This window comes from Saccopteryx bilineata, chromosome 4 (assembly GCF_036850765.1).
Source record: "Saccopteryx bilineata isolate mSacBil1 chromosome 4, mSacBil1_pri_phased_curated, whole genome shotgun sequence".
Lineage (NCBI taxonomy): Eukaryota > Metazoa > Chordata > Mammalia > Chiroptera > Emballonuridae > Saccopteryx > Saccopteryx bilineata.
In genome coordinates, this window is record NC_089493.1 from 144,104,940 (window position 1) to 144,226,835 (window position 121,896).

General features: G+C 39.6%; 1 protein-coding gene and 1 non-coding gene across 3 annotated transcripts; both read right to left on the bottom strand.

The window, feature by feature from the left end:
* Positions 1-40,098: 40,098 nt before the first annotated feature.
* RALA (RAS like proto-oncogene A) lies at positions 40,099-120,835 on the bottom strand. 2 transcript variants are annotated; one of them, XM_066272115.1, is made up of 6 exons: positions 120,581-120,835; positions 119,805-119,891; positions 81,379-81,529; positions 54,781-54,989; positions 47,640-47,814; positions 40,099-40,280 (listed from the first exon to the last, which is right to left on the bottom strand). In XM_066272115.1, exons 3-6 carry the CDS (start codon positions 81,490-81,492, stop codon positions 40,158-40,160), a joined length of 621 nt encoding a protein of 206 aa, XP_066128212.1. In that variant the 5' UTR covers positions 81,493-81,529; positions 119,805-119,891; positions 120,581-120,835; the 3' UTR covers positions 40,099-40,157. The 2 variants fall into 2 exon arrangements, with proteins under 2 accessions (XP_066128212.1, XP_066128211.1); XM_066272114.1 differs by lacking the exon at positions 119,805-119,891 and having other exon boundaries at positions 120,581-120,834.
* TRNAA-UGC (transfer RNA alanine (anticodon UGC)) lies at positions 95,048-95,123 on the bottom strand. Its single transcript has one exon. It is a non-coding gene; the product is annotated as a tRNA-Ala (tRNA).
* Positions 120,836-121,896: the final 1,061 nt, after the last annotated feature.

The following is a 121,896-nucleotide window of genomic DNA, read 5'->3' on the forward strand; positions in this document are numbered from 1 at the left end:
CAGTACCTTTTCTCTGGTTTCACATAATTCTAGGAACACATCACTGGAAGGAAAACTGCACTCTAAACACCTGTCAGGGCTCTGCAGATTAGATACGCGGGGAATGATCTAATTTCTGACCAAGCGCTTCCTGACATTGGGACTTGGGCCAGTCCCTTCATCTTGAACCCCTCAAGGCTAGGGGCCATAGATTTCGGGCTCTAATGCCCCTGCACCTTGCTCTGGGGTTGTGTCTCAGCATCACCGTCTTACAGACGGGAAGAAGCAATGGCTGAGGCAATGAGGGTCTGGGACCCAGGCTTCCAGGGAAAGCTTCTCTTTTGGAAGCAGAAGCCGCCTGCCAACCTTGACCAACAGTCCCTCTCTCCAGTTCTGCCCAAGAAGCCAGGCCACCACAAGGAAAAGCCAGTTCCCAGAGGAGGATTTAATGGCGGGTACACAGGGCGCGTGCCCTGGGCCCCGGCTTCTGAAAGGCCTCGCAAAACCCCAACTTTACACTTTTTTCTAATGACACCAAGTTTGGTTTCATATGTGTATGTGTAATTTTAACATTAATAGTACATAATATTTTTTATTTATTAAAAATATGGTTAACATGTATTTTTTATTTTCTCTCTCTCTCTCTTTTTAAGGGGCCTAATATTTTCTTCTGCGCCTGGGGCCTCAACTGATCTTAATCCGCCTCTGCCAGTTCCAGGTCATGATGGAAACCCAATGACTCTGATCCCAACGGGGCCACCTAGGTCCTGCACTGCTGCCCACGGGAGCCCCTGGAGATGTCACGGGAGTCCTCTGAGCCAGCCAGCTTGCAGGCACGGCAGAAACCGCTACCCAGGTCTCCCACAAGGGGCAAGAGTGATCACTGAGATGGGAGTTACATAATGTCCACAGTGGCCCTGGGTGGCCCGAAAGCTCCACGTGGTGCCCAGGGAGAAGGACGTCACAGGGTCCTTTCCTGAGAGTCTCATTGGCACCTTCTCTCTGTCCTCATCGAATTCACTTCTCCCCTCTTCACTTGCTCCTTGTCCTGAATTCAATGTCAAAGCAGGCATAGCGTGTACCCAGGGCTGGCAGCCTTTGAATGGGGTGGAAGAGGAGCTTTGTCAGAGAAGGGTTTTCGTTTGTTTTTGGTTTTGTTTTTGGAGAGAGAGACAGAGAGACGGGAAAGGAAAGAGATGAGAAGCATCAACTCATAGTTGTGGCACCTTAGTTGTTCATTGATTGATTTCTCATATGTGCCTTGACCAGGGGGCTCCAGCCAATCCATGAACCCCTTGCTCAAGCCAGAGACCTTGGGTTTAAGCCAGCAACCATGAGGTCATGTCTATGATCCCATACTCAAGCCAGTGACCTTGGGCTTAACCAAGCAAACCTTTGGGCTCAAGCCAGTGACCATGGGGTCATGTCTATGATGCCCAAGCTCAGGTTGGCAACCTTGTGCTCATGCTGGTGAGTCTGTGCTCAAGTCAGCAGGCTCCGGGTGTCCCAGGTCCACTCCACTGTGCCACCACTCGTAAGGCTGGATGCTGACTTTTGACTCTTCCTGGGAATGATGAGTGAGTCTCAGGCAGCAATGGGAGGTAATGGTAGGGAGGGCTTTTTCTGACTGGGAAGGAAATGCCACCATGGAAAATAGAGAAGTGTGTTCAACTGAAGTGTGCCTGGGGAAAGGAGAGGATTGGCTAGAGTAGAATTGCTGGGAGCCTGAATGCCAGGCTGTCTCTGCTGGTCCTGTGGAGATGGCCAGCCACCATGAGAAATGAAGCCACAGAGCCAGCCTGGGCATGCGTACATGAGGGCTATCTGTTCACTGACATTTATGGGGCCTCCCATGTCTTGGAGGAGTTTCTCAGCAGCACAGTGAGGAGTGTCTGTGTTAAAGGGCAGCTTGAGGTCTTATAACTACTAGGCTCTTCCTTATTTATGGCTGACAGACATGAAGTGAGTCACTATTCCCAGGTTATGCAAAACAGGAAGGCTCTAAATGACTAAAAATCTATTTGGGGGGGGGCTGTTTTTTGTAATTGGATGTGTAAAAGTTTGAGTTGTAAACTGGCAGGCTTTTGAGCTAATGGTTCTCAGCCCACGATGAAGAAATTAACTAGGGAGGCCATCTTTGGCTCATTTATATAACACATACATTGAAGGAGAACAGAAAGGTCTGTTGGCTTACCCTCTAGGGCAGTGGTAGTCTACCTGGTCCCTACCGCACACTAGTGGGTGTTCCAGCTTTCACGGTGGGTGGTAGCGGAGCAACCAAAGTATAAACAAAAAGATAGATTTAACTATAATAAGTTGTTTTATAAAGATTTATTCTGCCAAACTTAGTGAAAATCCAACATAAAGTACTTGGTAAGTAATTATTATTATATGCTTTAACTTGCTGTAACTCTGTTTATAAATTTTATAAAGTAAAGTTACTTCCCTACTTTATAAATCACCGTTACTGTGGAACCAGTGGACAGTTAGAAAATTTTACTACTAATAGAGATATAAAAGTGGTTGGTAGGTATAAAAAGGTTGACTACCTCTGCTCTAGGGGCCTTGACTGAGAAACCTCTTAGATAGAAATTAGGGCATCTCATTGCAGGTGATATCCACCCTCAGAGGATGCTGAAGACTGCCATTTAAGGTTCTTCATGATCTGGTCTTCTCTGGCTTCTCCACTGCTACTAAGGGTAATGAGATCCTGGGTAGCTAGTCTCCTCAGGGTAAAACTTTCCTCATGCCATTATCCCACTTGGAAACCTTAATGACTCCATATTGTCTACCTTGTCCCACAAACTTGGTGGCTTAAAACAACAGAAATAAATTTATTGTCTTACAGTTCTGAAGGCTAGAAGTCCAAAATCAAGGTGTCACAGGACCATTCTCTCTATGAAGGCTCTTGAGAAGGGATCTTTTCTTTCCTCTCCTAGCTTTAAAGTTTACCAGCAACACTTGATTTTATTCTCCTCTTTTTACAAGATACCAGTCATATTGAATTAGGTACCATCCTTAATGACCTCATCTTAATGAGGTCACTTTCACAAGTATAGGGATTAAGACTTCAACATATCTTTCTGAGGGACACAATTGAACCTATAATACCAGGTGACTTGACTAAATTCTGATTAAATGAATGTGATGAAAATATGAAGGAGCTCCCATAGACCTTTCTTTTTATCGTTCTGTCTCTTCCTCCATCCTGCTGCCTAGAACTTGAATTCTGATGCTAAAGCCACGCCAGGTAGAGGAGCCTGGGTTTGACACAGTGTGGAACACATTCCTAGCCCTGGAAAGCCAATCTAGACTTATATTTGAGAGAGAAGTAAATATATATATGTATAAATCCCTTATTGTGGGATCTCTATCCCTTGTAGCAGAACCCAGTTCTAACGACCGCACTTCACATTGTCCTTGACTTGGGGTTTTTCCGTGAGGTTTGGTTTCTCCCTGGAGTTACCTGGGGAAGGTGAGCACAGGTCCTTTGGCTTTTCGATTTTCAAACTAATTTGGGAGTTCTATCCTGCACATCCTTCTCAGGGACAGTCACCAGTGCCTGATCTTTCTTTACTTCAGACTTTTCTCTCCTTTCCTTCAAACCAGAGGGTCTTACTTTCTCCTAGGGCAGGAAAATACTTATTCTCTTACATTCATCCAAATCTATGACTTCTGTCATAAACTGCCTGCTCTGGGTCCTCTGGCACTTTGGCTGTTGAGATTCAAAACATTTATCTTTCATTTTGTTGTCTGAAAGCTGTTGTTTGAAAGTCAGAAACCAGACAGATGTTTTTGGGTTGTACCCTTTTTCTGGGGCTGTGACCCAGATTGCTGTAGCTGATGTCCCAACAGGGCAAGACCACAAGGGACCACAAATGACCAGGAATGAAGGCATGCTGGCTAATTTATCAGATATGACCTTGCCACATGAGCATTCACTTAGATGTAGTGTTAGAAAGTGTCAAACTATAAAAAGTTTTTAAGGGCCCTGGCCGGTTGGCTCAGTGGTAGAGTGTTGGCCTGGTGTGCAGGAGCCCCGGGTTCGATTCCCGGCCAGGGCACACAGGAGAAGCACCCATCTGCTTCTCCACCCCTCTGTCTCTCTCTTCTCCTCCCACAGCCAAGGCTCCATTGGAGCAAAGTTGGCCCGGGCGCTGGGAGTGGCTCTATGGCTTCTGCCTCAGGCGCTAGAATGGCCCAGGTTGCAACAGAGCAATGCTCCAGATGGGCAGAGCATCGCCCCCTGGTGGGCATGCCGGGTGGATCCCGGTTGGGTGCATATGGGAGTCTGTCTGACTGCCTACCCATTTCCAACTTCAGAAAAATACAAAAAAAGCAAAAAACAATAAAAAGTTTTTAAGAATTTCCCTCAGAAGAAAGATTTCTGTAGTCAGTTAAGTTTGAGAGACACTCAGAACATTTAAATATGCTGATATGCACTGTAAGGTAGATAGACTGAATATATCCTAAATTTATCTTTCTCTCCAGAACCATTTTCCAGCACTTTAAAGCACAAAAGGGTTCAGTCTTCCAAAATGTATCTTTAAATAAGTACATATGTGCAGTGGTGGGATTCAAAGGATCCAAATAGACATTTTCCAAAGAAGATTTACAGATGGCTAGTAAGCATGTGAAAGGATGCTCAACATCTTTAGCCACTGGGGAAATGCAAATCCAAATAAAGAGATCCTATTTCATACCAACTAGGATAGCTATAATCAAAGAGATAGATAATTACAAGAGCTGGTAAGGATGTGGAGAAATTAGGACCCTCATACAGTGTACATACACAGGTAAGCCCGTTTCTAAAGTACACCTGTTTTGGAAAACAACCAAAATAACAACCAGTTCTCTGCCCTACTGACCGTTTTAACCCTTCGAATAGTACAAACGAACGTTCATGTACATCCTCATGCCTCCTGACCATCCAGAGTACAATTATAACAAAAATTTTTATTTTAAAAATGTGTAAGGCAACATTAACAAAAGTCAAATGTATGTTCTTGTTCCCATAAAATCGTTATCAAACAAACATGATTTTAAGTTAATAAAACTATAACTAGAACTAATTTTGTTTTTTGAAAAAAGACTCACTCCCAGGGTTCAACGAGCATGAATAAAACTCACTACTCAAAAGGTTAGGTATAAAAAAACTATATATACTGAAAGGTAGTTTATTATTTCATGCATTTAATACTTAAATAAGAACAATAAAAGAGTTACACAAAACCAGATTATGTTATGAGTTTTAAAATATTAATGAAAAAATATTAAATAATACCTGACAAAAAACAATAAAACTTCTATTTAAGATATTTCCATATTGCTTCTTGATTGGCATCCTCACTTACAATTATTTTTACCTATGGACCGAAAGAACATTACTATGGGTGCCTAGAAAGCGCTGTTGTGCGTATGAATGTTAAAAAAGAGTAAGGAATGTAAATTTGTGATTTCCACATTGGGCAGCTGCCAGTAACCCACCTTAAAGAAAACCCTGATTACAAGTGCCATTTTAACAACCGGTTTGCTGAACTCAACAAAAAATGAGGCAATGGTCCTGCTGAACCAGTGCAAACTGGCTGAATCCTACCACTAGGTATGTGTGTATAATTGTAGACACACAATGTATCGAGGAGTGAACAAGATGGTATAAATGGTGGCCTTTGGGGAGCCAGGTAGAAATTAGACTTTATTCTTACCCACTGTAGAGCTTTTGGTGTTTTTGGCTTATGTTTATCATGCAATGTATTAAATAAATACCAGAAATTTGTGGAAGCTTAGATTAGCTAAAGCTGGATATTCATGCCAAAGCAATCCTAAGGAAAAAGAATGAAGCTGGGGGCATTACAATACCGAACTTTAAACTATATTATAGGGCCGCGATAATCAAAACAGCATGGTATTGGCAGAAAAATAGACACTCAGACCAATGGAACAGAATAGAAAGCCCAGAAATAAAACCACATATATATGGTCAAATAATCTTTGATAAAGGGGCCAACAACACACAATGGAGAAAAGAAAGCCTCTTCAACAAATGGTGTTGGGAAAACTGGAAAGCCACATGCAAAAGAATGAAACTCGACTACAGCCTGTCCCCGAGTACTAAAATTAATTCAAAATGGATCAAAGACCTAAATATAAGACCTGAAACAATAAAGTACATAGAAGAAGACATAGGTACTAAACTCATGGACCTGGGTTTTAAAGAACATTTTATGAACCTGACTCCAATGGCAAGAGAAGTGAAGGCAAAGATAAATGAATGGGACTACATCAGAATAAAAAGTTTTTACTCAGCAAGAGAAACTGATATCAAAATAAACAGACAGTCAACTAAATGGGAAATGATATTTTCAAACAGCAGCTCAGATAAGGGCCTAATATCCAAAATTTACAAAGAACTCATAAAACTCAACAACAAACAAACAAACAATCCAATAAAAAAATGGGAAGAAGGCCCTGGCCAGTTGGCTCAGCGGTAGAGCGTCGGCCTAGCGTGCGGAGGACCCGGGTTCGATTCCCGGCCAGGGCACATAGGAGAAGCGCCCATTTGCTTCTCCACCCCTCCGCCGCGCCGTCCTCTCTGTCTCTCTCTTCCCCTCCCGCAGCCAAGGCTCCATTGGAGCAAAAGATGGCCCGGGCGCTGGGGATGGCTCTGTGGCCTCTGCCCCAGGCGCTAGAGTGGCTCTGGTCGCAATATGGCGACACCCAGGAGGGTCGCAACATGGCGATGCCCAGGATGGGCAGAGCATCGCCCCCTGGTGGGCAGAGCATCGCCCTCTGGTGGGCGTGCCGGGTGGATCCCGGTCGGGCGCATGCAGGAGTCTGTCTGACTGTCTCTCCCTGTTTCCAGCTTCAGAAAAATGAAAAAAAAAAAAAAAAAAAAAAATGGGAAGAGGACATGAACAGACACTTCTCCCAGGAAGAAATACAAATGGCCAACAGATATATGAAAAGATACTCAGCCTCATTAGTTATTAGAGAAATGCAAATCAAAACTACAATGAGATACCACCTCACCCCTGTTAGATTAGCTATTATCAACAAGACGGGTAATAGCAAATGTTGGAGAGGCTGCGGAGAAAAGGGAACTCTCATCCACTGTTGGTGGGACTGTAAAGTAGTACAACCATTATGGAGGAAAGTATGGTGGTTCATCAAAAAACTGCAAATAGAACTACCTTATGACCCAGCAATCCCTCTACTGGGTATATACCCCAAAACCTCAGAAACATTGATACGTAAAGACACATGTAGCCCCATGTTCATTGCAGCACTGTTCACAGTGGCCAAGACATGGAAACAACCAAAAAGCCCTTCAATAGAAGACTGGATAAAGAAGATGTGGCACATATACACTATGGAATACTACTCAGCCATAAGAAATGATGACATCAGATCATTTACAACAAAATGGTGGGATCTTGATAACATTATATGGAGTGAAATAAGTAAATCAGAAAAAAACAAGAACTACATGATTCCATACATTGGTGGAACATAAAAATGAGACTAAGAGACATGGACAAGAGTGTGGTGGTTACCAGGGGTGGGGGGAGGGAGGACGCAGGAGGGAGGGAGGGAGAGAGTTAAGGGGAGGGGGAGGCGCACAGAGAAAACTAGATAGAGGGTGACGGAGGACAATCTGACTCTGGGCGAGGGGTATGCAACATAATTTAATGACAAGATAACCTAGACATGTTTTCTTTGAATATATGTACCCTGATTTATTAATGTCATTCCATTAACATTAATAAAAATTTATTAAAAAATAAAATAAAATAAAGCTGGATATTCAGTTGACATCATATTTAACTGAATCTTACTTAAGAATGATAGCTGCCACCTTCACTGGGGGTCACCATCAGAAATATCCCTCAGAAACTCATCACTGAATGTTACATAAGAATGACATTGAGGATGCTATAAAATAGTAAAACAAACAAATGAAAACAAAAAATCCCTAACAAACAAAAAACAAAAAAAACTGCTCTGGTGTGCACTGAATCTACCAAATTTTTAAAAGCTTTAAAATGCAGCCAGGCCTGACCAGGCAGTGGCTCAGTGGATAGAGCGTTGGACTGGGATGCAGAGGACCCAGGTTCGAGACCCCGAGGTCACCAGCTTGAGCGCGGGCTCATCTGGCTTGAGCAAAAAGCTCACCAGCTTGGACCCAAGGTCGCTGGCTTGAGCAAGGGGTTACTTGGTCTGCTGAAGGTCCACGGTCAAGGCACATATGAGAAAGCAATCAATGAACAACTAAGGTGTTGCAGCATGCAATGAAAAACTAATGATTGATGCCTCTCATCTTTCTTCGTTCCTGTCTGTCTGTCCCTGTCTATCCCTCTCTCTGACTCTCTCTCTCTGTCCCTGTAAAAAAAAAAATGCAGCCAGAATTGAGACACAGAGGTTAAGAGTAATCTTTAAGAAGTGCTAATCCACTAGCCATATCCCTTGTGTTAGAGAAGGCATGAGAGGCAGGACATTTGGAAGTAAGACTTAGTCTCTATCTTCAGATGACTTCCAGAACTGGAAGTGACTTTGTCTCTTATCAAAGGCTGGTCCGGACAGAGCCTCTATGCACCCACCTCAGTGTCATGGTTTGTACAAGGCTGGCTGGGGCTGGGTTTGCTAAGAGAGAGCTGAACTGTGTTTAATAATTAAGCCAGCCTCGGAAGGTAAAGTAGTTTGAGTCACCTGGAGGCCTGAGAGCAGCCTGACTCTTCAGGCACTTCTTCAAGATTCCACATTTCAGCTCACACTCTCAGACCTAGAAACATAGCCCGGGGGGGGGGGGGGGCTGCCAGATTGATTTATAACCTGGACTGGCTATTGGTACCCTGAGTTGGAAGGGGCCACTGGAATCTCTAATCTGTAGCCATTTGGGCAGAAGCACAGGTAAGAACTTGGGCTTGTGATGGGCCTTTAAAATGGAGGGAATTCTTCTGGGAAGGAACTCTTAACCTGTGAGATCTGATGCTGTCACTTGGATAGTGTTAGAACTGAATTGAACTGTAGGATGTCCAGCTGATGTCCCAGAGCATTGCCTGCTGGTGTGCGGGGAACCTCCCACATACACAGCAGAATTGGGTATAGAACCGAAATAGCTATGTACTTAAAGTTGGAATTGCTGGATCATATGATAACTGTGTTTAACATTTTCAGGAGCTGTCAAACTGTTTTCCAAAATAGGTGTACTTTAGAAACAGGCTTACCTGTGTATGTACACTGTATGAGGGTTCTAATTTCTCCACATCCTTACCAGCTCTTGTAACTATCTATCTCTTTGATTATAGCTATCCTAGTTGGTATGAAATAGGATCTCTTGAACTGGATTTGCATTTCCCCAGTGGCTAAAGATGTTGAGCATCCTTTCACATGCTTACTAGCCATCTGTAAATCTTCTTTGGAAAATGTCTATTTGGATCCTTTGCCCGGTTTGAAATTGGGTTATCTGTCTTTTTATTATATTGAATTATAAAAGTTTTTTCATACAATCTAGATTCAAATCTCATTAGATGTGTGATTTACAAATATTATCTCCCATTCTGTGGGTTGTCTTTATGCTTTCTTTATTGTATTTTATTGAAGCATAAATGCTTTAATTTTGATGAAGTCCAGTTAACCTGTTTCTTTTCTTCTCTTTTGTTTTTTTTAAATGTTATAGCTTAGAAGATTTTGCCTAATCTAAGGTTCCAAAAATTTATTATATATTTTCTTTTAAGAGTGTTGTAGTTTTAGCTTTTACATTTAAGTCTGTGATTCATTTTGAGTTAATTTTTGTTTATGATATGAAGAAGGAGTCCAATTTAATTCTTTATCCTGTGGATATCCATTCGTCCCAGCATCATTCTGAAATGTTGTAGCACCCTTGTCCAAAATCTATGAACTATAAGTGTAACAGTTTGTTTCTGGACTCTAAATTTGGTTCCATTGATCTGTTCTTATGGAAGTACCTCACAGTCTTGATTAGCTTTCTAGTTGATTTTGAAATTAGAACTTTGTTCTTTTTCAAGATTGTTTTGGCAATTATGAACCCCTTACATTTCCATATGCATTAAAATTTTTTTATTGATTTTAGAAAGAAAGGAAGGGAGAGAAAGAGAGAGAGGACAGGAAAGAGGGAGAGCAAGAGAGAGAAACATCAACGTGTTATTCCACTTAGTTATGCATTCATTGGTTGATTCTTGTGTGTGCCCTGTCTGGGGATCAAACTTGATGCCTTGGTGTATGGGGATGATGCTCTAACCCAGTGGTTCTCAAACTTTGTAAAGTCGGGTCACATTTAAAATCTTAGAAATAATTGTAGGCGCACTACATACAAATTTCTGAGAAATACATTATAATAATTAAGTCAAATATTAAAAAAAATAAAGTCCAAGCGTGGTTTTATGGTAATTAAACAAAATAAATATGACAAAATTAAATTTATTCTGACATTAAAAAACATTTTTTCTTATGTTTTTTAGAATTTGTAAAAAAGAGGGGTTAAAAATTTTTTTTAAAAGTCATCTTTTTATATATATAGATACATTCTTAGTAAGATTTAATAAATTCGGCAGGTCCCAGTGCAAATTTATTTTTTTCATTCTTGTGCTTATGAGAAACATGAGCCTGGTGTGTCCTAGCGATTTCTTCAATGTTTGGGCATATATTTGAAAGGCAAACTCTCATTTTCTCATCAACACATTGAAAAATTCCTCTCTTTTTACTCTTAATTGTGTTGAGTGCAGAAAATCCCCACCATAAATATTATCTTAACTTGACACCAAACAGAGGATAGAAGAAACTTGCCTCTAGTCTTTCCCGGGAACATGGGAGATAGTGTAAACGATCCAGCACCACAGCTTAACAACCTTTTGCAACCTAATCAGGCAAGTGAGGTGGGTGGTTGGGCAGACTGTCAGCTTACAGCCAATTCCCCACACCTCTGTCCCCCCAAAATCTAAACTCCAGAAACCCTGTTGGTTTTTTGGTCCCCAACAGGCACATATTTCTCTGGAATACCACAGGGCGCACCTGGAAATCGAGGGCACACTTTGAGAAACACTGCTCTAACTAATTGAGCCACCTGGCAGAGGTTCCATGTGCATTTTAGAATCACTTATTAAATTTTTGCAAAAAAAAAAATAATAATAAGGGATTTTGATAAGGGTTGTGTTGAATGTGTTTATAATTTGGGGGAGTACCTATTACCATTTTAGCAATATTAAATCTTCCAATCCATGAACATAGATGTCTTTCCATTTATTTAGGTCCCCAAACTTTTTACACAGGGGGCCAGTTCACTGTCCCTCAGACCATTGGAGGGCCGGACTATAAAAAAAACTATGAATAAATCCTTATGCACACTGCACATATCTTAAAAACCAAAACGGGAACAAATACAATATTTAAAATAAAGAAGAAGTAAATTTAAATCAACAAACTGACCAGTATTTCAATGGAAACTGTGCTCCTCTCACTGACCACCAGTGAAAGAAGTGCGGCGGGGGCTGGGTAAATGGCCTCAGGGGGCCGCATAGTCCATAGTTTGGGGACTCCTGATTTAGGTCATCCTTAATTTCTTCCAACAATTTAAAAAAGTTTTTAGACTATATGTTTTACACTTCTTTTGCTAAATTTATTTCTATTCATTTTATTGTTTTGACACTACTGTAAATAGAATTATTTTTATTTTCATATTGTTCATTGCTAATGTATAATAATACAACTTATTTATTATTATTATTTTTTAATTTAGCGAGAGGAGGGGAGGCAGAGACAGACTTCCGCATATGCCCCGACTGGGATCCATCCAGTAAAGCCCACTAGGGGGTGATGTTCTGCCCATCTGGGGCCCATGCTCTGTTGCAACTGGAGCCATTTTTTAGAACCCGAAGTGGAGGCCATGGAGCCATCTTTAGTACCCAGGGCCAACTCGCTTCAATGGAGCCATGGCTGCAGGAAAGGAGAAGAGAGAGAGAGAGAGAGAGAAGCGAGAGGGGGAGGGACAGAGAAGCAGATAGGTGCTACTCCTGTGTGCCTTGACCAGGAATGGAACCTGGGACTTCCACATGATGGGCCGATGCTCTACCAATGAGCCAACTGGCCAGGGCCACATTAATTTTTGTATATTGATATTGTACTCTGCAACATTTCTGAACTTGTTTATTAGTTCTAATAGTCTTCAGTGGATTCTGTAAATTTTTTTATATATAAGATTATGTCATTTGGAAATAAAGACAGTTTTTCCTCCACAATAAAAAATAGAGTTTATTTTTTAGAGTGGTTTTAGGTTTGTTGATAAATGGAGAGAAAATATATTTCTCATATGTCCCCTGCCCCCCCCTGCATACATAGTCTCCTTCATTACGAATATTTCCTACCAGAATGGTACATATGTTACAATTGGTGAACCTGCATTGACACATCATCACTCACAGTACATAGTTCACATTAGGGTTCACTATCATTGTTGGACAAATTTCATGAGTTTGGACAAATTTATGACAATTTATCCATCATTATAGTGTCACAGAATAGTTTCACTGCCCTAAAAATTCTCGACCTGTGGTGGCGCAGTGGATAAAGCGTCGACCTGGAAATGCTGAGGTCGCCGGTTCAAAACCCTGGGCTTGCCTGGTCAAGGCACATATGGGAGTTGATGCTTCTAGCTCCTCCCCCCTACTTTCTCTCTGTCTCTCCTCTCTCTCTTTCTCTCTCCCTTCTCTCTCCTCTCTAAAAAAAAAAAAAATGAATAAAAAAAAAAAAATTCTCTGTACTCTGCCTATTCATTCCTCCCTCCTTTCTAACCCCTGGCAACCACTGATCTTTTTACAGTCTCCGTAGTTTTAACTTTTTCAGAATGTCAAATGGTTGTAATTATATAATATGAAGCCTTTTCAATTTGGTTCTTTCACTTAGTGGTATGCATTTAAGATTTCTCTATGTCCTTCTTTGACTTTATAGCTAATTTCTGATTTATTCATTCATTCATTCATTTATTTTAGAGAGAGAAAGGGAGAGAGAGAGAGAAATATCACTGTGTTGTTCCACTTATTTATTCATTCATTGGTTGATTCTTGTATGTGCCCTGACTGGGAGATCAAACTTGCAACCTTGGTTTATGGGGATGACTCTATAACCAACTGAGCTACCCCACCAGGGTTAATAGCTTATTTTTTCCTAATTGTCTGGATGTACCATAGACCATTTATACATTCACCTACTGAAACACACATCTTTGTTGCTTCCAAGTTTGGGCAATTATGAATAAAGCTGTTACAAACATCCATATGTAGGTTTTTGTATAAACATAAGTTTTCAATTCTTTGGGTAAATACAAGGAGCACTATTGCTAGATCATATGGTAAGAGCATAATTTAGTTTTGTGAGAAATTGTAGAACTGTCTTCTAAGGTGGTTGTACCATTTTGCATTCCTGCCAGCAATAAGTAAGAATTCTTGTTGCTCCACATTTTCACTAGCATTTGGTATTGCCAGTGTTCTGGATTTTGGCAATTCCAATAGGTATGTAGCAATATCTCCTCATTGTTTTAATTTGCATTTCTTTGATGACATATGCTATGGAGTATCTTTCATATGCTTATTTGCCATATGTATATCTTCTTTACTGAGGTGTCCCTAAAGTCTTAGGCCCACTTTTTTATAAAGTTTTATTAATTTTAATGGGGTGACATCAATAGATCATGGTACATATGTTCAAAGAAAACATGTCCAGGTTATCTTGTCATTAAATTATGTTGCATACCCATCACCCAAAGTCAGATTGTCCTCCGTCACCTTCTATCTGGTTTTTTTGGTGCCCCTACCCCTCCCCCATCCCCTCTCCCTCCCTCTCCTACCCCCACCCGGTAACCACCACACTCTATCCATGTCTCTTAGTCTCACTTTTATGTCCCACCTATGTATGGAATCATGCAGTTCTTAGTTTTTTCTGATTTACTTATTTCACTCTGTATAATGTTATCAAGATCCAACCATTTTGTTGTAAATGATCCGATATCCTCATTTCTTATGACTGAGTAGTATTCCATAGTGTATATGTGCCACATATTCTTTATCCAGTCATTTATTGAAGGGCTTTTGGGTTGTTTCCATGTCTTGGCCACTGTGAACAGTGCTGCAATGAACATGGGGCTACATGTGTCTTTATGTATAAATGTCTCTGAGTTTTGGGGTATATACCCAGTAGAGTGATTGCTGGGTCATAAGGTAGTTCTATTTTCAGTTTTTTGAGGAACCACCATAATTTCTTCCATAATGGTTGTACTACTTTACATTCCCAACAACAGTGAATGAAGGTTCCTTTTTCTCCACAGTCTCTACAACACTTGCTATTACCCGTCTTATTGATAATAGCTTATCTAACAGGGAGAGGTGGTATCTCATTGTAGTTTTGATTTGCATTTCTCTAATAACTAATGAGGCTGAGCATCTTTTCATATATCTGTTGGCCATTTGTATTTCTTCCTGGGAGAAGTGTCTGTTCATGTCCTCTTCTCATTTTTTTTATTGGATTGTTTGTCGTTGAGTTTTATGAGTTCTTTGTATAGTTTGGATATTAGGCCCTTCTCTGAGCTGTTGTTTGAAAATATCATTTCCCATTTAGTTGGCTGTCTGTTTATTTTGTTGTCAGTTTTTCTTGCTGAGCAAAAACTTTTTATTCTGAGGTAGTCCCATTCATTAATTTTTGCCTTCACTTTCCTTGCCTTTGGAGTCAAATCCATAAAATGCTCTTTAAAACCAAGGTCCATGAGTTTAGTACCTATGTTTTCTTCTATGTACTTTATTGTTTCAGGTCTTATATTTAGGTCTTTGATCCATTTTGAATTAATTTTAGTAAAAGGGGACAAACTGTAGTCAAGTTTCATTCTTTTGCATGTGGCTTTCCAGTTTTCCCAGCACCATTTGTTGAAGAGGCTTTCTTTTCTCCATTGTGTGTTGTTGGCCCCTTTATCAAAAATTATTTGACCATATACATGTGGTTTTATTTCTGAGCTTTCTATTCTGTTCCATTGGTCTGAGTGGCTATCTTTCTGCCAATACCATGCTGTTTTGATTGTCGTGGCTCTATAATATAGTTTGAAGTCAGGTATTGTAATGCCCCCAGCTTCATTCTTTTTCCTTAGGATTGCTTTGGCTATTCGAGGTTTTTTTATAGTTCCATATAAATCTGATGATTTTTTTCCCCATTTCGTTAAAAAATGTCATTGGAATTTTGATGGGAATTGCATTAAATTTGTATATTGCTTTGGGTAATATGGCTATTTTGATTATATTTATTCTTCCTATCCAAGAACAAGGAATATTCTTCCATCTCATTGTATCTTTTTTGATCCCCCTTAACAATGCTTTGTAGTTTTTATTATATAGGTCCTTTACATCCTTTGTCATGTTTATTCCTAGGTATTTTATTTTTTTTGTTGCAATCGTGAAGGGGATTACTTTTTTGAGTTGTTTCTAATGTTTCATTGTTGGCATATAGAATGGCTATGGACTTTTGTATATTAATTTTGTATCCTGCGACCATACTGTATTGGTTTATTGTTTCTAGTAATCTTTTTGTGGAGTCCTTGGGGTTTTTGATGTATAGCATCATAGTATCTGCAAAAAGTGATACCTTTACTTCTTCTTTTCTGATATGGATGCCTTTTATTTCTTTGTCTTGTCTGATTCCTCTGGCTAGAACCTCTAGCACCACATTAAATAAGAGTGGAGAGAGTGGACAACCCTCTCTTGTTCCTGATTTAAGGGGGAAAGTCCTCAGTTTTATGCCATTTAATAATGTTAGGTAATGGTTTATCATATATGGTTAGGCCCATTTTATAATTGAGTTGTTTTCCCATTGTTGAGTTTTAAGAGTTCTTTGAATATTTTGTGTAACAGTTCTTCAGATATGTCTTCTGAAAATATTTTCTCCCAGTATGTGGTTTGTCTTTTCATTCATAGAACTGAATTTTTAAAATTTTAATGAAATCTAGTTTACCAATTTCTTCTCTCATAGATTGTGACTTTGGTGTCATGTTTAAAAATTCATCACCAAACCAAGGTCATCTAAGTTTCTTCTATGTTATTACCTTTTAGGAGGTTTATAGTTTTGCATTTTGGTTTTAGGTCTATGGTACATTTTGAATTATTATTATTATTTTTAAAGATTTTATTTATTAATTTTAGAGAAGGAGAGAGAGAAAGATGGGAAGGAGCAGGAGGCACCAACTCATAGTAGTTGCTTCTCATATGTGTCTTTTTTTTAATAAATTTTTATTAATGTTAATGGAATGACATTAATAAATCAGGGTACATATATTCAAAGAAAACATGTCTAGGTTATCTTGTCATTAAATTATGTTGCATACCCCTCGCCCAGAGTCAGATTGTCCTCCGTCACCCTCTATCTAGTTCTCTGTGCCCCTCCGCCTCCCCCTAACTCTCTCCCTCCCTCCCTCTTATGTCCTCCCTCTCCTCACCCCTGGTAACCACCACACTCTTGTCCATGTCTCTTAGTCTCATTTTTATGTTCCACCAATGTATGGAATCATGTAGTTCTTGTATTTCTGATTTACTTATTTCACTCCGTATAATGTTATCAAGATCCCACCATTTTGCTGTAAATGATCTGATGTTATCATTTCTTATGGCTGAGTAGTATTCCATAGTGTATATGTGCCACATCTTCTTTATCCAGTCTTCTATTGAAGGGCTTTTTGGTTGTTTCCATGTCTTGGCCACTGTGAACAGTGCTGCAATGAACATGGGGCTACATGTGTCTTTACGTATCAATGTTTCTGAGGTTTTGGGGTATATACCCAGTAGAGGGATTGCTGGGTCATAAGGTAGTCCTATTTGCAGTTTTTTGAGGAACCACCATACTTTCCTCCATAATGGTTGTACTACTTTACAGTCCCACCAACAGTGGATGAGAGTTCCCTTTTCTCCGCAGCCTCTCCAACATTTGCTATTACCCGTCTTGTTGATAATAGCTAATCTAACAGGGGTGAGGTGGTATCTCATTGTATTTTTGATTTGCATTTCTCTAATAACTAATGAAGATGAGCATCTTTTCATATATCTGTTGGCCATTTGTATTTCTTCCTGGGAGAAGTGTCTGTTCATGTCCTCTTCCCATTTTTTTATTGGATTGTTTGTTTGTTTGTTCTTGAGTTTTATGAGTTCTTTGTAAATTTTGGATATTAGGCCCTTATCTGAGCTGCTGTTTGAAAATATCATTTCCCATTTAGTTGGCTGTCTGTTTATTTTGTTAACAGTTTCTCTTGCTGAGCAAAAACTTCTTAGTCTGATGTAGTCCCATTCATTAATTTTTGCCTTCACTTCTCTTGCCTGTGGAGTCAAATTCATAAAATGCTCTTTAAAACCCAGGTCCATGAGTTTAGTACCTATGTTTTCTTCTATGTACTTTATTGTTTCAGGTCTTATATTTAGGTCTTTGATCCATTTTGAATTAATTTTAGTACTTGGGGACAGGCTGTAGTCGAGTTTCATTCTTTTGCATGTGGCTTTCCAGTTTTCCCAACACCATTTGTTGAAGAGGCTTTCTTTTCTCCATTGTGTGTTGTTGGCCCCTTTATCAAAGATTATTTGACCATATATATGTGGTTTTATTTCTGGGCTTTCTATTCTGTTCCATTGGTCTGAGTGGCTATCTTTCTGCCAATACCATGCTGTTTTGATTATCGCGGCCCTATAATATAGTTTAAAGTCAGGTATTGTAATGCCCCCAGCTTCATTCTTTTTCCTTAGGATTGCTTTGGCTATTCGGGGTTTTTTATACTTCCATATAAATCTGATGATTTTTTGTTCCATTTCTTTAAAAAATGTCATAGGAATTTTGATGGGAATTGCATTAAATTTATATATTGCTTTGGGTAATATGGCCATTTTAATTATATTTATTCTTACTATCCAAGAACAAGGAATATTTTTCCATCTCATTGTGTCTTTTTCTATTTCTCTTAATAATGCGTTGTAGTTTTCCTTATATAGGTCCTTTACATTCTTTGTTATGTTTATTCTTAGGTATTTTGTTGTTGTTGTTGTTGCAATCGTGAAGGGGATTATTTTTTTTAGTTTGTTTTCTAATATTTCATTGTTGGCATATAGAAAGGCTATGGACTTTTGTATGTTAATTTTATATCCTGCGACCTTACTGTATTGGTTTATTGTTTCTAGTAATCTTTTTTGTAGAGTCCTTCGGGTTTTCGATATATAGGATCATATCATCAGCAAAAAGTGATACCTTTACTTCTTCTTTTCTGATATGGATGCCTTTTATTTCTTTGTCTTGTCTGATTGCTCTGGCCAGAACTTCTAGCACCACGTTGAATAAGAGTGGAGAGAGTGGACAACCCTGTCTTGTTCCTGATTTAAGGTGGTAAGTCCTCAGTTTTATGTCATTTAATATAATGTTGGCTGATGGTTTATCATATATGGCCTTTATCATGTTGAGATATTTTCCTTCTATACACATTTTGTTGAGAGTCTTAAACATAAAATTGTGTTGTATTTTATCAAAAGCCTTTTCTGCGTCTATTGATAAGATCATGTGGTTTTTGTTCTTTGTTTTGTTGATATGGTGTATTACGTTAACCATTTTATGTATGTTGAACCATCCTTGAGATTCTGGAATGAATCCCACTTGATCATGATGTATTATTTTTTTAATATGTTGTTGTATTCGGTTTGCTAGTATTTTGTTTAGTATTTTAGCATCAGTATTCATTAGAGATATTGGTCTGTAGTTTTCTTTTTTTGTGCCATCCTTGCCAGGTTTTGGTATGAGGGTTATGTTGGCCTCATAAAATGTGTTTGGAAGTATTGCTTCTTCTTCAATTTTTTGGAAGACTTTGAGTAGAATAGGAACCAAATCTTCTTTGAATGTTTGATAGAATTCACTAGTATACCCGTCTGGGCCTGGACTTTTATTTTTGGGGAGGTTTTTAATAGTTTTTTCTATTTCCTCCCTGCTGATTGGTCTGTTTAGGCTTTCTGCTACTTCATGACTCAGTCTAGGAAGGTTGTATTGTTCTAGGAATTTATCCATTTCTTCTAGATTGTTGTATTTGGTGGCATATAGTTTTTCATAGTATTCTACAATAATTCTTTGTATATCTATGATGTCTGTGGTGATCTCTCCTCTTTCATTTTGGATTTTATTTATTTGAGTCCTGTATCTTTTTTCCTTGGTGAGTCTTGTCAAGGGTTTGTCAATTTTTAAAAAAAATTTTTTTTATTCATTTTTTAGAAAGGAGAGAGAGAGGGGGAGAGAGAGAGAAGAGAGAGAGAAGGGGGGAGGAGCAGGAAGCATCAACTCCCATATGTGCCTTGACCAGGTAAGCCCAGGGTTTCAAACCAGTGACCTCAGCATTTCCAGGTCGACGCTTTATCCACTGTGCCACCACAGGTCAGGGGTTTGTCAATTTTGTTGATCTTTTCAAAGAACCAGCTCCTTGTTCTATTAATTTTTTCTATAGTTTTTCTGTTCTCTATTTCATTTATTTCTGGTCTGATTTTTATTATCTCCTTTCTTCGGCTGGTTTTGGGTTGTCTTTGTTCTTCTTTTTCTAGATCCTTAAGGTGTGAAGTTAAGTGGTTTACTTCGGCTCTCTCTTGTTTGTTCATATAGGCCTGAAGTCATATGAACTTCCCTCTTATTACTGCTTTTGCTGCATCCCAGAGATTCTGATATGTCGTATTTTCATTTTCATTTGTCTGTATATATCTTTTGATCTCTGCGCTTATTTCTTCTTTGACCCATTCATTTTTTAGAAGTATATTGTTTAGTTTCCACATTTTTGTGGGTTTTCCCCCCTCCTTTTTGCAGTTGAATTCTAGTTTCAAGGCTTTATGATCAGAAAATATGCTTGGTACAATTTCAATTTTTGTAAATTTGCTGATATTGTCTTTGTGGCCCAACATATGGTCAATTCTTGAGAATGTTCCATGTACACTAGAGAAAAATGTATACTCTGTCGCTTTGGGATGACGTGTCCTGTAGATGTCTATCATATCCAGGTGTTCTAGTACTTCGTTTAAGGCCACTATATCTTTATTGATTCTCTGCTTGGATGACCGATCTAGAACCGTCAGCGGTGTATTGAGGTCTCCAAGTATGATTGTATTTTTGTCAGTTTTTGTTTTAAGGTCAATAAGTAGCTGTCTTATATATTTTGGTGCTCCTTGGTTTGGTGCATATATATTAAGGATTGTTATATCTTCTTGATTCAGTGTCCCCTTAATCATTATGAAATGACCATTTTTGTCTCTGAGTACTTTTTCTGTCTTGTAGTCAGCATTATTAGATATGAATATTGCTACACCTGCTTTTTTTTGGGTGTTGTTTGCTTGGATTATTGTTTTCCAGCCTTTCACTTTGAATTTGTTTTTATCCTTGTTGTTTAGATGGGTTTCTTGTAGGCAGCATACAGTTGGATTTTCCTTTTTTATCCATTCTGCTACTCTGTGTCTTTTTATTGGTAATTTTAATCCATTTACATTTAGTGTAATTATTGATACTTGTGGGTTCCCTATTGCCATTTTATAAATTGCTTTCTGTTAGTTTTGTATCTTGTTTGAGTCTTCTCTTTTGTTTTTCTATCATTTGTTTTTGTTTGTTTGTATTCCATACTTCTTTCCTCTGTTGCTACCTTTTTTAAGTCAAGTGTTTTTGCGGTGGTTTTTTCAAGGGTGGTTACCATTAAGTAATGAAAAGGGTACCTACCATATTCATTGTAGTACCCTGTCTTATGAGTATTTCTGCACTTCATCGTCCTTTGCTACTGTTAATCTCCATCCTCTCCCCCCTTTTTTCTCTTTTGTTGTCACAGTTTAGCTTGGTTTTATTGTTTTCTTGGTGGAGCTGTTACTTGTGGTTTTGTTTTCTTTTGTTCTTTGAATCTGGTTGGAAAACCCCCTTTAGTATTTCCTGGAGTGGGGGCTTTCTGCTGATAAATTCTCTCATCTTTTCTGTATTTGTGAATGTTTTTATATCTCCTTCGTACTTGAAGGATAGCTTTGATGGGTACAGTATTCTTGGCTGAAAGTTTCTCTCTTTCAGGGCTTTAAATATTGGGGTCCACTCTCTTCTAGCTTGTAGAGTTTCTGCTGAGAAATCTGATGATAATCTAATAGGCCTTCCTTTATATGTTGTACTCTTCTTTTCCCTGGCTGCCTTGAGAATTTTTTCTTTGTCATTGGTTTGTGTCATCTTCATTATGATGTGCCTTGGATTGGGTTTGTTGGGGTTAAGAAAACTCGGTGTTCTGTTTGCTTCTTGAATTTGAGGCTTTAGTTCTTTCCACAGGCTTGGGAAGTTCTCGTCTATTGTTTGTTTGAGTATATTCTCCATTCCATTTTCTTTCTCTTCTCCCTCTGATATACCTATTATTCTTATGTTATTGTTTCTGATGGAGTCAGACAATTCCTGTAGGGCTTTCTCATTTTTTATTATTTTTGAGTCTCTTTCTTCTTCTCTCTGTTGTGCCTCAAGTTGCTTGTCTTCTATTTCACTAATCTTCTCTTCTATCTGGCCTGTTCTGTTAGCTAAGCTTGTTACCTTGTTTTTCAGCTCATGAATTGAGTTTTTCATTTCTGTTTGATTTGTTTTTATAGTTTCAATTTCCTTGGTAATATATTCTTTGTGTTCGTTGAGTTGTTTTCTGATCTCCCTAAATTGCCTTTCTGTGTTTTCTTGTATATCTCTGAGTATTTTTATGATTTCTATTTTAAATTCTCTATCATTTAGCTCCAAGGCTTCCAATATGTTAAATCTTTTCTCAATAGATTTTTCCACATCTATCTGTGTTACCTCTCTATCTTTTGTATCCATAATATTCCATTTCCTCTTTCTTATTGGCATCTGAGGGTGGTCTTGTTGATAGCACTAATTAGAATTAATAAAGAGTAAAAAGTGAAAAAAAAGGTAAAACACCCCACACAAAAAAAACAGTAATATTTTATTATTTCCCCCTTTTTTCTTTCTTCTCTTCCCCTCCTCTCCCCTCCTCAGGGAAATATCGTGATGACCTGTGAATTATATTATGCCAAATGGAACAAAAACTGCCTATAACGGAGGGCCTGATTTGGGGTGAAGAGTTCAAGGGGCAAAAAAAGGGAGTAGGGACCTACTAAATGCAAAAAAAAAAAGGAGAAAATCTTAGACAAGCATATGATGATTTGCTTGTAAGTGATGGTCGACCAAGAGATATAATGAGAGGCATAAGAGGGAACAAGAAAAAAGGAGAAAAAAGATAATAAAGAAGAAAAAAAGAAATAAAAATAATAAGTAAAAATCTGTTGTATTAAGTGGAGCGAAAACTAAACACAATGGAGACCTTGGGTTGGGAGGAATGCTAGTGAGTTAAAAAGCAACGTAAAAAGTACCCAAAATGCCACAAAATTAAACAAATAAAAAAAAACCCAAAAACAAAAGCAAAAAAAAAATTAATTAATTAAAAAAAAACCAAAAAAAAAATTGAGTCCCAAATTAAATAACTTGTTTTTTATTGAGGATTAAATGGGAGGAAAAGTAAAAGGAGAAAAGAAGAAACGAACAGAAAGGAAAAAATAAGAAAAAGAGAAAAACGAAGGAAGAAAAAAAGGAAGAGAAAAAAACAAAACAAAAAAAACAAAAGGGGAGAGAGTGAGAGTTAAGTGTTTTGGAGTGTAACCCTAAAGGAGGGTGAGGATGAAGAAAAGAAATAAAATGTAACACTCATGGGTAGTGTAGTTCAAGAAAAGGGAAGCATAAGATGGGCAGAGAATAAAAGGACCAAGGTGGAGGAAATAGAAATAATAATAATAAAGACAATAAGATAGAAGAAACAAACAACAACAATGAAAAATTAGTGGAACAAGTTATAAAGTCTGTGGATTTTTCTTGATTTTGAGAGGTTAACTTCTTCCTTTTTCTTTTCTCTCCCTCTTCCTGGTCAGTGACTCTGTACCCCAGGCTCTGCCCCTGTGTCATGCTTAGGTAGGTATTTGCAGTTGATGGGATTCTATGGTAATGTCATATAATTGGCTTTAGTCTCACTGGTACTCAAGGCTTGTTGGCATTTGCAGGGTCCAACAATGAGAGAGTTTGCTTTCCTGGAGTCTCTCTCCTAGTCTCCCCTTCCTGAATTAGCAGCCTGGTGATCCAGCTATAAGGCTGCTACTGCTTCTGCCTGGGGAGTAAGAGGCTCAAAGAGCTAGGAAATCCCCACTCTATTCCCACTCAGCGCAAGGCTTTGGGAAAGGCTCTGGCAGTCAGAGCCTCCAGCGTAATCAGGCGGGGCTGGGAGTCAATTGTTGTCAAGGTGACTGTTCAGTGCCTAGCATTCAGATGGACCACTCAACCCAGGCTTTCCACACTTTGTAGCCTGTTTTGGCTGGGAAGAAGAGGCACTAGTCGCTGCTTGCTGTATAGATCTTATTATCTGCCAAGTCCCTCTTGTTAGCGTATATCCCTGAATATGGAGGCTCTGTCAATCAGAAGTTGCCCCCACACCTTTAGCGAGAGGCACTAAAAAATATCACGCCTCTTGTCTTGGATTGCTGAACTGAGAGAGATCTTATCAATTAGAGCCCCGTGGGTGCACAGATTTTGTGGGTTAAGCTAATTTCAGTGATTGGATCCGCAGCTGTGCTCCAGAAGGTATTTCAGGCTGCCCGTGCGCCCCTCCCCCAACTCTTGATTGTTAGCTTGAATGGCTGGGTGAGGTGCCCCGCCCACGGAGAGAATCTCCGGAGTAGGAAAGACAGCCCTGGCGCCTCTCCTACTTGCCCGGGCGCTGGCGGCTGGGGCGCACCGGGCGCACGGGATAATGGGGCACCCTGGGTGTGCGGGCCAGTGGGGCACTCTGATCGCGTGGGATGCCCAGGGAACGCGCACGAATGGGGTGCTCCGGGCACCGGTGCCTGGGGACTCTCACTCGCAGTGCGCAGGCCGCTGGGGACACTGGCGGTGCTTGCTCTGCAACCGGACTGCGGCATCGGGCGCGCGCGTGCGCCAGCGGCTGCTCGCAGCGCCCAGGCTGCCGCTCCCCGAGTGTGGACCGACTCACCACAGGTGCACTCCCTCCACAGCTTGAATGAACGTCCCTGCGGTAGTTAGCTTCCTCCACACCCTCGTCTCTCAGATTCAAGTGATAACAGTCCTTTCGCTTTCAGTTTGTGTGGAACTCCGGAATGCTCTGAGGATAAATTTTTCTGTTTCTAGTTGATAAGTTTGTTGAGATTTTGGGAAGATCTGTCGGATGCACGGCTCACGGCGCCATTTCCGTGACGTCACTCCTCATATGTGTCTGAACTGGGGTTTCGAACCAGTGACTTAAGCACTTCAGGTCGACGCTTTATGCACTGCACCACCACAGGTCAGCCTTGAATTAAGTATTATAAAGAATGTAAAGTATGTGTCTAAGTTCTTTTTTTATTATTTTTGCATGTGAACATCCAGCTATTCCAGCATCATTTGTTAAAAAGGCTCTTTCTTCCATCATATTGCCTTTGTTCCTTTGTCAAAAACCAGTTGACTGTGTATGTGGGTCTATTTTGGGGCTCAATATTATTTTCCATTGACCTATCCATCAATTCTTTTGACAATACCACATTAGCTTTTTTTTTCTCTCTTTCTCTGACTAATTTATTATACTTAGTACAATACCGTCTAGATTCACCCATGTTGTCTCAATGGTAACATTTCATTATTATTTTTCTTTCTTTTTTTTAAAATTAATTTTACTAGGGTGACATCAATAAATCAATGTACATATGTTCAAAGAAAACATGCCCAGGTTATCTTGTCAATTAATTATGTTGCATACCCATCACCCAAAGTCAGATTGTCCTCCATCAACTTCTATCTAGTTTTCTTTGTGCCCCTCCCCCCCTCCCCCTTCTCCTTTCACTCTCCTCACCCCCCTCGTAACCACCACACTCTTATCTATGTCTCTTAGGCTCGTTTTTATGTCCCACTTACATATGGATAATGCAGTTCTTGGTTTTTTCTGATTTACTTATTTCACTTAGTATAATGTTATCAAGATCCCACCATTTTGTTGTAAATGATCCGATGTCATCATTTCTTAGGGCTGAGTAGTATTCCATAATGTATATGTGCCACATCTTCTTTATCCAGTCTTCTATTGAAGGGCTTTTTGGTTGATTCCATGTCTTGGCCACTGTGAACAATGCTGCAATGAACATGGGGCTACATGTGTCTTTACGTATCAATGTTTCTGAGTTTGGGAGTTATATACCCAGTAGTGGGATTGCTGGGTCATAAGGTAGTTCTATTTTCAGTTTTCTGAGGAACCACCATAATTTTTTCCATAATGGTTGTACTACTTTACATTCCCATCAACAGTGAATGAGTGTTCCTTTTTCTCCACAGCCTCTCCCAACATTTGCTATTATCTGTCTTGTTAATAATAGCTAATCTAATAGGTGTGGGGTGGTATCTCATTGCAATTTTGATTTGCATTTCTCTAATAACTAATGAAGATAAACATCTTTTCATATATCTGTTGGCCATTTGTATTTTTCTTGAGAGAAATGTCTGTTCATGTTTTCTTCCCATTTTTTTATTGGATTGTTTGTTAGTTTGTTGTTGAGTTTTAGGAGTTCTTTGTATATTTTGGATATTAGGCTCTTATCTGAGCTGTTGTTTGAAAATATCATTTCCCATTTAGTTGGCTGTCTGTTTATTTTGTTAACAGTTTCTCTTGCTAAGCAAAAACTTCTTAGTCTGATGTAGTCACATTCATTTATTTTTGCCTTCACTTCCCTTGCCTTTGGAGTCAAATCCATAAAATGTTCTTTAAAACCCAGGACCATGAGTTTAGTACCTATGTCTTCTTCTATGTACTTTATTGTTTCAGGACTTACATTTAGGTCTTTGATCTATTTTGAATTAATTTTAGTACAAGGGGACAAACTGTAGTCAAGTTTCATTCTCCTGCATGTAGCTTTCCAGTTTTCCCAGCACCATTTGTTGAAGAGGCTTTCTTTTCTCCATTGTGTGTTGTTGGCCCCTTTATCAAAAATTATTTGACTATATACTTGTGGTTTTATTTCTGGACTTTCTATCTGTTCCATTGGTCTGAGTGGCTATATTTCTGCCAATACCATGCTGTTTTGATTGTCGTGGCTCTATAATATAGTTTGAAGTCAGGTATTGTAATGCCCCAAGCTTCATTCTTTTTCTTTAGGATTGCTTTGGCTATTTGGGGTTTTTTATAGTTCCATATAAATCTGATGATTTTTTGTTCCATTTTGTTAAAAAAATGTCATTGGAATTTTGATGGGAATTGCATTAAATTTGTATATTGCTTTGGGTAATATGGCCATCTTGATTATATTTATTCTTCCTATCCAAGAACAAGAAATATTCTTCCATCTCATTGTATCTTTTTCGATTTCCCTTAACAATGCTTTGTAGTTTTCAGTATATAAGTCCTTTACATTCTTTGTTATGTTTATTCCTAAGTATTTTATTTTTCTTGTTGCAATTGTGAAGGGGATTATTTTTTTGAGTTTGTTCTCAAATGTTTCATTGTTGACATATAGAAAGGCTATGGACTTTTGTATATTAATTTTGTATCCTGTGACCTTACTGTATTGGTTTATTGTTTCTAGTAATTTTTTTGTGGAGTCTTTTGGGTTTTTGATGTATAGCATCATAGTATCTGCAAAAAGTGATACCTTTACTTCTTCTTTTCTGATATGGATGCCTTTTATTTCTTTGTCTTGTCTGATTCCTCTGGCTAGAACCTCTAGCACCACATTAAATAAGAGTGGAGAGAGTGGACAACCCTGTCTTGTTCCTCATTTAAGTGGGAAAGTCCTCAGTTTTGTGCCATTTAGTATGATGTTAGCTGATGGTTTATCATATATGGCCTTTCTCATGTTGAGATATTTTTATTCTATACCCATCTTGTTGAGAGTCTGAAACATAAAATTGTGTTGTATTTTATCAAATGCCTTTTCTGCATCTATTGATAAGATCATGTGGGGTTTTTTTTTTTTTGTTTTTTTTTTGTTGAGATGGTGTATTACGTTAACCATTTTACGTATGTTGAACCATCCTTGAGATTCTGGGATGAATCCCACTTGATCGTGATGTATTATTTTTTAATATGTTGTTGTACTTCATTTGCTAGTATTTTCTTTAGTATTTTAGCATCTGTATTCATTAGAGATATTGGTCTGTAGTTTTTGTGTGTGTGTGTGTGTGCTGTCCTTGCCCGGTTTCGGTATGAGGGTTATGTTGGCCTCATAAAATGTGTTTGGAAGTATTGCTTCTTCTTCAATTTTTTGGAATACTTTGAGTAGAATAGGAACCAAATCTTCTTTGAATGTTTGATAGAATTCGCTAGTATAACTGTCTGGGCCTGGATTTTTATTTTGGGGGAGGTTTTTGATAGTTTTTTCTATTTCTTCCCTACTAATTGGTCTGTTTATGCTTTCTGCTTCTTCATGACTCAGTCTAGGAAGGTTGTATTGTTCTAGGAGGAACATTGTTCACTCTAGGAAGGTTGTATTTATCCATTTATTTATTGTTCAGTCTAGGAAGGTTGTATTTATCCATTTCTTTTAGATTGTTGAATTTAGTGGCATAAAATTTTTCATAGTATTCTACAATAATTCTTTGTATATGTATGATGTCTGTGGTGATTTCTCCTCTTTCATTTTGGATTTAGTTTATATGTGTTCTTTCTCTTGTTTCCTTGGTAAGTCTTCCAAGGGTTTGTCAATTTTGTTGATCTTTTCAAAGAACCAGCTCCTTGTTCTATTAATTTTTTCTATAGTTTTTCTGTTCTCTATTTCATTTATTTCTGCTCTAATTTTTATTATCTCCTTTTTCGGCTGGTGTTGGGTTGTCTTGGTTTTTCTTTTTCCAGTTCCTTAAAGTGTGAAGTTAAGTGGTTCACTTGGGCTCTCTCTTGTTTGTTCATATAGGCCTGAAGTGATATGAACTTCCCTCTTATCACTGCTTTTGCTGCATCCGATAGATGCTGATATGTCATATTGTCATTTTCATTTGTCTGTATAGATCTTTTGATCTCTGCACTTATTTCTTCTTTGACCCATTCATTTTTTAAAAGTATATTGTTTAGTTTCCACATTTTTGTGGTGTTTTTTTCTTTTTTTTGCAGTTGAATTCTAGTTTCAAGGCTTTATGATCAGAAAATATGCTTTATGATCAGAAAAATACAACTTTGATTTTTCTGAATTTGCTGATGTTGTTTTTGTGGTCCAACATATGGTCAATTCTTGAGAATGATCCATGTACACTGTAGAAAAATGTATACTCTGTCACTTTGGGATGAAATGTCCTGTAGATGTCTATCATATCCAGGTGCTCTAGTGTTTTGTTTAAGGCCAATATATCTTTATTGATTGTCTGTTTAGATGACCAATCTAAGGCCATCAGCGGTGTATTGAGGTCTCCAAGTATGATTGTATTTTTGTCAGTTTTTGTTTTAAGGTCAATAAGTAGGTGTCTTATATATTTTGGTGCTCCTTGGTTTGGTGCATATATATTAAGAATTGTTATGTCTTCTTGATTCAGCATCCCCTTAATCATTATGAAATGACCGTTTTTGTCTCTGAGTACTTGTGCTGTATGTTGTCAGCATTTTCAGATATTAGTATTGCTACACCTGCTTTTTTTTTTTTGGATGTTATTTGCTTGGAGTATTGTTTTCCAGCCTTTCACTTTGAATTTGTTTTTATCCTTGTTGCTTTGATGAGTTTCCTGTAGGCAGCATACAGTTGGATTTTCTTTTTTAATCCATTCTGCTACTCTGTGCCTTTTTATTGGTGAGTTTAATTCATTTACATTTAGTGTAATTATTGACACTTGTGGGTTTCCTATTGGCATTTTACACATTGCTTTCTGTTAGTTTTGTGTCATGTTTGATTCTTCTCTTTCGTTTTTCTATCTTTTATTTTTTTTGGTTGTATTCCACACCTCTTTCCTCTGTTGCTTTTTTTTTTTTTTTGTATTTTTCTGAAGCTGGAAACGGGGACAGTCAGAAAGACTCCCACATGTGCCCGATCAGGATCCACCTGACACGCCCACCAGGGGGCGACGCTCTGCCCATCAGGGTATGATGCTGTGCCCCTCTGGGGCGTCGCTCTGTTGTGACCAGAGCCACTCTAGCGCCTGGAGCATAGGCCAAGAAGCCATCCCCAGCGCCCGGGCCATCTTTGCTCCAATGGCGCCTTGCTGCGGGAGGGGAAGAGAGAGACAGAGAGGAAGGAGAGGGGAAGGGGTGGAGAGGCAGATAGGCGCCTCTCCTGTGTGCCCTGGCCGGGAATCGTACCCGAGATTTCTGCACACCAGGCCAACGCTCTACCACTGAGCCAACCGGCCAGGGCCTCTGTTGCTATCTTTTTTAAATCATATGCTTATGTGGTGGTTTTTTCAATGGTGGTTACCATTAAGTAATGAAAAGGGTTCCTATCCTGTTCATTGTAGTGCACTATCTTGTGAGTACATTTGAACTCCATCGTCCTTTGCTACTGTTAATCTCCGTCCTCTCCCCCCCTTTTGTTTTTGTTGTCATGGTTTAAATTTGGTTTTATTGTTTTCTTGGTGGAGCTTTTACTTGTGGTTTTGTTTTGTTTTGTTCTTTGTATCTGGTTGGAAAACCATCTTTAGTAATTCCTGGAGTGGGGGTTTTCTGATGATAAATTCTCTCATCTTTTCTGTATCTGTGAATGTTTTTATTTTTCCGCATTTGAAGGATAGCTGTGATGAGTATAGTATTTGTGGCTGAAAGTTCCTCTCTTTCAGGACTTTAAATATTGGAGTCTACTCTCTTCTAGCTTGTAGAGTTTCTGTTGAGAAATCTGATAATAATCTAATGGGCCTTCCTTTATATGTTATATTCTTCTTTTCCCTGGCTGCCTTAAGAACTTTTTCTTTGTCATTGGTTTGTGCTAATTTCATTATGATGTGCCTTGGAGTAGGTTTGTTGGGGTTAAGAAAACTCAGAGTTCTGTTTGCTTCTTAACTTTGAGGCTTTAGTTCTTTCCACAGGCTTGGAAAGTTCTCATCTATTATTTGTTTGAATATGTTCTCCATTCCATTTTCTCTCTCTTCTCCCTCTGATATACCTATTATTCTTATGTTATTTTTTTTTTTGATGGAGTCAGACAATTCCTGTAGGGCTTTCTTACTTTTTTTTTAATTTTTGAGTTTTTTTCTCCTTCTCTCTGTTGTGCCTCAAGTTGCTTGTTTTCTATTTTACTAATCCTACCTTCTATCTTGCCTGTTCTATTAGCTAAGCTTGTTACCTCGTTTTTTAGCTCGTGTATTGAGCTTTTCATCTCTGTTTGATTTTTTTTTATAGTTTCAATTTCCTTGGTAATATATTCTTTGTGTTCATTGAGTTGTTTTCTGAGCTCCCTAAATTGCCTTTCTGTGTTTTCTTGTATATCTCTGAGTATTTTTAGGATTTCTATTTTAAATTCTCTGTCATTTAGCTCCAAGTTTTCCAATATATTAAATGTTTTCTCCATAGATTTTTCCTCATCTATCTGTGCTCTCTGTCTTTTGTATCCATGATATTCAATTTCCTTTTCCTTAATGGCATCTGAGGGTGGTTTTGTTGATAGTATTAATGAGAATTAATAAAAAAAAGTTAAAAAAATAAAATAAAAAAGAATAAAAAATTATTATTTCCTCTCCCTATTTTTCCCTCTCCTCTTCTCTCCCTTCCTTCTTGAGAAAATCTTGTGGTGAACTGTGAATTATATAATGGAGGGCCTGAGTTGGGGAGAAGTGATAAAGGGGCAAAAAGGGGGATATGGACACAGAAAATGCAAAAAAGAAAAAAAACTTGGGTCAAGAATAAAATGGTTTGTGTTTAGGCAATGGTTGAGTAAGATATGAATAGAGGAATAAGAGGGAAACAGGAAAAAGGGAGAAAAATTAAAAAATTACTATTGTATTTAGTGGAGCAAGAACTAGATAAAATGGAGTCAGGTTTGGGAGTGAGTTAAAAGTGCAAAGTAAAAAACCCCCAAAGCACCACAAAGAAATATTTGATTCCCAGATAAAGTAATTTGTTTGTGATTGAGGATTGAATGAGAGGAAAAGTAAAGGAGAAAAGAAGAAACTAATATAGAGGGAGAAAAAAAAGAAAGTAAAATGCAAAAAGAAGAAAAAAGAACAAAAGGAGAGAGAGAGAGAGAGAGTTAAGGGTTTTGGAGTGCAACCCTCATAGAGAGAAAGGAAGAAGAAAGAAAAGATAATGGGAGATGTAACACTTATAGGTAGTGGAGTTCAAGGATAGGAAAGAGTAAGACCGGCAGAGAATTAAATGACCAAATTGGAAGAGCAAGAAAATAATCAAGACAAGAAGAGAAACAAACAAACAAATATAATAAAATGGGATAGGTTATAAAATCTGTGAATTATTCTTGATTTTGAGAGGTTATCTTTTTGCTTTTTCTTTTCTCTCTCTCTTCCTGGTTGGTGACTCTGTACCCTGGGTTCTGCCCCTGTGGCACGCTTAGGTAGAGGTTTGCAGTTGATAAGTCTCTATGGCGATGTCATATATTGGGCTTCAGTCTCGTTGGCAGTCGAGGCTCATTAGCATTTGCAGGCTCTGCCAATGAGAGAGTCCATATTCACGGAGCTTCTCTCCTAGTCTTTCCTTCCTGAATTAGTAGCCTGATGATCCAGCTATGGGGTTGCTGCTGCCTCTGCCTGGAGAGTAAGAGGCTCAAAGAGCTGGCAAATCCTCACTCTATTCCCACTCAGTGCAGGGCTCTGGGTAAGGCTCAATCAGTCCCAGCCACTAGTATTGATATAATCAGGTGGGGCTTCGGTCCACACAAAGACCTCTGACTCTGCCCTTCTGTCTGGGAACACAGGTGCCCATTCCCGGGGGAATCTCTCGTTCACTATCTGCGCTTGCCAACCAGGATATCTGGCCAGCCACCTCTCACTCCCGGTGAGGCACCCCGCCCGCATGGTAAAGTTCTAGCATAGGAAATTTTGCTCCCACTCACTCCCCGTGCGCTGCTTTTCAGAGCGCAGGGGCAACCTCAAGACTCTGGTTTTGGCCCACAGAAAGGCCTCTGACTCTGCCCCTCTGTCCGGGAACATGATTGCCCACTCCTGGGGGATTCTCTCGCCCACTCTCCACGCTCGCTGACCAGATCAGGCCGGCTGCCTCTCACTCCGGGTGAGGCACCCCACCCGCACGGAAAAGTTCGAGCGTAGGGAATTTTGCTCCCGCTCCCTACCCATGTGCTGCTTTTTCAGGGTGCAGGGGTGACCCCAAGATTCTGCTTTTGGCCCACACAAAGGCCTTTGACTCTGCCCTTCTGTCCAGGAACACGGGCGCCCACTCCCGGGGGTCTAGGAGGAATCTGTCGCCCACTATCTGCGTGCACCGACCAGGAGATTGGGGCGTATGGCTGTCCCAAGTGCCTTTCTTTGTCTGGGTTTGGCTCGAGCGTTAGCTTGTTGACTGGGTTGCCACAAGCACAGTTTTTCCTCTGATTGGATGTCCGTGCCACAGTCTGGTTCTATTCACACCCTATGCCTGCCTTAGTTCCTATACTCTCAGTTCCCAGTGAAAGCAGCCCTTAATTAGGTTAGTGAGGAAGGCAGAGTGTTTCTTCCTTTTTATTTCCTTCGGGGTTGATTATATATTTAGTCAATTTTTCGCTCAATCATACCTTCACATTTAGTGTGGAACTTCTGGAGGCTCAAAGGATAGATTTTTCTGTCTCTGGTTGAAGATCTTGTTGAATTTTGGGGGAGATTTATCCGTATCACTCCTTATGGCGCCATTTCTCTGACATCATCCTCCACATTGTCTTGATTACTGTAGCTTTTATAAGTCTTGTGTTCTAGTAGTGTTAGTTCTCCAACCAAATTCTTCAATATTGTGTTGGTAATTCTGGGTCTGTTGCCTTTCTATATAAACCTTAGAATTAGTTTGTTGACATCCAGAAAATAACTTGCTAAGATTTTGTTTGGGATTCCAGTGAATCTAGATTAAGATGGGAAGAATTGAACTCTTGATATTGTCTTTTTATCCATGAGCATGGACTCTTTCTCCATTTATTTAGTTTTTCAGTATTTTCATTATAGTTTTCCTCAGATAGATTTAGTACCTATTTTGTTAGATTTATACTTAAGTTTCATTTTGGGGATGCTAATGTAAACAATATTGTGTTTTTAATATCTAATTCCACTTGGTCATTGCTGGTATATAGGGAAGGGATTGACTTTTATATACTTACCTTGTTTTGTACAATCTTGCTATAATAATTTATTAGTTTCAGAAGTATTTTTATTGTTTCTTTTAGACTTTCTATGTTGATGACCATGTTGTTAATATACAGGCAATCTCTGGGTTATGAACAAGGTAGGTTCTGTAGGTTTGAAAATGGTTAAGTATTTACATGTACAGAAAGGTAAAAATAAATACAGTACTATGTTAAGACAAACATCTGTCTAAGTTGCATTTAATAGGTAAATGTACCTGTTCCAACTTACATACAAATTCAACTTAAGGGCAAACCTACAGAACTTGTCTCGGTAACACAGGGACTGCCTGTAGTTTTATTTCACCCTTTTCTATCTGGATAACTTTTATTTCATTTTCTTGGCTAATTATCCTGCTGGAGTCTAAAGTACAACCTTGAATAAAAGTGGTAAGTACATATCTTTCTTGTGAGTAGGTAGGTAACCTTTATAGAGTGTCTTGAGGTTTGTGTTAGGCAGAATAATGGTTTCCCAAAGATGTTTTTGTCACTAATCTAGAACCACTGAAATACATCAGGTTATATAGCAAAGGGAATTAAATTATTCATTAGCTGACCTTAAAATAGTAAAATTATCCTGGTGAGTCCAGTGTGACCATAAGAGTCTTAAAAGTGGAAGGAATAATGGGAAAAGAAAACCAGAGAACACTGTGAGAAGGCTGTGGCGCAGTGTCACTGGCTTTGAAGAGGTGACTGTATGTGGAAGGATGCAGGCCAGAAAGGGAAAGGGTATGAGCTCTCCCCTCGGTTTCAACTTCATGAGGTCCATTTTGGGCTTCATACCTCATGCCAGATTCTTTGTACCTGAATTATAAGATGATAAAGTTATGCTGCTGTTAAATCTGACAACTTACTATAGCGGTCATAGATAATTAATACAGGTCTATCTAGGTTGTTCTTTAAAAAATTTTTTTTTAATTTATTGGTTTAACATTGATTCATGACATTATATAAGTTTTAGGTTTACAACATTTTGACATATATATACTTTATTGTGGGCTCACCATCCAAATTCTCTTCTCTGTCACCATTTTTGACCCTTTTAACTCTCTTCATCCTCCTCCACACCCCACCTCTCTGTTAACTACCATTGTTATTTGTATCTATGAGTTTTTGTCTGTTTTTTGGTTTATATTCCATGAAAAAAATCATACAGCTCTTGTGCTTTTCCATCTAACTTATTTCACATAGCATGATACTTTCAAGATCCATCCATGTTATCACAAATGAAAATATTCCAACTTTTTTTTTTTTGCTGGGTAGTCTGTTCCTTTAAACTGCTATATAGTAAGTACTGCATTATATGACTATGATATTTGTTTTTTTAGCCATTCCTCTTATGTTCCTAGACATTTAGGTAGTTTCTAATGTTCTAGTAAACAATGCTATGATGAACCATGCTGTACATGACTCTGGAAACCTGTGTAATTAATTGTTGCTTTAGAGATACAGAAAATATTTTGTGTAGTAAGGTATGTGCTTTTTATATTTTAATAGATCTACTAAATCAAGATGTGTGTTTTCCCACATGTTGGCCAACAACCACATATCTTTGGAATTTAAGACCCACTGTTTTGTATCCCAATTGCTACCAACTGCAAAGAGGAGGGATGCCTGAAGTAGGCTTTGACCAGGAGTGGGACTTAGACATGTTGCTGGTGAGGGTAAGGTGGGCAGAACACACATCTACTATCTTCTATGTCACAGGTCACATGCTTCATTAAGTTCATCTTCATTAGGAATGGTCACTGACCAGAGGATCTTGGGGAGATAGGACAAGTGCAATGCAGATTCTGGACTGGACTGTGAAACAGAAAATGTTTTTGGAAAAACTTGGTGACATCTAATAAAGTTGGTAGTTTGCCTAATTGTATAGTATCAACGTTGTGACAAGTGTACCCTGATTATGTTAACATATAGTAAGTAGTAACTGGGAGAAAAATATGCAGGAACTCTTTGTATAATCTTTGCAACTTTTGTGTAAATCTAAAATTATTCTAACACAAAAATTTATGGAAAACTTAAACATGTAAACACATAATAAAATATGTGTGGGCTATATTTGGATTTTGACTCAGACCAATTATAAAGAATTTTTCTTTGAGAAAACATCAGAAATGTGAATGTAGATTGGGTATTAGAAGACATTAAATTATTAATTTGTTAGGTGTGATATGTTTATGAACAAAAATCATCTTGACCTATTGAAAGTGCATACTGAAGTATTTATAAGGCAAATGATACAATAGCAGGTATTGAAAATATTCAGACAGAAACAAACAAAAAACGCAGAAGTATTTATGGGTAAAGTGATATGATTTCTTGGGGTTACTTTAAAATGCCCTAGAAAAATATGTAGTTGGGGCAAAAGATGAAAATGATTGGCAAAATGTTGATATATATTGAAACTGGATAAAAGGTACATTGGGGGGGTGGTCTATTATACTATTCTCTCTCTTAAAAATAATGAAATTTTTTCATAGGAAAAAGTAAATAGGTAACACTGCTCCATGAATGTCAAGTGACTTAGTGACTCCCCACTTTTTAATCTCACAGGACTTTTTCACACCTTGGTAGCACTGCCTCTGTTGTTTTCACACTGTTCACAGAACCCATCTCCATCTCTGCATCAACCCTGTTCAAGCCAATACTTGTTGAGCATTGTGTACCAGGCCCTGTGCTCCCCAGGGGACATGGTGAGTAAAAGCAGACACTAGCTACCACACTGAACATACCGTCCAGCAGGGCCCACAAATATCAAGTCTTTGTCCAGTAAACATAGCTGCTGCTATGAGTGTCTGGGAGCGCTCTGGCACATGCTATAAAATCAGCACACAAACAAGTAGGCAGTGATTTAGCTCAGGGTTGCACCCTGGAATTGCTTGCTTCCACAAGGCATTCCCTGTCAGAAGGGGCCCAGGACAAGTTAGCTCTCGTGCCTGTTCCTTTCCCTTCCAAATAAACAGCCTTGACTCTAAAATTCTTGGCCCTTTCAAACCCTCTACCTTTCCTTTTTTTTTTTTTTTTAGTGTGCAAGAGAGACAGACACAGAGAGACCCAGACAGGGACAGACAGGATGGGAGAGGGATGAGAAGCATAAATTCTTTGTTGTGGTACCTTAATTGTTCATCGATTGCTTTCTCATATGTGCTTTGACTGGGGGGTTACAGCCAAGTCAGTGACCTCTTGCTCAAGCCAGAGACCTTGGGTTCAAGCTAGTGACCTTTGGGCTCAAGCCAGTGACCATGGGGTCATGTGAATGATCCTATGATCAAACCGGCAAACTCAGGGTTTCAAACCAGGGTCCTCAGCATCCCAGGTTGACAGATCATCTTCTAACTGCTAGGTGCTTGGAAGCACCTACATACTTCAGCTGTTTGTCTTCTTTGGGGCTTTTGATAAAAGCAACCATGTCCTTCTATTACATTAACCATGAAGTTACTGGTGTCATCGCCTCAGATGTTAAATGCTAGCCCACCTGTCTCGATCCCCAGAAATAGTTTCTGTAAAGATTGAGACTACAGGTGACCATAGTGAATGGAAGGCTGCTAGAGCAAAGGAATGGGATAGGAAATTATTTTGCAGTTATGAAAGCATGAGATGAATGTTTCTGTCACAGATGTCATGGAGAAAGCACTATAAGGCCCAACTCCATGTCAGTGTTCTGCACATCTCCCTCCCAGCACTGGATCTATGACCAACAGGGCTGTAAGCACAAGAGGCCTCTATTCCGTTCACAGCAACTTCTGCAGGCTTTCTGAAGACAATTACTAACTGGCCAGTCTTGGGGAACACTTGGGCATTTCTCACCTTAGCACAGGCTACTGAACATCTAATTCCAGCCTTCACTCTGCTTCCCTTCACTGTGCAGATGAAGAGCATGGACTGGGGGCCAGACAGCTTTGCTCCCAAGTCCAATTCACAATGACTAGCTTTGTGGCTCTGGGCAAGTTACTCAACTGCTCTCCACTTGTCTCCATCTGCAAAATGGGGGGTAATATTAAATATAGATAAATACAGTATCTTGATATTGGCTGTGCTGTGCGCTTGCGGCCATTAGGTCTGACAATCCAAAGATTCCTGCCTAGCCTGGAGCAGGAACCCAACCTAACCTCTCATCTTCATTTCCTCTCCTGTGCAGGGCCCCTGGCCCCTGTGTCCTTCACTTGACTGGACCTGCTGGGCTCCCAACAGTGCCCACAGGAGGCAGTCCACAGAACTGTATTGAAACAGCACGACTGAAGACCCACCTGCCACTCCTGACTTCACAGTAATCTGCTAAAAGATTTCTAATACTGGATTAAATAAAAAGTATTACTTTGAAAACTTTAAACTTTTGGTAAAAGTTCTGATAGTTTTACTTTTAAGGTAGTGATAAGGTTGTTAAATTTTTTATATCCTTGTCACAAAATTTTGAGACATAACATTTTGATTTGTTTGAGAGAAGTTCAACTAACCTTTGGTAAACATTTAATATCACATCCTTTCAGGGCTAACACAGTGAGGTTAAAAATGATGCCAACTGTAAGTTACATGCTCATTCTGGCACTGCCTAGCTCGAGATATACTAAAATGAACCGAATTTTGAAAGGCTGTACTCAATAGTGGGCCAATCTTTTCTAACCCATAGGCTATGTGACAGGTAAGAAGTCACTATTTCTCACTAGACCCCCAATGTGAAAACAGCCTAAACCTGGCTGAAATGGAAACAGGGTGGCTACTCCTACTGTATTGAGATGAGTCTCGGGATCCTTCTGTTCATGGAATGAATATAAAACCATCAGCCTGCTCACTGAGTTTAGCAGTGTCCTGAAAGTACTCATACCAGCACGAGAGTATCTTCTATGTGGTATTCTCCCATTTCCTAGCCCTGACCACACCTGTGCTGTAATAATACTATTACTTAAGAAATCTGCTGCTACACAGAAGTCCCTACACTGAGAGATTTAGCTGTTTTTAATCTCTGGTAAAGCTACCCAGGTTGATAAATCTGAATTTTACATGTTATATTGTAAACATCAAGTAACACCACAAACATTTTTAAAAAATGAAGTTTATTGGTCTTTAAATGGCTCAAATTGCAAATAAAGCAATTGGGTAGTGGCATCAGCCTAAGACATGTGATGTGTCTTTGTCAGTTGGCTTCATAGCACCTCAGTACCCAAGAGAGGAAAGGTCTCAAAGCAAAGTCACACATTAGTGGGTAGGCCCCCTGACTAACCAGGCGCAGTGAGTACACACGGTGAGGCTGGCCACAGGGCTGGTGTCACGTGGTACTGTAGTTCTGCTCGTGGCACAGCCCCTGAAAAGTATGAAATAGAAGAGGTACATCTCAAACCCTTTCTGGACAGATATTTAACATGACAAGCCAGGTGGAATATCTAAACAGATAAGTTTCTAAAAAGCCCACGTTAGTTTCCTTTGCGTACACTTCTGTTACCTGGAATGCCTGAACACATCTTTGACTTACTGAAATTAGGACTGAACAAAAAGAAGGAAAAAGACTCTGTGAATCAACTGTCTTAGCTCCATTCCGAAGACAAAAAGAAAACTGGCAGTGGGAGGTTTCCCACTGAAATTATGCTCCCCAGTCACATGCTACAAGTCTTTCCGTGGGCGCACCGCACAGCAGTGACAGAGGCTCACGTTTGGTCTGTGTGCACTGAGCATGTTTTCTGCACTACACTCAGGTTTGATTGCTTGACGTCAACTGTAGGAAAATGGAGCTACAGCGTTCTTCATCATGAACACAAACATACTACAAATACTCCTAATAACTTCCATATAGCCAAACTGTTATCTTATGAGTACAAATTTAAAATGAACAGGTGGCAAGCACGAGTATTTTCCCAGTGCTCTAGTGCAAAATGCATTAGCACTCTTGATGCTTTCCTGTGCCTGCTCAAAAGATATCAAAAACTTAACACATGCTTACAACTTGCAGAAAGGGGTTTCCAGGGACCAGCATCTTAAAGAAAAAGAGGGTTCACTAAAACATAACTGATGTTGAATCCTCATAGTCTAAATTTATCCTACAAGTATATGCTGGCCTGTCACTTTAAACTGTGCAGTTAATTAAAAGCAATCAAGACCTCTGGAACCTTACTTGGAAGAACCAGAGTATGGCACACATTTTAAATGTGGACAGCCTCCTAGCAGACAGTTATTTCTCAAGAATCTTCTATACAGAAGCTGTACTCCATGAGGCATACATTCTCTCACCAGGACACATGGGCAGTGGGCCCACAGTGCCAAGTGAAGACACACCCAGAATGATGTAACTGGGTATTTTTTAGTTTCTAAATTAAGGCATATTCAAAAATTTCCATGTGCAAGTTTACACCACTTTTCTGAGTTAATCACCAGGTAATTAATGCAGGTTCACAGATAAAGTACTCTCAATTTAACTATATGCAACAATCATGCCAATAACTTTTCTTCTACATTTTGCATAATAATGGTTAAAAAAGTGGTATAGTTTAACTATCATGTTCACAATTGTCATTTTCAAGGCAGTAGAAGACCAAGACATTTTAAACCGATATAAAATAGCCTTTCCTCTTATCCCCCCCTCAGAGTACCCCTGTAACAGTTTAAGGAAGACTGCCCTCAAAACACAAACTCATACATTACATTCAGGACCGTGATAATGTAGGCAATTATGAAATAAGCTGAACTTTGCTTCTTGGTGAAGCCACATTAATTTCTTTTTAAAGTGAATCTACTCTCAATGCAGTTCCAATTCATGCTTTTAGTGATACATAACAATTTCCCAAATGTTAAAGTAATTTCAGTCAATTGGGCCTTCAACGGCAATGCTTATAAATTATATTTATTAGTACGGTCAGGATAAGAAAGGAGTTTGGGCTTTGATTATAAAATGCAGCATCTTTCTCTGATTCTCTTGGCTAAACTTTTCCTCTTCTTTTTTCCATTTTTTTCTTTGCTATCTTCCATCTTCCTGGCTCGAATTTCCCTCATTAAATCAAAAAATACCTAGAAAGAAGAAAGAGGGTAGATAAAGCAAACAGACAATACGAGTGGTACTGTTTGGTGTCAGAGCAGTGACCCTGGCCACAATGTCAGAACACACACCCAGAGCTCTGGCTGGGGGAATACAGGGGTGAAAGCACAGACGAAAGTCTACTTCTCTAAGTACACTGGGAAAATCAGAAAATTTTCTGAATTATACTTTTTGGTAAAAATGTTCATATAACTTGAACTTTTCACCTCAATTTTTAAAACAAAGATTAAAAAACTCTACAAGTGATGATAGCACCAAAGATAAACTCAATGGATGACATCTAAATTATGAAAAAGCCTTATGGAACACTTTGCAGATTTTAAAAAGAATGTGGTACATTTATATGCAATGACAGGGAGAGAAACACAAGACATACTTGTACAATTTAAAAAGGAAAGCATAGTAATTGTCTCTATATCTGCATACACAGACACACTATACAGAGAGTTAACACACTATTAATATACTATACCCTGTAAAAGTCCTATTTATACAGGGGAAATACAAGCTAACACAAACTTTCTCTTTAGATTCTGTATACCCACTTACAGTGTACATAAACACCTGGAAAAACGCACGTTAGCAGTGGTTACCTACAGGGAAGAGAGGGGAGTGGAGTTTGGGAGAAGAGTGACTCACTTTTCCGCCTTGTACTTCTCCCTCCACATTATAAACTTATCTTTACAAAATAAGCATGTGTTCATGTACAATAACAAAAAATCAAAATAAAATATTAAAAAGCCAGAGCATCCAGCTAGAAGGGTACGAACAAGGACATCAGATGAACCGCACACCCAATGAGAACACAAGCAGGCTTGTCAGATGTCCTCTAACTTCTGGGTGATTCCTCTGTGACAAATATAAGACTTTTTTTTTTTTTTTTTTTTTGGTATTTTTCTGAAGCTGGAAACGGGGAGAGACAGTCAGACAGATTCCCGCATGCCCACCAGGGGCGACACTCTGCCCACCAGGGGGCGATGCTCTGCCCCTCCGGAGAGTCGCTTTGCCGAGACCAGAGCCACTCTAGCGCCTGGGGCAGAGGCCAAGGAGCCATCCCCAGCGCCCGGGCCATCTTTGCTCCAATGGAGCCTTGGCTGTGGGAGGGGAAGAGAGAGACAGAGAGGAAGGAGGGGGGTGGTGGAGAAGCAAATGGGCGCTTCTCCTGTGTGCCCTGGCCGGGAATCGAACCCGGGTCCCCCGCACACCAGGCCGACGCTCTACCACTGAGCCAACCGCCAGGGCCAAATATAAGACTTCTGAGGCAGGCTAAGCTCTAGTTCAATAACTCTGATGATCACGAAGCTTTTTCACAGGGCGGATTTAAAATCTGTCTCTTTGCCTACCCTGGCCCAGTAGCTCAGGTGGTTAGAGATTGTTCCGATACACCAACAATGTGGGTTCACACTCTGGTCAGGGCACACACAAGAATCAACCAATGAATGCATAAATAAGTGGAGCAACACATTGATGTTTCTCAATAAAATAAAATATAAAAATAAAAATCTGCCTCTATGAAGTGTCTAACCCAGGGGTCCCCAAACTATGGCCCCCTGAGGCCATTTATCCGGCCCCTGCCGCACACCCGGAAGGGGCACCTCTTTCATTGGTGGTCAGTGAGAGGAGCATAGTTCCCATTGAAATACTGGTCAGTTTGATTTAAATTTACTTGTTCTCTATTTTAAATATTGTATTCGTTCCCATTTTGTTTTTTTACTTTAAAATAAGATATGTGTAGTGTGCAGAGGGATTTGTTCATAGTTTTTTCATAGTCCGGCCCTCCAACGGTCTGAGGGACAGTGAACTGGCCCCCTGTGTAAAAAGTTTGGGGATCCCTGGTCTAACCAAAGGTCTAATCTGGAATCTCGATGAGGATAGGCATCTTGTTGGCAGCTAATATTGATCTCCCGTGACAAACTATGACACTTTCCCATTTAAGAGAAGGAGACAATAGAAGATTGTCTCCCTAGAAAATTGCTACCCTAGAAAATCTGCATCAGGCTTCTAGTAGCCCACGCGGTACAATATGGGCAATCACTGTTTTGAGTCAAGTAGTGAGGAAAGAACGTGGGTACAGGAATTGGACACTCCCAGACCTGTGGGCATTAGTCAGGCAGGTAACCTCTCTTTAAAGGGACTGCATTTCTTCCTTGGCTTTGCTCTAGCCCAAACGCTTGTGTCATTTGAGGAGATATCATGTTTTTGTCTGTTTTTTAATAAGCAAGCGAGCAAGAGAGAGAGAAACAGAGATACAGACAGAGAAACAGGAGGGGAGAGAGATGCGAAGCATCAACTTGCAGTTGTCACTTTAGCTGTTCATTGATTGTTTTCACAAACATGCTTTGACCAGGGTGCTCCAGCTGAGCCAGTGACCATGGGGTCATGTCTATGATCCCATGCACAAGCTGGAGACCTTGCACTCAAGCTAGTGAGCCTGTGCTCAGGCCAGCGACCTTGGGGTTTCAAACCTAGGTCCTCAGTGTGCCAGGTTGAGGCTCTGTCCATTGTGCCACCACCGGTCAGGTTATAACCTCTCTTTAATCACAATATTAAAGATGAGAAGGTCAGCACTCACCACAGTGCCAGGTTCTTTAAGTGTTAATGAAAACTAGGTCTTTTAACTATTACACCATTTCCTCAGGAAAAAAAGAACAAAACACAACAACTCTAATTCTAGAAACTAAATAGGAGCTGCAAGTTACTTTTAAATTAGCCACTGAAGTACTTTATCTGGTAGACACTCTTCAGATTGTAGCAGTACATAAGATTATAGTTTTCAGTATGAATTTGTACCTCAGTTTATAAGTAGCCTGATTTAATGTAATTCTCCTTTGGAGAGGTGACAATTGACTGCAGATTGTATTTCCCAAAACTGGCCACAACAATACTTCTTACAAGGTTTTCCAGAAACCCGCTACTCTCTGTCAAGGGATGGAGTCTATTCCCCTTCCTCCTGAACCTGGGTTGGCCTTTGCGACTACCTCTTTCGATGGAATGAGGTAGAAATAAGGCTAGATCATAAAAGGCAACTTGTTTTCTGCTTGGCTCTTATTCACTGTGACACTGCTACCCTGCAGCTGAGAAAGCCTAACCTAGCACACAAGGAAAAGTCACATGGAGTGGCCTGAGGAATCCCAGGGCAGCAGCCAGCACCAACCAGCTACACCACACATGAGTGAACAAAAGTTTAAATGCTTTAAAATCAAAGTTTAGATGTTTCCAGTCTCCAGACTTCAAGCTTTTCAGCCGGGGCACTAGACACTCTGCAGCAGGTACAAGCCATCTCCACATATCCTGTCTTCTTTTGTGGCCCACAGATTCTATAAGCATAATACCTGGTTGTTTGACCTTTTAAAATTTCGAAGTATATTTTGTTATACAGCCTAAGTAAAAAGTCTTACACCTTTACTTTTTGAAAAGTAATACATGCATATAGCAAAAGTAATCCAAACACAGACGTCCAACAGGGTATTTACAGTGAAGAACAGCACAGATTTTGGTACCTCTCTGGCAACCACAGGCACTGGATTCTTACATATCCTGCTGATGTACTGATGAAATACATACGTGTATGCCCTGGCCAGTTGGCTCAGTGGTAGAGCGTTGGCCTGGCGTGCGGGAGTCCCAGGTTCGATTCCCGGCCAGGGCACACAGGAGAAGCAGCCATCTGCTTCTCCATCCCTCCCCCTCTCCTTCCTCTCTGTCTCTCTCTTCCCCTCCCGCAGCCGAGGCTCCATTGGAGCAAAGACGGCCCGGGCGCTGGGGATGGCTCCTTGGCCTCTGCCCCAGGCGCTGGAGTGGCTCTGGTTGCAACAGAGCGACGCCCTGGAGGGGCAGAGCATCGCCCCCTGGTGGGCAGAGCATCCCCCCGGTGGGTGTGCCAGGTGGATCCCGGTCGGGCGCATGTGGGAGTCTGTCTGTCTCTCCCCGTTTCCAGCTTCAGAAAAATACAAAAAAAAAAAAAAAATACATACATACGTGTGTGTGCGCGCGCGTATGTCTGAGAGTGTGTTTAAAACCACAGATGGGAACATACTACAGACTCTATTCTGCACTTTGCTTTTTTCATTTCTCTATGGTTGAAGATTGTTCTATATCAGCACTTGTAGGCCGACCTTCATTTCTCTTTACTGGTTGTGTAGTACCTCATTATAAGGGCACACCATAATTTAAATCAGTCCCCTATAGGATATTAGATATTTTGTCTTTTGCTTCTAAAAATAATGCTTCAATGACGACCACAGAACATACATTTATGTGTGAATGCATATTTTCTGTATAATAAATTTTTAGAACTCAAATGATTAGGGTCATAATTTTGATAGATAGCCAAATTGCCCTTCTACAAACTTGAGTTACTGTTTTTCTATACTCTTGTCCAACAGTATATAATCAACTTACTGTTTTGTAATGTGACAGGTAAAAAAATGTCATATTTCATTTAATTAATTATTATTTTTAAAGATTTTATTTATTGATATTAGAGAGAAGAGAGAAAAAGAAGAGGAACGGGAAGCACCAACTCAAAGCTGCTTCTTGTACGTGCCTTGACCGGACAAGCCCGGAATTTTGAACCAGCAACCTCAGAGTTCCAGGTTGATGCCTTATCCACTGTGCCACCACAGGTCAAAAAATATTGTATTTTAAAACTGTACTTCCCTTTTCATAATAGAGACTAAGCAAACCTCTTTCCAAGTTTAAAAGTAATTTGCATTTCTTTTTTGTGAAGTGCCACTTAATGGTTTTGAACATTTTTACTTGGGTTGTTGGTTTATTTGTTACTGTCCTGTAAGAGCTCTGATAATGCACACCACCACGCTTTTCAAGAGCCTCTGATGGCAGTAAATGGCTGGGTGGCTCAGTTGATTAGAGCATCATCCTGATACATCATAGTGTAGGTTTGATTCTGGGTCAAAGGAACACTTCAAGGATTGTTAGGAGGACAGTTTCATAGCTTGCACAGTTAGTTTGCCTCTCCATTCATTTTGTAAAAATACATTGTTCCTATAGAAATCTGATCATGTGACTAAAACTTTAATCAGCTTAAGACAGTAATAACTCTATCTTAAGACTACAGTAAATGAACAAAAAAATCATATATATATACATATATATATATGTGTATATATATATATATATATATATATCTTTATTTTAAAAGGGGAGATAGTGAGACAGACTCCCCTGCATGTGCCCCGACAAAGATCCACCATGCAACCCCCATCTTGGGCCAATGCTTGATCAACTGAGCTAATTTTAGCACCTGAGGTTGACAGATTTGGACCAACTGAACTATCCTCAACACCTGGGGCCAATGCTTGAACCAATTAGCCACTGGCTGTGGGATGGGAAGAGGGAGGGGTAAAGGAGCAGATGGTCATTTCTCTTATGTGCCCTGACAGAAAATCAAATCTGAGATATCCATATGCTGGGGCGACACTCTATCCACTGAGCCCCACTGGCCAGGGCCAGAATCTCTAATTTTTTTTTTAAGATTTTTTATTTATTCATTTTAGAGAGAGAAGAGGGGGGGGGAGAGAGAGAGAGAGAGAGAGAGAGAGAGAGAGAAGAAGGGGAGGAGCAGGAAGCATCAACTCCCATATGTGCTTTGACCAGGCAAGCCCAGGGTTTCAAACAGGCGACTTTAGCATTCCAGGTTGATGCTTTATCCACTGCACCACCACATATCAGGCCAATTTCTAATGTTTTAAAAACTTATTCATTGATTGATTGATTTTAGAGAGAAAGGAGGGGGAGAGAGAAACATTGATTGTTGTACCACTTATTTATGCATTCATTGGTTGATTCTTGTACGTGCCCTGACCAGGGATCAAATCTGCAACCATGGCATATTGGGGATGAAGCTCTAACCAGCTTAGCCACCATGCCGCGGTAGAATTGCTCATATATTTTTAAAATGTTTATTTTATTGATTTTAGAAAGAGGAAGGGAGAAAGCAGGAGAGAGATAAGAACATCTGTTCCTATAAGTGCCATGACTGGGGATCATCATCCCCTGCCCTTTGGGATGATGCTCTAACCAACTGAACTATCATGCCAGAGCTTGAATTGCTCATATTTTTAAACTACTGATTTCTGGACCAGGGTTATGCACCCAGCAAGTACTAACAGGTGAGCTCACTAAAATCTGAGGCCACCTAGAGCAGTGCTGTCCCTCAGTGTGCTTCCCCACCCAGCCCAGGTGAGTCTCGGGGGAGACCCAGGAGTATGTAGGCACCTGGTGGGGCCTAGATGGCTGGGGGCTGACAGAGGCCCCTCTGGAGGGCTCTCGGCACTTGCACTCTCTTACCCCCACACGCAGCTCTCCTAAACACTCAAGAGCACATCCAGCAACAGCGTGAAGCCATCTGAGCAGGCTCCTAGAAAAGGGAAGGTGTCCCTTGCCTGGTCTCTAGGAAAGGCCGGTCTGAACACAGGGGGCATAAGGAAAGAGGGTAGACGGCTTCCTTTTCCACACAGGAAAGAACAGAGGTTGAGGGTGGGGAGTGGAGCTGTACATCAGAGATGACAAACCCTCTCATCTCAGGCTCCTTCATCTTGGGAGCCACCTTCACTTTTGAGAATTTAAATGGGGCCAGGCAGGTGTCAGCTCTGAAGACTCACACAATTCCTTCTAAATCACCCAGCCAATCAAGAGGGGGAGAAAAAGCAGGAATTCAGGTAAGAAATCATACTGCTAAAAAACAGAGTACATATGGCTGCAGTGTCTCAGGCTGTAATGGACATGAGAAACCAAGGGACAAGGTGAAGTAAGAAATCCCTAACAGGCCCTGGCTGGTTGGCTCAGCGGTAGAGCGTCGGCCTGGTGTGTGGGGGACGCGGGTTCGATTCCCAGCCAGGGCACATAGGAGAGGTGCCCATTTGCTTCTCCACCCCCCCCCCCTTCCTCTCTGTCTCTCTCTTCCCCTCCCGCAGCCAAGGCTCCATTGGAGCAAAGATGGCTCGGGTGCTGGGGATGGCTCCTTGGCCTCTGCCCCAGGCGCTAGAGGGGCTCTGGTCGTGGCAGAGCGACGCCCCGGAGGGGCAGAGCATCGCCCCCTGGTGGGTAGAGCGTCACCCCTGGTGGGCGTGCCGGGTGGATCCCGGTCGGGCGCATGCGGGAGTCTGTCTGACTGTCTCTCCCCGTTTCCAGCTTCAGAAAAATACAAAATAAATAAATAAATAAATAAAAAATAAAAGAAATCCCTAACATTGCACTTAAGCATTCCGGGCTAATGAAAATCAACACATATTAAAGAATCTCAGCAAAATGGAGCCAAGTTACAGCAAATTAACCTATTTTGCACATGGAGCAGCAAGGCAAGCCGCCTTTACCTTGTCAACATTAGCGCGTGTTTTAGCAGATGTTTCCACATAGTTAACATTCCACTGATCAGCTCTGCTTTTCGCCTCTTCTACAGAAACCTGCCTTTTATCTTCTAAATCTGATTTGTTACCAACCAGCAGAAACGGAACATTCTCATCTTCTTTTACTCTTAAAATCTGCTCCCTGGATAAGAGAAAATGAGAAAGAAACATTAACATGACCTCTACATGTTAAAGTAACTCAATACATGCCACCTGCCTTTGGCATTTATTTGTTTCTATAACAATCAGCTCATTTATCCCACAGCAGGAAGTGAGCAGCACTTCTTCCTTCTTCTACCCTCCATCATTTGAGTTACATATTCACTTCACTGAAGAAGGAAAAAGGCCCCAAGGAAGACAGGATGGCAGATGAAATCAAAGTATCAAATGCAACTTGCCCCTAAATGCTTTCCAGAACCCATTGAGGGCACGTGACATTTAGTCATCCTGTCTCCTCAGATTCTAGTTGGCTATGACAGTTCTCAGACTTCTTATTTTTCATGACCCAGACAGTTTTGGGGTGTGCTGGTCAGGTAATTTGTAGAAAAATATCTCAAATGGGATCTGTTGATGTTTTTCTCATGATTAAAATGAGATCATGGGATTTTGGAGGTAGTGCTATTTGTATTACATCATATCAAAAGGCCAACTATTTTTAAAACCCCACAACATAGTCGGAAATATCTGGAAGCCAATTCTTGAGTACAGAATTTGCATTTAGAGATAAGTTTCATGTTGTGAAAGTATCACCAATTTTAAAGATATCATGGCTCTGCCCTTTCTAGTCATGTGACTCTGAGCAAAGTCCTCTCTTCTGGCCTCCGTTTCCTCATTTGTAAAATGTGACTACAATAATACCTTCTTCATACAATTGCTTTAACAATTGTAAGTGTTAAACAGAAAGTGCTTAGAATTATGCCCGAACACAGTAAGTATTCAATAAATAAATGTTCGCTGTTCTTACTGATTATTATTAATCCACTGGAGAAAGATGTTTTCTAGTAAAATCAACAAACAAAAGAAATTTGTAAGAATTAGGTTTACTATCCGATGCCTTTTCTTTGAAATTAAGAGATGCTGAAACTATACAAACAAATACTTTAGAGTAAATGAGAAAATTAAGGAGATTGTTAGGATAACGGATCAGCAAGGTACACCATATTCTGCAGGAATCTTACCATGATGTTTGAGACTGAGAATGAATCTTTGTCATGGCTTATTTTCAGATTAGTCTATTTTGTGCCTCTCAGTCAGTATCTACTGAATACCACCAACATCTCCACTGCTGCTAACATTTCACCGAGTGCTCACAACGTAGCAGCTGCTGTAAATGTTTTAAGTGCTTTACATGTATTATTTCATTTAATCCTCACCTCAAACCTACAAAGTTAGTACTAGTACTATATTCCTACTACAGATAAGGAAAATGAGGCACAGAGAAATTATTTAACTTGCTCAGAGTCACAGTTGAGTAGAACTAGGATTTCAATCTAAGAAATCTAACTCCAGAGCACACACACTTGTACACTAGATACTATGGGGCCTCCCCATAATGGAATACCTTAGGGAACAAACCCTGTTCAGGAAGATTTAGTTCCCAAGTTACTCATCACAAGAGACCCCTACCTCTGATATGGAATGAACACCAAGGTGTCCAGTGGGAATTTTGGTGAGGGTCTTCACATTACAGGTCATTTCCCCTGCATAGCAAAGTTACAAACTGGCAAGGGAAAACCTCTTTATTATATTTATAGTCATCAGAGCAAACCTGTGGGAGAAGATGAGGTGAAAGAAAAGTGGAAGAAAAGTGTTCATCACATAAAGACAATTTTACCTTTCTGGAAAATGTTTTCAATTAGCAGTTTCCACTGCAGGCTAATATTAATACTGATAAGGTAACTAGTGATATTATAATATGATGTCATGGAATACTTTAATTACATAGTTTAAAAACAATGTCCTACATAAAAATGTTTAATATACAATATATTAGAAAACTACACAATAGGAAAAAGGGCTGTATTTTAAAAAGGAACTCAGCCTAAAATGTGGTAGTTCATCCCTTGCTTGACCAGGTGGTGGTGCAGTGGATTAGAGTGCTGGACTGGGATGTGGAGGACCCAGGTTTGAAACCCCGAGGTTGCTGGCTTGAGTGTGGAATCATAGACATTACCCCATGGTCACTAGCTTGAGCCCAAAGGTTGCTGGATTGCTGCCCAAAGTCACTGGCTTGGCCAAGGAGTAACTCACTCTATCCTCCTCCCCACCCCCCCACCCCCCCAGCAAGGCACATATGAGAAAGCAATCCATGAACAACTAAAGTGTCTCAATGAAGAACTGATGCTCAGTGGCAGAGCATTGGCCTGGTGTGTGGATGTCCTGGGTTCGATTTCTGGTCAGGGCACACAGAAGAAGCGACCATCTGCTTCTCTATCCTTCTCCCCCTCCTTTCTCTCTCTATCTCTCTCTTCCCCTCCCACAGCCAAGGCTTCACTGGAGTAAAGTTGTCCTGGGCACTGAGGATGGCTCTGTGGCCTCTGCCTCAGGAGTTAGAATGGCTACAGTTGCAACAGAGTAACGACCCAGAAGGGCACAGCATCACCCCCTAGTGAGCATGCTGGGTGGATTCCGGTCGGGTGCATGTGGGAGTCTATCTCTCTGCCTCCCGCTTCTCACTTCAGAAAAATACAAAAAATTTGATGCTTCTCGCCTCTGTCTCTTCCTGTCTGTCTTTATCTGTCCCTCTCTCTGACTCTGTCCAAAAAAAAAAAAAAAAAGTTCAACATGGAACACTGAAGTTGCCAGTTTGAAACCCTGGGCTTGCCTGGTCAAGGCACATATGAGACTCAACTATGGAGCTGAAGCTTCCCGCTCCTATCACCACCCACCGCCTTTCTCTATCTAAAATCAATAAATAAAAAACAACAAAACTCACCATGTTCCACTTTAACAACATGAAATGGAATGGCACGTGGTATTATAGAAGAGCTCCCATTCGTTTAACAAGAACCAGAATTGCAAAGTTGTTAATAGCGAGACTATAGAGACAGACCTCCCGGATTTAACTGCTTCACCACTCCTAATGGCACGACCAGGGGCAAGTCACTGAAGTTTTATTGTGCTTCAGTTTCCTCATTTATAAATTTGGATAATACTTTTAAAAAATCACATTTAATAAGTCACTAACTTTCAGCACTATTTATTTTCGTTTTTTGTTTCTTTTTTTTGTATTTTTCTGAAGCTGGAAACGGGGAGAGACAGTCAGACAGACTCCCGCATGCGCCCGACCGGGATCCACCAGGCACGCCCACCAGGGGGTGATGCTCTGCCCCTCCGGGGCATCGCTCTGCTGGGACCAGAGCCACTCTAGTGCCTGGAGCAGAGGCCAAGGAGCCATCCCCAGCGCCTGGGCCATCTTTGCTCCAATGGAGCCTTGGCTGCAGGAGGGGAAGAGAGACAGAGAGGAAGGAGGGGGGGGTGGAGAAGCAAATGGGCGCTTCTCCTATGTGCCATGGCCGGGAATCGAACCTGGGTCCCCCGCACGCCAAGGCGACGCTCTACCACTGAGCCAACCGGCCAGGGCCCAGCACTATTTATTTTCTACATCACTAATAAAAACTGCTGCCAGTTATAACAAGATGTTACACTATGAGACACCACCCTGATTTTAGATGACAAAAATGCAAAATATGCGTTTCTCAGAATCTATGAAATACAGTGGGGTCGACCTCATCTCGGTTTAATAATGCTTAGACCAGCATATGGGACATGGCAAGTGCTGTGTTAGGTAGTGCTGTTATTTTTACCAGGACTGCATTCACATGATTACTGGTGAAATAGCAGACACTCTGACTTAGTGCTGGAAGGACATTCTTTGGACCTGAACTATTAGTTTTTCTAATATGAATAAACAATGGACCACACATAGTTACCTCCATCATCACAGATTTGTAGTTACCTTAAACACCCTTTTAGGAAGTAAAAATATCAAGGGAGCACCACATCTGGACAACAGGCTAAGCTGTACAATTCTATCGAGTGCTGTTTCCTGCCACTCACATAGCTTCTTGCAAAAAGTATGTCAATAATCACCATTATTGCTATTAAATATCTGATTTGTGGAGTGGATTTTGGCTAATCACAATCTTTTTCCAGTGCTGGTAATAACACATTTTATGTTACTTTCTTACTCAGTTTTCTCTGACCAAAGGCCTAACCTGAGATGTTAATAACTGACTTACCAAATATATATATATATCTCACTCTAGAACTTCTGGTCATATTATATATAAATCATTAATTTACTTCTTAATAAATACCTACTAAGCTACTATGAGTCAGGTGCTTCAGGAAGACCTATTATTAAAATTACAGTGTTATTAATGCTATTAGAAACACGGCCATGAAAAACTTGGACCTCCTGGATTGAGGTGAGAAGACAACATTCTTTAAAGTTAGTAAGTTGGTTTTGGCTACTTTCCTGGATGTCAGAAAGGTAATGCTGTGTCTAGAACTTGCACACATATTTGCTTAATATGCTGCCCCCTTTAAATAGAGAGGCTATTGAAGAAGTTTAGAATAGGAAAGTACCTAAACACCCTGGTCTAGCTTCTTCATTTTAGACGTATGGAAAGTGAGAATTTCAAATGAGTCTTCTAGTATTTCTGTAAAATGTTTACTAAGCATTATATGTTACATGCTAGCAACTAAGTCAAATACAAGTACTAGAAACACTGAGATGGATTAGAAATGGGTTCAGCTCTCAAGAATTTTTAGACCCTGGCCGGTTGGCTCAGTGGTAGAATGTCAGCCCAGCGTGTGGATGTCCTGGGTTTGATTCCCGCTAAGAGCACGCAGGACAAGCAACCATCTGCTTTTCCACCCCTCTCCCTTCTCTCTGTCTCTCTCCCCACTCCCACAGCTATGGCTCTATTGGTTCGAGCACATCAGCCCTGGGTGCTGAGGATGGCTCTGTGGAGCCTCCATCTGAGGCACTAAAAATATCTCAGATATGAACATGGGCCCCAGGTGGGCAGAGCATCAGCCCCAGATGGGGGACACTGGGTGAATCACATTTGGGGTGCATGCGGGAGTCTCCCCTCCTCTCCCTTGGAAAAAGAAGAAAATAAAAACAAAAAAGAATTTTTACTTTGTCGGGAAAAACCCATATAAATCCAGCCCAGTATAAGAGTGTGGAAGTGTGCTACTGGAGCTGGGGAAAGTGCATCGCATACAGAGATGAAACAGTGGGATTGTCCTGGTGGTGGTGGGAGGACCAGAAACACTAAACAGCAGGAATGCTTACAGACTCAAAAATCCTCTTCTGATAATCACTGGTCAGTCCTTAAGACATTGTTATTCATGGGAAGGACAACCCATTGGATTCACTGTAATAGCAATAAATAGCCCACGAGTCTTTCTCTGGCATAAAAATACCTTACTTCCTTGAAATGCCATTTTGACTTTGGTGACTATGGTGATAAAATTTATTTCATTACCTGGAATAGGACCTGCTATTGATGTAGGACTCAAGTATTTGCTGAATGAATGAATAAGCTGACATTTATGTAACTTTCAGCTTGTCCCCCAGCACCACAACTTACTAAAATCTTCCACCCTTTGTACTTTATCACATGCAGATCTGTGTCCTTATATAAATCAACAAACTTAACATTACAAATAAGTCCATATTTTAAAAGGTTCTCAATGATCTTTTGTAAAGAAGGTTCTGTTAGAATTCTTGTAAGTGTTTGAGATTTTCAAGTGTACCTAACAAGAAATACTTCGTATTAGCCCCGGGTTAGTCTTTTACTCAGCCACCACAAGGTTTCTTCCCTCATCTGTGGAAATCCTTCTTATGCTTCAGGCTCCCCTACTTCACGAAGGCCTCCGGCTTCTCTCCTCTCCTGGGTCCCCTGTAATGATTACTGTTCATGTCTCCTACTTCTCACTAACTTGCTCTTGGCTTCATGCTGAATTCAACTAAACTCTGTGGCTCTTGAAAACAGGATATTTACATACATGCTTTTTTTTTAATGTCCCCCATTTCAAAGCAGGCACTTAACACAAAAATAAAAACATATAATTAAAGATACATTTAGTTTTGCATGTAGTTACTTAGGAGACTACTCAGGAACTCACTCATGCCACGTATCTCTTAGGTATAAAGAGACCCCCCCCATTAAACCAAATGGATGACAGATTTTAAGTAAACAGTAAGTGAGATATAAAAGATATAGTATAACACAACCTAGTGTGCCCATCTATGGTATTATTTCTATTAAAAAATTCAGGTCAGCCTGACCAGGCGCTGGCGTAGTAAATGGTGTGTTGGACTGGGACGTGAAGGACCCAGGTTCCAAACCCTGAGGTCGCCAGCTTGAGAACGGGCTCATCTGGTTTGAGTGCAGGTTCACCAGCTTGAGCGAGATGTTGCTGGCGTGAGCCCAATGGTCGCTGGTTTGAAGCTCAAGGTCACTGGCTTGAGCCCAAGGTCACTGGCTTAGGCAAGGGGTCACTCGCTCTGCTGTAACCTCCCACCCCCATCAAGGCACATATGAGAAATCAATCAATGAACAACTAAGGAGCTACAACAAAGAACTGATGCTTCTCATCTCTCTTCCTTTCTGTCTGTTCTTATCTGTCCTTCTCTTTCTTTCTTTCTCTGACTTTGTCCAAAAAAAAAAAAAATCCAGTTCATGCTGTCAGAATATCTACATTATGAGGAGAAAGGCAATGTGCTGGCTGAGTACTACACAGGTGCTGAAAAACCAGTGACTAACGAAAGAAGACTTAAAATCTGGGTCAGAGCACCATTATGTGATCCAAGTGTCAGCTACTGTGGCAGTAGTACCTTACCTTACACTCTACAGAGAAATAGTTCCACAATGCAAACAAAGACTTTGGGTAGTTAGGCTAACTCAAGCTCCAATCCAGTAGCACTGGGATAGCATCTGAGCAGAAGTATACAGTGGGCAGAGCCACATACCGAAAGCAAAGAGGAAATAGAGACAATTGGACACAGAGTGAAAGACTATCAGGTAGGTAGTTGTCTACTTGTTTCTGGGGAAGAAGCTCTTAGGCAGAGCAACATTCCTCCCCGACATACCTGAAGTCAGCTGTAGCTGCAAAGGATTCCATTTCCGTAATAGAGAACACACACAGGAAACCTTCCCCGCTCCGGAAGTAGTTGTCTCTGATTGCAGCATAGTCCTCCTGCCCAGCTGTATCCAAGATATCGATCTGCACTTCCTCCCCATCCAGCACTACCTTTTTCCGATAGCTGTCTGCTTTGGTCGGCTCATAGTCCTCCACAAACTAGAAAAGATGAAAAGTATGTCCATTTAAAAATCTTTATTTTTTAAAACTTCTCATTTTGACATATAGATTCACATGAAGTTGCCAAAATAGTACAGAGAGGTTCTGTATCCTTTATTCAGTTTTCCCCAATGGAAAAATGATGATAATTTAAATTTACATTTTAGACAACTTGGTGGCTTCCTCATTTGCAAAAAGTGAGGGTTGAACTAGGCTGCTTACAACTTGAAATGTATGCTGTCTTTCTCCCTTAGAACATTACCTGCAAAAACCATTCTACAGATCCAGGCATGCCTTGGAGATACTGTGGGTTGTGTTCTAGAACACCACAATAAAGCAAATCACAATCTTCTTGCTGGTGCAGGGATTTTGCCTTCATTTTGTAAAAAACGTAAAAGCGGTGAGGCGCACTGAAGTAACACACAATCAAATGAAGCGTGCCTATATTTTTACATATGTATGAACCCCTTTCTTTGTAACTCTAAATATAAATTTTCATGCCAGAATTGTGGAAATAACTTGAAAGTAAGTCCATATTTAGGTAAACACTGAAAGTACCATTAAATCTTTTCTTTCTCCAAAATGAACTAAGTCAAAGTGGTTTACATTACTCTGCAGAAGGCCAAATCTCAAATTTTGAGTTCTCCTCATTTTATATTTTTAAATAGTACAATTATACAACTTTATATTCCCACTTCTATTTTAGACCTCATAAATAGCACCTTGATATTTTGATCAGCACATTATTGTTAGTGTATGTATGAACACAATTTTGTGGGGTTATTAGTTCTTATAAATATCTCAGTTTCTTATATTTCCTTACTTATTTGCTCAATGTCTATATATCCTCCTACTATCCTCCTTGGGAGCAGGGACCCTATTTAACAAATCACTGTTAAGTTCAAACCCTCCTGGTACATGGTAGATAATAATTATTTTAGCCCTGGCTGGCTGGCTCAGTGGTAGAGCATCAGCCAGGTGAGTGGAATTTCTGGGTTCAACTCCCGGCCAGGGCACACAGGAGAAACACCCATCTGCTTCTCTACCCTTCTCCCTCTCCTTTCTCTCTCCCCCTCCTGCAGCCAAAGCTCCAATGGAGCAAAGTTGGCCCAGGCGCTGAGGATGGTTCCATAATCTCCGCCTCAGGTATTAGAATGGGTCCAGTTGCAAGGGAGCAATGCCCCATCACTCTCTTGGTGGGCTTGACAGGAATCTATCTCTCGGCCTCCCCACTTCTCACTTCAGAAAAATTAAAGAACAAAAAAATACAAAAAAACCCTTATTTTAAAAACATGAACACAGTGTATTTAAAACTGTAAAAACTACAGGACAGTGGTTTTCAACCTTTTTATACTTGGCTACTAGTGAAAATAAAGAATTATCTTGGGGACAACTAAGGCAGAAATAAAAACCATTATTAGTATTTTGTGCATTTCCTTTTCATTGTAATACTATAAAAAAATTCCCTAAAATAACCAAATAGTAAAAAAAGTATTTTTAATAGAATACAACTGAAATTTCTAGAGTGGCATTTAATTCAAGAAAAGCTAGAGTGAAATCTGCTGTTGCTTCTTTGCAAGAAGAGCTTGAGACCCGAGGCTGCAGTTCTGTTTCCGAGACGAAGCACTGCATTGACTTCCATTTGATTTCTCTGCTTGGTTATCATTAGTGATGGGGCTGAAAAGGTCTCACGCAAGTAGGTAGGAGAAAATACGATTAAAAATTTAATAGCTTTGTAACTAAGAGATGAATATTCTTCTTCTGGTGATATTAAAAACTGTGACAATGATTGTATTTTATGTTTGAATAGCAGAGTGACATCAAAAGATAAATTTATCAGTTTTTCTTTTTCACAACGATTAAGGGTACAGGAGCTGACATCTTCCACAAATGGCTTTACTGACCCAGAGACTACCTTTATGAGGATATTAATTTTCTGGGTAATAACAGTCAAAGATTTTTTCTTTTCTTTCTTTCTTTTTTTTTTTTTAATTTTTGAGAGAGATAGGAAGGAAAAGAGAGAAGAAGTATCAACTCATAGTCCCGTTATTTAGTTGTTCATTGATTGCTTCTCGTATGTGCTTTGATGAGGTGTGAGGGGTACTCAGGCTCAGCCAGTGACTCCCTGCTCAAGCCAGCGACCTTGGGCTTCAAGCCAATGACCTTTGTGCTCAAGCCAGTGATCTTGGGATCATAGCTATGACCCCAAGCTCAAGCACTCCAATTGGTAACCTCGGGAAGTTGGATTCCAAGATGGCGACGGATTATGCGGACGTTCTAACTGACACCTCCCAGGACCAAACTGGATTACAACTTAATTTAAGAACAATCATCTTGAAAAACCAACTATGGACTAAAAGAAGAGTCTATAACCAAGGATCAACAAAGAAGCCACACAGAGACTGGTAGGAAGGGCAGAGATGCGGAAAGGGCTGCCTCGCTCCCAGGAGTGAGCAGCGGCTGAGGGTCCAGAGGGACTCTCACTGCAGGGACGGCTACTCTGAGAGGTGGGGGTCCTCAGTCCCAGGCGCAGAACCTGAGAGCCTAGAAGAAGTGCCCACACAGCATTTCAAGGTGAAAAGAGCTGGGTTTCTGTCTGTAAGAAAGAGTTGCAGCTCTTGGAGATACAGGCTATATCTTTGTAAAGCCAGGAGCCAGGGCCAGGGCCACCACTATCAAAGCAGCCCGGCCCATGCAGGTTCACATTGGATTCGGACAGTCGGTAAAGAAACAACGGAGCCAAAAACTGATGGGCTGTCATCTTTAATTCTAGCTTGCACCTGGCAGGCAAGTAAAAATATACACTGGGCTCCAAAACCCAATCACATTCAGTGCTCACAAAGCCACTGACTTATCCGAGTTTCCTAGAATCAAAGGTTTCTAGCTCACCAGCCTTATTCTCCTCAGTTCCCCATCTCCTTCCTTATCCCAGATACAAACTCTACAAACTAGCCTCTCACTCAGCACTACGCCATCTTGGCTGCTCTTCCCGGCCTCCTCCACGTGGCCTCCTTTCGCTGCTGGCTCTACTCTCTCTGCTCTCTCATGCTAACCTCAGGAACCAAGAGCCCAAGCTCCCGCTTCATCCCCATTTTATAGTGTAGAAATCCAAACCCTTAATCCAATATACAAAATAGGGAAGTCTCTAATACAAAGTCACTTTCTGAGGCATGATTGGATTGTACCGCCCCACATCAAAAAGGGTAGGAAAGGCTTAATCCCAAAACCAAGCCCCAGGCTACAAGGATTCTGCCTGCCTTTAGCCCACCCCAACACACATTAATATCACCTGGGCAATGGCCTCCTCGTGTTATCTTTAACAAAGTGAGCATAATACATTTTATCTGCCCAACAATCTTAAAGAGCCAGCACAAAAAATCTTGTTCACAGCCACTTACCCGGGTATCTGGTGGAGGGAGAGCTGAGAGGACTAGATTGGCATGAAGAGAGTGTAAAGTTGGAGGCCCAGCAAGAGACAGTGAGGAGGACAGCAATCGGGACCCCTATGCTGACTCATTCTCCAATACTGCAGTTGCCATCTTTCTTGGGTGGAGCAGTTCCCTCTGAGAGGCATCAGCCTGGGGAGAAGCAACTACTCTGCCCTCGGGAGTGTCTCAAGTGTCTCATACCCCAGTCATGGCGACTAATTATTCTGAGAGGCCAGAAAACAGGTGGTGCGTCAGTGACTCAGTTTTCTGGTGTTGAGGCCAAATCTCTCCACCCCCCCACTCCAACTCTAAGATTGGTGCTTCCACCTTGCAGGAGACTCAGTAGAAACTGTCCTTGACCAGGCAGATCACACCTCTGGGTCTCAGAAGCCACACCCACTAGCCGTCTGGGGCCGCACCCTACTGAGGTATGTGGAAAAAGTCTGGACAGACTGACACCTGGGGCCATGGGTCACAGCCACACCCACTACCCTTCCTAATCTCTGAATTGCTGCAGGCTCTAGACCGGTGTTTCCCAACGTGGGGCCCACGCCCCACAGGGGGGCAATTCGATAGTTAAGGGGGGCAATTTGAAAATGGACTCGACACGACTTGAACTCTTTCGCCCCGGGGCCATTTAAATGCAATGCTAGATATCGGTGTCAGATTTAACAAAAAATGCAATTCTTAAATAATTGCGGTAAATAAATATTAAGTATAATTTCGTTTGACGAGACCAAAATATCAACTGGGTGATTGGTGTCGTCAAGTAAACTTAGTCCTGGGTTCACCGTGGAGCGTGCCGTCTGCCGCGGGGAACCCCGGACATTTTAAAAACTTGATAAACAACGCAGTTATTCTCACCTAATTGGCCCATCGCAACTTCTGTAGTGTTTCACATCATTCAGTTGGTGTTAATTTGAAATAAGTGTCAGTCAAAACTGTTGTAAAAGCTTGTTGATTTAATAAATATACATATATATATTGTATAGATATAATTGGTAAGTATTTGATTTTATTTTTATCAATATTAAACTCTTTATTAAGTACTTCTTGCATCGGGGCTAGAAAGCACTAATATTTTATAAATATTATTGGGGCTATAATAGTGCATGCACGACAATTTTAATTTTAGAAGCATAACTTTCCAGAAAATTTTGTCAAGTGGAAAAAATATAGATACCTTTTGATTTGCGGTGGTAGTGTAGTAAATGTGTTATATACATTTAATAAATATGAATTTTTAGTATACGTTTACTCTGTCACACTGAATATATTTTAACACATACTTTAATATTAGTTTTTAATTGATCTTATTTTTATTTCTTATAGCCCATAGTAAAATGAGTGGTGCAAGCAAGAAAAAAACTCGTCAATATTCGGAGGAATATTTAAAATTTGGGTTCATACCCGCTGTTCACGATGAGCGGATTCCTTTTTGTCTTTTATGCCAGCAATGCTTGACCAACGAATCAATGAAACGAGGTCGTCTTGAGGTGCATTTGAAGACGAAACATAGTGCTCATATTAATTCAGATTTGAGTTACTTTAAAACTTTAAAGAAGCCTGACCTGTGGTGGCGCAGTGGATAAAGCGTCAACCTGGAAATGCTGAGGTCGCCGGTTCGAAACCCTGGGCTTGCCTGGTCAAGGCACATATGGGAGTTGATGCTTCCTGCTCCTCCCCCCTTCTCTCTCTCTATCTCTCCTCTCTCTGTCTCTCTCTCTCCTCTCTAAAATGAATAAATAAAAAAAAAATTAAAAAAAAAAAAGAACCAATTATTAAAAAAAAACAAAAAACAAACTTTAAAGAAAAATTTTGAAAAAAGAACATTAAAGTCTCTATTTACTGCTCATACTTCAACTAATAATCGTGTTCTTGAGGCTAGTTATCAAATTTCTTTATTCATTGCTAAAACTGGAGAAAATCACACTATAGGAGAGAATTTAATAAAACCGTCAATATCAGCATTTCTTAAAATGGTTCTTGAAAAAGATGACAAAGATGTAAAAGCTATGCCACTCAGTGACAATTCTGTTAGCAGAAGAATAGACAAAATGAGTGAGGATATTGAAAAACAACTTATTGAAAAGCTGAAAACAAGAAAATTCTCCTTGCAAATGGACGAATCAACTTTGAGAGACAGTGAGGCAGTATTGATAACTTACGTAAGATATATTGATAAAGGACACTTTGCTGAAGAAATGTTGTTCTGTAAAAGATTAGAAAGCACCACTACCTCCAAAGACATATATAATAAGCTAAAAAACTACTTAGATGTCAATGACATACCAATGAAAAATATAACATCTTGTGCTGAAGATGGTGCTCCCAATATGATGGGCAAGAAAAATGGCTGCTTAAAATTGATGAAAGATGCGAATCCAGAAATGATTCTTGTGCATTGTGTTATTCACAGGGAAAACTTGGTAGCTGAAAACATCTCGCCTGTTCTGAATGAAGTATTACATACAGTAATAAAGTGTGTTAATGCTATTAAAGCTAGTGCCAAATGTGAGCGTCTTTTCAAGCTATTTTGTGAAGAACAAAATGAAGACCATGTGAGACTTTTACTTCATACTGAAGTAAGATGGCTATCTAAAGGAAACTGTTTGAAAAGATTTATGGAACTTTTTGATACTCTTAGTGATTTTTTAAGCAACAAACCTGAAATGAAGTATCTGTTAACAGTAGATGGTAAAGCATTTGTGAGTTATTTGGCTGATATCTTTGAAAAACTAAATATATTAAATAAGCAACTTCAAGGAACAAATAAAACTCTTGTCGATGCAAAAGAAAAGATATTTGGTTTCATTACCAATATTGAGTTATGTCAGAAACATATTAACAACAAAAACTTTAAACAGTTACATTGGCTCCAAAAATGTGAAGTAACTGATACCGCTTTACTTGTTACTGTCAATCATTTGAATATTCTATCGGCTGATTTAAAAGAAAGATTTTCTGATTTAAAACAAATTGATTTCCCAACATGGATGATGCAGCCAATGTTAGTGGATTTGTCCGATATATCAAATATGCAGTATCAAGAAGAACTCGCAGAATTGCAAAATGATGAGTCAGTTAAAGCTTTATTTAATATCAAAGGAGCGATGGCATGGCTTTGTGAGGAAACAGAAATCAAATACCCAAATTCAACCAAATGTGCAAGAAAACTATTGCTACCATTACCATCTTCATTTTAAGCTGAATGTGGATTTAGTGCTGTAAATGATTTACTGGTAAAAAAAAAAAAAGAAATCGGCTGGATATACACAACGTGGAGACTTGAGACTAAAGCTAACCAAATTGGAACCTAATATAAAATCTCTGTGCAGCAAGCATCAAGCGCAAGGATCACACTAAATTAAAATAATAAATTAATATAGAAAAATCTGTATTAAAATTATTTGGAATTTAAATTTCTGTTTTTCATTATATGTTTTGAAATTTTACTTACTGTGTTTTGTTAACAATTTCATAGTGATTTCTTCCTAGAACCTATCATTTATGTTTATTAAATGAACAAATCAATTTTAATGTTAAAAATTATGTATGTTACATAGGGGGGACATAAAAATTTTAGAAAGGTTAAGGTGGGGCATGGCACAAAAAAGGTTGGGAAACACTGCTCTAGACTCTAGCAAAGGTTTTTTTACAGTGGCAAAGCCCAACAAGAAGCCAGAGGACAAAGGCTGCAGGAGTCAGGACTCAGGGAACCTTGGCATTCTAAGCAAAACTTCCCCCAGCCCAGAGTGGGTAAAAGCCAGCCTAGGTGTACAGCTGGTATTTCCATGTACACCTGGACCCAACAGAGGCAGCCACAAACTCAGGATTGCTTGTAGCTCCAGAAAGTTGCTGAGGGCCAGACATGGGCAGTGTCTCCCATTGGTCAGTGCTGGGTTCCCACCAGAGAGGCCCAGGGCTGACACATCCAGGAGCCAGCTGAGGAAAGCATCAGTTCATAACCAAACAACCATTGCTAGAGTGCAATCCTAAGGAAAGGCTCCTCATACCTGGCTCAGCTTAGGTGAGTTAGACTCTCTGTGATCAGCACTGGCATAGCGGCTCATTGTGCACTGGATAGGGTGGAGCTTCATAGTCAGCTGGCCTGGGTGCTGGATATCCTGCCCTGTTGGGCTAGATTCCACAGAGAGAAGTAGAGAGGCTAGGAGCATGAATAATTGAAATATGGGTCCCTGTGAGTCTATTGTTGGATCTGGTCGAGGGGCTTAGCCATCTTTGGGGGGGGGCACAATCAGCCCAAGGAGAGGACTCTCTGTCTTCCTCCCTGAGACCAGGGCCTTACCAGCTGAAAGAAGTTCTGCAGAGGGGGCTGTGACCACACTTAGTATGAACCTGCTGTGCACCTTGTTGGGAAGAAATAAATTTGAGGAGCCAGCAGTGGCTGAGGGATTAGGCTCTGGAGTAGGGGCCACACTCTCTGTACTGAGCTCCTGACCAAGAAATCCCTGAAGTAGGGGGTCCCACTAACACTGTACTCACAACCTCAGCTGCTCTAACCTACGAAATGTGCAACCTTTGGAGGGGTTGGTTGGATGAGGCCAGTGTGATCCGACACTACAGTCTTACTACAGAAGACTCGGTGGGAAGACCAGGCAGCTGAAAGAGGAGGTAGAGCAGCTAAAAAGTGGAGACAAATCTTACAGACTTTGGGTCTTTTACAGAGCTGCTGTCATCCCTAAGCAGGAGGAAGCCGATCCTTATACAAAGGTTGGCCTCTCCCACACTACCTAAGCACAGAAAGCGCAGACACAGATGGCAAAAGTGCAGCAGCTACAGAATGGTAGCCCACAGCGGGTTACAAACAACAGGTAAAGCTAACCCAAGAAGATCTAGAGCCAACACAACTGGTAGTGGATGGCAGAAAGCACCAACCTTAGACTCAGCAAGCTAGATAAGCAGCATGCCCAAAGGTGGAGTCTAGCAGGCACCAGATACTGTGGAGAATGAATATGCCCAACAGGACAGACTTGCACAGTGTGTAATACACATAATCAAGGTTAACCCTTAGAGCCAGCTAGCCTGAGGGGATAACCATACCCACAAAAGGACCAACTGCATTTATTACACAAATACAATAAGAGGGAAAATAGTACCCTCAAGAAGCATCCCTAAGAAAAGGAAAACAGTTGGCCTGAAAGTCAGTACCACTAAGCCCATCTTCTTCATAAAGACACCACAAAAATTTCAAAGTCAGGCAGCACTATCTATTATACACAGAAAATGGGCAGATAAAGAAATGCAACCCAATTGAAACAACAAGAGAAATCCCCAGAAAAAGAAATAAATGAAATGGAAGTAACAAAATTACCAGATGCAGAGTTTAAAATAATGATTTTAGGATGCTCAAGGATCATATAGCAGCAATGGATGGACATAATGAGCACCTAAATAAAGAGAAAACATCAAAAAGGACACTGAAATCATAAAAAAGAACCAGTCAGAAATGACAAATACAGTATCAGAAATGAAGACTGCAACAGAAGGAATCAACAGCAGGCTGGATGAAGCAGAGAATCAAATCAATGATTTAGAAGAAAAGATAAACAAAAGCACAGAAGCTGAGCAGTGAATAGAAAAGAGGCTCAAAAAGACTGAGGAAATTCTAAGAGACCTGTGTGACAACATGAAGCCGTAAACATCATCCGCATCACAGAGTTTTCCTGAAGGAGAAAAGAACAAATAAGAGATAGAGAGCCTTTTTGAAGAAATAGCTGACAATTTACCTAAATTGATGAAGGCAAAAGTCACACAAGTTTAAGAAGCACAGAGTCCCATTGAAGAGGAACCCAAGGAGACCTACACCAAGACAAAACATAACTAAAGTGCCAAAGTTAAGAGACAAAGAAAGAATATTAAAAGATGCAAGAGAAAAGGGGTTAATTACCTATAGAGGAGCCCCCGTAAGGATGACATCCGATTTCTCAACAGAAACACCTGAGGACAGAAAGGGATTGACAAAATAATATTCAAAGTGATACAAAACAAGAACCTACAACCAACACTTTTTTATCCAGCAAGGCTACCATTTAAAACTGAAGAAAAAAATAAGCTTTCCACCCCCCCCCCCCACACACACATAAAGAAAACTCAAGGAATTATTACAACTAAACCAGTACTGCAAGAAATGTTAAGGGGCCTGCTGTAAAAAAGGAAAGAAAAAAAATCTAGAAAAAGAGGATTGTAGATTTAAAGAATAATATGGAAATAAATAAGTACATATCAATAATAACCTTAAATGTAAGTGGATTAAATGCTCCAATCAAAAGACATAGGGTAGCTGCATGGATAAGAACACAGGACCTGTACATATGCTGTCTATAGGAGACCCACCTCAAAACAAAAGATACACATAGATGAAAAGTGAAGGGAAGGAAAAAGTATTTCATGCAAGTAGGAAGGAAAAAAAGCTGGGGTAGCAATACTTATATCAGACAAAATAGACTTTAAAATAAAGGCTATATAGTAAGGGATAAAGAAGGTCACTACATAATGATAAAGAGAGCTATCCAACAGGAGGCTATAACCATTGTAAATATCTATACGCCAAATACAAGAGCACCTAAACGTATGAAGTGAATTTGGATAGATATAAAGGGCGAGATCAATAGCAATACTACAGTGTGTCCATAAAGGCATGGTGCACTTTTGATCGGTCACAGGAAAGCAACAAAAGATGATATAAATGTGAAATCGGCACCAAATAAAAAGGAAAACTCTCCCCGTTTCATACCTATTCAGTGCAGTTCGATGTGGGCTCACACACAGATTTTTTAGGGCTCCTTAGGTAGCTATCCCGTGTAGCCTCTACAGACTCGTCACTGACTGATGGCCTACCAGAATGGGGTTTCTCCACCAAACTGCTGGTTTTCTTCAACTGCTTATCCCACCGAGTAATGTTATTCCTATGTAGTGGTGCTTCGTTATAAACGCGCCGATATTCATGTTGCACTTTGGTCACGGATTCGAATTTAGTAAGCCACAGAACACACTGAACTTTCCTCTGTACCGTCCACATCTCAACTGGCATGGCCGTGGGCTGCTTCACTGTATACACGGTGTTACATCATCATCTCCGCATGTGCACATGTTGCCACATCATCCTACAGAAACTGGGAGGGTTTTCCTTTTATTTGGTGCAGATTTCACATTTCCATCATCTTTTGTTGCTTTCCTGTGACCGGTCAAAAGTGCACCATGACTTTACGGACACACTGTATATAATAGTAGGAGACTTTAATACTCCACTAACATCAATGGATAGATCCTCCAGACAGAAAATTAACAAAGAAATAGCAGCCTTAAATGACACACTAGAGCAGTGGTCGGCAAACTCATTAGTCAACAGAGCCAAATATCAACAGTACAATGACTTATATTTCTTTTGACAGCCAAATTATTTAAACTTAAACTATATAGGTAGGTACATTCCTTATTGAGGTAATGTCCGCTTGTGGTATTTTGTGGAAGAGCCACAGTCAAGGGGCCAAAGAACCTCATGTGCTCGCAAGCTGCAATTTGTCGACCAAGGCACTAGAGCAGGGGTCCCCAAACTACGGCCCGCGGGCCACATGTGGCCCCCTGAGGCCATTTATCCGGCCCCCGCTGCACTTCCGGAAGGGGCACCTCTTTCATTGGTGGTCAGTGAGAGGAGCATAGTTCCCATTGAAATACTGGTCAGTTTGTTGATTTAAATTTACTTGTTCTTTATTTTAAATATTATATTTGTTCCCCCCCCCCTTTTTTTTACTTTAAAATAAGATATGCGCAGTGTGCATAGGGATTTGTTCATAGTTTTTTTTATAGCCCGGCCTTCAATGGTCTGAGGGACAGTGAACTGGTCCCCTGTGTAAAAAGTTTGGGGACCCCTGCACTAGAGCAACTAAAGATAATAGATATCTTCAGAACTTTTCACCCCGAAGCTGCAGAATATACATTTCTTTCAGGTGCTCATGGTACATTCTCTAGGATAGACCATGTGTTAGGACAAAAAACAAGTCTCAATAAATTTAAAAAGACTAAAGTCATATCAAGCATCTTTTCTGATCACAATGGCATGAAATTAGAAATCAAGTACAATAGAAAAACTGAAAAATTCAAACACTTGAAGGCTAAATAGCATCTTATTAAATAGCAAATGGGTTAACAACGAGATCAAGGAAGAAATAAAAAATTTCCTTGAAACAAATAAAAATGAACATACAACAACTTAAAATTGATGGGACATAGCAAAAGCAGTCTTGAGAGTGAAGTTCATAGAATTATAGGTATACTTTAAGCAAGAAAAAGCTCAAATAAACAACTTAACCCTACATCTATAAGAACCAGAGAAAGAACAACAAATAAAACCCAGGAAAAGTAGAAGGAAGGAAATAATAAAGATCAGAGTGGAAATAAATAACATAGAGGCTAAAAAAACAATACAATAGAGCAATGAAACCAAGAGCTGGTTCTCTGAAAAGGTGAACAAGATTGACCTTTACGATGACTCATTAAGAAAAAGAACTCAAATAAATATAAGAAAGGAAAATGGAGAAGTAACAATTAACACAACAGAAACACAAAGGGTTGTAAGAAAATACTATGAAGGTCTATATGCCAAAAAATTGGACAATCTAGATGAAATGTATAGATTCCTAAAAACATACAATCTTCCAAAACTCAATCTGGAAGAATCAGAAAACCTAAATAGACCAATTACAACAAATGAAATTGAAACAGTTATCCAAAAACTCCGAACAAACAAAAGTACTGGACCAGATGGCTTTACAGGCCAATTTTACCAAATATTCAAAAAAAGAACTAACTCCTACACTTAAGGTATTTCAAAAAATTCATGAGGACGGAAGACTCCTAAGCTTTTTTTTTCTTCCTAATCTCCTTTTATGAGGCAAATATTATCCTCATTCCAAAACCAGGTAAGACACTACAAAGAAAGAACACTATAGACCAATATTCCTGATGAACATAGATGCTAAAATTTTCAACAAAATATTACCAAACCGAATCCAGCAATATATTAAAAAAGTCATACATCATGATCAAGTGGGATTTATTCCAGGGAGGCAAGGCTGGTACAATATTCACAAATCAATCAATGTGATTCATCACATAAACAAAAGGAAGGAGAAAAATCACATGATGATATCAATAAATGCAGAAAAAGAATTTAATAAAGTCTAGTACCCATTCATAATCAAAACTCTCAGCAAAGTGGAAATACAGAAAACATACTTCAATATAATAAAGGCCGTCTATGACAAACCAACACCCAACATCATACTCAATGGGCAAAAATTAAAAGCAATCCTCTTAAAATTAGGAACAAGGCAGGGGTGCCCCCTTTCACCACTCTTATTCAACATAGTTTCAGAAGTCCTAGCCACAGCAGTCAGACAAGAAGAAGAAATAAAAGGCATCCAAATTGGAAAAGAAGAGGTAAAACTATCGCCGTTTGCTGATGACATAATACTGTATATAGAAAACTTTAAAGTCTCAGTCAAAAAACTACTAGACCTGATAAATAAATTCAGCAACGTGGCAGGATATAAAATTAATATTCAGAAATCAGAGGTTGTTTTTTTTTGTGTGTGTGTGGCAGAGACAGAGTCAGAGAGAGGGACAGACAGACAGGAAGGGAGAGAGGTGAGAAATATCAATTCTTTGTTGCGGTTCCTTAGTTGTCCATTCATTGGTTTCTTATATGTGCCTTGACTGGGGGGCTACAGCAGACCGAGTGACCCCTTGCTTGAGCCAGTGACCCTGGGCTCAAGCTGGTGAGCCTTGCTCAAACTGGATGATCCCATGCTCAAGCTGGAGACCTCGGGGTCACGAACCCGGGTTCTCTGCACCCCAGTCTGACGCTCTATCCACTGAGCCACCACCTGGCATCGGTGGTATTTTTATACACCAACAATAAACAGTCTGGAAGAGAAATTAAGGAAACAATTCCCTTCAATATGGCAACAAAAATAAAGTACCTAGGAGTAAATTTAACCAAGGAGGTAAAAGACTTGTACTCGAAAAATTTTAAGACATTGACAAAAGAAATCAAGGAAGATACAAACAAGTGGAAGCATATACTGTGTTCATGAATAGGAAGAATAAACATCATTAAAATGTCTATACCAAAAGCAAGCTATAAATTCAATGTAATTCCTATTAAAATACCAATGGCATACTTCAAAGATATAAAATATTTCAAAAATTTACATGGAAGCATAAAAGAACACGAATAGCCTCACCAATCTTGAAAAGAAAGAATAAAGTGGGTGGTATCACACTTCCTGATATCAAGTTATACTACAGGGCCATTGTACTAAAGAACAGCTTGGTACTGATATAAGAACAAGCATACAGATCAATGGACAGAACAGAAAATCCAGAAATAAACCCATGCCTTTATGGTCAATTGATATTTGACAAAGAGGTTAGAGTACATACAGTGGAGTAAAGGCAGTCTCTTTAATAAATGGTGTTGGGAACATTGAACAGGTACATGCAAAAAAATGAAACTAGGCCAGCAACTTACACCATTCCCAAAAATAAACTCAAAGTGGACAAAAGACTTAAACATAAGTTGCGAAACCATAAACATCTTGGAAGAAAACAGAGGCAGTAAACGCTCCGATATCTCTCGTAGCAATATTTTTGTTGAATTATCTCCATGGATAAGTGAAATAAAGGAAAGGATGAACAAATGGAACTATATCAAACTAAAAAGCTTTTTGCACAGCAAAAGACACCATAAACAAAATAAAAAGACAACCTATACAATGGGAGAACATATTCACCAATATAAATGATAAGGGGTTAATAATCAAAATTTATAAAGAACTTTTAAAACTCAACACTAGGCAGGTAAACAATCCAATTAAAAAATGGGCAAAGGAACTTAATAGACACTTCTACAAAGAGGACATACAGATGGCCAACAGTCATATGAAAAAATGTTCAACATCACTAATCAGAGAAATGCCAATTAAAACCACAATGAGATACAACCTTACACCTGTCAGAATGGTGCTCATTAACAAATCAATACACAATAAATGCTGGCGAGGGTCTGGAGAAAAGAGAACCCTCCTGCATTGCTGGTAGGAATGTAGACTTGTGCAGGCACTGTGGGGAATAATATGAAGTTTTATCAAAAAATTAAAAATAAAACTGCCTTTTCACCCAGGTTTCCCACTTCTAGGAGTATATCCTAAAAATTCCAAATCACTGATTCAAAAGAAGAAATGCACCCCCATGTTTATGGCAGCATTGTTTACAATAGCCAAGATCTGGAAACAGCCCAAGTGTCCATCAGTGGAAGAGTGGATTAAAAAGCAGTGGTACATATATACAATGGAATACTATGTGGCCATGAAAAAAATAAGGAAATATTATCTTTTGCAATGGCATGAATGGACCTGGACATTATTTTGCTAGTTGAAATAAGTCAGGAAGAGAAAGACAAATATCATATGATCTCACTTATATGTAAAATCTAATGAACACAGTGAACTGAGGAATGGAACAGAGGCAGAGGCAGGGTCACAGAGAGCAGAGGGACAGCTATCTGAAGGAAGGGGGATTAGAGGATGTGATCAGAGAAGGTGAAGGAATTAGTGAAATTGTAACACATAGCTACAGATAACAGGACAGAAAATCCCAGAGGGAAGGGGGGAGGGTGTTAAGGGGAAGGGGACAAAAGAGGTGCAATGGGAGACAAGGGGGTGGGGGTGAGGGAGGTATATTGAGTTGGACACTTGAATCTATGTTAACACAATAAATTAAAATTAATGAAAAATAAGAAATTGGTGACCTCGGTTTTGAACCTGGGACCTCAGCCTCCCAGGTGGACAATCTATCTACTGTGCCACCACCAGTCAGGCAAAGTTTCTAACTAATGCTGTTAAATATTGATCATATTAAGTATAAATTTCTGGTTGATGTCTGCAGCAATTAAGAAAGTCTTGGAAAAGTGGAAACATTTCTATATCTTCTTACTACTGTATGTGACTTTCCAAAGAATAAGTTTTTTTTTTTAATGAATTGGTCTTTTTGTTAAGGTAAAAAATATCTGTGTTAAATCCCTAAAGAGACATATTTAGCTTGTTGAAGAGGCTAAATATCATCTATCTGTTATATATGCAAGCTTAGCCATCCATTCTTCATTCAACAAATAAAAAGCTCCACTAATGCCGTTTCGCTCTTGAAGAAACTGTTTCACTTCTCTCAGCTCGAAAAGGTGTGAAATACCCTTCCTCTTGAGACCTGCCTCAGTTCTGTATAGAGAAGGAGATGTTGGTGTTGTGAACCCATGCTCTCACACAGTGTTTGTGAACAGTCTGGAGTTCAAACCTCAATTACAAATATCATTAACAATCTTCACTGCATCACTTATCTCTATGTTCAATTCAGGGGAAACTGTCTTTTGTAACTAAATGCTGCTGTGAATCATACAGTACGTAGACAACATTTCCAGAATGTACAATGTCCTTCACTTTCGCATCTACCCTTCAGTGATGTCCAATCATGCTCACAGCACTGTCTATACATACTCTCACACAACCTTCCCAGTTTAAGCCCTCTGTTTGAAAGTACACAGTAAGAGCATTAAATATATTTTTTCTTTTTAAGAGAGGAACAGAAGGAATTGAGGGGAGGAGGAAAGAGATGAGAAGCATCAACTCACAGTTGTGTCACTTTAGTTGTTTACGGATTGCTTCTCATATGTGCCCAGATTGGGGGGGGGGGGTGCTCAGGCTGAGCCAGTGATCCCTGGCTCAAACCAGCAAACTTGGGTTCAAGCCAGGGACCTTTGGGCTTCAAGCCAGCGACCTTGGGACTGTGCTGATGATCCCGTCCGTGCTCACACCAATGACCCTGCACTCAAACTGGCAAGCACGCACTCAAGTCAATGAGCCCATGCTCTAGCAGGTGACTTCAAGGTTTTGAACTGGGGCCCTCAGTGTTCTGGGATGATGCTCAATCCACTGTGTCACCATTGGTCAGGCAAGAGAATTAAATATTTCTGGACTTGTGGTCTGGTCTGACCAGGTAGAACAGAACAGCTCTTTCCTAAAGTATTTATTGTCATTATTCCTCATGAAACAAAGGAGAATAGCATGGTTATTCACGTCAGTTGATTCATCAAGTTGAATGGCAAACATTTCAACTTCTTTATTCCCTCCATTTTACTCTTTGATATTTGTTGGTCTTATCAATAATTCTTCTCTGAGCAGTACTGTCTGAAAACGGTATAGTTCTTGTGCAGCTTGAGGACCCAAAATTTCCCAAGTGACAGCTAAGATGCAAGGCTTTATTAATTCTTCACTAATAGTGAATGTTTTGTTTTGTTTTCAATATTCAAAGGGCAGCTAAATAAGATGCTTGAAGCAGCAATTTTCTCTAGTCTTTTTCTTCATTTAAATTTTCTGACTTTTCATTTGGTTGTGAAATCTTAAAAAAAAATTAACTGGCTTCTCAATAAGATCACTAAGCTTTGAATGCAAATGACAAGTAGGTCTGGAAGGTTTCTTGCATCATCTTGACAGAATTTCAGAACACACTCCATCCAAGGGCCATGACCATAATTCACTACCAGGTGCTACAAAATGAAACTAAGTTATCACACTGCCTAACAAAGTTTCTTTTTCATTTTTGGGTCTCTGTTGCACCTTCAAAATATCAACACATTTATTTTTCACTGGTTCTTTTAAACATGAAGCACTAGATCTTGGTTTACTTTTGCTGTTATCACTACTTTTCTCTTGACTTTTTTTTTTTTTACTTTTGAACAAGTTAAAAATGTCTTTTCATTTTTGAGGGTTTAAAATTTATAGCACACTGACACTAAAACACTAATTTGTAAAATATATGGATACATTCTGAACAGGTGAGTACATGCACAACTATTTGTGTAAGTGTGAAAAAAATGTACTACTGAGAGAGGGATGGGGTCAGAAACAAACACACAACAGAGAAAGTTTTATCATACTGCGCACGATAGGGTATTACGGTGCAAGCTGGTTCTTGGTTTTCAAATCTACTGTGTAAATTTGTCCCAATGCTATTTGCATAAATGTGAAAAAAATAAAAGAACTACAGAGAGAAGAGGTGGCAATTAAAACCTGCACATAACCTAGCTGGCTGGAAATGGAAATATGCAACAAGTTTTATCTTACCGCGCATACCAGTGCAACACGGTATGAATTGGTGCTTGATTTCCACATGTACGATGCTCAAGTGTCTGAATGCTTTTTGTCTATTGAGCATGATTTGTAAACGCTCTGCATGGTGCAAAACGTTATCTGAACAAGCCTACAAGTTCCAAAGTTATCTAAGACAACCTCAATAGTATTTTCATTGATCATACAGGATGGTTAGTGGCAATCACCCTGAGCATAAGCAAATTTGACTAAGATCATTGGGTCTATAATCTTCATTCCACATCAGGGTGTTTAACTCTTTCATAGATCGGCATCAATCTATGAACCAGAAGTTGAAAACACTACTGTAGAACAAACACTCTACCATATTTACATGCAAATGTTTTACAAATATTTATGAATATTAATTTTTATGAATATTAAATGAAAGCTTAACTATTCATCAAATGTCAGTAACGTGAATATTCTTACTTTTGACCTCCTATTATCAAGGAGATGGATTTAGGATGAGTTTGAAAAGTAGCTAGGTTCGGGTCAAGATGGCAAAACAGGTAAACTCTAGCTCACCTCTTCCCATGACCACATCAAAATTATATACATAACTAAATTATACTGAGAACCACCTGAAGACTTGCTGCACATACATCATAAAACTAAGGAGATAAAGAACCCACATCCAGACTGGTGAGGGTGAACACATGAAACAGGCAGGCCCCACACTACGTGTGGCAATTAAGTAGCAGTGGAAGTCCCCTGAAGAGCAAGTGGACTCAGTCAGCTTCACATGAGGCTCCTCAGACTGGGGTACTACCATCTGGAAGAGGAGAATGCATAATGCCTGGCTTTAAGAGCCAGCAGAAATTGTGTTTGAAAAGGATAGGGGCTGCTGGAAACTGAGGCGAACCTCTTAAAAGTCCTGTACACTGACTCACTTGCTCTAGGCTCTGGGGCAGGGGAAGCAGCTTGAAACACACCAACATTTGGAGAAAGATTAAATTGACTATTTCAAGAAGAGGGCTGAGAGGGACAGGTCAGGGCAAGTGTCTCCAGGGAAAGATGTGCTGGCTGGGGCCACTGTTCCTTTGTCGAACTCCCCCTTCAACCAGCTGAATCTGTGCTCTTCTATCTAGCTAACACCATTCAGCCCACTCTAGTGCTTCCTTGAGGCCCTGACCCTCCCAACTCACTTCCCTCGCCCAAAACTCTTCAAGTGGCTCCTCCAGACAAGAACCCTGTCTTGGTTACTGCTGCAAACTTTCCCAAATCCTCAAAGATCCACAAACCCCAAACAAGCTGTTTGGCGCCCCAAACCCAGCACAACTGATGACCAGCTTCAACCTGCACTGCTAACTTCCATCAGACGGCCCCAAGCCTGGCGTAAGCAGTAGCCAGTGTTGGCCCAGAACGTAGCTTCAACTAAGCAGCCACAAACCTAGCAAAGGTGGTGGCCTCAACATGCGTTATGTGCCCACCAAAGACTGCCACTATTGGAACAAGTAGCATCCAGCATCAGCAGACAGCGTAGCCTCTCCCAAGCATCTCCAAACCAAGCACCAGTGGCAGCCAACTGCAGGTCACTTTGCAGTTTCTACCTGAAGGCCCCAAATACTATATGGAAGGCGGCTGCCCTTGGCCTGCACCAGAGTCCTTTCCAGGAGGCCCCATACCCAACATACCCAGTGACAAGTTTCAGACCACACCACACCATAATATCACCCAGCAGCTCCACAAACAAAAAACCCAAAGGCCAGGCTCAGCAGGCAACAGTCAGGAAACAGCAGCATGACAGTTAGTCACAGCCACCCTAACAGCCAGTCAGCCTCAGGGTCAACCCCACCCACTGACATGTCAGCAGCAATTGAGCCACAACTACAACAGATAGGTACATACAACCCACACAGGGGATAGTCCTGGAGCACCAGGCACATGTGATCAGGCAGACTGTGCCACTGGGCACAAAAGGATACCTTCTTTATAAAAAGGTCACACTGTAAAGACCAGGAGATGTAGAAAGATCGTCCTGATAAATAGACATAAACATACAAAGACAGCCAAAATGAGGAGAAAAATGAACTTTTCCAAATGAAAGAACAGGACAAAAGTCCAGAAAAGGAAATAAATACAACAGAAACAACCAATCCACCAGATAGTGTCCAAAACAATGATTATAAGGATGCTCAATAAAGTTAGGGGAAGAGTAGATGATCTCACTGAGAACTTATACAAAAGAGACTGAAACCATAAAAAGAACTAGTCAGAAATGAAGAATATAATAACTGAAATGAAGAATGTATAATAAGAAATCAACAGCAGATTAAATGAATCAGGACAGAATCAATGATACGGAAGACAAGGTAGAAAAAACATCCAATTACAACATCAAAAAGAAAAGAAATTTTTTAAAATGGGAATAGGGACCTATGGGACAACATCAAGTGCAACAATATTCACTTCACAGGGGTATCAGAAGGAGAAGAGAGAGAGCAAAATTCGAAACCTATTTGAAGAAATAACAACTGAAAAATTCCCCAACTTGGTGAAGGAAATAAATATACTAGTCCAGGAAGTACAGAGAGTCCAGAACAAGATGAACCAAAAGAGGCCCACACCAAGACACAACATAATTAAAATGTCAAAGGTTACACACTAAGAGTAAATCTTAAAAGCAGTAAGAGAAAAACAGTTTCCTACAAGGAAGCTCCTTGTAGGAAATCAGATTGTCAGCTGATTTCTCAACGGAAACTTTGCAGGTCAGAAGGGATTGGCACAAAATATACAAAGTGATGAAAAGTGAAGGACCTCCAAACAAGATTAATCAACCCAGCAAAGCTATCATTTAGAATTGAAGGACAAATAAAGAACTTTCCATACAAAAAAAGCTAAAGGAGTTCATCACCAGCCAGTATTACAAAAATGTTAAAGGGATTTCTCTAAGAAGAGAAGATCAAAGATGTGAATAATAAAGTGGCAGTAACTACTTAACTATCAACAATTACTCTAAATGTAAATGAATTAAATGCTCTAATCAAAAAACACAGTGTGGCTGAATGTATTAAGAAAACAAGACTCAATATATGCTCCTCACAAGAGACCCACTTCAGATTGAAAGACACAAGTAGACTAAAGTAAAGGAATGGAAAAAGATATTTCATGCAAATGAAAGAAAAAAAAAAAGCTAGAGTAGCAATATTTATAATTAGATAAAACAGGATTTAAAACAAAATACATTAACAAGAGACAAAGGGCATTTCATCATGATAAAGGGATCAATCCAAAAAGAGTAGAGAACTTTACATTTCTAGTGGACCAACAGTTGAAAATCACTGCAGACCATATGGATTTCGTTGTTACTTTTACAGCATTTCACCCAAAAGCAGAATATATATTCAAGTATATATGGAATGTTTTCCAGAATAGACCACATGTCAGACCACAAAACAAGTCTCAAGGAATTTAAGAAGACTAAAATCATATCAAGTATACTTTACCACAATGGTATAAAATTAGAAACCAATTACAAGAAGAAAACTAAAATATACACAAACACGTAGAAGCTACTAAACAATGAATGGCTTACCAATGAGACCAAGAAAGATATCAAAAGGTACATTGAGACAAGTAAAAATAAACACACAACCCAAAATCTATTCTATGGGACAGCTAAAACAGTTGTAGAGGGGAAATTATGGCAATACAGGCCTACCCCATGAAGCAAGAAAAACCTCAAATAAACAATCTAACCTTATACCTAAAGGATCGAGAAAAAGAAATAAAGCCTAAACTGAGTAGAAGGAAGGAAACAGTAAGATCAGAGCAGAAAAAAAAAAAAAAAGTCTAAAATTTTTAAAAGATCAATGAAAGCAAGAGTTGGTTCTCTGAAAACAAACAAACCTGATAAATCTTTAGCCAGACTCATCATGAAATAACTGAGAAGATTGAAATAATTAAAATCAGAAATAAAAGAGAACTGACAGCTGACACCACAGAAATACAAGGGATTGTAAGAAAATACTACAAACATTCATATGCCAACAAACTGGACAAACTAGAAGAAATATAAAATTCCTAGAAACATACAACCCTCCAAAACTGAATCAGGAAGAAATGAAAAATCTGAACAGACCAATAACTACTAATGAAAACAAATCAATAATCAAAAACCTCCCAACAAACAAAAGCCCTGGGCCAGATGGTTTTACCAAATATTCAACAAAGAATTAACACTTATCTTTCTCAACTTATTCCTGAAGAAAAAAACTGAAGAGGAGAAAAGGCTGCCAAAATCATTTTTACAAGGCCAGCATTAACCTGATTAAAAAAAAAAATTCACACATAGAAAACCAGACCAAAAACACTATAAAAAAGAGTTGAAATAATTATAGGTCAATATCCCTGATGAACATAGAGAAAAATCCTCAACAATATATTAGTAAATTATTGAATTCAATAAACTAGTGAATTCAGCAATACATTAAAAAGATCATACACTACAATCAAGTAAGATTTATTCCCAGTAAATAAGACTGGTTCAATATCAACAAATCAATTAACATGATAGGCATACCACATAAATAAAATGAATAATAAAAATCATAATAAAAATCCATTATCAGTGGATTCAGAAAAAGCATGTGACAGAATCCAACATCTATTCACAGTAAAAACTCTGGATAGAGGGAACAGACCCCAACATAATAGAAGCCATATATGACAAACCCACAACTATCATCATATTCAACAGGGAAAGTTGCAAGTTTTTTCTTTAAAATCAGGAAAAAGACAAGAATCTTCACCTTCACCACTTTTATTCAACATAGTATTAAAAGTCCTAGCCTCAGCAATCAGATAAGAAAAGAAGAAAATGGCACACAAATTGGAAAGAAGTAAAATTGTTATATTAGCAGATGGTATGATACTATTGATATACAGAGAGAATCCTACAAAAGCCATCAAAAACTATTAACTGATAAATAAATTCAGAAAAGTATCAGGACACATTAATATTCAGAAATTGGTTGTGTTTTTATACACCAACAATGAACTGTCCAAAAGAAATTTAGGAAACAATCCCATTTACAATGATAACAACAACAACAATAAAATAGAGTACCTAGGAATAAATTTAACCAAGGAGGTAAAAGACCTATATTCAGAAAACTAGAAGACATTGAAAAAGAAATAGAAGACACAAACAAATGGAAGGAATATACCGTGCTCATGACTAGGAAGAGTTAACAGTGTTAAAATACCCATACTATCCAAAGTGATCTATAGATTTTACGCAATCCTTATCAAAATACCGATAACATTTTTCACAGAACTGGAACAAATAATCCCAAAATTTACATGGATTCATAAAAGCCCTGTATAGCCAAAGCAATATCAAGAAAAGAGAACAAAGCTGAAAGTATCATGCTACCTGTTATAATATATAGTACAAGGCCACAGTAATCTAAACAACATGATCTTGGCATAAAAACACATAGATCAATGCAAAAGAACAGAGCCCAGAAATAAACCTATGCCTCTGTGGTCAACTAACATATGAGAAAAGAGGCAAGAATATACAACAGAGTACAGAGAGTATATTCAATAAATGGTGTTGAGAAAAGTGGACACATACAAGCAAAAAACTGAAACTAGACCACTTTCTTAAACCTATAAACAAAAATAAACTCAAAATGGATTAAAGACTTAAATATACCTGAAACCACAAATTTCTTAGATGAAAACGTAGGCAGTAAACTCTTTGACATTGGTATTAGCAATATATTTATAAAATTGAATGTCTCCCCAAGCAAGGGAAACAAAATAAAAAAGAAATGGGACTGGATTAAACTAGAGTTTTCACACAGTGCAGGAAACAACCATCAACCGAACGAAAAGACAACTTACCCAATGGGAGGTATTCACCAATGATATATCCAATAAGGGCTTTAATACAAAATCCATAAAAAGCTCACTCAACACCAAAAAACAAACTATCCAATTAAAAATGGGCAGAGGACCCGAACAGACATTTCTCCAAAGAGGACATACACATGGGCAACACATGTAAGAAAAAATACTTAATGACACTAATCATCAGAGAAATAAAATCAAAAGAAAACATCACCTTACACCTGTCAGAATGTCTATCATCAGTAAAAAAATTAAACAATTGTTGGTAAGGATGCATACAAAAGAGAACTCTCATGCCCCGTTGGTAGGACTCTATTGGTGAAGCCACTGTGGAAAACATTATGCAGGTGGTTCTCAAAAAATTGTAAATGGCCTGACCAGGCAGTGGCGCAGTGGATAGAGCGTCGGACTAGGATGCAGAGGACCCAGGTTCAAGACCCCGAGGTTGCCAGCTTGAGTGTGGGCTTATCTGGCTTGAGCAAAAGCTCACCAGTTTAGACCAAGGTCGCTGGCTTGAGCAAGGGGTTACTTGGTCTCCTGAAGGCCCACGGTCAAGGCACATATGAGAAAGCAATCAATGAACAACTAAGGTGTTGCAATGTGCAATGAAAAACTAATAATTGATGCTTCTCATCTCTCCGTTCCTGTCTGTCTGTCCCTGTCTATCTTTCTCTCTGTCTCTGTTAAAAAAAAAAAAAAAAAAAGTAAATGGAACCACCATATGTCCCAGCAATTCTGTTTCTGGGTATTTATCTGAATAATTCCAAACCACTAATTTGAATAGACATATATATATATGTAGCCCTATGTTCATTGCAGCATTACTTACAACAGCCAAGATATGGAAGCAACCTAGGTGTCCACGGACAAATGGATAAAGAAGAGTGGTATATATATACAACGGAATATTTCTCAACCATAAAAGAATAAAATCTTGCCATGAGACAATGTGAGGGTATTATGCTAAGTGAAGTAAATAATATAGAGAAAGACAAATATCATACAATTTTATTTACATGTGAAATCTAAAAAACAAAATAGAGACATAACTCATATATATATATATATATATACAGAGAAAAAATTGATGGTCTCTAGCTTGGATGGAGGTTTGTGGAAAGGATGAAAATGTAAAAGGGATTAAGAAGTACAAATTGCCAGTTATAAATAAGAAGTACAAATTGCCAGTAATAAAAATAGTCACGGGGAGGTAAAATACAGCACAGGGAACATAGTCAATAATTTTTTAACAACTATGTATATGTCAGATGGGTACAAGACTTATCAGGGTGGTCACTCTGTAAGTTATTTAAATGTCTAATCACTATGGTGTAAATGTGAAACAATTATAATATTGTATGTCAACTATAATTAAAAAATAAATTATAAATTTTTTTTAAAAGATGGCAATGATTAAAAAAAATAAAAAAGAAATGTTAACTAAGATGCTAGAGATGCTAGAGCAAGTACTTTGTGGAAAAATGTCTTATAAGCCTTAAAAGGAAACTGCTATTCTTACCACTTGACAAAAATAAATTGTTTGTATACTTTGTCTTAAAAAACAAAAAAGCAAAGAGTAGCCCCGGCTGGTTTGCTTAATGGGTAGAGCGCTGACCCAGCATGCAGATGTGCTGGGTTCAATCCTCAGTCAGGGCACACATGAGAAGTGACCAGGTACTTCTCTTCCTTCTCTCTCTTACTTTTTCTCTTGCAGCCAGTGGCTCAACTGGTTCGAGTGTCGACCCCAGGCACTGAGGATCGCCTGGTTGGTCCGAGCGTTGGCCTAAGGCATTGACGATAGCTCGGTTGATTCAATTCGAGCACTGGCCCCAGATGGGGACTGCTGGGTGAATCTCAGTTGGGGTGCATATAGGAGTCTGTCTCACTATCTCCACTACTCTCACTTAAAAAAAAAAAGGAAGGGTAGCTATTAAAATGAATAGTATGGACAACAGAATTGAACAGATAAATCAGTAATTTCATGTAAAATACTATTTTAATTTTCCGTGTTCAAATTGTTATAGTCACTGACAAGTAGGACAAGTGATGGATTTAAGAATTTTATGTGTATGAAAAAAATGCTACAGAAAGAGACACGGGATAGTAAAAATCCGCAAGATATTTTTCAAGACACTAGGTTTAAGCAGGTTGGGTAATCTCTTGGAGAATTTGTTTTCTCATCTGTAAAATGGGGATACTACTACCTACCATGCATGACTGTTATAAGGATCAGGTAAGAAAGAGTAACCACGAAACCCTGCTTCTATTGGAAAGAAGAATTGAGGATAAATGCTTAAATTAGATTGTCAACTCTTAAATCATTTAGACTTGATAACATTCCTCTAGGGAAAGAATCTGGGTTGATAAAGTCTGATATAAATACATGCACACAAGTCTGTTCATCTGTCTAGTCATTATATTTTCGTAAATACAGCCTCTACCTGTTTGTGTTTAATGGTAAATGTAGGACCATGCCATACACAAAATAAAGAATGTTTTCTCTGAAGTTATGAAATGACACCTTATATATGTTAACCCTCAAGTTTCTTCGATTAGGTACTATATCCACCAGTTCTATTAATTCAAATTGAAAACTGCCATTAAAACACAAAATAAAAAAGCCAAAGTTAGATTCCTAAAAATATGCACTGTTCCTAGTTTTGTTTTGTTTTTTTTTTAAAGCATAAGGTTTTTATGAACCTTGAGTTCTTGACTTGTTGTGTCAAGTTGTATATAAATGTTGGTTCTGAATTAAAAAAAAAAAGATTAATAGCTTTCAAGGATTCAAGGAATTTATATAAAACAGTACCAAAACTAAGCTAGAGAAAGACTCTCTGAAAACCAAACTTTGGTATCCATTATAAAATTAGCACTTACCTCATCATACATGAACTGCAGAGTCAGCGCGGACTTGCCGACACCACCGCTACCTACCATGATGACTTTGTGCAAGGCCAAAGAATTCTGACCCTTGGGCTTATTTGTGGTCATCTTGTAGCAGAGTTTTCACCAACGGAGTAAGAAGAATCTAAAAAGAATGACAGAGTAAGTAATGCTCAGTACATTCTTCTTCAGAATTCCAGTAAAGGAAAGAGATATGATATCCTTATACTTCAAGATAAAAGTTTCGATCCTGCGGTGATTTTCAAGATGGCAGATGCTCACTTAAGGGAACACTTACCAGAGAACACCATGGTAATAAAACAAGTATGTAACTCAAGGGCATTTCTCTTACAATAATTTTCAGTAATGAGCTGTGACCAAAAGTGAAAATTTCCCAGGATAATAGAGTTGTATAATCATAGATTTTGAAAACTGGATAAATGATCACTTTATTTTCATAGTAACCGCTACTGGCAAGATTTAGAGATGTTTCTTCTAATTCCATTAAGAAACTGAACAACAAAAAAGACTGCCAATTGAAAGGCTTCCTCACTTCCAGTTTAGAAAAGAAGAAACCTCATCTCAGCAACTTGGTGGTAGAATTATCAATAGAATCCAACACAGTCTACCCCAACTCCCAAGTATCCTAACACTGAAACGTTTTTGTACATTAGGGTGGATGGCCAATAAACAATGGTCAAAGTGCTGGATCGTATGTGCCCTCCCCTTTCTGGGAACACGCATCACTTGTTTACTACATGTATGTGCTCACTGTGGAAAGGTCAGGTTCCTCTAGAAGCTATAGTGGTGAGGTACACTAATGGCATCCCGTTATTTTGGCCATAGTACGAGGCCTTAGAAAAGGAGGTCATGAGGTCACAATGAACAGCGAGTCTGTGTGAAGGCCCAAGCAAGGAGATATTCCTTGTTATTAGAAGATGCAGGGGACTGTGCCCTTCCTTCTCAGCAGGTCTTTGACTGTTTTTGGCCACAGATACAACTTTCCCAAATTGCAGCTCATAGAACCGCACCCTACCCGCCTACCTCCATATCTTGTGGCAATCTCTCCCGGTTTGGCTACAGCAGACACACACTGGTTCCCTTCAGTTCTTCATATGCTCTTCTCCACCTCTTGGCCTTGCCATACAATTTCTTCCATCGGGCATATTCTTATTCTAGCTGGCTAACTCTTCTCAGTTTTGGAGTCTGAACCTTATCTAATACTGTCAGTCTAAACTAGGCTCTCCCCTGCCCTTTGCTCTCTCCTTATAGCATCTACTACTTTTCCATCATCAAGTTGAAATTGCTTGAGTGTACTAGTTGTTTAATATGGGTCTTCTTCCCCAATATACCAGAAGTAACCAGAGTGCTGGGGCCATGTCTGTGTGGTGTAGTTTACACTTAATGTAACATGGCTTGGAAAATCAGCCACTGAGTTCATATATGCTGAATGAACAAATAAACAAATGTCTGAAGTCTGACTTAACTTTAAGGAGTATAAAGTAGCTATTGCTACAACAGATTCAATCACAAGTCTGGGCAAGGACAGTCCGCCTGGGGTCTGTGCTTCACACACTCTCTGCACAGGGCACTCAAGACCTGAGCACTGCTGCAGGCTGTACCCAGAAATAATGTCCATATGCTCATTTGCACAATACAGAAAAGTATTAAGAAATAGACCCCCATAGTCTTGCTATGCATTAAACAACATGAACATGTTAACATCTTTTGAAACTGCTTTTAATTCACATGAAGCATAACTGAGATCAAACTACATATGCAATTTTTTTATCCTGTTCTTATTATTACATCATTTTAGCAGAAGCCGCTTGAACTGCGAAACATATGGTAAAGAATCCACACTTGGAGGCTAGATGTTCAATTCAACTCAAAAAACAGGTTGTGGGCCCTGGCTGGTTGGCTCAGTGGTAGAGCGTCGGCCTGGCGTGCAGAAGTCCCGGGTTCAATTCCCGGCCAAGGCACACAGGAGAAGCACCCATCTGCTTCTCCATCCCTCCCCCTCTCCTTCCTCTCTGTCTCTCTCTTCCCCTCCCGCAGCCGAGGCTCCACTGGAGCAAAGATGGCCCGGGCGCTGGGGATGGCTCCTCGGCCTCTGCCCCAGGTGCTAGAGTGGCTCTGGTCGCAACAGAGCGACACCCCGGAGGGGCAGAGCATAGCCCCCTGGTGGGCGTGCCGGGTGGATCCCGGTCCGGCACATGCGGGAGTCTGTCTGACTGTCTCTCCCCGTTTCCGGCTTCAGAAAAATACAGAAAAAACAAAAACAAAAACGGGGTGTGTCTCCCTTTTTCCTGGATACCAAGGACATGATCATTAGATTCTGAATGACTGTCACTGCTCAGAAACAGTGAAAATATATACCTCCGATAATTAAGTCTGAAAGATACCAAGCCTAAGCAAGTTTATGCAGCATGTTGCTGGTGTGCCTATCAGGAAATGGCTTCTTTCTGACTATTATAATCCTTGCTTGGCAGCTATAATCATTTCACAGCTATGTAACTACTGTTCTATTTTTAAAACAGTTCTACATGAGCTCAGGGTGTTAACATATCAATTACCATATTTTTCACTCCATAAGATGCACCTGACCATAAGACACACCTAGAGTTTTAAGGAGGAAAATAAGAAAAAAAAATATTCTGAACCAAATGGTGTGTTAAAATATTTTTTAAAATACCATATTTTTTGCTCCATAAGATGCATGGGCATTTTCCCCTCCACTTTTTTGGGGGGGAAAGTGCGTCTTATGGAGCGAAAAATACGGTAATACTCTAATGTTGTGTGTGCACATTTTTAAGGCAAAACATTCAGCAGTTAAACCAACGGGGTTAAAACACATTTCCTTTCAGGATAATTTAAGGTATGGTCTGTGACTTAGAAAAGGGAAAAGGTCTTAAAGACATTTTTCCAAAGTGCAATTTTTCCTTAATAATCATGAGCTACATATCTCATATTTTCAAGAGGCTATTCGGGAAAAGAAGCTCCCTCCAAAAATATACTCCTTTTCCCATTTCAAAGCACTGGCATTCCACAACATAGCTCCCAGCCCTAGTCTAGATGCTGTTCTGATGGTAAAAAAGCCAAAGCCCCTACCTACCTGGAACTTCACGCAAACACATACATAAATAAGAAAATTCAATTTTTCAAGACAAGTGCAATAAAGTAAGGGGAGGGGCTACTTTAACTGGAAAGATCAAGGACGATGCCTTTGAAGAGCAAGGAGGATGCTGAGGCCACCTCACTCATGTCACTGCTCTTCATTCACCAAGATCACACCAGCAGCCCAGAAAGTATCTTGTCTAATGACCTCCTGCTTTTTCTTCTGTTAAATGACTTAATAGTATACTGATGTACAGTCGATTTTCTGCTAGAAACCTGGTATACTCTGAGTTTAGCTGGAATACAGCCAACATCCTGTTGGGAAGGAGGAGGCTGTCCTGGAGCGAGTACTGGAGGGCAGGACAGCCCAGGACGGGGCTTCACATCTGGGAATAGGAAGGGCTGAAGGGAACCCATGGTGGTCACTGAGCACTGCCTGTTCATAACCATTACAGTTCTCTCATTTCCAAATATTTCACCTGTTTTATAGCCATTTTGTTGGCATTTCTGTAAAACATCTGTAATTAAATGGTATCAACAATTTAAAAAAAGAGAGAGAGCACTAAGATCTGAATTTTATGGACTCATATAGCTCTGAGAGAAGAGTATTCCAGGCACAGGGAGTAACAAATGCAAAGAACTAAGATGGCAGAGGGTGTAGCACTTTCTAGGGACCAGAAGACCAGAATAGACGGAGCCTGAGAGGTAGGAGAGGCTAAATCACAGAAAGCCTTGAAGGCTATATAAAAATGTAGTTTTACTACAGCTGCAATGAGAAGCCTCTGGAGAGTTTTTAAGCAGGACAGTGACATAATTTCATTTACATTTTAAAAAGATTACTCTGGCTGGTATGTGAATGGATGCTTGAAGTGCAAGAACTGAAAGCACAGAAGCCTATAAGTCTATGCAAGAGAGGACAGAGGCGTGGGCAGCAGCCGCAGCAGAAGTGACACTAATACGAGTTCTCCCACTGTAACTAGTACAGTACTGGTATAAGTACCAATACTATCCATATGGGCATGGAAACAACTAACCTTTGCTGAGTCTTCACTAAGCACTGTCCTGAGCACCTTATGTATATTAACTTAGTTGGGCACCACATTTCATTTATGAACAGTGAGAAATTTGGGTCAAAGATGACTTACTCAAGGCTTAGCCAGGATTCAAATACAGGAAGTCTGGCTCTCCAAATCACTACGCCGTTTGGGACACTTTTGGAGACACAGTGGGCAGAATTTGATTGACTAGAATGGGGAAAAACAAGAGTAACTTCTAAAAATACCTGAATGTGCGGTGGTACCACTTCCTAAGATGGAGAAAGATGAGGAAGGAACCAGTCTGGGAAAGACATCTTGAGTTTACTTGTGTATCAGAGTTGCTGAATAGGAAAATGGATGCTCAGGGGTGAGGATACAGGAATCTGAATGTCAGCATACAGACTATTTAAAATCACAAAACTGAATGAGCTCCCTAGGATAAGATCAAGATGGATGAGAGAAGGCAGCCGAGGACAGATTCCAGAGGTTCAGGAGGAGGAGTGGCCACTTAGAGGAACTCCCGTGATTACACAGTCATATACCTTGATTCTGATGCATTTTTCAATATGTAATAATGAAATATTTGAGGACAATTAAGGAAGTTTGGCTTAAATGATAACAAGTGGGTTTGTAGGTAGTTGAACAACGGTACCAAGAAATATTAACAGTCCATGTAAAGACTGGCATGACACAGACTGGTAGAAAATGTTTAGAATTTAAAACTAAAATAACTGAAGAAAACAGAAACCAATTTTGGCTAACCGGCAGAATCTTTTTTCTTATTTTTTTTTTTTTTAACAGAGACAGAGAGAGAGTCAGAGTGAGGGATAGACAGGGACAGACAGACAGGAACGGAGAGATGAGAAGCATCAATCATTAGTTCTTCGTTGCGCATTGCGACACCTTAGTTGTTCATTGATTGCTTTCTCATATGTGCCTTGACCGCAGGCCTTCAGCAGACCAAGTGACCCCTTGCTTGAGCCAGTGACCTTGGGTCCAAGCTGGTGAATTTTTGCTCAAACCAGATGAGCTCATGCTCAAGCTGGCGAGCTCGGGGTCTCGAACCTGGGTCTTCCGTATCCCAGTCTGACGCTCTATCCACTGCGCCACCGCCTGGTCAGGCAGAATCTTTCTTATTACTGTACTTATCTGTGTACTGGTAGTTGAAAATGGTATAGACCAAGCTGATTAAATTTAAATTTCTTCTCACTCTATAAATACACATTATAGCTATTTCTAAGATGATAAATTCAATGCATATTTAATATAATTTTAAATCAATGATGAAAAAAGTTCTTGAGCCACACAATTTGATCAAAACATTTCCAATGAGAAGATTTTTGGTGATGTGAACATGTACATAAAAGGAAAGAAAGCTATTTAAACAGAATCTCTTCTGTGAAAAATTTCCAGCCTTCTAACTGCTTTCCAGGCCTGAGTGGCTCATTCCTAGGTGGTTCCAAAGCATTCTGGAAAAACGTCTATCAGTGTTTCTCACCACGCTAATTATTGGGAGCTTTTCAACAGCAAAGAACATTTTTCAGTTCTATAATCCCAGCATGTAGTACAGTATCTAGCAAATAAATAGTATAGACATACACATTCTAAAAAAAAAATAAAGTCTAGAAAAAAGGTAATCAGTATGGGTAAAATTCTGAGACATTCCCCCAGGAAGAACAGGAATCTCAGTTTAGAACTGTTGGTGGAGGAGATGGGCAGGGAAAGTAGAGCCAGCAAAAGAGACAGACTGCACTCATATCTGATAATGCTATGTTGTGTTACCTGGAATTACAATGTACTATGTATGCATTATGGACAAATTGAACACTGGTCTCAGAAGCTAAGTTTGCTTTTATGAGACTAATATTAAAAAAAAAAAAAGCTCTGAAAAAATAAAACAAAATTGTTGGAGAGAATTCTGTTAAAATTAAGCTAATACTTCATGCAACTTTCTTACTAAATTAATACAATCATGTCAGTGTTATATAAAATTTGACTAGAAATTCAATCTTCTGATAATATGGTCATTTACTAAAATCACTATAGTAAGTGGCAAATCTCTGTAAAACTTTTTTAATTCTTACCTTATAGATGCATGTTGAGGCTTAAGAGTTTTAGGGACATTGGATGTGCTATGTTCTTATATCCAACCTAGCAGGTTTATGTAAGATATGTTTATAGTGACTAAACTTTATTTGCAAATCAACTGAGAACAAGAGTATCCCAGTCCCCTTTGAGAGCCCAATAAAGTCTATGGATCCTCAACACTGAAGCACCCCTGTCTACGGCCATACCACCCTGAACGCGCCCGATCTTGTCTGAAGCACCCCTACCACAGTCCTAGTTAAAAAATGAATATAAATGTTACAAAGCTTATACTTAGTTATTACTTTTATTGAACTTGATGAGAATTATTAGTAAGAAATGATATTTGGGGTTTTTTTTTTATAAAGATTATCATAGGCTGGCCAGATAGGCCAGTTGGTTAGAGCATCATCTGGATATGCCAAAGTTGCAGGTTTGATTCCCCATCAGGGCACATACAAGAATGAACCAATGAATGCATAAATGCATGGAACAACAAATCCATGTTTTTTTCTCTTTGTCTCCTTAAAAATCAATAAATAAGTTAAAAAAGAAAAGGCAATCATAATCATAGTTCACATAGAGAATTAATGGCAAAAATATTTCTTTTAACATTACTCATAACAAAAAAGGATTAAATTATGAATAGCCATACAATGGATTATAAAACAATTAAAATGCATCATATACTGAATGACACTGAAAAATGTTTACAAAATATTTGAAAGCAGCTTACAAACAGTAGTTATGTATGAACTTCTTAAATAGATATGCCTTAGTACAAACAAGAAAAATATTAGATTGAAAAATAAAATTTTAGTAACAGTGAGTAATCTAAAGAATAATATAAAATTGTTTAATTTCTAGGGCTTTTTACTTATATGTATTCCCAGTTTTCTACCATGAATATCAATTTTGTGACCGGGGCGGGGGGGAAGCTTAGTAAAATAAAAATTACTTAGAACAGTGCTTGTGGTTGGGCTTTAATAAAATCAGACTGTCACAATTAAATGCCTGATATGGGGCAATTATGAAAACTCTGGCCACATGGCAAAGCTGAAAACACAAGGTAATGCACAGAATTTTGTAGCCAGCCTCAAAGATCGTTCCTAACAATCCTTACCCTCTGGTATTCACACCCTCAGGTGGTCTCTTCCTATATTGTACTAGCCTTAATCTGTGTGATCAATGTAATATAACAGAAGTGGAGGCATGTCACTTACAGAACTAGGCTATAAAAGACCAAGGCTCTGTCCTGGGCATTCTCTCTCTCATTACTCTCTATAGGAGAAACAACATTGTGAGGAGTCAGTCCCATGAGAAGACCCTATGGCAAGGCATTGAAGGCTCCTACCAACAAACATGTAAGATAGGAGGCCAACCCTCTGAACCGAGCCCAGTCTCAGAGGATGGCAGTCAGAAGCAATGAGATGATTGCAGCTTCATGAGAGACCGAGTCAAAACCATACAGCTAAGCTGCTTCCAATTCTTGACCCAGACCCACAAGAACAAGAACAATAAATGTTTGTTGTTTTAAACTGCTAAGACTGGGGTAATGTGTAACAGCATGAGCTGGCTACTACCACTTGGTTTTCCTTAAATTTCTATGATTGTTTCTCATTCCAAATATTGGTGTCTCTCAGGATTCAGCTTAGACCTCTTTTTTCTATCTAGATTCACTCCCTTCATGTATTCTCAGTACACTTCTATATGGGATGACACCAAAATTTATACCTTCAGATTCCATCTTTCCCCTGAATACCAGACTCATATTAAACTGCCTACTCAACTTCAGCAGGTTATCTAACAGTACTCCAAACCTGTCTAACCTCCAAACTGTCCAAAACTCCACTCCTCTAATCGGACCCACTTCCACCTGCTTCTCAGATTTCCCTTTATCATAATTTGCAACCTCATTCTTCGAGTTGCTCAGGCCAAAACCCTGGATCATTCTTGACTACTTGCTCACAGGCAACATCTGATCTGCTGGCAAATTTATAAGTTCTATCTTCAAAAAATATAAACTCTTGAGAAGACTTCCATACTACTGGGAATTAAAGTCTTACAATAGGGTAGAAGGTCCTAAATGATCTTGCCATCCTTCTACTGGAAGACTGACACAAGGCTCTGTCCCTCACATCCTGTAGTACTCCCCCACTCCCCAGTAGAATGTAAGATTCATGAGGGCAGAAATTTTTTTTTAAGTGAGAGGAGGGGAGATAGACTCCCGCATGCGCTCCAACCAGGATCCACCTGGCAACCCCTGTTTGGGGCCAACGCTCAAATCAACCGAGCTAGTTTTAGCACTTAAGGCTGATGAACTGGGATCAATCAAGCTATCCTCAGCACCCAGGCCACACTCAAACCAATCAAACCAGTGGTTGTGGGCAAGGAAGAGGGAGAGAAGCAGATGGCCACTTCTCTTGTGTGCTCTGACCAGGAATTGAACCCAGGACATTCATATGCTGGGCCAACACTCTATACACTGGGCCAACTGGAAAGGGTCCAGATTTTTTTTTTACAGTAAATTAAAGCTTTATTGAATAAAGAACACTCTCAAGAACAGATGATCTGATGGACAAGCTCTACGTTACATGCAGTGAAGCTAATGGGTGGGAGTTTTGACAGTGATGAGGAATTCAGTGAAGCTAAACACAAAAATAATTTAACACGGAATGTCAAACAGATTAGTATTTCTCAGTGTACAAAACTATGTAGATGACATGCACGAAACAAGGTATGACACTCTGCATTTTCACTTATCATCAGTGATGAGTTTTAAAATATATATATTTTAAATATATCTTACTACTATATTTCAATATACTTACTGTATATTTCAAATAAACTTACTATATGTGTACTACTGAACCTCCTTTGACCTTTCTTGCGTACCAAATAAAACCTCAGTGCAAATATCAAAGTTGGTCAGTACAAAAGACCATTAAACTCTTAACAGAATACAAATTCTGAATTAATGTGAATTAAGTAGGACAAAACCAAAAATACGAGTTACTGCAAAATTAATTTAGGTATACTTCATAGTTCACTTTATACATTTTGTCTAAGTCTCTCATATTAATTACTAAAGCCTGTTTATAGTATTAAAATTCTATCATTCAAGCACCAATGATTACATTTCAGAAAAAGAAAATCATTCATTTCTGCAACAGCATTATTGCTATATTCTAAATAAAATAAGATAAAATAATAAAATAAAATAAGGTGCCTGACTGTGGTGGCACAGTAAATAAAGCATCAGCCTGGAACACTGAGGTTGCTGGTTCAAAACCCTGGGGTTGCCTGGTCAAGGTGCATGTTGGAGTTGATGCTTCCCGCTCCTCCCCCCTTTCTCTCTCTCTCTCTTCCTCTCCCCTCTCTAAAATGAACAAAACCTTTAAAAAAATTTAAAAAGGAAAAAATAAACAAATCTAGTATCTATGATAGGATACAGAGGAATAAAATTTTCTTTGTTTACTGTTGTTATATCTCCATTATTGCAGGTAGTACCTGCATCACGGTAAGTCCTTAAGAAATATTTGTTGCATGAATGAGTTAACTGTGAAGAGACAAAAATACTAAGTCAATGGAAAACTTACTGGCAAAACAAACTATGTATATTAACTTTTTCATCAAAGACCCTAGCTTACAGCAGAAGGAAGACTAGAATGTGAGTCAATAGACCTAGCGTCTGCCACATACTAGCCTCTAAAGATTAGTTTTTCTGACTTACTAATCTTAAGTGACCATGGTTTTCAGATCTGTAAATTAAGAACTGAACCAATAAACTTGGATCCCTTTAAAAATCTACAAACTTCCAAAGTTTTGCATATGACTTCAGAGGCTTATGTAATGACAGATGCTCCCCAAACCCACAAGGAGATGACCATAGTCTCTAAACAGGTATGTTGACTTCCTGGAAAAAAATGTCATGTTATATGGAAGTGTCATACCAGTTGATAAATTGGTGACACAGAAGTGAAATAAACAATGATATGAGGGCTTAAAATGTTCAAAGTTTTATGTTAAGATATTAAAAATGTTATCTTCTAATTTTTGACAGTAAGGTTGGAAGGTAGGTAGAACTTTTCATTTTTTGTTTATATTTTGTAACAGAACATGTAAATGAGCCCCTCAAAGTTATATAACATGTCCAAGAGCACACAGCTAATAAATGGCTGAGCTAGAATTCAAATACAGGTCTATAAAATGCCAAACCTACACCATCTCCAATGTACCAAAAGTTATGATTGCAAGAATACAATGTATCTGAGACAGCCACAGATACTGAAGTAATCTTTTGATCAGAGAGACAACTAGCTGGACTTTACCTCTAGTATATTTAAAAACCTCATCTCCATGGCTAAGTCACAGGTCAGTATGAAGGAAGGATAGTTACAGAATTCACAGAAGAAGCCTCATAATGGCAGAAGCTGTGTAGATGTCCTACTAAAAAGAACCTGCTCATAAGCTCAATTGTATTTCATAACATAAACTAATATATATTCCTAATTTTTTAAAGGAAAGGAAGCCAAAATGTGTAGATGAAACTTACTGTGTTCTAGTATTTAACAGCATTTATTTATCAAAATAACAATATAAGGCAAGTGTCAGATAGATGAAAAAAAAAAGCAAGCTCATAAGACTGTACAAGAGAGAACATATTTTTTATATTAACAATCAGTTGAGCGTAGATGTGAAGAGAATCCATCTGTTTCCAATTGTTATGCTCATATCTTGAATATTCACAAGACAATTCAAACTCAAAATGATTAGAACAACATGTTCTTTCTCCTACATTCCCCATTTTCAATAAATGGCATCATTCATTAAGGCTTGAGGACCCACACCAGAAATTTCACTTATTCTTGATGCCTCCACAACTTTTCTTATACAATTAATCACTTACACCCTATTCATCTCATTTCCTTTGTATTTCAAATCCAGTTAACTTTCTCAACCCCCAATTCAACTTAGGACATCATCATATCAGCCAAGGTATGATTATCAAGAGTCACATTATCCAGGTTGACAGCCTGACCACTTCCAACGCATTCTCTAGAACAGTGATCTTGAGAGCAGGCTTATGTATACCCCAGGATGAATATAAAATGCCACTGGAGTATGGGAAAATATTAGAACTTGTATTTACATGTTTCTAACCTTACAAAATAAAAGAAATTAGGCATGACTAATAGTCAACATACTGACAGACACTGACAGCCTCCTTGGGTCTCTGTCAGATGTAGAGTTCGAGGTCCGAAAGGAAGAGAGCAGGCATTCTGAGACAGGCAGGAAGTAATGCTCTCAGTAACTGTTCATTTATTTTCAGGATACCAGTGTATCTCGTTTACACTATATAGGTAGAGTTGTATGAATTTTATGATGAATAAAACTTGAGTTCAATAACTTTATGTAATATATTTTTTTTCAAATCTTGGGCCCCCAAATTAAGGTGCGTCTTATACATGGGAGCATCTTATACATGAAGTAATACGGTTTCCCACAGTTTATTTGATCTAATTCTAAGCCAAAAGGTCAGAACGCCGAAAAGCAATATCCCTTGTATTATGAACAGTACTACATTTTACTGCAAAAATAGTATTTAATTAAAGGGTACTGAACAAAATTATGTAATATCTAGTATATGCATAAAATTATCTTTCTTAAATTCTAAGAATTCTGAATCTTAAGATCAGGCCTGGGCAGTTTTATGTAAAAGACTATGGAACTGTAGTATGAAATAATAAGAATGATTACAGTATTTAAAAACTAAGTATCCAGCCTGATCTGTGGTGGCAAGCGGATAAAGCAATAAGCTAGAACACTGAGGTCACTGGTTTGATACCCTGGGCTTGCCGGGTCAAGGCACATAAGAGAGTTGATGCTTCCCATTCCCCTCCACCTCTTCTCTGTCTTTCTCTCTCCTCTCTCTAAAATAAAAAAATCAAATCTTTAAAATAAATAAAAATAAAAACTAAGTATCCAGAACAAGAAAATTTCCACATATTTAGTCACCTTTAAAGTAATACAATACTGAATCAAAACATGGTGTAATGGATACAGCATTGACCTAGGACACTAAGATCCCCAGGTTCGAAACCCTGAGATTGCCGGCTTGAATATGGGCTCACCTGGCTTGGGCACAGGCTAGCCAGCGTGAGTATGGGATCATGAACAGGATCCCAGGGTCCCAGGCTTAAGCCCCTTGGTCAAGGCACATATGAGAAGCAATCAACGAACAACTAAAGTGATGGAACTATGAGTTGATGCTTTTCATATCTCTCCCTTCCTGTTTCTCTCAAAAAACAACTTCATATAATTTCTCTGAACTTGGTAAGTGTACAAGCATTCATTAAGGCTTCTTAATCATGAAATCCACATTACAGCCCATTAATACTACTTGTCCTTCCAGCCATGGTAAAAATGGCTAAAATAAGCAGAAAATAAAAGGTATATTAAAATTAATTCTACTAGCAACAAATACTGCTGAAAACCACATAGGTTTTTGTTACCAAGAACAATATTCTGGTCCTGTCCAGTTGGGTCAGTGATGGAGCGTCAGTCTAATGTGTGGAAGTCCCAGGTCCAATTCCCAGTTAGGGCACAAAGTAGAAATGTCCATCTGCTTCTCCACAACCTCTCTCCTCTCTCCTCTCTCCTCTCTCCTCTCCCTCTCCTCTCCTCTTCTCTCTCTCTCTCTCTCTCTCTCTCTCTCTCTCTCTCTCTCTCTTTCTCCTCCTCTCCTACAGCCATGGCTCAATTAGAAAGAGTTGGCCCCAGGCACTGAGGATGGATGGCTCCATGGCCTCCGTCTTAGGCTCCGGTTAGAATGGATCAAGGGCCCCAAATGGGCAGAGCATCGCCCTCTAGTGGGCTTGCTGGTGGATGCCGGTCAAGCCTCCTGCCAAAGTCTGTCTCTGCCTCCTCTCCTCTTACTAAAAACAAAAACAATATTCTTATATAGGCAGATAAAAGTACAAACGTTTCTAACATGTGCCAGCTAAAATATTTCCCAGATTCCAGAATAACATTATACACTGCTTTTTATTTGCTAAAAAGAATAAGATACCAGAGAAGATACTCTTCAAAAGTAAATTATTATTATTATTATTTTTTTTTTCTGAAGCTGGAAACGGGGAGAGACAGTCAGACAGACTCCCGCATGCGCCCGACCAGGATCCACCCGGCACGCCCACCAGGGGGCGAGGCTCTGCCCACCAGGGGGCGATGCTCTGCCCCTCCGGGGTGTCGCTCTGCCGCAACCAGAGCCACTCTAGTGCCTGGGGCAGAGGCCAAGGAGCCATCCCCAGCGCCCGGGCCATCTTTGCTCCAATGGAGCCTTGGCTGCGGGAGGGGAAGAGAGAGTCAGAGAGGAAGGAGGGGGGCGGGGGACGGAGAAGCAAATGGGCGCTTCTCCTATGTGCCCTGGCCGGGAATCGAACCCGGGTCCCCCGCACGCAAGGCCGACGCTCTACCGCTGAGCCAACAGGCCAGGGCCTATTTTTTATTTTTTTAATTAAATTATTTCTTTTCCCAAAAAATGCACTATATGGAAAAACTATGTAAATATATCACTGCTGGAGATACCTGAATGAAGAAAAGGATTCTGGGCTAAGACACAAAGGTAGCACCATATTTGAAATTTATTCTCTGCAAAATTCAGGGCTATCATAACAAAACAAACTGAAAATGCACAAAATGTTATAATGTCATTAAAGTGGTTCAATTTATAAAGACCTTTAAAACACAGAAAAGAAAAAAAGGGATCCTATCCCCACTTATTCTGTGACACCAAGATAATCTTTGATATGAAAACCTGAAAAGGACAAAAAAGAAAATTCAGGCCACTATCTCATGAACACAGATGTAAAAACATTAAAATATAACCATACTAAACCCAATGGTACATGAAAAAGTCAATACACTATGAATCAACCAACTTTAAGAATAAATAAAAGAAAACTTCTTTAAACTGATTAATAATATTAACAAAATCATTACAGGTGAAATTGAGGTAAGGAATAAGACAAGACTGTTCACTATTATCACTTCCAGTCAATAATAAAGGCCAAGAAGCTTTGTGAAACTTTTGCTGAAAGCGGTGATGTCCATGACAAGGATGAGAACAGCGGAGCAGAAGCAGGACCAGCAGGTGCTTTTCCTACCAGATCAACCCCATTCAATGCCAGCAAGGGCTGGTTTCACAAGTTTCAGAAATGCTTTGGACTTAAGAGCATTTCTCTGCATGGAGAAGCAGCCTCTGCGGATAAAGCCAGAGCCAAGGAGTACGTGAACAACACATTCAAAACCATCATCGAGGACAGGGGGTTATATGTGAATAAGTTTTTAATATGGATGAAACAGGCTTATTCTGGAAGCAAATGCTGTCTTGCACTTTTATTATGAAGGATGAAGCCAAAGCCCCGGATTTAAGGCCCCAACAGATCATGTGACTTTGAGTATCTGTGGGAACACTGTGGGCTTTATGATAAAGCCAGGGCTTATTTATAAGTCAAAAAACCCAAGGGCCCTAAAAAACAATAATAAGAATGTGTCGCTTGTGTAACTGAATACACAACCTCAAGGCCTGGATCACGAAACTCTTCAAGCTGGATTGATTCCACCAGTGCTTTATCCTGGAGGTTAAGCTTTATCTGGCAGAGAAATGCATCGAATTCAAAGAGCTTCTGATCATGGACCATGCTGGAGGCCACGCTGTCAATCTGTCATATGATGGTGTGCAGACAGAGTTCTTGCCGCCACACACATCACTGATTCAGCCCATGGATCAAGGCATTATTCGTGCTTTTAAGGCTCTCTATATGCAAAATGCCCTGCAAAACCTCATTGAAGCCATGGCCTCAGATGAAGACTTCTCGCTAAAGGTGTACTGGCTTGACTATGCCGTTGCATCGTGTCTCCTAAATATTCAGAAGGCCATAAAGGAGATGAAGAGTGAAACTTTAAATGCCAGTTGGGAAAACACTGTGGCCAGAAGTGGTCCATGATTAGAAGGGATTCTCTCCTGATGAAGTCCATCACTCTGCGGTAGATAAAGCCATGAAGCTGGCAAAACTACTGGGAGGAGATGGTTTCAATGATATGACTCCTGATGATATTAATGATCTGATTGATACCCACTCACAACAACTGACGAATGAAGAGCTGATGGAGATGATGAAGTCAGCAAGCAAAGAAGAGGAAGAACAAGAGGAACTAGGGGTTGAAGAAGAAGAGAAGGTTGGCCTAACACTCTATCACCTCACAACCATGGTCAGAAAGGCCAAAGAACTTCAGCAAGTGGCTCAAGAATGGGACCCCCAGATGCTTCATTCGTTGCAATTCTCAAATACAATTGAGGATGGCATGTAGGTTTATAAAAACCTTCTTGCCCAGAAGAAAAAGCAGCATCAGCATCTCCCCAAAACTATGTTCCTCACTTGGGAGAAGACACCAGTTACACCTATGCCTTTAGTGAAAACAGAAGTTACGGATGAGGGCAAAGATACTGCACCACCTGATGAAGTGCCTTCAGAAGAGCTGTAATGCTCTTGCTGGCTGTGCAGTACATTCAACTCATCATCATCATCTTCACCGTCATCAGTACTACACAGCTAATTCATCATCAACTTCCTCATTCAAGTTGTAGTATATTCACTGGTGAGTACCCATATGGAATTTTATATGTTGTCAAAATTATGTAGGTTTAAGAGTGTAGAAAGTGTTTAAGAGCATAGCAAGTGTTTGTAAGAGTGTGGGAAAGGTTAATAACAGTGTGGGAAAGGCTTATAAGAGTGTGGGTTTGGTTTATAAAGCCTTAAAATATATATAAATAATAAATATAAGGTCACTAATTCATAGATTTTCACCTATCATGGGGGTGGGTGGGGAGTTCTGGAACCTAACCCCCGTGATAGACAAGGGACCACTGTAATTAGGGAAATGCAAATCAAAATTATGAGATACTACCTGACATCCATTAGGATGGCTACTATCAAAAATCAAAAACAAACTAACAAAAATAGAAAAGAGTCTTGGTGAACATGTGGAGATTGAGAACCAGTGCGCGCACTCTTGGAGGAAATATAAACGATACATGCCTGACCAGGCAGTGGCGCAGTGGATAGAGTGTCAGACTGGGAAGTGGAAGACCCAGGTTGAAACCCCAAGGTCACCAGCTTGAGCACAGGCTCACCAGCTTGACCGTGGGGTCACCAGCCTGAGTGCGGGATCACAGACATGGTCCCATGGTCGCTGGCTTGAGCAAGGGGTCACTGGCTCGGCTGATGGCTTGACTGGAGCCCTTCCCTTGGAGGCCCCCTTGCCCCACCACCCATTAAGGCACATATGAGAAAGCAATCAGTGAACTACGGTGCTGCAATGAAGAATATTTAACACATACACATTAACAAATAATTACGGAACTATCCTAAAGAGACATTAATCAATGAAAATTAAGCAATTTAGCCATCAGAAACAGCATTTAGGTAAGATAGTATTTTAATTTTTGAGTTGTATTCCATAAAGATTTTGAGTTAATTTTATCTGTCTCACAAATTCCTCAACTCTACTAAATTTTTTAAAAACCTAAAACCCAAAATCATAATGATCAATAATTATCCTGTTCCTGGAAACTATTATAAATTCAAGGGCAATATGCTTGGATTCAACAACCCTAGAATGAGTCCCCCCCTTATCGTAGTCTTTCTGCCTCTCCCCTTCCTCTCACAGCTGTCCCTCACTGATCACTGCTGCTTTTGTGCCGCCTTCAGCAGCATCCCTTTACCTCTAAATATTGCTCAGAAGCAAACTCACAGGCATACTATCATTCCCAGTTCTTAATCCTTAACTTTCCTATTTACCTCATCAGGTTGTGTGTGGATGATTAAATGGAAATAGTGAATTGAAATTTTTTAGCTCAGGGCCTGGACACAGAAGAAAATCTACAGATTCTAGTAATTTCCTCCTCACTCTTTAAGTGTGTTTCATATTTTAAATTGTAAAATCGGACCTCCAAAGAAGTGAATGTTAGTGTATTAATTTAAAAGGCTGTGTGTGATCAAGACGGTAAGGAAATAACTAAAGAAATGAGAGATGTCTGCCCTGAACAGGCAGACGTTTGGGAAGCCAGCAAAGAAGTTACATAACTGTCATCTTCGATTATTTGAAGAAGAGTATAGACAAAATGACTACTTTCAATTCTGTCAACAGATGCATCATCTGACAAGTGCTCAAAAATATGTTCATGTACTCATGTACTAAGTGCTTCTCCAGAGATCAAATCAGGAACAAGAAGTCACTAAACAGTTCAATTCAGTTTGAAACAAGGATGGATTTTTAAATTAAGATATCCAAAAATGACAGATTTACACAATATCATTAAAAGTAACTAAGCAATGGGTAGAGGTTAAGTAGTTTTGCAGAGATTTTTGTAAAGGGTGGATGAATTCAGTGGTCGGCAAACTGCGGCTCATGAGCCACACGTGGTTCTTTGGCCCCTTGAGTGTGGCTCTTCCACAAAATACCACGTGCGGGCGCTACCTCGATAAGGAATGTACCTACCTATATAGTTTAAGTTTAAAAGATTTGGCTCTCAAAAGAAATTTCGATCGTTGTACTGTTGATATTTGGCTCTGTTGACTAATGAGTTTGCCGACCACTGCCCTAGGTGACCTTGGTAAGGCCTATTCTAACTTTATGAGAGATGATACATTTTATACAGGCAATACAAAACCAGAAGTTCCATTTTCCCATTTAATTTTCACACTAAAAATAAATCTTGAAGAGTACTGAAAGAGTATGGAAGCAAAAGATCCACACAGTATCCAAAGTTATTTGTTCAACTTCATGACAGTATTTACATATCAGTTCTATGTGTCTACTAAGAGCTTAGATAAGAAACACTTTAAGTGATAAAAATTATTTTTTTGAGCGGGAAAATCACAATTACATCAACAGTATCATATACATCATATACCCAATGTCACGAAAAAGAATCGGAAACTATCCTTACTTTTAAAAAAATCACTCAAAATGAATTATATAATATATGGACACTGAGAGAGCTTGAGAGTCCCAGGAAATGAGAGAAAGGAAACTACAAAAACACTGACTTCAGCAATCTGTGGGAATGTGGGTAAACTCCAAGTCAGCTGGTATACCCCCAAGAGAGAGAGAGAGAGAGAGAGAGAGAGAGCGCTCAGACAACCACATGAAGGAATGCTCAAGAAGCACAGAACATCAGCCACAATTTCAGATGGTCAGTGCTAATGCAGGCTTTCAGCCCCTTGCATAGTTCTCTGGGTGGCAGAGAAAGGCATATGGAATGTTTTAGCTTCGAAAAGTGTGCTACTAGTAAAGGCTAATTCAATCAGGTAACAAACATGATTTTTTCCAAATACTCCATATGCAGGATGGGGCAAAAGTAGGTTTATAGTTGTAAGTATGCAAAACTGTTTATTCTTATATTATTAATTACTGCATTATCCTCCATACAAACAACTGCAAACTTACTTTTACCCCACCCTGTATCAATCTTTTATTCATTACTTTTGGTTTTATCTCGTAAAAGTGGGCAAAAATAAAAAATAAAAAAAAAATGACACGTTGCCCCTAGCACAATGCCCCTAAAGAAGTAGACATATGATCTGCCTGGCTAATACCCCTTACTCTAGAGAGAACCTCCTCTCCTTACTGCATTATAACAGGACCCTTTTCCCAAAAATGTGAGGTCTAAAAACTAGGTGCGTCTTATACAGTGATTATAGATTTTTTTATTTGCACTGCCTGCTTTCTCGTACTTGTATGAATTTTACAATGAATAAAAGTTGAGTTCAATAACTTTATGTAATACATATTTTTTTTCAAATTTCGGGCCCCAAAATTAAGGTGCATCTTATACATGGAGAAATATGGTAAATCAGGACGTTCCACCTCCCTCAAAAGCAGGGCAATAGATTCAAGCCAGCCAGAGTACTCTCCTCCTTGGGCTCTTCTGGTAGGACTAGTGAGGAAGACTGGCTCTTTCTGCTGTTCTGGGAAGAACTGAAATCTGGAGATGACAGTGGCTGCCATAGGAAGAGTCTGTCCATAGGATGAAGAAAGAACAGAGCTGAGGAAGGAAGAGAAAAAGAGCAAACTTTTGTTTTGCTTAAGATAGCCTAAATTAGACTTCTGGCTCTTGTAACTGTTCAAGAGCCCTAATACCTACAGTCTATTTTTATTTGCTTCTCATGGTCAAGGAGTTTTCTTGCTGCTTAACTGCACAATGAAGAGGAAGGTTACTCTCACTGCCATTCTTATAGAAGAATTTAAAAACAAAAATTTAGCTTTTATTCCAACCCTCCAAAAAATGCTCCATGGCAAATTTAAAAAATTAAGCATAGTTCACAGTTAAACATCATCACACACATAAAAAACGTAGTACTCTCTGAAAGAAACTTTGCAAATCACATATCGACAGAATAACTTATATCCAGAACATGACAAACATTTTTGACTGAATGAGAAGTTAACCTAATTTTTAAAAAATAGGCAAAAGATTTGAGTAGACATTTTACTAAAGATATGTGAATGGATAGTAAGCACATGAAAAGATGCTAACACTATTAATCATGGAAATGAATTAAACATCATAATGAGGTACAATTTTATACCCACTAGAATTATAATACTAGTAAAAAAAAAGTAATGATACTATAACAATTGCTGGTAGAGATGCAGAGAAACAGGACTCTCTAACATTGATGGTAGAAATTCAAAATGTGCAGCCCCTTTGGAAACAGTTTGGCTGTTTCTTAAAAGGTTAAACATAAATATACCCTTCAAAAAAATTAAAAATAAAATTTACAAGGCCTTGGCTGGTAGCTTGATAAAACAACAGCCTGGCATATGGATGTACCAGGTTCAATTCCCCGTCACGGAACATAAGAGAATCAATCATCTGCTTCTCATCCCTCCCTCTCCCCCTTCTATCCCTCTGCCCCTCCCGCAGCCAGTGGCTCGATTGGTTCAAGTGCGGCCCTGGGCTCTGAGGATAGCTCCATTATAGTGCATCAGCCTCAGGTGCTAAAAATAGCTTGGTACTTGAACATCGGCCCAAGATGGGGTTGCTTGGTGGATCCTGGTTGGGGCGCACAGGGGGTCTGCCTATCTCCTCATCTCACCTAAAAAAATAAAAATAAAAACAACAAGAAAACCTCAACAACAAAACAAAAATCATAAATAAACAAATGTATCATCCAACATAGCAGTTATATTCCTAGGTATATATCCATAAGAAATAAAAAAACATATGTCCACATAAAAACTTGTATATGAATGTTCAGTCAGATTATTCATAATAACCAAGAAAGGAAAAACAATTCAAACATCCATCATTTGGTAAATGGATAACCAAAATGTGCTATATGCCCCTAGAATACATCAGTAAAAAGGAAAGAACTACTGATATGCCATAACATGATGAACTAGAAAAATATTACACCAAGTAAAAAGAATCCAAAAAGACCATTTATTGAATAATTCCATTTATATGTAAGGCACATTTATGGAGACAAGATGTAAGCTAAGGTTTCCTTGAATGACAGCACTGAGATGAGATTGGGCATAATGGGTTTTACTGAAGTGATGAAAATGATTTAAAACTGGATTATGGTGATGATTATACAACACAGTAAAGTTACTAAAAGTCACTGAAATTACCAAAAATGGGTAAATTTGATAATATGCATAAGAGACTAAAATATAATAAGCAAACAGAAATCATGAACCTTGATTGGATCTCAGATCAGGGTAAAAAATAGCTATTAAAAACATTAGGTAACAAACAGGAAAATCTGAATTTGGACTAAATATTAAACAATGTTATGAATTACTACTAATTTTCTTAAATGTTAAATAGTATTATGGTTATAGAGGACCATGCCTTATTTTCTGAAGATGCAAGCAGAAATACAGAGGAGAGGTTTCATGTCTCCAGCCTTCTTTCAAATAGGTTAGAAAAATAAAAGCATCTGTATTTAGAAAGATAAAGCAAATGTGGCAAGCAGTAATTGGTAATTGGTAAATAGAGGCATTCAATATACAAGTCAATATTTTTTGTAGGTTTGAAATGTTTCAAAATTCAAAGCTGGGAGGTCATTTTAAAATGTAACCAAATGTAAAAGAAATAAACAACTGAAGTTCTTTGTGCATTTCAGAAGGATGCACATAGTTGATGTATAAAGACTATCATCTCTTTGGCCTATATGTTAACACAAAGAAAATAACAGAAGGAACAAATGGAAACTAAAAATAATTATGCAGAAACTTAGCAAACTAGAGCTTTATGGAAATGCTACTGGTAACAAATGTACTGCTCACAAAAATTAGGGGATATTTCAAAAAGGAACATGAAGCAATAAAATATCCTCTCATTTTTGTGAGCAGTATTCTTTTTTTTGTAATAATAATTTAAGAAAAGCAACACAGTTAATTAGTTGGTGCTAAAATCTTTAAGCTACAGGTGTATCCAAGAAGACATCGTTGATGAAGATCAATACAGTTTCCTATCTGGAAGGACAACCATTCCATCTATGTCTCTTGGCTAATGTGAAGATCAAATAAGATCATGTACACCAGTGGTCCCCAAGCCCCGGGCCGTGGACCAGTACCGGTCTGTGGGCCACTCGGTACCTGTCTGCAGAGAAAGAATAAATAATTTACATTATTTGTTTTATTTATATTTAAGTCTGAACAATGTTTTATTTTTAAAAAATGACCAGATTTCCTCTGTTACATCGTCTAAGACTCACTCTTGACGCTTGTCTCAGTCCCACCCTAAAGGCCAGTCCGTGAAGATATTTTCTGACATTAAACCGGTCCGTGGCCCAAAAAAGGTTGAGGACAACTGATGTACACCAAAGTGCTAAGTTTCAGTTTTTAAAAATTTAGTCTCTTATACTTTGCACTTTCCTGGTAAGTACAATAGAAACATAGGATTATCTTTAGCATCATCTTTGGTTAATCTTGTCCCATTTATAACTAGAGTTCCTCAATTTTGTAGTCAGCACTGCATTAACAATTCTTTAAAACACTGTCAGTGTTCATTATAAATAATTTCCCTTCAGTATCCTAACAGGCATTTTGTCTTACTATTTGCTATACCACAATATGTAACAGTGTGTTTTTAACAACTTCAAGTTTTAACAGCTCAAAACTTACCAGACACACTAAGGTAAAAACAGAAATCTTAAGAATCAAAAGAAAAGTTCACCTAGAGGTTTGAACATAAAATCACATTTATAGTTTTCACAATAAAGAAAACATTCTTGGAATTGGACCTTGAGAGAAAGCCATGATATGCTAAGATGTAGATTCTTTCATAATACACAAGACAGCATAACAGTTGATGAAAAAAGATAGGAATTATACCCACTGGGATGGCTGTAATTAACAAGATGGACAATTACAAATGTTTGTCTTTTCCAGCTGCACTAGTGTCAGTCCTTCAGAGGAAACTAAGACTGCACTGGGGTGAGGCCTTTACTTCCTCACTTCATCCAGCCACAGTCCACTCTCAGCAGTGCCCGCCCACGCCCACCCCACAGCCTCCGTTTCCAAGCTCGTGTTCTCTACTTGGCCCCTATCCTGCACTACAAAGAGGTGACGGTGATGGAGAATAAGATCAACACCCTTATTAAAGCAGCTGGTGTAAATATTGAACCTTTTTCTCCAGGCTTGTTTCCAAAGGCACTGGCCAATGTCAACAGTGGGAGGGAGCAATATCTGCAACATACGGGCTGGCAGACCTGCCCCAGCAGCGAGTGCTGAATCAGCCCCCTCCATCACTGCTGCCCTGGCTGAGGAGGACAAAGTGAAAGCAAAGAGAGAAAAACTTCAGGAGTCTGATGATGACTTGGGCTTTGGTCTTTTTAACTAAACTTCTTTTGTAACATTCAATAAAAAGCTGAACTCTGAAAAAAATAAAAAACAACACAAATGACCTGACCAGACAGTGGCGCAGTGGATAGAGCATCGGACTGGGATGCTGAGGACCCAGGTTCAAGATCCAGAGGTCGCCAGCGTGAGTGGGCTCATCTGGTTTGAGCAAGGCTCATCAGCTTGAGCCCAAGGTTGCTGGCACGAGCAAGGGGTCACTCGGTCTGCCGTAGCTCTCCAGTCAAGGCACATAAGAGAAATCAATCAATGAACAACTAAGGAACTGCAACGAAGAATTGATGTTTCTCAGCTCTCTCCTTTCCTTTCTGTCTGTCCCTATCTGTCCCTTTCTCTGACTCTCTCTGTCTCGGCCACAAAAAACAAAAACAAAACACAAATGTTGGTGAGGGTGTGGAGAAACTGGTACACCTCACACACTGATAGTGGGAATGTAAAATAGTGTAGGTACTCTAGAAGAAGTCTGGCAGTTCCTCAAAATATATATTAAACGTGAAGTTATCATATGACCCAGTAAGTGAAAATACACATCCAGGAAAAAACATGTACATCAATATTCACAGCAGCATTATCCAATATATGTCAAAAAGTAAAAACACCCAAATGTCTATCAACTGATGAATGGATAAACAAAATGTGGTAGATCCATTCAATGGAACATTATTCAGCCTAAAAAGGAATGAGGTACTGACAGATAATGCAACACTGACAAACGCTGAAAGTATTATGTTAAGTGAAAGAAGCTACACAAAAAGACCACAATTTACTATATTATCCAGCAATTTCACTTCTGGGTTTTTATTAAAAAAAAAAAAAAGAATAAAAAACAACAAAACAAAAGCAACTTGTCAAAAAGATAGATACAGCCCTGGCTGGCTGGCTCAGTGGTAGAGTGTTGGCCCAGCATGTGCATGTGGAACTCCTGGGTTCAATTCCCAGCCAGGGCACACAGGAGAAGTCTCCATCTGCTTCTCCACCCTTCCCCCCTCCCTCCTCTCTGTCTCTCTCTTCCCCTCCCACAGCCAAGGCTCCATTGGAGCAAAGATGGCCCCGGGCGCTGAGGATGGCTCTCTGGCCTCCACCTCAGGTGCTAGAACTGTTCTGGTTGCAACAGAGCAACGCCCCAGATGGGCAGAGCATCACCCGCTGGTGGGCTTGCCAGGTGAATCCTAGTCGGGCGCATGTGGGAGTCTGTCTCTCTGCCTCCCTGCTTCTTGTTTCAGAAAAGATACCAAAAAAAAAAAAAAAAAAGATTGATATGCCCTCATGTTCCTTGTGGTGTTATTTACAGTAACCAACGTATGGAAACAACCTAAGGGTCCATCTATGGATGAATGGATAAAGAAAATGTAAAACACACACACACACACACACACACACACACACACACACACACGGAATATTATTCAGCCATAAAAAAAGAATGAAATCTTGCCATTTTTGGCAACATGAATGGCACTTGAGGGCATTATGGTAATGAAATCAGTCAGCCAGAGAAGGACAAACACAGTATGATTTCACTTACATATGGATCAAAAAAAAAAAAAGAAAAAGAAAGAAAACCCAAGCTTAAATGCAGATACCAGACTGGTGGTTGCCAGAGGCAGGGCAAAATGGATGAAGGAGACTAAAGGGTACAAAATTCCAGTGAAAAAATTAGTAAGTCCTGGGGCTTTAATATACAGCATGGTTACTATATGCACACACATATGTGACATATCTGAAAGTTGCTAAAAGAGTAATCTTAAAAGTTCTCATAAGGGGAAAAAGCTTGTTACTATGTATGGTAATGGATGTTAACTAGACTCACTATGGTGATCACTTCTCATTATATAATTTATATATACATATCAAATCATTAAATTGTACACCTGAGACTACCATATTTCCCTATGTATAAGATACTCCCATGTATAAGACGCACCTTAATTTGGGGGCCCGAAATTAAAAAAAAAAGAAGTATTACATAAACTTATTGAACTCAAGTTTTATTCATCATAAAATTCATACAACTCATCACTGTCAAAACTCCTATCCATTAGCTTGTCCTTGTCTGTGTCTGATGATGAATCACTATTTTCATATATTGCCCTGTCCTCAGATCCATCTCTGGCAGTGGTAGTCAACCTGGTCCCTACCGCCCACTAGTGGGCATTCCAGCTTTCATGGTGGGCGGTAGGGGAGCAACCAAAGTATAAATATAAAGATAACTATAGTAAGTTGTTTTATAAAAATTTATTCTGCCAAACAGCAAAAATCTGACATAAAGTACTTGGTAAGTAATATAATAATAATTACTTTATAAATCACCACTACTGTGGAATCGGTGGGTGGTTAGAAAATTTTACTACTAGCAGAGATACAAAAGTGGGCGGTAGGTATAAAAAGGTTGACTACCCGTGATCTATGACATTTAAAAATGCCAAACTTCTACAACCACTTGTAAGATGCACTCAGTTTTTAGACCCCAAATTTTTCGAGAAAGGTGCATCTTATACATGGGGAAATATGGTAATACAATGTTAAATGTCACTTCTGACTTAAAAAAGACTACATATTATATGATTCCATTTATGGACTCCAGAAATTTCCAGAATAGGCAAATCTGTACAGATGGAAGTAGTACAGTTGATCCTTGAACAACACAAGTTTGAAATGCTCAGGTCAACTTAATACAAGGATTTTTCAATAAATATGTATAGTACTGTAAATTTATTTTCCACCTATGATTGGGTGCTGGTATTCTCTGATTATGATATTCTTAATAACATTTCCTTTTCTCTTACTTCATTGTAAGAATACAGTATATATTATTTGTATATAACATACAAAATGTTAGTTGACTGTTTATGTTATTGGTAAGGCTTCCAATCAACAGTAGGCTATTAGTAATTAAGTTTGAGGTGAGTTAAAAGTTATACACACATTTTCAAATGCACAGAAGTCCATGCCCATAACCCTGGCATCATTCAAAAGTCAACTGTCGGTGCTTGGGGCTGTGTGTGTGTGTGTGTGTGTGTGTGTGTGTGTGTGTATGTGTGTGTGTGTGTGTTAGACAGAATCAGTATTGATGACTCATGAGCATGGGGTTTCTTTTTGGGATAATGAATATGCTCTTAATTAGATAATGGTGATGCTTGCACAAATACAACTATTGGACGGTATGCCTTAAAAAAATTTTATGGTATAAAATTAAACGTTAATAAACTTGTTATTTTAAAATAATCCAGCACCCTAATGTCTGCAAAATAAGGAAATGACATAATAAGGCCATTCATAGAATAAAAAATATAAATAACCAATGAATGTACAAAAAGTTCAAACAGCTGTAATCAAATAAATGATATAACCCTCAAAAGTAAATAAAACAGATTTGCACCCCTGTTTATTGAAGCATTGTTTACAATGCCTAACATCTGAAAACAGCCCAAGTGTCCATCAGTGGACAAGTGGATTAAAAAGCAGTGGTACATATATACAACAGAATACTATGCAGCCGTGAAAAAGGGAAATCTTACCTTTTGGGATGGCATGGATAGACCTGGAGACTATTATGCTAAGAGAAATAAATCAGGTAGAGAAAAACAACAGAGGCAGAGGTGGGGTCACAGGGAGCAGAGTCAGAGGAGGATGAGGCGATGGGATCAGAGAAGGTGAGGGATTAGTGAAATTATATATACATAACACAGAGATACAAATAACAGGACAGCAAATCCCAGAGGGAAGGGAGGAGGGAGTTAGGGGGAGGGAGGCAAAAGGAGTGTGAGGGTGTTATATTGAGTGGGACACTTGAATCCATGTTAACACAAATTAAAATTAATTAAAAAAAAGAATAGCGGAAACAATAAAAAGGAATAAAGTATATAGTAGTTTAGAAAGAGATACATGTAAGAAGGGTGACAGGGAATTTGGGAGACAATGAAAAAATATTTTGGCATCAGTTACTTGTAAACTGAGCTGACTCGACAAGAATAAAGACACACAAGACCAATATTAAAAAAAACCTAAATAAAACAAAGACAAATATAGATTTTTATGATCTGAATAAGTTTTATTTTATTCTTAAGGATTGAAACAACTACTAAAACCCCAAGCAGCAAATAATAAAGGATATCAACAGACAGAGAATTATCTTAGCTATAATGTTTAGGTACTTGAAATAGGGAGATCCTGGTGACTAATAGGGTGGTGGGAAAGTTACTGATAATCCAAAGATTAAGAGACCAGGGCTGGTGTCCCAGAAACCTAAGTCCTCAGGGGATAGGCATTTTCTGCAACAGACAAAATGTCTAAGGGCAGAAAGCTGGGTAAGGGGAAACAGACTGTCTTCAGACTAAAAAAGTAGGAGTGTGAAAGGAGGAAAAAGAGGGAACAGAAAAGATCTGTCTATAACCAAGCCCTACCATCAGGATGGCAGCATACACTAGAGGGTGAGACCTAAGAGTCTTCAAGGTAAGGGAATCCCCCACCCCAAACCAAGGCTGATCTGCTTGCTGCCAGTTAGGCAGCAAGACCCAAAGAGTAAAAGGCAACATGGGTGCCAGGAAAAGTGAGGATAGACAACTGGTCATGGAATAAGTGTATTCACCAAGTGAGTGAGGAGAGCTCCTCAACACAGGGACAACAACTTATCAGATGCCCTGGGACAACAAAGATAAATAATAGGTCAATTGAGATTTGTAAAATTTCTTGAGAGAACCTTCTCAGCAGACAGGACAAGAAATTAATAAATATCCTACCATCTAGCACACTCCTGGGAAAGGAAATACTTAGAATGGCAGAGATAGACAATGGGATATGAACTTGGGAGTTCACATATACACCCAGATAAACTTGAATAAAAATCTACAAAAAATATGCTACTTGAACTTTCTGAATGAATTAGATAGCAGTGAAATGAAAACACTGTCCAGAAGTTGGGAGACTGAGCACTGGTGTGTGTACCTATAATTGCATGTGGGTGGAATGTGTTAAGGATGTTGGGCCAACACCTGTTTCCACATCAACACATCACTTCCAGCCAGAGAACTAGGTCTTCATAAATGAATTCTGGAGAAAGAATTGCCTCAAAGTCAGATGATCCAGGACCTACCAACTTGTCTAGAACCTCCCCAAAGCTGTGTACCCTATCTAAGCCATTCCATTGGATAAACTCATCTACAAATTTGCCCTGCCAAATGACCTACAGACTCATGGACCCAAGCCATATCAATACTAGATGAGACTAATTCATCTGCAAAACACAGAAACCACTTAAGACTATAACAGCCCAGAATGGATCCCTTAGATTTTCAGAGACCCTTAAGACCCTAGAGATCACGCTGTGGCATCCAAGACTAAGTGAAGAGGACTACAGTGAAGTGTCAAAGAACTGTGTGGAGAAGCAGAAATGAACTCAGGACGGGTTGTATGAACTGGGAAACCAGGGAGCAGTACTGACCTTTCTCATCATGGTACTTTGCTGCTGCCCACTAAGAAAGTCAACCTTTCCTGTCTCATCACATTCATCTCCATTAAGTAGCTCATATAAAGACAGTGAAGAACTGCAGTCTTTGAAAGGCATAGCCATAGCTAAATTAAAATACAAATATACAACTTTGTATATCCACAGAGAAGTTAATACAACAAAGCAATCAACATATCAATTAAAGATACTATGATACAGTAACTTAACACTGTTCTGGAGATATTAATCAATGCTATGAGATTAGATAAACAATAAGTGGCATAAATAGAAAAGGGATAAAATTTCTATCTAGAGGTGACAGGACAGTATCTGGGTCTAAGAGATGCAATGATTAAAGTAACTCAAACAATAAGGATTCAGCAAGGCAGCATGAAATCTCCAGGGGTCAGCAATATTCTTACACCTGAACAATAACCAGTTAGAAGACAGACTAAGAAAACTCTATACTGCCTGACCAGGCAGTGGCACAGTGGATAAAGCGCTGGACTGGAACACGGAGGACCCAGGTTCAAAACCCCAGGTCACTGGCTTGAGCGCAGGCTCATCCGTCTTGAGTGCGGGATCGCTGGTTTGAGCACGGGATCATAGACATGACCCCATGGTCTCTGGCTTGAAGCCCAAGGTTGCTGGCTGGAACCCAAAGTCACTGGCTTGAGCAAGGGGTCACTTGCTCTGGTTTAGTCCCCTGGTCAAGGCACATAGGAGAAAGCAATCAATGAACTAAGGTTCCGCAAGGAAGAACTGATGCTTCTCATCTCGCTCCTTTCCTGGCTATCTGTCCCTCTCTGTCTCTCTTACATACACACACAAAAAGAAAATTCCACAGTAACAAAAAAATAAAACCTATAAATAAACTTACATGTTCAAAACTTATATGAAGAAAACTATAAACCATTCCTCAAGATTTAAGAAAATGAGCCTGACTGGTGGTGGCGCAGTGGATCGAGTGTGGACCCAGGATGCTGAGGTCCCAGGTTTGAAACCTGAGGTTGTGGGTTTGAGCGCAGGCTCATCAGCTTTTGTATGGGGTTGTCAGCTTGAGTGTGGGATAATCGACAGGATCCCATGGTTGCTGGCTTGAGCAAGGGGTCACTGGCTTGGCTGGAGTACCCCTGCTACGCCAAGGAATGCATAAGCAATCAATGAACAACTAAAGTGATGCAACTACAAGTTGATGCGTCTCATATTCCTCTCTCTCACTAAAAACAAAACAAACAAAAAAAGATTTAAGAAAATGAAGACATCATTTTTTCTAGGTTAAGATGTCTCAACACCACCAGTAAGTTAAATCATAAGTTTGATGTGAGCCCAGTAAAAATGAGTTTTTTAATGGCCTTAGACAAACAGATGCTAAAGTTCACATGAAAAAATAAAACATGCAAGGTTATAATGAGTTATAACAGCAGACTATGTAGTTCTACAAGATATTAACTCATACCACAAAACCTCTACAATTAAAACAGTATGGTACTGGTACATAAACAGTGAAACAATCCAATAGAATAAATTATACCCAATTACATAAAGAAATTTTTTCTAAGACAAAGGGGGCAAAAATTTTTGTGTTTATGTTTGTTCACTTATTAATAAATGGCACTGGACAACTGGATGATCACGTGGAAAAAAAACAATGCATTCCTCAAACCACATATAAAAATATACTCCAAATAGATCAGAGAATTGTGAAAAACTGAAACTCTATTAGTACTGGAAGCATAAGTGAATTCCTCTATAACCTGGTAGGAAAAGGCTTTCTAACTATGGCTAAAAATCCAGATGTGATAAATTTAACATTAATATACTCGACTACTCAAAAACAAACTTTTGCATGTAAAAAACAAAAACAAAACCCACCATAAGCAATGCCAAAAGATGAGTGAGTAAAATATTTGCAACATATGTCCAAGTTAAATGGTTTTATTATTATTATTATTATTATTATTATTATTAGCATCAGAGAGAGCCAGACAGACACAGGAAGGGAGAAAAATTAGAAGCATAACCCATAGTTGCAGCTCCTTAGTTATGCATTGATTGCTTTCTCATCTGTGCCTTGACTGCAGGGCTGTAGCAGAGCAAGTGACCCCTTGCTCAAGCCAGTGACCTTTGAGCTGAAACCAGCAACGAGGGGGTCATGTCTACGATCCCATGCTAAAGCCAGCGACCCTGCACTCAAGCCAGTGACCTTGGGGTTTCAAACCTAGGTCCTCACCATCCCAGGCTGATGCTCTATCTACTGCGCCTAGTCAGGCCTAATATTCTTAAATATAAAGAACTTTTTGCCCTGGCTGGAGAGCTCAGTTGGTTAGAACATTGTCCCAAAGTGCAGAGGTTGCTGGTTTGATACCTAGTCAGGGCACATACAGGAACAGATTGATGATAGTCCTGTCTCTCTCTTTCTTTCTCCCACCTCTCTCAATAAAAATAAACATTAAAAAAAAAAAGAACTTTTAAAATCTGAGGAAATAAAGACCAAAAATTAATAGAAAGTAGGCAACATGAACAGATCATATTTTTTTTCTTTTTGCAACATAGACACAGAGAGACAGAGAGAGCAACAGACAAGGGCAGACAGACAGGAAGGGAGAGAAATGAGAAGCATCATCTTTGTTGCAGCACCTTAGTTGTTCATTGATTGCTTTCTCATATGTGCCTTGGGGGGGAGGGCTACAGCAGAGTGAGTGACCCCTTGCTCAAGCCAGTGACCTTGGGCTTCAAGCTAGTGACCATGAGGTCATGTCTATGATCTCATGTTCAAGCCAGCGATCCTGCGCTCAAGCCCTCAACCTCATACTCAAGCCGGATGATAACCTTGGGATTTTGAGCCTGGGTCCTCCGTGTCCCAGTCCAACGCTCTGCTCTATCCACTGCAGCACCGCCTGCTCAGTCGACCAGATTGTATTTTTTTTAAACATTTACCAGCCGATATTTAATGCAAATAGTATATAGTCAGAGTTTTTTGTTTGTCTGTTTGAGTCAGTAGGGAAATATTTGCCTTTTTATTGGGAAGCTATTCTTTTAACTTTCTTTAAATATTTTAAAATTATTTGTTATTAATATTTCCTGCTTTGTCTTTTTATTCGTATTATACTTTCATCTTCAGATTCCAGGGTTTTCTCTCTCTTTTCTCTCTTCCTCTCTCTCCTTCCCTTCCTCCCTCCTTCCTTTCTTCTTTCCTTCTTCTCTCCCCCTTATCTTTTTATTGACTTTAATTTACTGTTTACATCAAGTGTCCCACCGAATACATCCCCCCACTCTTGTGTTCCCCTCAACATCCCCCCTGCCCTCTTCCCTCCAGGATTTGCTTTCCTGCTCTCTATAATGCTGTATTATGTATATATAATTTCACTAATCTCTTTCCCTTCTCTGACCTCATCCTCTCATCCCCTTTCCCTCTGGTCCTTTTGATCCCGCCTCTCCCCATACGTATTCCGTTCCTCAGTTCACATTGTTCATTGGATTCCTCAAATGAGTGAAGTCATATGATATTTGTTGTTCTCTGCCTGGCTTATTTCACTTAACATAATAATCTCCAGGTCTATCCATGTTGTTGCAAAAGGTAAGAGTTCCTTCTTTTTAATGGCCACATAATAAATATTCCATTGTATATATGTACCACTGCTTTTTAATCCACTCATCCACTGACAGACACTTGGGCTGTTTCCAGATCTTGGCTATTTGGAACAATGCTGCCATAAACATGGGGGTCCATTTCTTCTTTTGAATCAGTGATTTGGCAGTCTTAAGATATATTCCTAAAAGTGGGATAGCTGGGTAAAAAGGCAGTTCCATTTTTAATTTTTTGAGGAATCTCCATACTGTTTTCCACAGTGGCTGCACCAGTCTGCATTCCCACCAGCAGTGCAGGAGGGTTCCCTTTTCTCCACACCCTCATCAGCACTTATTATGTGATGTTTTGTTGATGAGCGCCATTCTGACTGGTGTGAGGTGATATCTCATTGTGGTTTTAATTTGCATTTCTCTAATGATTAGTGATGTTGAACATTTTTTCATCTGTCTATTGGCTATCTGTATGTCCTCTTTGAAGAAGTGTCTATTCATTTCTTTTGCCCATTTTTTGAATGGATTATCTTCCTGGTGTTGAGTTTTACAAGCTCTTTATAAATTTTGGTTATTAACCCCTTATCAGACGTACTGTCAAATATGTTCTCCCATTGTGTGGTTTGTCTTTTTATTTTGTTCGTATCTTTAGCTGTGCAAAAGCTTTTTAGTTTATAATTTAAAAATGTAAAAAATGGTCTTTAAACACAAAAAAATCGTTCAATTCACTTGTAGTAAGAAGATACAAAATAAAACTACATACACAAGGACACCATGTCTCATCTTTCAGATTGGCAGAAATTCAAATGCATGGCAACATATTCTGTTTGTCAGACTGGAACTCTTTTTAAGTGAGAGAAGAGGAGATTGAGAAACAGACTCCTACATGCTCCCTGACCGGGATCCATCCAGCAACCCATCTGGAGCGGATGCTAGGACCAACCAAGCCACTGGCTGTGAGAGGGGAAAAAAAAGAGAAGTGGAGAGGGAGAGGAAGAGAAGCAGACGGTTGCTTCTCATGTAAGCCCTGACCAGTAACTGAACCTGGGATGTCCTCATGCCATGCCTCAGCCAACTGGCCAGGTTTTGGCACTCTTTTTTCCCCCATTCTTTCCTTTTCCCCCCTGTAATACAAGAAGTATAGTGTATAGAAAGGAGACCTAACTGGGGTGATGAACACATAATACAATATACAGATGATGTGTTATGGACCTTGATTATTCTTGAGTTCAGCAAAGAAAGAATTCATAGCCAGGCACTCAAATTATTAAAGTTTATTTAGAAAGTTACAGAGGTAGTAAAAGTAAACTATAGAAGAAATAGGCTAAGGAAACAAGGTGCAGAGGCAAAAGAAGGGCCCTTGGAACTTAGGAGGAGGGGCAAAGGTTACACACCTGGAGGGAAGAAGAGGGAGAAGGGGAAGGCGCAGGTATGCTCAGAGAGGAATACAAAGACTGTCGCTCTCTTGTACACTACTGGTGGAAATTCAAAATGGTACCACTACATAGGGAGAGAAATTTGGCAATAGCTAATAAATCTTATACATGCATTTATCTTGACAATGTGCTCCAACTATATAAAAATACATATATGCAACATTTTTCGTTATAACATCATTATAATGTACCTGTAATAAAAAAAATACTGCACTGGACCATCAGACTGGGACGCGGAGGACCCAGGTTCAAAACCCCAAGGTTGCCAGCTTGAGCTCAGGCTCGTCTGGTTGGGCAAGGCTCACTAAGCTTGAGCCCAAGGTCAGTGGCTTGAGCACGGGGTCACTTGGTCTACTGTAGCCCCCAGTCAGGGCACATATGGGAAACCAATCAATGAACAAGTAAGGTGCCGTAACAAAGAATTGATGCTTCTCATGTCTCTCCCTTCTTGTCTGTCTGACCCTATCTGTCCCTCTCTCTGTATCTGTCTCAAAACAAAACAAAAAACTGGAAATTACTTGAATGTACAGAATGGTTGAATAAACCATGGTACATACAATTGAGTATTATGCAATTAAGAATAAAAGTTACTTAATTTATGTGTATCAGTTTTTCAAATACCTTCTAAATTATTAGGACATAAATACATATTAAGTTGTTTGGACTTAACTAATAAAATATTAAACCATTATGTGTTTCTTTTTGACCTAGGGATGCTCTGAAAAAATTACTGAAATAAGGCTGCCATAAACTGAGAAAGTTTGGGAACTTCTGATAAAGGCCTGTGGAGGCTTTTAAGAATGTATGTCTCTGTAGTTATAAGGTTACTGTGGATCGTGGTTAACAAAATTTACAACAGGCTAATGAAGGCACCATCCACAGTATAATAAGAAATGTAATAGACTTTATGGTGGCATATAAAAGGAGCAACAAGCCTAGTCTTGAAAGTTGTTGCTTACGTTTGTTTTTTCCCAAGGAATGATGTCAAGAGAAAGAATTTAATCAAGACACAATTTTTGGAGACATATAACCTAAGCTGACTTCTGAAGGACCAGTAGTAGTATACTAGACCAGGGGAAGGAGTGGCTAGAATTACAGGAAGAGGAAATGGGAGACTGAGAAAATGCTCAATTCCAGAAGGCTGGTATTGCTGGAACTGAATATCCTGGAAGAGAAAAGATGAGGCTATTGGGTTAAGGAAGAAGTTCCGGGTAGATCTTAAAGGTTTTGTATATGAGATTAAGATAAAAGGCGTTTGGATTTCATTTGTGGGCAAGAAGGAGCTGCAGAAGAGTTTCAAGCAGAAGAGTATCATGACTGATCTAATGAAGTATAGAAAAAAGTGGGTTGGGGGAAGCAATGGGAGGCTAAAAGGCTGCCACACTAATCCAGAGTAGATCTAGAAGAGCAGCTGAACTAAAAGTATTTGCAATCAGTGGTGTGGCAACCTCCATTTTCAATGCATTACTAGCTACTAAACTGCTTAACAACATAGAAGCAGAGATCCTGATGACCACAATCATAATCTTTGTGAAGACCTAGGATCTTTGCTTTACCTTCACAATGCATTTGGGAGTAGAGGTCATTTCACAATCTTGCTGCTTTATTCTTCAAGGTGACACTGTCAAACCCTGATATTTAGCTTCAATAAATGAATTCATCAATGAAACTGAATCCCACATTTCAAAGAGATTATGTGCGTCAGGGTTATAGCTATTGCATTTCACAGAGAACTCTAGCTGTGAAAGCCTTTCAGAATTGTATTATAATATTTTATGGAAACATGTCATATTTGGCTTGTAGAGACAGCCCTCTGACCACTGAGGAATTAAGTCTTCACCTTCAGGTGTAATTAAATCAAAGATACAAATTCTCTTCCAAAATTTATTCACGTCTTTTAAAAACCCAGAGCTTTAATTTTACTTTTTCTACATTATAATCAAATCCTAATGAGTACAATAAAGTGTCTTAGAGCTAAAGAGAAAACAAAAAATAACTGCTACTAATGAGGGCTAGATAATCAGCTGTTTTTTACATAGAGGTATGTAGTTTTTTAAAAACCAAGAGATAAACACATACTAAAATGTTTTAATTAAGCCTATATAAAAGTGCTTCATTGCTTAGTTGGTTAGAGCATTGTCCCAATATGCCAAGGTTCTGGGTTAATCCCCAGTCAGGGCACACACAAGAATCAATCAATGAATGAAAAAATAAGTGGAACAACAATTGATACTTCCTCTCTCTCACTTCCTCTCTCTCTAAAATCAATTTTAAAACATTTAAAAGTGGAGGGACAAATATAAGGTGATAGAAAATGAGCTGACTTTGGGTAATGGGTATATAACATTACCAACAGTTCAAATGCTATGGAAATGTTCACCTGAAATCTATGTACTCTTATTATCAATGTCACCCTGTTACAGTTAATTTACTAAAAAAAATTGTAAAATTAAAAAAAAAACCCACTGGCTTGGGAAGAGTGAAGAGAATTCTTCTGGCACTGAATAGCAATTAGACCCTTACAAGACTTCTGCGCTCTTTAAGTCTCCATATTAAACCCAGAGAGAAAATGGTATTTGGTCTAAAATGGTAAAAAGAGACCCAGTCCACCTTTGCTTTTTTTTTTTTTTAACCATTCTTCCCATTCCCCCACAATCTCTCCTCTACCTCCTCAGTGAAAAGAAGAAAAAGCAACATTCATTCAGGAAATTTTACAACAAATAGGTTTCCAAAAGTACTCTCAAATATCAAATATTTCAGAGGTAGAAAGCAGTCATCACACACCAGAGGTGAATTCCTAATGCTCTCTTTCTCTAGGACACTTACATGAACAATGCCCAACATTTTTTCTTCACAGCACACACAGGTGATAATGCTGTACTAGTTGGCACACTAGAGACAGAAGAGTGGCTACGGTCTGAGGCCACCTGGCTGGGTTACTAATAACCCCAGGTCTCACTTGATGACTGTGTGATAAGATCAGTACCTTTGCCTTCCAGAATCTCATTTTATTCAACCTTTTAGGATTAACTGATATACACAACTCTATCTGAAATAGTTATTTTCAAATTCAGATTCAACTACACACTACCTGCCTAGCTACCTGCAAATAACTTCATTTAGTCAAGTGTAGGAAAATTACCTATCTTACAGCAGTATTGTGAAGATTAGAAATAATATAAGTAATGGTCTTATCACAGTGCTTGGCAGGCAATCAATGCATGAGGACTGTTATTATAAGGAGGGCTGATGAATTCAAAAAGGGAAATCTGACCTTTGTTCAGTGGTAATGTCAATGAGGTAAGAAATTGCAGGCTTCCCTCTCCTTAGTGTCTAAGAATTAACCATATTTTATAAAACAATGGAAACCATGTACTATCACCCTGTGTTTCTTCAAAATTATACTCTTTTCCCTCATTAACAGCCTCTTATTCTAGTACTTTAAAAGTGACTGTCCTTGCCACCCAATTAGTAAAGGTTACTAGTACATTATTACAGATGCAAGACATTATACTGGTACATTTATTTACATTCTGTAGAAGATGATGTTGGAAAACCAGTGCAGGATCACCACCAGATATTTGTAAAGGAGAGAAGGTATCAGCACTTATTTGGGCCTCCATAAAGTGAAAATAACCGAACTATCTATAGACAAAAATTACCTCCCCCCACCCCCCACCCCCACACATACACAAATGGTAGAGAAATTCTTTCCTGTAATTAGTCCTTTTCCCTCTGAAAGCCCTGGAAAGGAAGTATTGTATGAAGAACTGCTTCAAAATAGATGAGAAAATTACTACACACTTAGCAGTCACACTAGAGAACAGCATCTGGATCTCCGAAAAGAAATGTGAATGTGGCTATAGGTAAATTACATCAAGGTCGAATCAGTATGCCAGAAGATTTCATGTATCCAGGAAAAATGAGCCACTATAAGCAATTCTGTGATGTATCACACTTTCCAAACAGTGGTAACTCCCAATTTCCTCTTTTTAAGATAGGGTACGGCTATCAACTCCAAACTTAAACCTACTATCACCAGGAAATGTTTGATAACCTTGGCAAATATGCTCAAGTAGTAAACCTTTAACAATGAAATACAAATTATTATAATGCCCAGTCACAGTAACTGAAATATAATTTTAACCTTTCAGAGGATATAGTTTTTGTAAGTTCAGTAAAGGATTCTTTTTGAATTGTTCTTTGACCATGCTAAAGAACAGACAAAGCAAAGTCTGCATGTGTCAAGAAACAACAAAAACAAAAACAAAAATCTGAGCCCAATAATAAACAGGTAAATGATTCCTGGAAGGCAGCTGTGAGCTCACCTACACATTCATTCATTCAATGAAGAAATGAATGAGCGACTTCTACATTCAAGGCCACATTCAATGGAAAGAGATGAGTAACACATGGCTTCTGCCCTGAAGAAATTCAAAGTCTAAAAATAATGTTTTAGAGTCTCAGAGTCATTTTATAGTAACATTGTACTAGTCAAGTCAGAAAAACATAAACTAGTAAGATATATTTAAATAGATTAGTAACCATTACATTAGCTAAAAGGAATACCTTTTACTGTGAGTTTACTAATAAAATGTTACTCAATTTTTGGAACATGATTAAAGTTGTAATTTACTTTCAGGACACGAATTAACTTATAACACATGTTTTATAAAGGTCCCCCCGCCCTCGCTATCACCACCAAACACAATTTATAAATTAGGTGTTTTGCAGCAAGACCTGTATGTAGGGCGTGGCACTGGCGTTCTCACATACCCTCAATGGCACTTGGATGAGCTCTCACAAATCTGGACATTCTGGTTTCCGTGCAAAGGCCAGTTAACTCTTTAATTCTCCATAAACCTGAAAACAACACCGCGTGGTCACCCCGGCCCGCTTACACACATATACCAGGCTAACGCATACCAACCACATCTTTGACTTCTGGAAAATCTTTAGGAACGGACTACAGAGGAAACACCGTCCCCTCAAAATATCTTATATTCTTTCTTGTTTTAGAGGCTGATTACCCGAGTACGGGCGAAACCTGTGCAAGAGCCCAGAACCAGCTATTCAGTGCGGAAAATCTAATGACTCGAGTATGAAAAAGCCATTCCTTTAACTGGCACAAAACCCCGGTGGAGACGCTTAAAAAGCAACAACTCGGGTATAGGCACAGAGTTGAAAGAACGAGAAGGAGGGAAAAGGGGCGGGGTGAGGCGCGGGACTTCGGCGGCGGCGGGTCTTCTGGTCGCGGGCACCGCCCAGACGGGGTCTTCCACGCGTAGGAGCGGAGATGCGGAATGACCTTCCGACGCGGCCAACTTGGAAGGGGTGCTCGGCGCGGGGGCGGGGACGTCGCCGCAGCCGCTCGCCCTCTGGGGTACACTCGCCCGCAAAGCGGCGAACACGGCGCCCAGATTGCACCCGGGCTCATCCCCCGGCAGAACGGGGATATGCAGTCTCCGCGGCGGGCCCAGCGCCCCGGCCTCGGCCCGCCGCCCCTCCGGCGGCCCACACTCCTCCCGGTGGCTAGCGCGGGCATCGCTCACCTGCACCGCAAACCAGTCCGCCGCCCCGCGGGCACCGGAAGCCGCAGGCTCCGGCGAAGAGTACTCTCAGCCCTCTCTGAGAGGCTCCGCGCCGGGAGCAGCAGCAGCAGGAAGAGTCCGCCGGGCGCGACGGAGTCTCGGAGGCAAGAGGAGGAAAAGAAGGATGGGAAGGAGGAGGAGGACTCCGGGCGCCCGCTCACAGGAGTCCCACCCTCCTCCTGGCCGCTCTGCAGCAGCGGCTGCAAGCACTTCCGGGGCGCTAGATAGCGGGGCGGGGCCGGAGAAGGCGGGATTTCCTGTTCTTCGGCTGAGCGGAGGGCGGGGGCGCCCCAGCTGGAGAACAATGGCTGGGAGGGCGCGGGTGTGCCCGCTTCCGCAGGCGGCTGGGCTGCGCTGCTTGTGGGGCGGCCCCACCCCTAGTTCCGGGCGCCCGACCAGATGAAGTCACCACCCCGGGGCCGGGAGTGGCCGCGTCCTGTGGAGTTTCCAGGGCGGCGTCGGCGCAGCGACGTCCCTGTCTTCTGGGGGCCAGGAGGGGTTCTTGGGGAAAGGAGGAAGCCAAGGACGCCATCTTGCTGCTAGGGCGCAGCCCCTTCTCCCGAGGCGGAGGTTTTAGGGTCGGCGACATGGCTGTTCGCGGCCGAATTCTGGGAGAGGGGTCATTGGCCGCTCCTAGCTTCCTATCTAACGTCCGGTCCGTGGAGAAGTCACCCACCCCTTGGATGGTTTGGAGCCTTTTCTGCGGGGCTCGAGCCCCTACAGCACTGCAGGTCTGGCGTGGTGCTGAGATCATCCCCCTTTGACTTGGTTGCTTGAGTTGGAAGTACTTCCACAAAATCGGTTGCTTTGTATAAATCCTCCCACGGGTTGGATATACATCATTTGTCTAACGTTTGTTAGCAACTACAGAGACTTAGCTCTTGACCTCTTTTCTCTTTCTACTCTGCCTGCAAATTGAATATCAATTCCGTGTGTGGCACGACCCATTCAGTGGGTAGACACACAGGAAGCATAGTTATGATCGGAAGTGTGATGTACCAAGGTGTACAGAGGAAAAATAGATGACTAACACTTCGTTAAAGATAAATAGGGGTTTACCAGCACAGAAGTAGGGGATGAGATAGCAAATCCAGATCCTACCAAAAAAGTCATGCAGCACTGGGACGAATAATGTGTTGAGCAATCTGCTTGATGATTACAGGACCTAAAAGTTCTAGTCTGAGCTTCTGAAAAAGATGAGGCTGGAGAAGCAGATAGGAGCCAAATCATGAGAATTATCTTTTCCTGCCATAGTGAGGCAAAGGCCATTATAGAAA

Bases quoted from the DNA above. Each gene is read 5' to 3' on its own strand.
- RALA (XM_066272115.1), bottom strand. From the start codon at position 81,492: ATGACCACAAATAAGCCCAAGGGTCAGAATTCTTTGGCCTTGCACAAA. The intron at 54,990-81,378 runs GTAAGTGCTAAT...CATCTTTTCTAG, and splicing joins TGCAGTTCATGTATGATGAG to TTTGTGGAGGACTATGAGCC. The intron at 47,815-54,780 runs GTATGTCGGGGA...TCTCTTATCCAG, and splicing joins GCAGCTACAGCTGACTTCAG to GGAGCAGATTTTAAGAGTAA.